Source organism: Numenius arquata, chromosome 2, assembly GCF_964106895.1.
Source record: "Numenius arquata chromosome 2, bNumArq3.hap1.1, whole genome shotgun sequence".
Classification (NCBI taxonomy): Eukaryota; Metazoa; Chordata; class Aves; order Charadriiformes; family Scolopacidae; genus Numenius; species Numenius arquata.
Window position 1 is genome coordinate 7,619,061 of NC_133577.1, and position 144,179 is coordinate 7,763,239.

The 144,179-nt window shown below is 39.7% G+C and overlaps 1 protein-coding gene across 1 annotated transcript; it reads left to right on the forward strand.

The window, feature by feature from the left end:
• Positions 1 to 11,016: 11,016 nt before the first annotated feature.
• Positions 11,017 to 118,147, forward strand: ADGRG6 (adhesion G protein-coupled receptor G6). Its single transcript, XM_074168210.1, has 24 exons — positions 11,017 to 11,116; positions 48,845 to 49,186; positions 55,017 to 55,637; positions 60,992 to 61,060; positions 64,127 to 64,210; positions 71,414 to 71,499; positions 72,623 to 72,675; positions 72,751 to 72,804; positions 81,944 to 82,086; positions 82,800 to 82,914; positions 84,972 to 85,033; positions 86,513 to 86,720; positions 87,189 to 87,354; positions 90,616 to 90,756; positions 95,234 to 95,350; positions 96,506 to 96,551; positions 98,322 to 98,428; positions 101,226 to 101,353; positions 102,731 to 102,999; positions 104,546 to 104,660; positions 105,736 to 106,019; positions 109,911 to 110,012; positions 112,370 to 112,522; positions 117,969 to 118,147. The coding sequence occupies exons 1-24, from the start codon at positions 11,017 to 11,019 to the stop codon at positions 118,145 to 118,147; spliced, it is 3,744 nt and encodes a 1,247-aa protein (XP_074024311.1).
• Positions 118,148 to 144,179: the final 26,032 nt, after the last annotated feature.

Genomic DNA, 144,179 nt, shown 5'->3' on the forward strand with positions numbered 1-144,179 from the left:
GATGTTCCTCTGGATTGTGACAAAGATGGCTTCTGCTGTGATCCAGTTAGGGGCAAACAAGGCTGACAGGGACTGGGAAGTCTGGGAGCTGATTAGGTAGTCTTCAGAGAGATAGGAGACCCTCAAAAAGGAAGAGCTGCAGGATTGTAAAATTACTTTATGTAAAAGCATAGGAAAACAGAGCCGTTGTCTGCTACCTCTCAACAGTTTGAAGTAATTCTTGAATTACAAGTATTGGGAGCGGCAGTTCACATCAGCTCAGCTACTTCACCTTTTAGATCAACGCCCAGACTTTGATCCTCAAAACCAGCTTCTGGGAGCTCACCTTTGAACTTTCAGACTCAGCTGGGGGTATCTACCACTTTTTCTCCAAGATAGGAGAATGACCAGGCAGAAAGCCAGGAATGGTTGTAGAGTGCAAAGCCATTTTTTTTTTTGCCCTTGGGCTTTTGGGGAATGCATATGACCTTGACTTTTCTTCATAACTTTATGGCATTGCACTATTTATTTTAAGCTTCCTTTTAATTGTTGTGTGTTAAGCGTTTTGCACAGTTACAGGCAATAAAGCTTCAGCATTTGCACTTCTTTGGAAAACAAACAAAGGTTTTCCTAAATGTAATTGGTATAATAAGCAGGAAAGTTTCAAAACAAAAGTTCCAAGAAAAATCACGTTTCTCAAACATTAAAATGAAGTATCCAGACATAAAATATGATATTTCATATTATTATTTCATTAAACATTCTTTAACATTCTTGTATTTTCAGAGGTCCATGCAATGTTGCACAAAACATAAGGAAACCATCCTAACCATAAGTTAAGAAAAAAATAAATGAACAAAGCCATAAAAATCGGGCCCTATAAAATTCATGCAAAATGTTTCACTAATCATCTTGGAATATTCATGAAACACTCTGGAATATTCATAGAATATGCTACCCCTGTACCTAACAATATTCAGACACCATTGCTTGTAGTATAATAAAAATAAGCATAAAGCAACATTGCCACAATAAGAAAAGAATAAAAAGATCTCCTCGCCTTTCTGTTGGTGTCGCTCACTAGCTGTCCACGTAAAAAAACCTTTCACTGGCTGATTATAGCACTGTTTCCCAGACTTTGGCAATTTTTTTTCTCTCACTCATATTGTGCAAAACACAGCCTGCAATGTCAACCTGAGATGAGTGTTGTAAGGTGTAGCCGACAGTCTCTCACTCGGAGACGGAGACCTTAAAACGACTGTTATCTACACACACAAGCTCTTGTGAAGCAGCAGCGCAGCACGTATCAGACAGCAGCTGCGGCAGCTGTAAGAGTAGTAGTAGATTAATTCTCTCAAAATTACGAAAGGGACGTTAACACCATTCATGTCCATATTGGTTTTGAAAGCAAATATTGCTTTTTTTTCATTACATGGAAGTGGTGAATTCCCAGCAGCTTGAACCTTTCAGTATCGTCCCGTGTTAACGAGGGCGAGCATGTCATGATGATTAACTACATTACGGAAGTTCATAGATTCATAGATTCATAGATTGGTCCAGGCCGGAAGGGACCTCCAAAGGTCCAACCTCCCCGCAGTCAGCAGGGACACCCCCAACTAGACCAGGTTGCCCAGGGCCTCGTCGAACTTCACCTTGAATATCTCAAGGGAAGGGGCCTCAACCACCTCCCTGGGCGACCTGTTCCAGTGTTCCACCACCCTCATGGTAAAGAACTTTTTCCTAATATCCAATCTAAATCTCCCCTTCTCCAACTTAAAACCATGCCCCTTGTCCTGTCGCTGCAGGCCTCTGTAAACAGACCCTCCCCAGCCTTCCTGTAGGCCCCCCTCAGGTACTGGAAGGCCGCTATGAGGTCTCCCCGGAGCCTCCTTTTCTCCAAGCTGAACAACCCCAGCTCCCTCAGTCTGTCCTCATAGCAGAGGTGTTCTAGCCCCCTGGTCATTTTGGTGGCCCTCCTCTGTACCCGCTCCATCAGGTCCATGTCCTTTCTATATTGAGGGCTAATAATAGTAATAATAACTAATTAATAATATAATAATAAGTAATATATATAATTATATATAATAAAATATATAATAAAATTATATATATATACTAAAAAGTAATAATAATAACTAATAAGTTAGTAAGAAATATGTCTGTTAAAGAGATCATTGCCTTTACAAAGAATTTGTTTCAACAATGATGTTAGGCCAAATAATTGACATAAAAATGTCTTCTTCAGAAAAGTAGCTCCTCTCTGACTGCTGACCCCGTACCAAGTCGTTTCACTATTGATTAGAGGCAGATGTGGCACAGTGGGCTGCTGCCAGATAATGATGGGCATTTGCTCGTGAGCAGTTAGGCTGCTCTGCAGCTCTGAGACGATCTCCAGCAACACGCGCGACTTCCTCATCCAGAAAATCTGCGCTGCACATTATCCCCATGGGACAGCACTGGCGTTTCTCACCAGGCAGTGTTCGGTCTGGGGGTCCAGAAGCAGCAGTGCTCCTGCTGTGAAGGGGAAAGCAGAGTGATGATTGAGAAAGTATATGACAGCAAATTCAGAACAGGAGAATGAGCCAACGAACAGCTCAACAAAAGCATGACAGGAGAAAAATCCCACTTTTTTCTTTTTCTTCTTTTTTTTTTTTTGCTTGACTCCCAGGTTCTGGAATTGCAGTCATCTCTACTGCCTTCCATGTAGGGAAGGAAGATGTACGTTTCCAACACAGCCAGCAGATATGCACTACGCACCTGTCACTAATCTCTGCGCGAATAGCAGATTGACTTCTTCCAGATGCTCTTGACTTGCTGTGTACATCACATACACCGGGGGTCCAATGTGCCCAGGAGATATTGAGCTTAATCTTCAATTGATCTGCACGTGTACAGTGAGCCCAACGCATTCTACATGCACCGACTTTGCCGTGCATGTGAGGTAAAAGCAATCTGCCTGTGTCCAATAAACCCAGGCGGGGAGAACTTGTAGGTTTATTGCCCAAACACAAACTGACTGCCCGTAATAGATTAAGTCTTCTGTGCATTGATACATTGGACTCGTTGAAAGTGCAATATAAAGTTGATCTATACAGACTTTATCCAGGAACAGAGCAGATTGCTACACAAAGCAAGAGGGCAGTTGACTAGTTGACTCCAAGTCTTGGAGGAAGCCTGGCACGGACCTCTCCCTGTGCCTCCCACAGTCCCCTCAGGGGATCCCCTGGGTGACACCAGGCCCAGAAGCAGGGTGGAAAGCAGTGCAATACCAACTCAGAATACAGAGCTCTTGACACGGAGAAAAGGCCGAGTGTGGACAAAATTATCTGTAACTGCCTCCCAGTCACAGTTGGCCAGGTCAGTTTGGCTAATCCAGCCCCAGCGGTTCCTGCGCCCGTGTTCGGTGCCAGGAACTTACACTGAAAGCAAGCCTACAGCTTATCAGTTTTAAAGACAGATACTAAAAATTGACCTGAATGAGTGAATATTAATGCTCAGTACCAAGTTCATGAAAAATTTAGTGATGTTTTCTTTATTTTATTTTTTTAAATAGAGATTCTGTTTGCTTTTAACTGCCACGGCCTGCTGATAACTTCATTGAATGGTTCACTATGCCAAGTCTTCTCTTCCCCCATCCTTCCTAATCCTGCAAGCTCAGACCCAAGGAGTACTGTGAAAATGTTGGCCTTCTTTTGTGACCTTGTCTTTTGCTGTGTTTCCCTTTCTGTCATTTCAACGTTTTCCTACCCAGCTGTAGCGCAGTACTGTGTTCTACAGATTTTAACTGAGCAAAGCAACTCGGGATCATTAGCAAATGATGCAAACTACCGTCCTCCAAAAATGCTGCCCAGGAGCAAGGTAGGGGCCAGCAATGTGTTGTGTGAGGAGCATACAGCCTTGTATGCTTCAGAAAAAGGGTCAGAGATGCATGACCTCCACCTACCGATCTTCTATCCCAGATGTAGTGTGTTGTGTACATCAGAAAAAAAGAAAAAAAGGCACAATTTAAATGCCATGGGGTCTGTGTCAGCCACTCTGGGACACAGCGTGGTGTTTTTTTTCCTGGAGGTGTGCAGGCAGGCCTGTGCGTGCTTACCTCTGCTGTGTACTGCGTGGTGGGTGCGCAGCATGTGTTTGCCCCCTGGGACCTGCTGCAAGGTGCTGCCTGACCAGGAGGTACAACTACCGAGGGATGGGACCTCCTCAGAGGTGACCTGCATCCCTTGAGGATGCCTTTGGCAACTAGTGAGTGCAGTGTACCTGGGATGGGACCTCCTCAGAGGTGACCTGTGTCCTTTGGGGATGGCTTTGGGCTTGTAACTACCCTCCCCTGCTTGGGGACTGCACACCCCTGGGCTAGCCCCAAACCCGTGGGCGACCAAGTAAGAGATGGCATCTGGTGCCGCCCGATGAGCACCCCTCCCGAGGGTCGCAGGCTTGGGCGGGGGGGACGGTAGCCACCCCTCTCCGCCAGTTCCGTGGAGAGGGTCCCCGGAGGAGACCGCGGGGCCCTCCGGTGGCGGCGGTGGCGGCCCGGCGGGTCCCGTCCTGCCCCCGGTGCGGCGGCAGGGACGGGGCCAGCCCTCGGGGCCGCGCCGGAGCCGCCACCTGAAGCCCCCGGCGCGGGGACCGGAGGGCCCTGCCCTCCGCGGGGGCGGCTTCCCTCGGCACCGAAGTTTCCCCGACTCCGTGCCCAGAGAGGCAGGTCCCGGCGCGGGGCGGGCATCGGCGGCGGAGGAGGAGGAGGAGGAGCGGACCGGAGCGGTCCCGGCCGCGGCGGGCGGCGTGTGCGGGGGCGGGCGCGGAGGAGAGGTGGGCGAGCAGCGATGACCTTTGCGAGGAGCCTGGGAGGGAGCGGGCCAGAGGCAGAGAGAGCGGCGGCGGGGGAGGAGGAGGATGGTGGTTGCTGAGACCCGGAGGAAAGCCGCCCCGTAATGTCACCATGTAAGTCTCTTCTCCGGACTCCGGGGCGAGGGCGGCGGGTTCGCCGCTCGGGGAGCGCGGAGAACCCCCGCCGGCTCCTTCGTGGGGAGCGAGAAACCCGGGCCAGATAGGCAGGGCTTTCCCCCCCCCCCCCCCCCGCACACCCCGGCCGCCCCCTCCCTTGCTGCAGTAGGTGATGAGTAATGTCAGGTCTGAGCCGTGCAGATAGGTAGGGCTGAAGGAATGGGGAAACGAGGGAGTTCCACGCCGGGAGCTCAGAGGGCAGGGCTCTGCCCCGTCCGGGCTCCGGGTCCGCCGGCGGCTGCCCTGCAGGGTCCCCGGCGGCCGCTGCTTTTCTCAGAGCACTCTAATCCCGTCCTTAGGGCTGCTCTGGTGAGTTTTCCCCGTGCTTGGAGGCAAGTAGCGAAACCCTCGGTCCCGCTCGCTGCCCGCTGCGAACGCCGGTGCCCCGGCACCCGCCCTGCCCGGCCTCTCGGCTCGGGGCCGTGGTCGCTCACGTCGAGGGGCCCCGTCCAGCGCAGGCACCGTTCCCAGCCCTCCAGGTGCGGTGCCAGCACAAGTAGGGGGGGAAAAAAAAAAGGGAGGGAGGGCCGGGCGGGTTCCATAAAATCTTCCCGGCCCCACCGCTCCTCCCTGCAGAGCACGGTGGAGCGGAGGCAGCGCCGGGTTCCGCCGCCGCCGTCGGGGGGCGAGAGGCGGTCGGGGGCGCCGCGGGCGAGTCGGTGGCCTTCTCTCCTGTCCCTTCGCCGCCAGGCGGGCCACCGCCGTGGCCTCTGGGCTCCTTCCCCGGTATGTTTTGCCGTTACTGACAGGCTGTCTCCGAAGGTAAGGTAAGGCGAGGTACCAAGGTTGGGGATTTGGGGTTTCAGTGGTGCGTTCACAGCCAGGTGAGAGAGGGAATCTGTGGCTGGAGCTAAGGGAATCAGTGCAAGGGGAAAAGGGTAGGGTTTCCTAACAGTTCCCAGGGAAGTTAAGGTAGAAATGAGGAGGAGTTACTAAAAACCTTGTAGAGTTGCAAACAGCCAGCAGATTAGCTGCCTGCAACTGGGAAAAGTTCATTTTGAACGGGAAGCCAAGGGACCAAGGTTGATCTGATACAGCTGGCACTCTTTATATTAAAAAGCAGCGTCTTTATTTTTTTCATCTCTTTCAATGAGTGTGAGGGTGCTTTCAAGATTGACTGTAAGAATAATTAGGAGCTAGTAATGCTTAACAAAAAGAAAGTTTTAAGTGGCATTGTGTAATTTATCTTTCAAGACATCCGTGTTTAAAGCAAGGGTTTCAAAGTAAAAATCAACTCCTATGTTAACCTGCAGGAACTAAACTGTGAGTTGTAATCGCCTTTCTCTTGTTGCAGTTCCACTTCAGAGTGATTAAGCTTAAAACCTTTTTGTTTACAACCTATATGAGTGAAAAAATTGTGAAATTGATGTTATCTTTCTTTTAATTTTAAAGTGTCAGCAACATGTTTCCTTAATAGCTCTAGACATGTCAAAGACCAAAGAGAGTCATGCCAGTCTGCCTGAGGCAGAGTTCACATCCTACTCCAGGGAACTTTGCCGAAGCTTTGAACAAGAAAGATGGTGTATTCAAATGTGTATTGCATGTTTTGAGATCATACAATATACAAATGAAATGCTCCAGGATTATTCACATTTTGAGTATGTTTTCTTGCAGAGCTGTATACTCCCTAAAAAGGTGATGATGGCGTGTTATCATCTGGCTGCTGGCATCTAGAGTAAAAGGTTTAATAGTTAGATGTAGCAAGGCTGCCACTAATTTCATCTTGAACTATGTCGAGTTACCCTCCATTTATGGTTTAGATAAATTACATGTCTATTTTGCTCTTCTGGAATGAATTGTGAATAAGCTCATTGTCTCCCTATGTTATAGGAAATGAGAGTAGCTGTGGACTGGGCTTTATTGAGTTGGTAGCTAGAGTGCATAGCTGGTCATGTCACACAGTGTCTACAATGGAATAATGCAAGTCCATAGAAAAATCAGTAGTTCTTCTATCAGACTCCATAGAAGGTCACTTTCTGATTTTTTTTTCTTCTACTTTTTTAGTATTATTTTTAAAAATGGCATTAAGAGGGATTGCTGTTGTGAGAGTACATGCAACTGTAATAGATGTACTCCTACCACAGGTGTCCTAATAGTCCCCAAATATACTGGGTAACATACTGTTTCGGTTCTGTGTTTGACAACCAACAATGATTTGTTCAGAGCTGCTAGCACGTTACCAGCTGGGGACAGAACAGGGCCTTTTCTTTTAAATTGAAACAAACTAGAGAAGAAAACCTACTATGAACACTGTTCAGCAATTTTAATATAGCCAGCATTAAAGACTGAAATAATCTGTCTGTGTTCTGAGATCTCTGTTATGGACTGCTTTGCTTGCTTAAACCCTTGGTGTGTTTTCGTACATTGCTCTGTTGATATCCATTCTCTGTGCTATTGATGAATATTAAATGACAGAACACATCCTTTTAATACAATTTAAAACAGGAACACATGATCAAAGGGGTCTCTTGGGCCATCAAGGCAGTGCTGTTGTAGCAGGGGACTGTATCATCCCTTGATAAGCTATAAGCTGGCCCAGAACTGTTCGCTGGTTTTTTTTTTTCTGTTGAAATATTCATATATGCTGTTTGGATTCAGATCTAGATGTTAATTAACACTAATAATCAAGAAAATAAACCTTTAAATAAATATAAACATAGTGGGCATTAATAGGTGAATAATATCTGCAACTAAGTTGGTGGGGTTTTTTTGTTTTTGTTTTTTTAAATGTGCTCTGGCTCCTTTTTGTAATTGTCTGCCAATTGGGATGTCACATTATAAAAATATCAGGGATGGATTTTGTTACGGAAGAAGCCTTTTTGCTGGCAATGCATTAGCTGACTTCCATCCCTGACAGCTTGTTGTGTGAACAGGGGCATTACACACGTCACGGTGTAAAGCTGTGAGCAACCAGGCTTCTGAATTTTTGGCTTTTTGTCTATGCAAGATCTCCAGAACAAGTAAACATTGATTTCTTCACTCATTTATAGCACTCAACTTGAGGTTATGCTTTGCAACGTAGATCTTCAAAAGAACTTTCCAAAAGAAACAGGTCTGAGGTATGGTGCCTGCATTAGCGGTGTGGTTTTGTGGCGTGCTTTTTCTGTGGCCATTCTTGTTTGAGTTTGATAAACCTTTCTTTCCTGTCAACTGAGATGATGTGGTGTAAAGAAAATTGTTTTGTCCTTCATCAGTAGAGAATATAAGCGAAGGAGACAGGTTGGCTAGTTTTTACATATTTGTTTGTTTGTTTTGGTGGAGAATTGTATATTTTTTTTATAGCAATTGTATAATTACCTAACCTCCTTCTCTGGGGAAACAATCTTTATAGTTACTCCTTTCTGCCTTGTTGTTTGCACTTACTTGTGGTCTGCTCTGTTGTTGATTATCCATGTTCTTGAAATCTTTCTTGACTTGTGCTTTTTACAAGAGTGAGGATGAGGAAACAGACTGTAAACTAACACCGTGAAGTACTGGCTTGTAAGCGTTACCGCAGTGCAAGTAAACATTAACAAACAGAAATTGGCCAAATTAAGTAGCTCTCTCAGACTACCACAGAATCTCAGATTCTTTAAGAAAGGCACCAAAGGCAAGGTGACTGGGTAGATTCACTCCAGACCTAGGCAGCAGAAACCTGTCGTGTTCTTTTTCCTTGAGTATCTCAAAAGTTGTGTCTTGGATTCTCCAGCTGCTCAGTGGGAAAAACCTTCAGCTGAGTTCAGAGAGACATCAAAAGTGATGATTGCTGTAACGCACAAAAAATGTATCAACACGATGAAAACCAGCAGAGATTTCTTCTGAATCAATAAATAAATGCTTGCAACTGTTTCCTAGTCTGATAACTTTAACTGTGCTGGCTCAAAACAGACCAACAAGCAAAAAACCAGTAATGCAGCCACTTCCTCAGCTTTGTATCAGTAGATTATGCAGCGGGCTGGCACGTGTCTCGTCAGTAGCTGTAAGCTCTTTCTACTGTAGAAACAGCAATATTCTTCTATATTTCTCTGGTATGCCATCCTGTTATCCTCAACATTTCCATTTCACCACTCTGTGAGTATGTATGTGCACGCTGTATGTGTTTGCACGTGCATATAACTTTCCATGTCTCAAAAAGGACTTCTGTTCAAAGTCAATTTTCTAAAGTAATATTAAGGGTATTGTGGATTTATGAATTATATACATTGAACAGTAACTGCTCCCAAACCTCACCATTCTGTTGTCTGAGATTTTAATAGGGATTTTTGGGTCATTAAGTTGAAGGACAATAATTCTATTGTTTGATAATCTGGTTATTTTGTGTGTCTGGCTTCATCAAAGAGATTCTTGTATTTCAGAGCCCAGTGTTTTCTGTGCTTGTCTTCAACACTTGTTAAGTTTGACTTTACAATATCTCAGAAAAAATAAATCAGCTTCAGATTCCTAATTTGATACAGCTACCCGTAAAGAACTGGACTTCTTTTGTAATCAGACCCTTGTGCTGTGTAACACTGCACTGAAGGGAAACCTACCCGATGGCAGCAGCCTGTTGAAGTGCCATTTACCTGGGCCCGTTGGCTCCCAGCCCACAGGAGTGGTCTGATGAACTGCTACCTTTAAAACTGAATCGTTAGTTGTTCCTTTACAATGGTTTATCTTGCTTCCTTAAGTTTGGCTTGTCTACATCACAGAACTCCCCTTTGGGAAGAAACAGAAGCTGATACTGGGAAAGGATTAACGTTTGCCCCCAGGTTTCACTGTCGGGTTCACAGCAAAGCCTTCTGCTCCACAGACAATCTTCCCAAGTTTAAGAAAATTTAATTTTCCTTGCCACTGAGTATGAACTCTGTACTTTCTTTCACTTACCTCTTTCACATTTTCGTCCTGATAAGTCATAGTGGTGGCCATTTAAAATACCTTTATTTTTTTCTGTATTTAATATGCACTAAACTGGAAGACATTTGGTTCATCTGTGTTTCTTCATGGCTATTCATTTGTGGTTCTTCTTCACATTCTGTTGCTGGGAGTAGATTTGTGAAATATTTTGGGGATTCTGTTAGAGATTTTCTCCCAGTATAAGTAGATAATATCTTACTGAACAAAAGCCAGTTATCACCAGATAGGAGGGGAAGGAGTTGGTCAAAATAATGTGGGTTGTGTTTCATTACTTGTCGCTTGCTTTTGCGCGTTGCTAATTTGTTGAATAAAATGAGAGGGGATTGTAATGGAGTGCCATTCATCTTGGATGCATGGCTAAAAGTCTGATCAAGTTTGTTAAGAGTCTTTCTTGCGTCCTCTTCTGCCCACTACGGAGGAGACCTTTTGGTTTAGCCAGTAAATGTCCTGTACGCTTCAAGGCAGAGGAAACTTTAACTTCAAGCTATAACTGATAAAGATTTTTATATAGTTGCATTTGTTTTATTAAATAATAAAGATGACTCTGCCATCACTGGCAGCAGAGATGAACCCCTAGATTTTGGCAAGGAAAGCTTCAGGATTTTCATTAAAGTTGTCAGCAGAAAATGTTGTAGCTATCAAATTGTTAGGACTCAATAATATGGAAAGGCTGGTTAAGGGCAGAGGCAAATTCTCACCTACCATCTCACCTACCAGTTAATAACAAATATGCATGTACTATATACATTTAGACAGCATAAATGTATTTGTATATGTAAACTGTGTAAATAGGTAAAGTAAAACTTTGCAATGTCCAAAAAAAAAAATGCTACACCTTAACCCTTTCAGACTGTCACTATATTGCTGTTTCTTTTCCTGAACCACCACCCACACCTGTCTGCTTAAAAGCCCAGTGCTGGCCAGTCTTCTGCTTCGTTGTCTGCTAGGAACAAGACAATGTCATTTCTGACCCTTTTTAGCAAGTGTAGAGACTTCTGTCTCTGTTTAAGCAACATTAGGGCCATCTGCAATTTTCAGGTGCTACCTTATTTACTGCTAGTTACTAGTTTGACTAACAAGAGTATGTTCTCATTTTCTTGGCTTGTTGTTAAGCTCCCTAAATTCTTGTTCGCTTTTTTTTTTTCTTCCCCCCACAGGATGTCTCATGTAAGTGAAATGTGGTGCTATCACTGGAAATGGAAGCTGCGGCACTGTCTCTGCTTGTTTACCACATATATTATATGCATGCAGCAAGCGGGTAAGTCAGCAAATTATCTTCTCACTTAAATAAGTGGTCTGGGAGCCAAAGTTTTGATGACTAAGGGTTATGCTTACGTATGACTGAATTATGTACAATATAATGCTTTGATGAAAGTGATGTGTTATAATTATTAGTTGTGATTTGGTAGGTTGGGTCATATTTTCTGCTACTGCTGAATTTTCTTTTTGTTGTTTTTTATCATTTTGCTGTTATTAATTGTTATTAGTCTTTTTCTTTAAATTCTTTCATTTTACCCTTCCTTTGGCTCTACCTTGTTAATACCTACCTCTCCTTTGAATTTCTTCTGGTTGTTGGAATACTGCGAGTAATCACGTAGTTCTTCCATTTTCCACAGTACTGTTTGTGCCTGTAGATTATGTATTCAGTAATCCTTCAATCTAGTTCAAAGCTGTAACATAACTGTACCGTGCTTATTATTTTTAAACACTTTTATGATTCAAATAATAGAAACATTCCCCAGCAAGCTATGTGTACGTAAGACAATCATACACTGTAAAGAACAATCAGTTTAAACTTAACATCGTCTTGGCCTGTAGTGACACTTGAGTACAGAGTAATGTAACACATTCTGACTGTTTTCTTTAAACATACGAATGAGAGATTTCATTTGCTAAATGTCTTTTCCTAACCACTAGAGTGCAAAATATTTTAGGAGCTCCAGCTGCTTTACTGGAAAAAAAAACCCGACAAACTTCTGGAGTTTATTCTGGAGCATATGAAAATTTTGGAGCAGCTTGTAGTGCTCAGCTAATTCCATATCGGATGGGTAGTTTTTGCTGTTACAGACTTGCCGTTGGAAAAAGGGTGGTTTATATATAGAAAGAGTTTCTAGCTTCTTTGATATTGTTTTTTCTCTAAATAAAAAGTGCAGTTGTTTTGGTTTTCCTTTTTTAAACCTGCACTTTTTATTTAGAGAAAAAACAATGCAGTAGCTGTGCAGTAGCAGTTTCCAACTTCTTGTCACTTTAATAGGTGTTTTCCATTTCCATTAAATTGTTTAGCCAGAAAGGTACTTAGGACCCAACTCTGATGGTGGCTGATGGCCTTTGTGTCCCTGTATTCCTGGGCCATATGTGACCCTGGGCCATGCAGCTGCCATCTGCAGCATAAAGCAAATCAGGGAAAACTGCTCTAATTTACAGCTGCTGTGGGCTGTTACTTGGTGACTAGAATCTTAAGACCCAAAGGCCATTAGTCTTTGCTAATTCCTCTTGATAAAAGTTTAGTTTTTGAAAGTGCAGGTGACACTAGCAAGAGCAAGTCCCATGAGCCAGAAGGTTCTGGCCAGTGTGCTCTGATGACAGAGAAAGCCAACTACAAGCTCATCGGTGGATTCAGCTAATCCCAGCGTACCATTGCTACCCATGCTGGTACTGAACAAGTAGATGGGTCAAAAGCTCTATGCCAAACTCCAGGATACACTTCTACGAAATCCTAAATGCCCCTGGCTATCTGCTTCAGCGGTAGAGTGGTTGGTGCCATTGGATTGGTAAAAGCAGCCAAAGTGTTCTTGGTAATTCGGTCTCCTCTGTTGTAGTTACCATCCACGCTCTCTTCTCAGGCACTGGTTTGGCATGTAGGAGACTCAGAACCAAGTCTCTGATGGAAATAAGAGACCCGAACCTGAGTCTTTTACATCTCAAGTGCCCCTGGGGTCGTCTTTTTTTTTTTTTTTTTTATTGCTTTGACTGGAAAAGATTTGAAATCTTCTAAGCTTTCAATATATGGAAAAGACATTTCCCTATCATCTGCCTGAACGATGAGTAGATAAATAAGGTACACTGTAAACACCCAGGTTCAATAGACAAATGTTTGCTGTTCAACAGTGAAAGAGATCACAGATAGTCTGCCATTAATACTCGACTGAAATGAAAATGAGACATTTACCTTTACAACAACCTGTCATTCGGCTGTACTTGCCTGCAGACCCTCAGGGTTCACGTTTCTTCTTATGTTGATGTAAAAGCATAAATTATGCTGCAAAATGGAGTCTTTCATCTGTTCTTTATAATAGAGCAAGGCAGACTGTGGGAAACGCTGCTGCTCTTGAATTTTTTTTATTTTGTGTTCTTAAAAGGTATTGGTCACTTTGGCTGTGGATTCATATGGTATCCATAATCTCTCTGGCAGTTTAAGCTTTACTAAAGTTATAGTAGAGATAGCATAAAACCATAAAAGCTGCCATTCATCCAGCTTTACTAGTGAGCTATAAGCTAAGAAAGCTATTGGGGTTTATTAAGCTTTGCCTAGAGGAGGTTACATACAAGTGAGGGATTAAGATCATCAGATACAGGTTTTATGGAATATTTAAGGGGCTATTCATAAGGATAAAAATATCAGTCATGCTGTGACATGGAAAAAATGCAAAAGTAATAATTTTATAGTTTAGCTTGAGAAGAACTACAGGATTTGGCCTACACTGAGAAACAAAGCTTAGGAGAAGGATTACACAGCAGAACACTAAGAACAGGAGTGGGATGGTCCATGAAAATAATGTTTAGCCACAAATTGATCAGTAAGGTACTGACAAGCAGGTGCAGCGGTGGGGTGTAATCCCAAAATACAGGTCTGATACCTCAGAGGAATCAATGGATATACTCTGACACTTAGAATGAAATTATAAAAAATAAATTATGAAAGTATAAATGTACTTTAGTTAAAATCTCAGCAGCCGTAACTGTTTTGAGTAGACATCGCTGATGGCCTTGAGTAAGTAATTTAGCTGTGCATCAGTTTCCCTGTCTATAATGATGAGTGTACATCTTGCCTCCCTTGTAAACAGGTTGCCTGTCCTCCAGTGAAGGACTGTACAGAAGCTGAGAAGGTAGAATGGTGGTGTTTTAAACAGAATTAGTTAAATCTGCTTTTATCTGAGATTCAGACATTCCTAACTTTCCATTTGTATGTACATTTTGTTGATTTCAGAGAGCCCAAAAGAAAAGAAAGAGTGAAGAGAGGTCTGGAAAACATAACTAATGAGGGCAGATGGATGGAACTAAGATATTTTTTTTTTTTTTGGTCTAGAGTAGGCAGAAAGGGGAATGCATAAGAACTGAGAATGTTTAAAGAGAGCTGCAGTGGGAAGGAATAGGCTGATCTTTCTGGGCAGCTGAAAGGGCAAAAAGAATGGGCTTAAATTACAGCAAGACAAATGAGGGGAGGACATCTCATTGAAAGGTGTAGATAGCAGCAGAATAGATTGCCAAGGAAGACTGGGGAATCTCAGTCCTTGGGAATGTATAGTAATAGCTGCCAGAAATGGTTTAGATCTGTAGTCCTCTTTCCATGGGGCTGAGAAACACATTAGATGATTTCCAAATTTTCTTAATTTCTATAGTGCTTCCTTAATCTTTGTCCTGTAGAATCTATTTTGGTTCAAAATCTGGGAAATGAGGAGACCCATTGGAAATTGCACATCTCGGAGTATGGCAGTGCTTTCACTGTGTCTGCAAAACTGTGTTGGTGTTTGTCCTGTTGAAATGGTCTCATTTTTATCTGACGTAAGGAAGCAACAATTCTGTTGGAAGGTAGAAATCGGTTGCTTCAGGTGTGTGTAACCTCACAAAAAGTGTTCAGTTTAGTGTCCCCTTCCTTTTTGGCTTTCCTGCTCTCATAGCAAAATGCCTAATGTTTTAATACTGTACTGTCTCTTGGTTTTGACAGTGCTCTCTGTGGTAACCCAGGAGCAGAACTGGAGTTTTTTTGGTGACCTTAAAAGCAGATTACAGTTTGCATAATTACTTTCCAATCCAGTTTTCAAGTGTCTTGTCAGTACTGGACTTCCAGGGTTTTGAACTCTTACACATTTTGAGGAGATTGCAGCATCCTCGTAAGAGTTTTTTTTACCTTCTTTTGTCACCAGTAGATACATAATTACTTAAGAGTGAAGAGCTGTTTTAAATTTTGACTACTGTGCAACCATATTTAGTTTTATTCAAGATGTGGAAAATACTTATTTTAATAAAGCCATGAGTACATCTGCAATTCTTATTGCACTATTTCTGCATTATGCCCCATACTGCTGTTATCGCAGAATTGCTATGACTGTAGCTGATGCCAGAGCAAGCATTTGTCCTTTCATTCATCCATCAGTAAAATGTATTGGTGTCTGTAGTCACGTTTCCATAGAATGACAGAATGGTTAAGAGTTGCAAGGGACCTTAAAGATCATCGAGTTTCATGTCCCCCAAAGGGCTTTAATCAGTCCCCAGGAGCTCACCGAAGAGTAAGTTTCAATTCTATAACAGTCCCTGAAATTGTAATTTAGTGGTTTTTTTTTTTTTTTTTAAGTGGTGATTCAAAGCAAAAATTTGTGCTGTTTTTAACTCATCAAGAAAAAAGAGGTGATTTAAAACAAACAAACAAAAAAAAACAAACAAAAAAAACCCAAAACTGAAAGCAGGTCCTTCACCCACATGGCTGACAGTGGTCTCCAATGTAAGATCATCTCTGTCTATCACACTCCTTAGAATCATAGAATCATAGAATTGTCTAGGTTGGAGGGGACCTTTAAGATCATCTTGTCCAACCATGGGCCTGTGTAGGTAAACTGGGGGATTAACTGTGTACTTAACTGGACCTGTGTAGGTAAAGGGGGGATTAAAGTCCTACCTGGTTTATGGGTGATTTTCAGAGTGACCCTACGGGCCCAGGAGCCTCCTAAGAGGTGGGAAGGGAGTACGGTGGGAAGTATTGCTAATGCCACCTGCACTGGCAGCAAGAGTTAGTCACATTGCTATCTGTGAAAATGGATTGGGTTTTATCTTGAACGGCCCAAGTCAGGAAGTGTGTTTTTTCACCACAGATCTGAAACTGCCTGCCCCAGACAAGGGCCAAAGATCCTGTCGCTGGGTGAATGATGCAATAGTTGTCAGCACATTCCCTTATCTTCCTCTCTCTTTCCTCATGTGCCCGGCAAGAACCCAAGTGCCAAGACGTTAACCCAGTCAGTCAGCACAAGCCTCGCGTGCGGCGGGGAGGCAAGGGATGATTTTTATAACGTTATTACGGGCACTTCGTGAAACTTCTCCGGTGGCATCCCCGGGGTGAGAAGGGATGTGCATATATTGCTGAGCAGGGTAGATGTGACTAACAGTGCTGTCCCTGGCTCAGGCACGGAAATTCACGTTTCTGAAAATTCTGGAAAAAAACTCAGAAAACCTAGAAAGTTTGAAAGATTTGTTCAGTCTGGCAGTCTCTTTCCTTAGACACGCGGTATCTATGCCTGTGTAATTGAGAGATTAGTCAGAAGGAATCTGGATATTTAATGAATAGCTCCAAAGTATTTTTATTCTTACCCCTTTCTCTGTCAGTCTTCTTTTGTATTTTAATGTAGCTTAAGCAAAACACATCAAAAGCAATCCTTTATGTTCTTTTTAATATCTAAACTTCTGCTGGCTTGAGGCATGTGTTATATGAACAGAATTTCTGTTCATGTAAATCTTGAAGAGAAAGTTACTAGTTGGCTTTCTTGTATTTCCCTTAGCTGACAGTTCTTTAATGTAAAAGTAAATCACCACTGGAATGAATTTCACAGGAAGCTGCCTCTCGTTACCTCTCTTTACTTTGTTAGCTATAATTTTTTGATGGTGCTGATAATCCTTTTCCCTAAAGTGTTTGGACCTCATTGCATTAACCATAACAATATTGCCTTAAAAGCACAGTGATTTCCCCCCCACCACCACCCTTCCTCTGATGTGCACCTGTAGCCAAACCCAAATGGAATATTGTGAAACGTCATGGAAATTCAAACCTTACTAGGACCTCATCTTACAGGGTCTCTGCATTCCTTTATTAGCTAAATAATGTACCTTTCTCCAAGGAATGTACCTTTCTCTAAGGAACATACCTTTCACTGAAGGTTCTGTCTTTAGGAACTGTAGATTTTAGAATCTGTTTATAATTTATTTTTGCCTCTTTTTTTTTTCTGTTCACTGTTAAAAATTGAAAACATCGCCAAATGACAATTGGTCAATTTGTCGAGACTGTCTATGACAACAGACAATAAAAGTATCTAGCTCAGTGGTATATCCAACAAGAGCCCCAAAATGACTTGTGGCCAATTGGACTGTGCTTTGTAAAAGGCTGCCTCTGATAAAGGTTATTGTGTAAAGAAATTAATTCTTTATGGTGTTTGTCAGTTGCTCTCAATAAAGTGAATGAGCATTTTATAACAAAATGAGTTTCTGTCTCATTAAAAGCCTGAAGTCTTTGCCGATGCCACTTTTTTTTTTTTTCTCGTGGATTAGTAGTGTGAGAACTGTTGCATCATGAAGCGAAGATCTTAACTAGGAATAGAACAGTTTTTTAGATAAAAGTTCCTTACATATAAGTCTAGCAATCGTGTGACATGCATTTTAGTATGTATTACAAATAATACAGAGTAATTAAAATGGTTGATTTCGTATACTAGTGGACCTTTTTAAAAATGAGATATTACCACCGTAAAGTCAGCACTTGTCAATTAATAAAAAGGGCTGATCTTGCAGATTTTGAATGGATATTATGTCCATGATTGTTTTGCTGGAATATTGGATTTGCTTACTTAATGGAATTGCTCAAGCGATTTGCATGAGGTGTAACATGTAATGTTCAGTGTTTACTAGATCAAGGCCTCAGTTATCACTGTGATTATTGAAATGTTAAAATTTGCATTTTTATTACAACCACAGCACAGAGATGTCTGAGAGAGATATACTTACCCCATGGATTATGTATGGACAATACTAAAATGAAGAAAAACATAAATGACTTCTATTTTACAAGAAGCTGAAAAAAATGAGGTGAAGGAATTTTAGCTGCTATTTTGTAAGGTACTAAGAAATAAGAAAACCCACATGGAAAATTACATTCCTTGTTGAGATTATGTATAGAAATACCTTTGATTAACTAATACCTTTGATTAAGTAATTCACATGTACTGTTTCAGAATTTCTTGTTGTGAAAGAGAAAAATCTTTTTCCCATCAGAGGAAAGTAAAGTATTTCAGTTATAAACGTTTTCTACAGAGTTAACTAAAATATTAGTGTAATAATTATGTTGCATCAGAGAAGTACTATGAAGTACTGAAGTTACTGTGATACATTGAACCAAAACTACTTTTCCTGCCCGAAGTACGATAATACAGGCACTCATATCAAGGGGAGACAGGGCTTCCAGAAACACCTCTTGTTTTGTCTGGATTCAGTGCTTGCTGGTCTGCTCAGTTCCTGTAAATGACAGACTAAGCTCTAACTCTTGCCGCAGTACAGGAAAATTAAATGCATAATTCATAGTTAGAGTTCTGCTTATGTACTCTGGCCTCCAGGTATCCTTCACACTAATTCATTTTATTGGGCTCCTCTTGAAGAATCAAACCACTTTCCGCTCTAAACCCAACTCCAGTCTTAACTTTTTGGTACCACTATGAACTTGTATTCCTTTTTTCTCATCTTTCCTGTTGTCATTTTTACCCTATTGTCTGGGACAACAGCAGCTTGAGCAGTATGCTGTTTTCAATTTGTTAATTGGAAACAGTTTTGCTAGTTGTCCTCAAGATTTCAGCGCCCAAACATGCTCACCAGTTCCCATTCTGTGAATTTTCCCATCAGTAATTTCTGAACAACTTTTTTGTTATTTACTGGTTTGTCCAAATTCCAGCGTAGCAAATAGTCGCTTTTGACAAGAGAGACCACCGTGGTGGTAAGTCAGATTGTTTAATACTCCAAAACTGCAACTACATCAGTTAAGATGTAAGATACTTAATATTCTATAGAAGTGTGTCAGCATGGCATATTTTCAGAGAACTTTTTTTTTTTTTTTTAAAGTTCTTGTAGACTGAAAAAGTGTGTGTTGGAAAATATTTTACTCTTCTAAAGAGTGACAGAAAGTTAGTTCCCGTTCTTGAACCACTTTTTTTTCTGGATATCCCCAAAGTAGTCCAACTGTCTTCCAGTACGTTGTAAAACAACTGCTTTTTTTCAGGGATAAATATCTGCAAGAGTTAGCTCTTGCAGAGCACAGGGTAGATCCATGAAAAGATCGTCACACAGCTAACCTAATTTTTGAAAGGATACAATGCGATCGGAGTTTTTCCAATTCCAGCTTTTTTCCCCCTCATGAATATACTTCTTAATGGGTGTCAGACAGAAAACTGCAACTCCCTATCTTGAACAGAGTTTGTTTTGTTCAGTTGCTGCTCTGGCTTCTCACAGCTCTTCTCAATAAGAGCTGTGCAGTGACAAATCCATACTATGAAGCTGAAGTAATTTTTTTAAAAATCAGAACTTGCTTTTTACGTGGAGAAAAAGACCTCATGGTTGAAGTTATCACACGGGCATTTGTACAAGTCTCTGTCCTCAGTGATTTTTATTTTGTGGTGCGAGGATTGAGGGGAAGTATGGTAGTTTTGAGGTTTTGTTCCTCATTGTCTTCAATATACAAGAAAGGCTTATAAGCGGGTTTAAATTTTAATTCTCTTACTGTTTTTACTTCTACTTCCGTGTCTAAATGTTTTCCAGTTTCAAAGTATGTTAGTCATATATCATACTGCACTTTACAGAAACTGCGAGTGTACAGGGAATGCCGAAATCACCTTGCCTGATGAGTCATTAAACATGTGCAAAGGAACACCAATATCGTGTCTTTGTATGGAAATCTAAAATAATTAAGAGATTTCGTGCTGGGTATGGGTGTCCACCTATCCAATTATTTTGAATAACAGATTGCCCAAATCGTGTTCAACTTATCTTGGATTTTAACTTTGGTTTAAAGAATTGTTATATTTCAAGAAATCGTATCTGTAATATACATACAAAAATAAAAGGGTGAAATGCTGGTGCTGAACAAAGGCGTTGTTCATACAATGACTTAGAAGTTGTGGGGTTTTTTTTTAAAAAAAAAAAAAAACAACAACGAAATATTGTTTGACTGATAAAAATGTTTAAAGGAAGTGTAACTATAAACACAATGAGCCCCCTCCCTTCCATGTGTACGCCTGGTACATGGAGTGTGCTGTGTGCACCAGCTGCTCTGGTTACAGTCTAATGTGTAATTAGTTTATAAATGTAGACTTTTTTTTCTTTGGCCTCTCAGATTTGGGCGGCGTATTGTTTCCATGCTGTATGGTATTTTGATCTTATTTTTGAACTGGGTACGCTTCTGCTAATATCTTGCCGCTGGAACTGGCAAAGACATTGTATAGCAACAGTAACACCAGTCGGGATGTCCCTCTCTCTGTCTTTGAGCATGGGGAATTACAGAATCACAGAATGATATGGGGTTGGAAGGGACCTCTGGAGATCATCTAGTCCAAACCCCCTGCCAAACTTCTCTCTTACTCTTCTGTGAAGTGATTATTTCACCGTGTTGAGATTGCATTGCATTTAACCCTTCCATGTTCTTAGTAGGGTCTCGGTGACAGTCAAAATGGTAGAAGCAGCATTGGTATAATAATAAATTTCTCTCTCCGGTGGCACGTGGCAATCAGGAGATAGTACCGAGGGTTAAAAAGGCAAACATCTCCCTCCATATACACTCCCTCTCTCTAACAAAATCTGCGCTTTTTCATGTGTGGGTAATAGCAAATTAGTGATTACTCAACTCCTCGCCGAACACTAGTAACTTAGAAATTACCTGCAAATAACATGTGTCTGGCTTAGTTGTCTTTAGTTTTGGGTGGCTTTCTTCCTCCCGTTGTCAGCAGTGTTGATGTATGTGGTACAAGTATTCTCTTTCAGGCAACTCCTGTAGTTACTGACTCCTTTGACTGCTACCCTCACCAAATAGTATCTGAAGTGGTTCTGTATTGTTTATAGCATATCAGAATTGACTGACTGGATATTTAATTTTGTAATCAATAGCCGAACTCAAGGGGTTAGGGAAAAAAAAATGCCTATTTTCTTGTGCTTGGTTGCCCAGGGAAGTTGTGGATGCCCCATCCCTGGAAGTGTTCAAGGCCAGGCTGGATGGTGCTTTGAGCAACCTGTTCTAGTGGGAGGTGTCCCTGCCCATGGCAGGGGGGTTGGAACTCGGTAATCTTTAAGGTCCCTTCCAACTCTAACCATTCTATGATTCTATAAATCTTTTCTGAATAGCACATCATAGCAATGGAATGTATCAGGTGCCAGAAATGTAGCTGAGAAGAGTCCAGTTTTAAAAGCTATTGTTTTCGAAACTTTTATCTTGCTTTATCATCTTAATTGGTTTTCTGATATAATATTCTGAATTTGAAGGAGAAAATTACAATGTTAATTTTAAAATCTCACCGTATTATCCTATTTCTAAAAAGAATTAATTTTCTTAAATAAAAATATTTTTTTCAAGAAAGTAAAGAAAAATAACTCTTACTAATAACATGATTGAAAAAATAATAAAATATAATTAATAGCAAGCATGCCATTTGGGTTTTTTTATGCTTGGGAATGGTGAAATAGAGACAGATCTGCTTTAACCTTGAAATAGTTTTGCACAGCTTTTGGAATAAGATATAAGGAAACTCTTCAGTAAATGTCCAGCTATATACATTCTAGTGGTTGCTCCATGTTAGCTGGATTGCATAGCGTTGATTTTATTTGGTACCACCAAAGTCAGTGCAAGTTTTACTGCCCCATTGAATAAGAGCTGAGATACATCACTGCTTAGCGCTTTGGACAAATCCCTCCCCAAATGTCGAAACAGAAACTATTTGGAAGCTGGTGTCTCGGCCAAACAATGTTGTTATGTCAGAGGAAGCCAAAGTTCTGCCCCGTGCCTTTAAAAAGATTTGACTTGCATTGCTGTTCAGTGCTCAGAAAGGAAAAAGGCTTAAAGAAGGAAAGAAGAGTTGCTGTGTACACTTGGCAGCGATCGTATGTTGTTAACTCATGGGTTTTGTCTGCAGATTGCTGTGATCTCACCCAGTAATGCTTGAAATGGAAGGGGGTTTTGTACTCTGCTTTTTGTCTGTGTAATCCCCGTGTCATGTGAATCCCGACTTGATGCTTAAGAATTGACTTGAGCTCCAGCAAAAAAAAAAAACAACCTCAAATGCACAAACTCTCCTGGAAGGATTGATACTGAAAGACTTTTTCTTCCAGCGCCGTTCATGCTTTATGCAGGACGCTGTACTGTTTGAAGGAGTTCAGAGCACCTGATTCCCGGAGGTTTTGCGGGAAACGAGCATCCTCAGCACTGCCAAAAACTGAGCTGACAAGAAGACAGCATTTTTGCTGTATTGCCCTCTTTTCAGCCAGGTTTACTGCATCCTGTTGGGAATTGATCAGTGACTGGCAGAGCCAGTTAAAATATCATAAGAATCCAGACATCCACTCTTGTTTCTATTTACCCATCCATACATAATCTGCCTGGTTTCTAATCCGAACACACAGAGGAAAGCTTTCTGTTTCCTCTTTAAATGGATTGCTTTTGATTATAGTGGCATGAAAGATTTTTTTTTTTTGAGCTTTCCTCATATTTTACTGTAGTGTGTGTGTTTCTAATGAGAATTCAGCTCAGCCTGGGCAGAGTTTTAATCTTTAGGGTGAGGTTTGCAATGCTTCTTATCTTAATCTGCTACTGTGTTTATTCACTTGAAATATGTGAAAATCTGAAGAAACATCTTCTATTAGCAGGGATCAAGCCAAACTACCAGGAAAAAAAAAAAAAAAGCCAAACAAAACCCCAAAAGAATCTGGTATTTTAGCAATTCATGGTATTTCTACTAGCTTTCCTTTGCAGAACTCATTGTAAGGAATGATACAATGACAGCAGAATGGAAAATAATCTTGCAAAACCAACCAAAAAGAAGGTCTTAAACTTGAATCTGGTCATCAGAACATGAATGTTGTGTCACAAACATAAATTACTTAGTAGCGGTTGGTGAAAACTGAAGGAAACTTTTTTTTTCCCTCGCCAAGAAGCTCTTCTATGGTACTTGCAATTTGTTCTTTATAGTTTGTCATAATTTGATTGTCTTCATGTTTGTAGCTCAGTCTGTTATGTTGACCCTCACAATAGTTTTCACAAACAGTCCCCATTAGTCCTTTTTTATCATTCCTCACAAAACTGACAGTGTTGAAGTGTAAACTTAGAAGTATGTATACAAATATCACGAAAATCAAATGCTATGGAAGTAGACTTTCTATGGTCAAGGTAGTCTATATATTCAAAAACCAGTTACTTGAAATGCAAGGAGATAATCTGCACCGTAAGATACCATTGTTGGACTGTTCTTACCAGTTTGTCAACAATTATGAAAAACACTAAAGGCCAATACACCCGGTCTAAGCACTGATCTAGTGAACATGCTCCCATATGGACCCTTCTTAGGGTTATAGTGTATATTACACATACAGTTTTCAGTAAGGTTAACAATTCACCTGCTATGTTTTCAAAGTTATAATGCAGCTCCATGGAGGTTGTACCCTTAACGTTATAATATAAATATTTAATATTAATGGTGGTGGTATTTTATTATTTTTCTGCATGTGGCGTGATCTTTCATAAGTAAATTAGTACTAGTTAGCATCATCATATCTCACTGTGGGTATATGGTCTGGATGCAGGATCAACCATTACCCTGTGCTTGTGTACTGCTGTAAATAACTATTAAAAAATGACTTATTCTTTAGCACTACTTTAAAAACATGATTAATATAAATTGTATGTGATAAAAGTGACTGATAAAAATGCCTATAAAACTATATCTTTATGGTGCAACTTAAACTTTCGTACAGGAAGATGTTGAGCTAAACTTTTGGAACCGTTTAAGAACAAATATCCATACGGAAACACATTAATGTGTATATTTGGATTGTGCAGGTGGATCTCCTGTACTGTGTGAGCGCTGACAGATTTCTAAGTCCAGCCCAATAGCACAGAGCCTTTGTCTACACTTTAAGTAAATTATGTTCTCGAGTACGGGCTGCTTTGGTCATGGAAAAATATATCTGTATGAGACTTGAATGAATAATGGTTTTTTGTTGTGAGCACCTTTTTATCAGCAACAATATCAGGGGTTTGAGTCAATATCCAGGCTCCCAATTACATATGGATATTTAATTTCCCTGCAATTTATCTTTCCTAATTATGACACAACATGTTTATTTCTGAAATTTCACATGGTATTAAATGTTTCTTTTCTGTTACTGCTTTAAAGTAACACAAGCCTTTGTTCCTATCAATTCTGACAGAGTAAGACATTTGCATTTTTTTTACTTTCTAATAATTTCCTGTCTTATGCGGAGGTGAGGAAAAGATTGGGATTCAGCTAGTGAACTGAAATAGAGAATGATAATTTAGAATCAGCACTTCCTACTTCAGTTGAAATGTTGGAGACTTGTGTGGTAAAGGCATTAACCAGTGGGGTAGGTTTCCTTTGATTGTTGCACAATGGCAGCTTTCAAAGTTTGACTTATTTAAAATAACAGAAGAAAGCTTTAGGAAGAATATATTGTAAAGAAAATTCTAAGGCTGGAAAGCTGACAATTCAGTGATTTGGAAATAAGGCAATTGAAGAATTCAGGTTGCCTATGGAATTTTCCATTTTCACATCCACTGTGATGATGCAGGTTTAAATTAAAAAGTAACCTGCTTTTTGTCATTGGCCTCCAGCATTGTACAGAGCAGACGTGCTAGGAGGCTGAAAACAAACATGGGTTTTAAGGCCTTTGCTTAATGTGTGGCCAGAGGTAGAATATGTACATTAGACAAGGTATTGGATTGCAAGAAGATCCCACGACCATGGTGGTTGAAGATTGTGCTAGAAAACTGAATGCTCTCTCTGACCCTTGTCTACTAGGGGCTGCTGCGCAAATGAATTTCCTGGCTGTCTCTTTTTTGTGTGCCTAATTTAAAGCTATTTAAAGTCATTTGCATCTATAACTGTAGTTGAAGGAAATAGGACCTGTGTTTGATTATATTAAGCTTTATATAATGCTGCAAATCTTCAATAAGTTAGGTCTTGTGTGTCTGTAATTAGACACCTAACACCAGAGGATTCTTTCAATCTTGGTTATTCCTCAACTGCCCTTCTATAAAATGTATTGAAGGGTGGTACTTCCCTCACAGTCATGCCGTAAGTTTTAATTAATAACTGTTTGAGAAATATCCAAATGCTATACTAATGAACACCACAAAAGAGCTCATGAGGAAATCAGTGATTCTGTCTCAGGAGGGAACTGGAATTGCTGCAAGGCTTGGGGGGGTCACACATCGAAGAATGGAGGTAAAGCAGGATACTGAAGAGTTGCTTGTTTCATGGGGTTTGTCCTTCCTGTGCACTAAATGAGGTCCTGCAAAAACGGTAGTGTATGATTATGTAATTGAAGATTTTTCTTTTCAACTATCTATGCAGAAAGGCCAAAGGAAGGTTAACTCTGGCATTTCCTAGCTTCAGTAGTCCTTGATTGTGCAATCCTAATGGTGTCTGCATGTTTCTGGTAGGGGTTTATAATGTCGGTATGGGTGTGTATATGCAGATAAAAATTACTGTTAGAGATGCTTACTTCAAATTTTAATTTAACACATATGCAGAGCAGAAAGTCTTGTTGACAAAATGTTATTTACTTATCTTGTTTTGTTCATTCTCACTTTATCAGGATGTTCTCCACCATATTTTTGAAACAGTTTAAGGAAGCTGAGATTAACAGTGATTGGAGTAATTAAGCCACTTCACTGTGAAGCAATTCACTTAGGAGTAGAAGAGCTTTCCTTTTAATTTAATTGTTCGTTGTGGCCTTTGAATGACCCAGCAGTTAGAACAATAGCAACCTGGTTCTGTATGACCTATGTAACAGCACAACATAGCATTTCATAATGAAAAAGAAGAAAGGAACAGAGAGGTATTCTGTTGTAGTACTTCCTAAATACTACTATCACCTGTAAGATACCTTTTTTTTCTTTCAGTTTTTTTATTGCTTCCATAACTTCAAGGGAAAAAGAAAACAAAATACTTTGCATTTGGAACGGAGGATTCAGTGTTACCTTAGGAAAAGAGAGATAAGAAAATATCTATCTAAAGAAAAGATGTTAAGGCTTCTAATTCTGTGGTGTTAGTTTCTGGAGGAGCACTTGGGGAATGTTGGAGTCTGGATAAGTAGGTCCCGTGTGGATTGAGTTTTGAATGAAGGTAGAATTTTGCTAGGAAGTGGGGTGCTCTGAAACACATAAAATCCTTCTGTGTACCTGAAGTAAAGGCAGGGTGCCTGGAGCTTTGTGGAAAGATGCCTACTTCTTCAGCAATAAATAAAATAAATAAATAAATAAATAAATTTAGTCAAGGGTAGGATATCTTTGATGTGAAGATTTTCTGCTAGATGAAAGACTGCAACTGGCATGCAGTGCCAAGCATACCCCTGCTTCCTTAGTGCCTTTGGTGCCAACATCCTCAAAAAGAACAAGGATTGTAATCCTTAAGACATCAGATTTGAAAAAGGATTTCCTTTAGAGCTAAGGTTGTTTTTCCTACCCTCCAGACATGTAGCTAGTGGTAGGACGAATGAGTCTTCCAGAAATTAAGAAATGTTTAATAACTCTGCCAGTTTTCAGACTACAAGTCATCAAATAATTCAGTTTTCCTGTAACCGTGTACAAGGTCCTGATGCCCAGAAGTCGGTCTGTTACTGGTTTAAGCGAGAGGTCCAAACAGCCCAGTGTTCATAGATGGGCAACTGGAATAGAAGAGTTAAAACAAGGCCTATGTACATGATGCTTCCCCTCAAAACTCTCCCGGTCTTCAACTGTTTCCATTTTGGGAATGAAAATCTCACTGAGGTTTTGTGTGGTGTGGCTTGCCTGGTTAATACTCTGCAATGGATTTCTGCCAACTAGTTGCCCACTCTTCCTTTGAACTTGCACATCCACAGTCGTCCTCAGGCAGGGAGTGCAGCCTGTCCACTTCCCGCTGCATGAAGAACCGCCTTGTTCTCCTTACTTTGAACCTGGCTTCTATAACACCTTCTATAACAAGAGGCCACCAAATGAAGACGGTGAGCAGATACTCCCTCTCTCCCTTTTACCTGTCACCCACAGACCTTTTGTAGACCTTTGTCAGATCTCCACTACAGCAGCTCTTTCCCAGCTTGAAGAATATTTGACTATTCCCTCGCTTGCCCTGACCATCCCCACTCAGGACTCCCACCTCTGCCTGTGGCTTGAGGGCTTCATTTGAGCCCAGGCTGGGACACCCACAAGTGCCTTGGGCTGTCAGCTAGCTGGGAGCAGCAGAAGCTGGGTGGCCCACAATAGGGGAGGATCTGGGAACTGGGTTGACCCCAGAGCAGATGGGGCCCTCACTGACAGGGTGCAGTCCCACCATGTCTGAGCTGGGTTGGCACACAGAGTGAGGCACTGAACCAGGTTTAGGGTCCGCCTAGGGAGTTGGGTCAGGAGCAGCCAGAGACAGATACACCTACAGCGTATGTCCAGCAAGAACTGAAAGCCAATTAAGGGCTTTTAGTACACTCAGGGGACTGTCACACTTACCTACGTTGAATATTATTTGTCATTTTATTGCCTAGTAACTCTGTCTTGTAAGAGACTCATTTTTCAGTTCTTTACTTCAAGGTATCTACTATTTGGAGTAGCTTTCTATCATCAGCAAGCTTTTTCTGTACTCTTCTACTGCTGTTCCAGGTACTTTCTGGGTATGTTAAATAAGGAGGATCCCAGCAAAGACCCCTGTGGAACTCTGCTGGTGACTTTCTTGTTTTTTTACAGCTTCACATTTGCTCCTACACCCTACCTCTTAACCAGTTGTTTATCCATGCCAGAACCTTCCTTATTATGTAATGGCTGCTTTGTTTCCTTTAAAGCCTTTGGCAAAAGTCTTTGTCATAAACTCTCTGGTTATCCAAGTGAACTATGTCAACTGGGTCACATTTACCCGCATAGCACGACTGAACCCTGCAGAGAGCTCCGTGAGGTTTGCAAGACAAAATGTTACTTTACAGAGGTCGTGTTGACTCTCCCAAATAGATTTTATTTATCCAGGTGTCCGCTAATTCTAGCATTTCTTTATACCACAGGTCCCTTGTGGTAGCTAAGGCACTGGTCTGCTCAGTGAGAAAAAATAAAATTGGAGTAAACCAGTTTTACCTGACTGCCAGTTACTGGCAACCTTTACAAGTGTTAATATTATTATCGAATCTTCAGGACATATGGCTTCTAATTACGCTGCTGTTCCAGTGCTCTAGACTAAGACTGCATCTTGCAGAAATGGGTTCAAAAATAATAGGATGTGTTTGATCATGTTGACAAGCAGTGGAAAGGACTGAGCGGTACTTCTAGTACTTTATTAAAATGTAATGAAAGGTTTGAGCAGCTCACTTGAGTGGTAGTTTCTCATTATAATTTTGTCCTAGAGCCACTGTTGTGGCTCACAGCTGTGAACATTAGCAGAAGAACCGTTTCAGTTGCAGTGAATAGCTAGACCACAGTTTGACCATCTTGAGGAAGGAAGCAAATGTCTGTTTTTCATATAATGTTCCCTCAGACTGCGAAGGGGAGAAAAGAATCATCATTGGAAAAAGAAAGCATGAATTTCTGCTTTCTTCTAAAATGCAGAAGAGACAGGAATAAACTAAAATGGAGAAGCAACTGAGATAGTCTGCAATTCACCATATATGCTATATTTTCTATCTCTCAAATGTGGAGACAAATCTGTTACTCTGCACAGTGCAGACCTGGTAGTCATGGGACTAAGAGTCCTACCTCTCCCTAAAAGGATGGAGCACTTATGCATATCCTCGTATCGACTCAGATATGGTCACACAAATAGAATATATTCTTTCTTATTGATGGGCAGTTCAGAGATCAGATAGTTCAGCGATCAGGGGGGTTTATACCTTTGTGTTTGAGAAACCATGCAGAAGTCAGTTCTAAGTGGAAGATAACACTGTTGTGCTAGTTTTGTTTTTTTAGTAAACCCAAATGCCAAGAAACTTCTGATACTATTACTTCCTGGAAAGTAATTGTTTTCTCAGAACAGGAAGGCTTGTAACTTGTAAATGAAATAGCAAGGTTTGCATTTGCAGAGAATAACAAAATTGGTTTAAAGCACATTTAAGCCTAAGACAAAACAGTATGAATGAGAATACCCAAATTATTTAATGTACTTAAACTATTAGGCTTTTCAATTCTTTTTGGCTATCAACATTACAACTATAACAGTAGCTTTCCACACATTCTACTTTACAAAATAATAGATATATATGTATATATATAAAGATAGTGGGCATGTTTTGTAGCTAGAACTTCTTAGAATTCTTCTAAAATTAATGTTGTTACTGGTGTGCAAGGGTAGCCTCATGGGCAAGAAGTCAGAAGTATGTCCCTTTATATCTGCTTAATATCTTGGCTAGAATGTTTTTTCCACATTTCTATTCTTAAGTTATATTTTACCAGTTTAAGTGCCAAAAAGGAGGAAAATCGTGTACTTCTGATTATTGTGATACATTTCTAATATACATGGTTTCCATAGTATCTTGGTCCTCTACAATGTTTACCATCACTTTGACTTCTTGAGGTTAAGAAATCTTTACACTGGAACTACTGTTTTCTTATTGTCACTGTCATTTGCCATGAAATAATACATGTTTCACATTGCATCTGTACTAAGAGTAATGGATTACAACCAGAACGAGGCGATTTCCCATAATAGCTCCTGTTTGGGCTTTTGTCATGAAACTGGGCCTTTGGTTAGTCCTGGAGACACAGTCCTGGGAGGAGGACCAGTTTCAGGCAGAGCAGAGAGCTGCTCTGAGAGTCTGCTATAGGCAACAGAGCAACCATAGTCCTGCTACAGAGGCCCCAAGGTGGCCTCGCCGCCATTAAGGAAGGGATGTGAATGTGTGGCTCATGCTGAAGGAGGTGAGATCACCCCTGCAAGCAGCAGCAGTGACACCTCATATTGATAAAAGCAGTAGGTGCTGCAAGGTTGGCTTCCCAGACAGTTCTTTATCACACCTGTATCACTTAACCCACTCAGACCCTGATATTTTGCTGGTGCTGCTTCATCACAGCCCTTTCTCCACAGACAGGCAAAATAAGATCATTCTTACTCTACTGAGAAGATCTGAGTGTAAGCATGGTGGTGCTTATTTTTCTTGGTTTGTCCCATATGGAAAGTTGGTATGATCAGCCTGTTTTAGGCTACAGTATTCATAATTTCGTCCCTGTTATCATTTTGCATTTGTTTTGCCAGTAGAGTCAGCCTCAGAGGTAGCAGTTGGGTACAGCCAAGAAGCTTGAAAAGAAAATGTGCAATTATCTGTCTAGTCGTAAATTAAAGAAGACACTTCTGGCAAACGTTTGCAAGTCATACCTAGTGATGAATCTAGAAGTTGCCTGACTACTTACAAACAACTCTCTGCGGTTTCTGTAACTAAAAACTGCTTAAAGTTGCTGCTGGAACTTCATTTTAGGTAAGTTTAGAGTTCAGGCTGGAGCAGATTTACCAGATGAGCCAAAAAAAGTGTTTAGCCTGCCACCTTTACTACCACGTAGTGCAGTATGGGAAGATGTGGTCATGGTTTCATGGCCATTTAGATCTGGATTACATCAACCTTTTGTTTCTATGACATTGCATAGGTACAAGCGGGTACCTGAATGGGTCTCTTTAGCTTTGTAGACCTTCCTCATCTGGAAGGAAGGCATTTCGCCCAACTGTGACCAGACCATCAAGCAGTGCACTGCCCTTTTCATAACTGATCCAAATCTAACTAAAGAAAATAAACAAGCAGTTACCATCTGAGTTGCTGTTACAAGAATTTTCCTTCTTGTAGTTTTTGCAGCCTGATCATAATGACTCAATTATCACATGCTATAAAATGCTATAATTGCTGTTAGTGCTGCATACCGTCAGAGCCTGTTTTGGCTGTTCTGGCTGAGTAGAATACGGGAGGGGATGGGAACTGCCTGGATGGAGAAACCCCTGCAGTCGTGAGCGTCACGGGAGAGCTGTCTAGCACACCTGAAGGCTTTTCAGACTATAGATGCATCTCCACCATTCTGTCGCACCGCAGAGTTTACTGCACAATAACACTTAAGAAAACTACAAAGAGGAAAAAAAACATCAGAATTCCTGGAAAGCTGTTTGTATGAGGAATGGATTTGTTATTAAACCAGACTGATTTTTTTTTTTTTTTTTTCCTCCAAATGTATTGTTTTTGTTGTAACTGAAAGGTATATCAATTTTAAAGACAAGGAACAGGATAAAAATTCTAACTGAAATGTTTTAATGATGGAGAAAAAATACTGCTTTAAAAATTCTAAGCAAGGTTTGGAGTCATTGCTTTGAATTGACTTCAATATTTAAAAAAGATTTCCTAAAAGATTGAAAGGCAATAACAATGAAATATTTTTATTTACTTGAAGTGACTTATTTGATAATATTTTGCAGACTTTTTTTTTAAAGGAGTTTTCTTATTTTTTCCTTTTATTGGAAATAAGATTTCCTGTCTAGTTATTCCCATGCTACTTATTTTCAGGAAGTCCAATTACCGGCTGTCACATTTTAAATCTTCTGGTTACTTCTTTGTTACACCAAATTAACACGTCTGGATCAGTTGACCAGGTATTAGGTTCTTATTAGATTTAATACCTGCAGGTATTAAAAGATTTTTTGACTTTTCCATGTACACTGAGGGAGAGCTACACTGAAGCTATCCTGAACCATACTGAAGATTTCTCTGTTGATTTGCACACACTGCTCGGTAACTTTCACTGAAAAACTTGCGATGATTGGTGCTAGTGCCAGCCGTACAGCTGCTAAAATAGATTTAATTTCACAAGAACTAGGAGATCTGAAAAGCCCATCTCTTAAGAAAGTAGGTAGAATAATTCTTTAACTCTTGGGGAGCAGCTCTTTTGCACACCTTGGCACTAGGGTCAACTGGAATAATTAAAATAATAAGGAATACTTTCCCTAAGGAGCTCTTTACATTGACTGTAGCTTGGTTGAGCTACTAGCTGAGAGTCCTTGATAGAAAACTCCAGAAGAAAGAAAACAAAGTCACTAAGTTTTATTCACTGAACTCTGGACCAAAGACTTATTCTTAATAAAATGGAGCTGTCATAGATCAAAATAAAACTCAGATGATCTTGCTAAAAATTCTGCCATTCCTGCCACAGGAGTCTACCATAGTTCTAGGCTTAGTCACTGACTTGTGTTGAAGAAGTAATGCTGTCACAGGACTGTAGCAAGGTGGATTTAGGTTGACATGACAGCATGCAGAACACAATGACTACTTGGTTAAGCATGTAGGTAGTGTGAAAGAAATTGTTTAATTTTTCTTATCCATGGCAATTAGACACTGTGGTCAGGGTGAAATGCAAGACTTCCTTTATTTCCTGTTTACACAGACTCTATCCTTTTTACCCTGTGCTTCTTAATGATGGTTTTGGCCTCTTTCTCCTCATTCCTCAGTGCTCTGACAGCCTGTCCAGCTTAGTTCTCCCACAGCCGTGAGGTTGGACTAACTTCTGCAGAGCTGTTATGAAATCATTCATGACTCATTCTTCTCTTGCTTGCACGAGGGAAGTATGCCCACTAAAAAAAATCTCACCGTGGCATGGCAAGGAACACTTACGAACTTGTTGAGTAGGCTGAGGTGTGTTTTAGCAGGTCTGTAGAGCGGGTTCCAACCTATACATGGCAGCGTTAAAATGCCTCTTCCTGATTCCTACCCGTAGAGTGGCCCGATGCAGGTGTTGGAATATCCTTGCTCCCAGGGTACGATATATCATGTTCGGTAGATCCTATTAGGAGAAAGGAAGGGTCAGATATAGCCCTCACTGGTTTTTCGCCAGGCTTTGTCCACCTTTTTCTGTTCCACCCTTGTGTAAGTACAATGATATGATCATTTAGCAAGTAAAGTGGTGTTATGGTGTGCCCTACCGTATTTTCCATGTCTGTAGCTTTCCTATCGTAACTCTGTGTTACAGCTAGAACTCACCAAACAACAGTTAGTTCTATGTTTTTAGGCCACTTCTTGCCTTTTCTGACACTACGTCTGTGAAGGTAATATATTGCCCAGATTAGGCTTTGCATTTATGTTTTTCTTTCCATCCGGAAATGTTCTGTGATCTGCCTCATTATCTTACAGTTTTTATTACTTTCTGCATTCAGATAGATGTTAGAGGGACCCGGGGCGACATTGTTGGGATGATTTTTCAGATTACTTTTACTTCTTGTTTGTGTAGATTTTATCTTCGTTCTCTATGCCTGGTAGGTACCACCTTGAATAATGATTCAAAAATAATTTAGATTTATGAAATAATAAGAACTTTCTCTGCTCTGTTGCCTGCTGTCTTCTGATCAGATATTATATCATTCATAGATAGTATGCTTTCTATATAAAAATTTGCCACTTAAGCAACTTTTTTTTTATTTCTGTTGATCTTTCTGTGTGAAGATACTAGAGTAGGTCATTTGTTTCTATTTCAGGAACTGTATATGACCAGCAGTCAGATCACCCTCTGCGGTTCCCTTATTGTCAACTACAGGTTTTTCATGTTTGATTTGATCCAAATCCCACTGAAAACAGTGAGAACATTTATTTGAATTAAAGGAGTTCTGGATGAAGCCTAAAACTGGCTGGTCTGGCCAAAGACCATGAAAGCGGAAAAGCTTCTAGTAAACATAGAATCTCAGACTAAATTAAAGAGAATTAGATATATTTTATGTATGTTATTTGTTTAAAATGTTTCAACACATCTTCTTGTGCAAAACTTGAAATTTATTACCCTGAATTCCTGTTTTCAAGTGTTTGTCTGGACTTCCGATAAAATACCTAGAACATACGTGTGGACAACAGTGAATAGAGTTCACTGGACAGCAGTGAATAGAGTTTTTACTTAACATGGTGATAGGACGCAGGTGTGGGAGACAGGCACTATTCACACCAGTCTCCTCAGACCACTTTTGAACGCTTTACTGGTATGTTCCGCTAGCCCCATGAAGTGAATTTTCAATGCAGGGAAACAATCATTGAGATAAATCCTAAAAGAGCTGAGATAAAATTCATTGATGGGTTTGCTTATGAACAAAGTTTGCAGTTTAAGAAGTTACATAGAATATGTGAAGAATTTAGTTGATAACTAAGAGAACCCCAGGAACACTGCTTTATTCTATTTATTATATGAGGTGAGTTTAAATACCTTGCTGCTCTACTTAGTGCATTGTGAAGGATCATACTCGTAACATAATGGTGTGTGCCATAGCAATTGGCATATGATTTATATTTTGTTGCTTTTTTATTAATTGTCACACATGGAAAATTGCTTTTCTGTTACTCATTCTCTGTCACCACACTGTGATATTTCTCTTGCCTTCTCCCTCCAGACTTTGCAGTTAACTCTGCATAATCAGAAACCTGTAGTCATGGGGGAAAATACACTTTTAACCGTGTCCTTCTAACTCTTCTTATTCACTGTTACTGCAAATAAAACCTACATTCAGGAGGCAAAATACCCTTCCCTCTTTTTGAGAAGTATGCTTATACTCTCCACGCTGGTATGTTTACGTCTCGGGGCTTGCACCATTGCTTGTTCAAATACTAGCTCAAAAGTTACAGTATCATCATTTTGAATATTTACAGAATCAGAGTAAGTGCAATTAAAAACTATAATCAAAGGTAAGTAATATGAAAGCAGTGGGAATTGTAAGCACTTTTGGCACTTCAAAGAGTCAGGTGTTCAATATTAGCTTGATTAGGGTCTCATCCATATTTGCTCTTTTTATTAAGCCTGGTTTATCTTAGATGTCAGTGAGGCTCCATCAGTGGAAAGCCCAGGACTTAATATCTTGAAAGACTCAGTCTTTGAGGCTTTGAAAATTTCAACAGAAGTAAAACTGCAGTCAAACTGGGGTTTGATTCTCAGAGGGGTCCAGATATTCTGTCTAGATATTAAATACTAATGGCAGATCTTAAACAGATACTTTCATATTAATTTGTATTTCGGGTGCAAATACAGAGAAGTGGACTGGCAAGTGGATAATCCACTGATAAGTGGACTCCAACTCTAAACAAGAATAGATGTTTTTAACTGTGCTTTGAAAAAGGTTTTCCTTGAGAACAGTTGAAATGTTCAAATGGTGTTGGAAACTGTTAAGAAGAGAGAGCACCGCTGTCATTGCTGTTCTCTGAGGGAGGGTTTTGCTAGAAACATTAGCTGAAAAATTAAAAGGTGAGGATGTTAAGTTTTGAGATGATGACACTTGTTGGCTTGCTTGAACTTCAAAGCTTTGTTGGGTACAAAACAACTGCAGAGTTTTATATTTCAGGAAAATATTTTAAAAAAATAATCTCAGACAGAAGGAATATGGGAGCAAACCAGGGCTTGGCTGTCATTAATTGAATAGTTAAGGCAATTAATGCAGTACAGTGTGTTAAAGGTCAAGTAAAGGTACAATACTTGGTTGTAACTGTTAGTGTATAGTCATTAAGAGAGAACAGTTTGTCCATTTAGTTTTATAAGAGGACGATGCCATAAAATTCTGTCTCGTACTCACTTCCCGTCTCATTTCAAGGAACACTATGCACCTGTCATTGTGCTTCCTAATCTTTTAAAACCTCCTTACACTGTGTCTCCAGAGCTAACAAAATACCTTTTTCCTGTCTACTTTATATGTAAATAACAGATTCATGAAAGAGGTTTCCTTTGGTTGATTGGCTTGGTCTGGTTTCAGAAATTACAGAGCAAGTCAATTGTAGAACTCTGCAGTTTCCATTAAGTGGCAAGTTTTAGATGTTGTTTCCAAATAATGCTGATGACTGCAGAACCATCAGAGAAAATAGAGTAAGTTCCTTCACATGTGGCAAGTTCTGTTAAGACTAAGAAAGCATTTTTGTTCTTGCAATAAGCTGAACAACTTGCTGACTTCAACTTGGAGTAACAAGAAGTTGTAAGTCTATTTTCAGAATTCCTCTTTCAGCGAAGAATTGAATTCTCCTGGTATCTGAGAGCTGAACAGTCCAGTACTGCATAATTAAATGTGACACATGTTCTGAACACAGAGACCAGTTTAGCTTCGTAGCAGACATGTTAAAAACATTGCATTGATACCTGGAAACTTGTTTATTAAGATGTAGAGTAGACAAATCACAAAAAACAAGACAAAGCATTTTGGAACCTAACAGAGAGGTTTTCAAGCCAAACTTAGTCAAATCTATCATAGTTTCCTTGCTAAAGAGAGAATCAGGCTTTTATACGTTAAGCGGTCATAGTTGATGAGAAAGACACAGATCACATTTATTTCCGATTTGATCATTGTGAATTTCAGTGATTCTTCTTTGCAAGATGCAAAAAGAGAAGTGGGGCACGCACTGTGTATCCTCAAGGAGTTAAATACATATAGTCTCATCAGAATCAAATTCCTGACTTGGAAGTCCATTCATCCATGGAACATCCTTCTCTAGGGAACTGGTAGAAAAAACAGATAGAGTTAGAAAAAGCACTGGAATGTGTGGGGAGACTTTTTGATTGATTGCAGTGGGAGTTCAGTGGCTGGAGCTGTTGGAGAACTGGATGGAAGTTGGAAAAATAAATTACATAGCCCAGACTGGCAAAAAGAAAAGGTTCAGGTGTAGTCACACAAAGATCCGCCATTGTAAGCTTTAATGGAAGCAGTAGGGAGACATTTGACTGTTTAATATAAGACACTGCTGTCTGCATTCATAATGTTTTCTTTTCTGCTGTTACATAAACGAGAAATACACCAACAAACTAGAGGTGGAAATTAGTAATACAGCAATGAAGGAATTATTGTTTTGAGCTAGATATGCCATTCCCTTCCTTCTGACAGAAACACCATGATAAGAAAGCAGTTCTAGATGCTTTATCACTGAAATTATCTAAATTATAACAAATGGTTTTTATGAGAATATATAGCAAAAAACAGCACTAGACATGTCAAAGTAACACTAAATGTCCAAAATGTACATACTTCCCCTCAAATAGACATTAGTTTGCCATATCGTACATGGCATTATTCTGTTCTTAGCAATGCAAACTATTGAGAAGTAATTTCTGATCTCACTTTTACTTGTGTAGCTTCACTGTTTCCAGCAAGTCCCTAAATGAAGTATGAGAGATGAGAGCTTCAATTAGCAAAGAAGCTCTAACCCATTTCCAGACTCCTGACCTCTCCATTAATAGTGCAAAAGAAAATACCTGATATCGTTATTCAGAACATTTTTTCCAGTTTTCTCTGCACAGAACTGGTTGAATAATAAGCGTTAACACTGAATATGTTACTGAAGGTGAAAACATGACTAAGGGTAGAAGAGAATATTTCTGTGTGTAATAGCAGAACTCTTTATTATGTTGTGATGTTAAAAACTCACAAATATTTTACTTAAATTGCTCCTTGTTCCAGATCAGATGAGGCAAATATATTACTGACAGCATCTGTTTTTAATAGTTTACTGAAATGACCCAGAAAATACTGAAGTACTGAAATATAAGTAGCCCAAATCATAGTGAAATAGATACTTTGAAAACTAGTAGAAAGGACAAGTAATTAAACCCTAAAAATGATTCAAAGGCTCTGTATGAAATTGCTTTTGAGTCGGTGTTTTCCAGTATGTCTAGAATGCCTTGGTATTGTATTATAATAGTGAATTCCAGTGTAAAGTAATTGTGCATAGTTTCTGTAGCTCATTAAAAACCAGCAAACCATAGTTTCAACCTCTACTACAAGAGATCCACGTCATTCATAGCAGATTTTCTGGGATAGCTAAAAAATTCTAGACCCAAAATTTGGCCGACAAACACACAAAGCTTGAAGAATATCTCTGACCCTACAATAACCCCCTTATCTTGTGTTTTCTAGAAGCTTTCATAAGAGTTAAGAATGATGCTTATTCTGAATACTGATTGTAGCAGCCAGAAAAGGCATTTCAACATTGCAGCCTGGGAAAGAAAACTCTCTAATTGAACCATCCTCTTATAAGCAGTAAAAGTCGTTGAATGCATCGTGGGCCAAATGGAAACTCCGGTGGGTTTGTTGAGTAAAGCACCCAGTGAAGAAGCAGTATTTTCTACTTCCACTGCACAAAATATTCTTTACCCAGAAATTTCATCCTAACAATTTCTTTAGTCTGCGTCCAATGTGTGTGTAGAGGAAGTGTATTTCTTGTATGCATCTGTATGACTGAGTTTTACTAAGAACATGACCTGTATTCAGATATAACATTATTTTAACCAGTGTCTGGGCGGTTTGATAGGATCCCAAATTCCTACAAACTACATCTCACTAAAATAGTCAGCTGTTTTCCCATTCATTTTTTGAGCAGCCTCCCAGGCAAGCACAACACTTGCTTGCACAAATAATACACAAGAAATTATTTAGCCATACAGCTCCTCAGCTTGTACCTCCTGGTAGGGTTGTGTTGAAGCAAACTGCGCTCATGGATTTAGTCCAGTTGAGGATGTGGTCCTTTTTGTAACAATGCAGCAACTGAACAGCGAGGAGCCAGCAGCTAGAACTTCTTGCTGGAGCGGTCAAAAATATGACATGCTTGGTGACCATTCCTCTTCTAAGTCTCAGCATGATCTCCGATGGAGTAGATACGTAGATCTCAGTTTGAAACCATTATATTACATGCAACAATCTCACAAAAAGCTCGCCTGTTTCCACCCTATGGCTTTCCTAACATAATCTTCTCTTTCCTGACATGTTTATTAGCTTATGTGCTTATTGTACTAGCCCGTATACTTACTAGTTAATACTTTTTTTCACCAGCATATCTGAACTGAACTGTCAATACCGCTCTTTGTCCCAAACTTCTGATACTTTATGGAAAAAAAATCCAACTCGGGCCAAAACTAGCGAGTCAATTCTGTTATTTTTATAAGATTATCACAGGAATGCCAATGAAAATATTCTTAAGTTACAATGGGTGTAACACAGGATTTTCACATTACCCCCTCCCTCCGGGGGAAATCCATAACTTTGTCTACAGTGTGAACTCCACTCGTGGGTCAGGGCAGATCTACCCAGTCAGTGTGTTTGTTTCCACTTCCATTTTCATTGGCACAAACCCAAACAACTAAGGGGAAACAGGCAGTGCAGGGCCCCCACCCTGGCTCTGAACATATTTTCTTCTATTGTGGCTGGTTCCCTCAATTTCCCAGATCAATCAAAACCTGCTGGAGTCACTGCTGTGATAAAGTTGGTTGCTGTCAGGGGGTAGGATATTTGTGCTAGAACAATCAAGATGGGTCAGAGCTTTTAGTGGCGATGGTGACCCAACAGAAATAAATGCCTACTGAATTCCAGCATAAAATGGGGCCTGTGGGCGGTATTGAATATCTGGAAACACAATTAATTTCTGTCGGTCTCTATTGTGCTAGCATCCCACTCTGAGAGACCAAAGAGCATCAGCTCTGATCTTTCTAGGGCTATCATAATGTTTTGGAGATCTGGTGTTTAACAGATACCAATAATGTTAATACTTGGATGACTCCATTTGAGGGCTGGTTAGGATTCTCGTCTTGAGAAGTCAAGAGATCAGTTCCCTGAAATGTCCTGTCCAAAGTCGCAACAGCCTGCATATGAAGAGTACACCCTAAACTGGTGTAAAGTTCCAGTCCATCTATGTCCATTATGAAAAGGATTGAGAATTATGCTGTAATTTATATATTTGTTTATGAGAAAATAACTAACAAAATCTCTCTTGGTGTAGGACCATGTTATAAAATTGTGTCATGGGGATGGTTTTAGTGAAAAGTCTGCTTCTGGGTTTAGTAGTACTGCCTATGCTGATGGTGAATGCTTCCTGAGTCAGTAATTTACTATTCTCACTTCTGCTTTTCTAATCTTAACCTCAGATTTGAAAATTAAGCTTTGCTCTTCCTGATTTTTTTGGTACGCTATTACTGTTACTGACCTCAAGTGTATCCTGAAAGATAACTTTTGTTGTCATGTTAGAAACAGGATGTACTGCCACCTGTTTCTCCCAGATTTACGTGTAGCGTTTGAACCACCAAAACTAGCGAGAATGGCTGTATTGTCTACTACGTAAGATACACAAGACAGAGCCTCGTGCTCTGCCTCGCTTTCCCTTTCCCATGCATGCACTGGCCACCTCTGTTCCAGTAAATGAGACATGCTGGGGGTTGCTCTCTGCTGCAGAGGCCACCTCATGCTCATGCCGTGCCCAGGAAGGGTTTGGAGAAGAGCTGGCTGGGCTGGCCCAAGCGGTGCCAGCGGTCGAGCCCCGGAGCCTGGGATCCTGCCTGCCATCAAGGTGGAGCTATTAATACTCTTCCCGATCAGTTGGTTGTGATTAGTTTCAAGCGTAAGCCATGAGGTTTACAATTCCATGCAGTTATGTCTCTTCTTATCAATTATTATGTATCTGGAGGTACTCAGAGGTCTTATTAGATACTTGGAAAGATGTCTGTTGGCTTTCTGAATTTTATGTTCCTTGCTTTGAAACTTTTCAGGTCAGGGTTCCACAGGCTGATGTTGTAACATAAGAGATAATATTGTCTTTCTTCAGTTTCCAATTTGCTACATGTAATTTCATTAATTAAAAGCCTTGTTCTTGTCTTACAAAAGAGAGAAAACAACTAGTTCTAATTCTATGTAACAAAAAATTTAATTTGTTAATAATCTGACAAACAATAAGGATTAGAGCAACAGGAAGCAGGAATAATAAGTGACTTCACAGATAAGTTACACTTTCACGTACGTCTATATATTAGTCCGTGAGATTTTTTTTTTTTTTTTCTACCGTTTCATTATTCTTAGGTGCACAAACTGGTTCAGCCATTTAAAGTGTGTGCTGCAGGACGTAATGCATCAGCAAAAGAAGATGCGAGGCAAGCTGATATCACTGGCCAGGGCATAGTACTCTCTTTGTCTCCTGGCTTCAGTGGCCAAAACCCAATTGTTGAATTATTTTGTGAGAGCACAATCTTGTCTTTCATTGAATTATAAAAGGCTCTGCCAGGGTTATGTGCTATTTCCAGTCAGGAATATGGAGGCTTTAAATTTTGCTGGGTACAAAGAGTACTATGCAGATGATGCAATGGGAATGATGCAGAATTAAGAGTCTGGACTGAGTTTTTAATAGTGCTTAAAATAGTGTTTTCTTGCAAATCAACAAAAAACCTCACATTTGCAAACCAAGAATAACACAAAGATGAAAGATTCTTTCTAATTACATCTTTATTATACTCATACTGTACAAAATACATTTGATTATGTAAAGTTGCAGCTTTAAATAAGATAATGTAAAGTTTCACTCATATAAGGCTTATAAGATTTTTATTTATTGAATTATGCTGGTTATATTACTGATGAGTCTGTGCAAGTGGTTTCACATAAAAACTGGTAGTGCTTATCCTCTTGGGGGATTCTATATATTCTACACCTATTTCTATGAATAAGTGTTTTAAGAATGTTTTAGAGAATTAATTAAATTGTACTGGGTTTCATTTTTGATAGCCTACACTATACTTAGAGATGTTTTAGTGACCAGGAGTTCAACTGTTCAGTGTTTGGAGAAATTTAAAACCCCCCAAAGGTGAGCTGAAATATATTTCTCCACGCACAAGTTGTCCAGCATCAAAGCCTACTACTGATGCCTTTGCAGAGCTGGAAGGTAATATAATATCCTACTAACTAAGGGTGATGGGACATGTTTGAACCCTACCTAGAGGAATAATGCTTCTATTTTTAAGTGGGGAGGGCAGGGAATAAGAGGCTTTGACGTGGTGACATTTTGAGAAAGTTCATGAGTGAATTAGAATTAAACCTTGCCTTTCCTGGTCTTTAGTAATATGGGAAGGAAATTCAAAGATTGGACGGAACTATTTCTGTGGCAGTTTGATATAAAAGATCAACCTCTCGCTCCCCTGTGGTTCAGTCAGCATCTTGGGAATGTAGAATATGCCCAGTGTGTTGGCAAGGAAAGGAAGGAAGAGTATGGATTGCTGTGTGGATATTAGGCCAGGTGAAAATGGTTGATGTTAATTATTTAATCTCACTGTTACCAGCTTTTCATTTGTAACCCGTGTATCTGAGCGTGGATCTCTCTCCCTGAATGGGTTTTTGCGTAGGTTGATGCTGTTATGACTCCTTGCCTTAAAAAGGAAAAGAGAATGATTGGAACTGGAGAGGATGGCACAGCCTTCCTCACCGCTCGGGTTCATGCGGTGCCTCGCCTGGTGCTTTCATACTGCGGCCGTTGTGGAGTCCTGCCCCCCTCTTCTGCCCTGAGGGGGCTGCAAGGCTGAAGATGGGACTATAAAGCTTCAAATCCGGGACTCAAAGGCATCATTGTGCAGGAAAGGACTTTAAACACTTACCGAATTATAAGTCCGTGCTTAAACCCAAATTGTATCTGTGAGACTTCAGGATTTGCTCAAGATTTTTTATGAATTTAGGACCGTACACACTGTAGAAATGCTGAAGTAGTTCCATATTATCCTTATATGGTTCACTCACCATATGAATGGTTCCATATTATTACAAATCAGGGGACACTTAACATTTATACACAATCACAATCATATTTTCAACCAGTAGACCTCAGCCCTGTTACATTGTATGTGCGGGGACAAATTTTTATACATGTCAGGATGCGAGTCTTACTTCCTTTCTATTTATTGCAGAGATAATCCTTTTTTGTTGTTTTTGTCCTTTTTTTTGGTCCCTTTTTTTTTTTTTTTAAGATGGATGTTTAAATAGTTAGAGCTAGGATTGTCTCTTTAATTTGAGGATTACAATGCATGCAAACATTAAATTATGTGTTTGTCTAGTAATTTTTATCAGGCTAAGCATACTGTAGCAAAATTAGGATCAAACAGCTTCTACAATTTGGAAAGTAAATAAAGAAGCAAAAATAAACCTGCCACACCTCCTCATTTGCACTTTCTCCGAGAGAACTCGATCAAATTGTGGGTTACGCAGAGAGCAGACAACGTGGTTTGCTGTGCAGAGGCCCCAGAAGCTCCAGTGCTATGCTTAATGTTTTGAATAAGAATTTGTATAAGTCTTATCTTGTAACTAACTTTTAAGTAAGCAGAGCATTCCTTTATGTCCAGACTGAATGATGTGACACTTCTTTGCAATTAATATATTCACATTTTGCGTATAAGTATTTCTGTAGGTCTACAGATCTCCTTTACACCCGAAATGATTTTAAGTGAAGATAAGCTACTGTTGAAACCTTTGCCATGTGATAGCTGCTCTGGGTTTAGTGTTTGTGTCTCGTTGGAATAACACGGGTTTGTTTGTTCTGTAGCCATTCCAGCCCACCCACATCTTGGTGGTTTGGCCCTTCCTCTTGCTTGTCTGCAGGTGTGCCCATTGCTGACCTCATTCACCCGTCTATTTGCAGTCATAAATACATTTAACTTAATGTTTGGTCATATCTCTGTTATGGCATCCTTGAAATAGGAAAAAAAAAACAAAAACCAAACCCAACAATTAATTGCTTATTATAAAGCAAGACTTATTCCTGCCTGATGTTTATCAAAACAGATATTTTTTTCATGCTGCAACAGTAAATGATTGTAAAGTTTCACTTCTTTTTTGGGCTTTGCCACACACTTGCAAGTCCTTACATCATGTCACCTCCCCATGCTTCTCTCTTAGTTCAAAATGACTGTCCTTGTAAGTGCTACCTTTCCAAATGTAAGTAAAGTGCTTAAAGGTTCTCAGATGTCTACATGAAAGCAAATTACAATTAATTCTGTACTGCTTTTTTTTATGTCCATATTGCTTTGTGCCATTGCTAAGATTTATTTCAGGATATTTTCCTGTGAACATTGTGTTCTTTACAGGGGGAAGTAGAGTTAATTTTCACGCCAAAATGGAATCCAGGAGCCTTCTCTCTTACTTTTATGAGGGAGCCTTTTAATGGATTTTCAAAAAAAAAACCACCAGTAATGTTAATTCAACCCACACGGGCTATCATTGCGCTGCCTACGCAAGTGTAGTTATTTACACTTCTGTCAGGTGGTAAATGCTGTACAGAAGTGCAACTGGAAAAAGAAAAACCAAATGCAAGTGCAGACGTTTTCCCCCAGAGACCCTGTTTCCTTTGATCCTAACCTTCATAAACTTTAAGTCTTCAGGGCTGAAATCGGCAGTGTCCCAGGCTGGGTTGGTTTTGCTGTTTAAAGAAAAAATTCTTAGCCAAACAAAATTTGTTGTCCAGCATTTCTCCAAGGTTGGGTAAGTGCAGAAATGAAAGCAGCTGGAGAGACAGAAGTGAAAACCCATGCTTGAGGAAGAAGAGCAGAATATTATAGGACAAAAGATGAGGTTTTGGGGGGAAAACGATGACAACGGAGAGTAGAGAAGTGTGAGGAGCTAGAGGAAAATATGAATATTACCACAGATTTTGGAGTCAAGTGCTGGAATGTGTTAGTCATGTAAGAAGAAATCAAAAAAGAGAAGTACGAATGTATGGGATGAGGTTATATACAGAATGTTTCCTTCCCAAATCTGCAGTGCAGAGTTGCAGCTCTGCGTCTGACTGTGGTTCAGCTGCCCACAAATAGCTTGTGAAAGTCACTTTCAAATTGTGTATCTCAGTGCCTACAGGTGTCTTCATGAGTTCAAACGGTGGTATTCTGTGCTGAGGCTCTAAAGAGACAAAATTAGTAGATGGGACAAGCTGGGCAATTAATTTTATTCCATAGGATATGAGTTTTGCATGCGCGCATGTCTGTTTTATGGTGCAATCTTTAATGAGTCACATAGTGTTTCCCTCAGCCCCTTAGTTTTAGGACAGTCTTCAGATGATTCAGCATGATGTAGGAAAGACCAATATAGGGTACTTTCCTCTCCATAGAAATTGAAAGGTATATATGTGAAAGAGGCAGGAGACTCCCTAGAAGAGAGGGACCGGTCTCGTGGTTAGGAAAATTGGCAACCACAAGAATGGGATTCTATCCCTGCCTTTACCGATAAGTTCCTATTAAAGGTAGCCAAATTGCTTTGACCAAAATTTTCCATTGGCCACTAAGTACTCATTTTTGGATTTTCTACAGTGGGCCAGATTGGCAGACTGCTCTCCCAGCTGCAGTTTAAAGTCATAGATAGTGTGCTTTGGACATATAAAACCCTGTACAAATACTAAGTAGTTAAGGAAAATCAGTACTATCATCTCTTAGTTTAGGGTCCCAAAATCCATGGAAACTTTTGCCATTTTTGCCCATTACCTCCATGCCTAACCTTATCCTTATAAAATGGGCATGATATGAGGGGAAAAAGCCGTTTCCCCTACAGTTAATTCCTCTTCTGAAGTCAATTAACATTTGTGAATCACTTAGATAACTTTGGTGAAAGCTCCAGATGAATTTATTGGTTTTCCTTTTTAGTATAGTGTTAAATTGTCACACTAAATACTTAATTATTCTTTTATTATTGAAAGTATGAGCCCTGCAGGAAAAAAAAAGTTATTATGAAATGAAAACCATACCCATTCTCATGAATATTCTCATGATGGAGACAAATGAATTGCCCAGTGAAACTTTCAATTTAGGACATAGTGAAATCAAGTACTTAATTTCAACATACAGGGAGGGTGTTCATTTTGGTTTGGGGAGCAAAAGAGGGGGAGAAAAGGTGACGGCTTTTATTAGATGAAAGGTATTTAGAGAGTGAATTTCCTGTGGTCTAGGGTGATAAAGAATACTTGACAGGCAGATTCTGCGCATGTGAGGTTCCTGACCAAGAATATCATACCTACATTTTTTCCCCATTAAAATCAATAAAACATCTCAGATTGCTTGTAGAAATGTTTGTGGTGTGTATTGCAACAAGTATTCAGTATCCACAGTTCAGAACTGCCCTGGGCCAATGGGGTTGCAAAATATCTGTCAGTTTTGGCTGACAGCCTAAGGTTGCCACAGCAATTTTTCTCTTTAATGAGTAAAATAGGTGGTGTTTATAGAAAAAGAACTGTCTCATGAGAAGCTGTGCAAAAAGTTCCATTCAAAACCATTCTGTTTATATATAGTTTTGTTGTTTGTTTTCTTTTCTTTTTACTTACTACTGTGGACATTTGCATGAAAACAGGATATTTCTCCTTCAAATTGCAGTCATGGACAGAATAGCTGCTATGCCAAAATGGAGCCAACCCACTTCAAAAAAAGTAAACTATTTTCCTCACCAAATCTGTTTCTTCTGTGTATGTAAAGTTTTGAGCACTTATTTTCCTACCTAAATTTAGGGCCTGTCTTTTTTGCGTTAGTTCTGTAAAACCAACAAAACAATATGGATATAATAAAATGAGAATATGTTAGTGAAAAGATTAAATGAGTAAAAAAACCAGTAACATAAATAACATTTATGTTTTAGTGTTTACAGTGACAGCAGGGATAAAAGTATTTTTGTTATGTGTGCTGATGGGGGTTTTTTTGCACAGCTTAGAAACAATGATAAATACTCAAGAGAGAGAAAAATAGAAGAGCTGAGTCCTGTTTTGGCTGGTGGTGGTCAATAGAATTAATAAAGGCAGGCTTCTCTTTAGAATGTCTGTGTGTTTTTCTGATGGACAATTTGACATATCCAGTCTCGGGTTGAATGTAACATTCTACCAACTTTAGAGATACACTTTTATGGACAAGTGCTGTATTTTTTTCTTGTTCAGCAATATTTTATAATGCCCTTAAGATTTACTTTAGGGGTCCAAGGCTGAATGAGTGTACATTAAGACCTGTGTTCCTATATGTGTTTACATCACTTAACAGCTTAGTCCCTGGCTTCGGGTCCATCTGGGTGCACGGGGAAAGCTCTCAACTGCCCAGATAGCTCTGTGTCATTTATTTCTCTGCAGGAATGAGTAGGAGAGCGGGTGAGGCGTGCTGCTGCCAAATCCTCAGCCCCTGTAGCCCTCGTCCTAGCAATAAGGAAGGCAGGACCGTGAATCACCGAGCCTTCCAGCTGGAGGCAGCTCTGGCCGGAGCCGTCTTACGGCTGCCCTGCCCTGCAGAGTCTCACTTGCCCTGGACTAGGAGACCGCAGTGGCTTGTGGCTTAGAGCGAGCTTTTCCTGTTCCTCCTCCTCTCAATCTGGGGTGGTTCTCTGAAAACCCCTACCTATGTGCGCAAAATCCTCTGGACAAAGCTGTCATCTGTTTGTACAACTGCAGGATTTATAGTCACCGCACCAATAAGTAAATATTCCCTCTCAGGTTAATTAATGGAACAGCAGGGATTCAGGGCAGGTGAGCATAGCCCTCTGACTTATCAAGATTTGCAGAGAAATTCAGAGTGGACAGACTCCTGTTTGTACTGCACAGATCAAGTTTTCCAATGTCATGAGCACCACTTCTTCCCAAAGCTGCCTGCAAATCTTTCAGACAATCCTTTTTTTCTCATTTGAACAAATAAGCATCCCACTGCTCTTTTCTAACGTAACCAGCCTGTGTTTGTCTCTGAGAGCCCAATTAATTAATAGCCTTTTTATCTCTTTGGGGCCATATGAATTCATGATTTGCAAATAAAAATTATAAAAACTATAAAATACAACTCACCGTATATGTAAACTGCTTCTTTTTTGGCCATGTCACTTCACAGAGTCAGGGTCCATTTGCTTTGGCCGAATACCGTTTGAATGTGACCGAACAATATCAGGACCCAAACGGTGGAAAGAAATATCAAGGGTTCCGTGGAGGAGTTGTTGCATTTATTCCTGTTTTATATCTGCTCCGTATATAGTTTACACTTGACAACTTTTTCGGTTGCTTTTACCTTGGGCAACTAATAATGCATATTCACATTGTCCTATTTTTTTCATACTTGTAGTACTTGTTGCGGGATTGTGGCCTAATGAAATGTTTGCAAAGTAATTCAGCATAAATGTGCCAGTTGGTTATATTGGCGATATTCAGTTCCTACCCAGTTTGTTCAGTGCTGCTTTGGCAAGCTGTTACAGATCTTAGCAGCAGGCAGTTCACGGTAATTATATCATATAATACGTTAAGTAAATATATGATAAATGAGCAAACGTAAACCAAACAAGAAACACAACCCTGGGGACCAACTGGGCCTGAAATTCTCGTGGATAAGCACAGCAGGTGAGCAAAGGAGCACGAGGAATAGGGTAAGAATTTCTTAGAGCCTGACTGCCACAAATATGTCAATGGAGCTGAGTCAGCAGGGGAAGAGTACAGTAATTTGCTGTTGATTCAAAAGCCAGTAGCTCGCTGCTACCCTTCTGGGTGATGCGGAGAGCGTTTGCCGGAAATGCTGATGACTAACCTCCGAGAGCTCCCCAGAGCTGCCGCTGCTCCTGCCCCTCCTCAACCCATCTCTTGTGCCGCTGCATTCCGGGGACATTCCACTGGAAACAATAGCATGGCACAGAGCTGCTGGAACAGCCACCAGTCAGCATCGGATCAGCAGCCAAAAAATGTAAATGATACCAGGCATCTTTTTAGAAGTTGCAGTTTAAGAATTTGTTTGCCTTTCTAAATTAACAGACGTTGCTTTCGCCTTTGTCAGGTCAATACACATAGCAGATACATATTGTGTGCACAAATTTAGCAGTATAATTTATATTTCTGTTTGCAGGATTTCTTATATATAATACTATTTTTCTGTAGTATTCCTCCAGCATTTTCCCCACTAAAAACCAGGCTTTTTTCTGCCTTTCTTCCTCCCATCTCTGTTTATGTTCTTCTGTATAGAAATACATTTAGTTAATTGTGTTTAATTAATTTCCTGTTAAGTTATCTCTCTTCCTGACCTCCAGCCTTTCTCTGTTTTTATTGCCAGCTCATGGATGCTACGACTGTAGGATCGTGCTAACTGACCCCTCTGGAGTTTTCACTTCCCCGTGCTTCCCCAGTGATTATCCCAACAGCCAAGCGTGCAAGTGGATCATCCGAGCACCTCATGGATTCATCATACAGCTTACATTTATTGATTTTGACATTGAAGAAGCTCCGGGCTGCATTTATGACTCATTGACATTAGACAATGGAGAAAGTCCAATGAACCTTTGTGGCATCACTGCCAAAGGATTATCCTATAACTCAACTGGAAATGAAATGATCGTGTCATTTAAAAGTGACTTCAGTATCCAAAAGAAAGGTTTTAATGCCAGCTATGTACGAAGTAAGTAAAGCCAAAGCATTTCATCCCTCCTATAGATGTTTAGAAGGAAATGTCCTATAAGGGTTAGAACGACACTTCCTGAAGGAATCAAGTCCTTCATGAGAAGAGAAAGGATGGGAAGGCTGCAGGGTAAAACTACAGAGTTCTCTTGTATGTTTTTTTTAAACTAATTTATTTCCCTTTGGATGAAAATAAATTATTTTATTCTGGGACATGACATCAAGTGTGTTAGAAAAACTTTTCATATGCAAAGATTTTAGGCCTAACAGTGCTTCTCCCTGAAGATTTTATGCTGGAGGGTTTGGAAGCAGGACACCTGTCCTTCAGGTCAGCGTACCTGCAGAGGGACAGAGAAACCCAAAGGAGAACATGAGAAGGAAATTAGTCGAACCAGAAAAAAGGCCAGCCCGGACCTCTGGCCCAGTGAATGCCCAGCAGCGAGGATGAGTTTGTGCGGAAGGCAAAAATTCTCAGGGGTTCTTCTAGCCTCTAGAACAAGCTCCCAGGGATGACCTGGCATTGCAAAATAGCTACCTTTCGTTCCAGTACCTCGACCTTCCTTTCTCTCCCGTAAATGCATACCAATGCTTAAATTTTAAAAAGCTTAACAGCTGCAACAAAAAAAATAGACACTCATGCTTTTTCCTCCAGAAGAAAAGGGTACAAATAACATGTGATTGATGTTTGTTTTGTTGTTAAAAGCATTAATAAGAAGTCGCTTTCACATGACAGTAAAGGGCAGCGAGGTAACGAAGGGCATTAGGCTGATCACTTACGGGCCCTATGTGCTACTCACCTCTCATTCCACTTCAGGGTTATAGTTTGCAGTTGTATGCTCTTTTTGCTGAAGTCACACGCCTTAGAGTGAAGACTAGTGTTGCATTGAGCGTTTATATTACTGTAGCACACTTACTTTCTGTTGGTTGCCTGGCTGCGGTAGAAACACCGAGCAGGTTTTGCAGTTAGCTCTTTAGTCACAAGCACACCTTTCTCATGATTTTTAAAAAATATTTATTACACTTATCCTCTATTCTAAAATAACTGAGATAGTAACCCCCAGGTATAATAAGACAAAAGTAGTCCTGATTATGCCGGCAAAACTTGTGTGCAGTTCTGAAAAGAAAAAAGGTAACGTCATATCAGAGGAGCTAAAATTGCTTCTTTCTACTGAGGTCCTTTCATGCTGACAAAATGAATGCAGTAATAATTCGAGGAGCACTTGTTCTCTTCTGGAAGTGGAAGCAAATTTTCTGAAAGGTTTCTGTATTTGAAAATAGCAGCTCTTGCTGTGTTGTAAGAAGTTGTCAAATCAAGTGGATCATAAAAAATGATACGCAATCAGATTATGCAAAATGATATCTTTCTTTATTCCGCTTTAATATTTTAATGTTTAAAAGGTTGCCCAGGGAAGTTGTGGATGCCCCATCCCTGGAAGTGTTCAAGCCCAGGCTGGATGGGGCATTGAGCAACCTGGTCTGGTGGGAGGTGTCCCTGCCCATGGCAGGGGGGTTGGAACTGGATGATCTGTGAAGGTCCCTTCCAACTCTAACCATTCTGTAATTCCAAGTATGACTATAAGGGATAACTTACAAATGGAATTGAAAGATGCAATGTTTCCCTCAGATGTGCTCAATGAGGAGGAGAAGAAAGGTCTACAGACATAGAGAACCATTTGTGTATATGTACCCATAGGTAATGTACTTTTATGAAAGCAAAAATATTGCCTCCATGCCAAATTGAATAATACCTTATGTTTACAGATAGCACTCTTAAAAATAACATAGTGTTGGAAGTTATCCTTTATTTTTTAATAAGAAGATTATTCCCCAGTGTGAGTAAAGGTATCAGTGACCTTCACCAGTGACTTATACTTTAATGTTTCACATATGTGTATTAGTTCAGAAACTCTATGTTAAGGCTTGCTGTGAAGCATCTAGACTAAGGCTGCTGAATTTTGTTTCATTACTCCAAATCTGTAACTCTCATCTGACATCTTGATTTTGACCGTGGATGCCAGGTCAGTTGGCTGCATGCATGTAGGGCAAATTATAACTATATTCTGCTTATTGCCCACAGTTGTGCCTTTTCAGGGGGTTCAGAAGATACAGACAAAGATCATGGCAACGTTTAACCTGGCAATGGATACAGAAAAGGGGCTTGGTAAAGGGATGATAATGTACTGCTCTCCTTTCAAGTTATAAAAGCATGCAGGCTATAGGACATAATGCGTACACACAGTGAAGTTACGATGCATCTGTGTGGCAGATGTCAGTGCTATGCTCTTCTGTCCTTGCAAAGAGTTGCCAAAGCCATCAGAGAGATTGCACACCCCCTGACTTCAGGCCCCCAATGGAGTTTCAAAGCTCCTTTGTCATGCTCACGCCATTATTACTGCTGTGAATATGATACCTGAGCAAAATCATTAATTTCTCCCAGAGCAAGGGAAACAGTGTTATATTAATGTTTTATTTCATTTCTGAGAAATGAGAAATTTATTGTAAACAAGAAAGTTGAGTAGCTTGCTAAATTTTGAGTTTCACAAAGTAATGCAAAGTTGGAAAGTAAAGGGCCATTCAAAGACACAGGAACTTGCTATCTAGAAATAGCATTTAGAAAGACATTAATGTTACCTCCAAATATACAATATGTACACAAAACAAAATATACGCAGGGAAAGACAAATATAAGAGAGTGAGTTTTGGGATGGTATTAGCTGAGAATAGAACAGCTTTTGCGTGACTGCTCAGTTCTAAGAGTGGTTTCAAACTGAGTTTCACGGAGCACATCCTGTTATCCATAACAAGTTGGCCGCCCACACAAATGTTGACTTTCCTGGTTGTCACCTCCTGCAATACACCAACAGCAGATGGATGGGCCATATCCTCAGCTGCAGTAAATGAATGCAGCTTTGCTAGCCTTAAGGGAATCATCTCAATTTACACTGGCTGAAGAGCTGGCATGTTAAATGATTTTCTAGTAGTAGTTAACTATGTAAGTAATAGCTCTGCACTGGTGAGTAGAAGTCACTCAGTCACCAAAAGGAGAGGATGGACATCCAACAGACCTCTGTTAGTACAGAAATACTTGAGGAGACAGTGTCATGTAAAATTAGCACTCAGTTGAGTAGTACTCCAGCAGCCTGGATTAAAAGCACAATTCAGTGGGGTGGTAACAGAAAGCTCGCAAACAGATATTTGGTATGTAGACCACATTAAAGTTGATGCATCATCTTCCAGCATCAGTGAAATGGCAGATGAGAGCAGTGAAGCTGAGAACAGCAGAAGCCACCACTCAAGCACTGGGTGGTGAGAAGATCATCAACGGGCAGAAAAGCAGGTTTCCCTGCAAGGGATTGTAAAATACAGTCTAGGGTTCCTGGCTTGCTTATGTATAAAGGGTGTATGAGATGTGAGACAGCAAGCTGGAAGAAAGCTAGAGGCCCATAAAGCAACAGAGGGAGGCTTCGTGTCATCCCAGCGCTCCCGTAAATGCCGATGTGGATCTCGGAACAGCGAGCTGCCTGTTGCTGGTCGCTCCTACTGCATCCGGGCTGCCAAGACTTTTGTACGTTTTTCACGAGTAAACAGCAATGCATCCAAAAAAAACCCTGTTCATTGTAATCCAGTTATCTTCCTAACAGAAACAATTTAACATCATTCTGAATGTAGTCTAAGCATCTGGGTGAATATTCCAAGAATATATGTATATTCTTCCTCGGAGAATAACCAGTTTCTCCAGTACTAACATCTGAAATTCATCAGTATGATGACTGGCTGTGCAACAGTAATCAGGAAAGAGATCTGCACTTAATGTTGATGGCAGGATTCTGCTTTCTCCACATGGACAAAATACTTGTCAGTTTTGTCTTTTCACTGTACAGGGAAGCTGCCAGCGGTTAAATCTGTCAGACGAGTACAGCAAAGTTGAGTAGACTTGTTCAGTACCGTAGCTGTGTCCTCCCTCTTTATTTCTCTTCCTGTACTGTTTAAATGTGACCATATGGTCCATAACTCTCCTGACCACCCTAACACAGGCTGGATAGTGCTCATATAAATGAGCTTTCTTCTTTTTCAGGTCTTGAATCCTTATACTTCTTCTGGAGCACTTTCCATGTTACGTGAAGAAGCTTACAGTATAATTAACCCATGAAAAAAATGCCCCTATTTTCAATGGAGAGTTGAACCTATTTTCTATGTATAAAATTGTTACAACATACTTTTTCCCTTGGGAAGAAAAAAAACACCTACGAAGTAAACCCAGTAACTATAAAAGCCTGGTATTTTTCTCTCTTCCCTCCCATTCTCCCGTTGCTGGGTTAGTGGATAACGTGCAATGCTTTATGTTATTTTACTATATAATATATTGGTCAAATTATGTCCTTGTGTATATCCAAATATGGTAGTTTGGAGCTCAGTGTCTTTGCAAGCAGCTGGCAAAGGGAAATTGCAATACCACAGACTACACAGAATCTTTATACCCCATGTATCTGTGTCTCTTCCCGAGTGTAGCGTGACAGTCACCCTTCCCTCGCATGTCTCATCCTCTCATACCGAAAGTTTTGTATTGATTCCGAGAAGGGAACAGGTATAGTAATTAATGTATGTGTTGTGACATCATTTAAAAATCCCATAGGAGGCTAAAGATTAACTACTGTGGCGGTTATTCTTAAGGTCTAGCAAAAACCAGTTTCACTTCCAGCATATACACTGTGAAAATGTGTAAAAGAGGTAGCAGATGTTTGCTGGAGAAGTGGTCTGCCACAGAACTGTGGAACCAGCAGTAAAACCAAGGGCTGCTGCAATCTGGTGTCTTCGCGTGACTGATAACCCGAAATTTCTTTCTGCGGAGAAAGTTACTAGAAGAATTTTGCTGCCATAAATGTGCCAATAAAACTGAGCATATCGATGCTTTATATTGAAAAACAACGTTCTCCAAAGTAGAGTGAACAGAGTTGTCATTAATATCCTCATGGAGAAATAGCACATGTCACGTGATACTGTTTCTTGTATTTGGTGGCTGCCATTTTGCCAGTACAAATGAGGATACTTAATGATGATTAGAGACAGAGTAATTCTGTCCATGCCTAAATACCCTTACAGCTGTGCATATTTGCAAGAGGACTAGCCATTTCTAGATACTCGTGCAAAATCCAAAACTGCTGACCCAAATATTAGCAAATAGTGAACAGCTTGGATATAAATATTCATGAACGTACGTTTGCAGTATTCAACCAGAAGGCTGCTGAGGACAAAAATGAGAAGATGCCTAATGATTTGCAGAAACCCGTTAGCTGAATTCAGGATCAAAAGGCTTCAGTTTGGCAATGAATGTAATGAGGGCTTTCTTCTATTGCGATATTTAAAAGAAGCAAAGCCTGAACTTCATTGGTGTAATGCAGTCATGCAGACTAGTAATTAAAATAATATATCTTAGAAGCAAGTCTTACTGTGTTTTTTAAAATAACTGGTTTATTCCATTGCCTAATGCATCCTTACTAGATGAAGTAGTAGTAAATTTTATAAAGTGAGCTGAGGCAGTGTTGGAAGTTAGTAGGTAATATGTCCTAATATTGCTCTTAATGCAACTTGAGGGGTTGTTAACTGTGTGTAGCGCAGCATTCTCCAAGCCATTGAAAAGGAACTCTGTGTATTCCCAACTGAGTGTACTCCCAAAGCCAAATTCCCCTTCATGTGTGCTATTGGTGTATTACAGTGATAGAAACCATCTGATGAATGTTTGATTTAATGAATGTTACTCTAACCCCTGCTTTTTTTTTTCTGTATAATAAAGTTGGGGTTTTGTTAATTTATTTATCTACTCTTTGTTCTAGTCGCCGTGTCTCTGAGGAATCAGAAAGTCATCATTCCCCAGGTCCCCGATGTTGATGCTGTGTCCGTGGCGGAGACCGTCTCGGTGCCGGAGCTCAGCCAGTTCACACTGTGCTTTGAAGCAACCAAGGGCAGCAGCGAGGACAACGACGACTGGAAAGTTTTCTCCTACACTGATGCGTTTTCGAAAGAATCCTTCAGCTTCGGGAAGACCACAAAAGGCCATTTTCTGTCCATCTCAGGCATGCAGTGCATCCTTGAGAACGCATTGCCCCGAAACGCAGAGTTTTTCACAGGAACCTTTCAACAACTCTGCATCGTAGGGGATAGCTTCTCGGGCAGTATAGGTGTATATGCCAAAAACACCTATCATACAGTGTACTGTCAAGATATCTTTGGCAAAGTTATCCCTGGAAACGGGAGGCTGGTGCTGGGCTCTAACAGCAATGAAGTGAGCTCTCTAAATGGGGACATTTACAACTTCCGCCTCTGGAATTTCACCATGAATGCGCAAACACTGGCCAACCTCAGCTGCGATGTGAAAGGGAACATTGTAGACTGGGAAAATGAATTCTGGAGTATTCCAACTTCAGCACTGAAAGCAGAAAACAATTTGAGTTGTGGTGAGTCGGCCTTGCCAAATCTTTTTTGCTTGTTTTCCCCCCACACTTCTGCATTGTGCTGAACATATCGTATACCAGCACAGGGGAAAAAAAAAAAAAAGAGAGTTCCTGTGAAAGACAAACAGCTAGGTCTTACCTTTCTTAGGCTTTAGCTCAACTCTTATCATACACAAAGGCTTTGAAAGGGTATAGAGTTGATTCCCTAAAGGAAAAGGACAAGTCCCCGAAGTGTATTGGGTTGCTGCTTGGAATGATCTGAGCTCTTCCTAAACAGTTTGTTGGTTGGCCTTCTACTCCTTCGAAATGGGGATAACAGGCAAGTATCTCCTAACCTCATGTAAGATTAGAGTGGTCTCTGGAGGAAAAAATGTGTGTTAACTAACCATTTAGTAAGTGTTTTTGTACTTGCCCTTTGGCTACCTGGAAGGAGCACTTGCTAGTCCTGTGCTGTGTGTGCAGAGCCAGCAAAAGCCGTGACAAAACAACAATGTGTATGAGACAGAAAAGTACAAGAGAAGATTAAATTAGAGGAGGCTGACAGGGAGGAGGCGGAGTTTTAGATCAAAATCATGAGGTTTTATCTTCCTGATGACATATTATCAGTCCTTCTTTTAAATGGTAATTACTCAAGGTCTTTCTCCTTGTAGATTACTCCAGAAGATAAATTTCAGTATACAAATAGCCTATTTTCCTTTCATGGCTCAGACCCTTCATTCTCATAAGTGCCCAGGTGTACAGGTGTAATTTTTATATATGTATATGTTATTACAGCTGGTTCACAATTTTCTACTGGAACAGTTTTTTCCAGATAAAAAAAAAAAATTCAAACCTGAATAGTCTTTGTGACTTTGGACCAGTATTTTTTTTTTTTTTTTTTTAAAAAGAATGTTTTGGTTAGTAACAGCTTTAGAGATATTTGGATAATTATAAAATGCATACGGGAAAATTTGAATCATGGCCAGTGGTAGACTATACATGTACATACGGTGCTTGTGAAAATCAACTGCTATCACACGCCAGGTCCACAGAGTTTGAGCCCTCCTATTGTAATAAATACACATTTGTTTAAACAAAAAAAAAGAAAAAAGAAAAAAACCCCAAAAAGTTAAAGTAAACAGCAACAAATATTGGCTATTTCTGAACCACGTGGGGTCTTTTCATATCTGTTGTTGTCCTCTCCAGGTTTGCCTTCTTGCTTCTCTGACACCTCACTACTTATTAGTTTAATCATAGTTTATATAGTGTCAATATAAGCATCTCCTGACAAAGCATCTGTCAGCGCTCTGAGAATCTTTAGCTTAAACCAGAAGCTGGCATCATTAAGGCGTGCTAGTTTCTGTATCTAATAGCTCATGAGGGATTAAGGTGGCTAAAAAAAAAAACATCCTGCTTGCTTTAGTTCAGTCTAACCAACGCGTGAAGTACTCATTCACAGCTAGACACTGGGGCAGCTCTCAGCATGCCTCTGCTAACAAAATTTAAGCAACACCTCTATAAAAACATGAGCAACTGGGTGCCTTCACCCCTCTACCAAAACAAAGAAAAGGCTGATCTATACATAGACTGTGACTGGCGAAGGTGTTCTGGACAAAAAAGTTGTTGTTTTTCCATCAGTACGAAATGATCTGGTAGAAAATAACTTCTCCAAAAATCTTACTCCTCTTACACCATTATACAGTGAAGATTACCACAACACTTTTACTAAACAACCTACCAAGACCTCTGTAAACGTTGCGGTCTCATTTAATTTTGACTGGAGTTACCGGTCCTGTCCTTCTTTCTCTTCAAGACTGCACAGTCCCGTGACACAAATGTAATATCACAGCTGTGGTCATAGAAACAGTGCACGTATTTTCATTCCACAGCTTTATTCCTTGGAATGTCATTGTTGAGCAGTTTCCTTACAGCAGAACATTATTTTAGGAAACATGTATTAGCGTTCTCGGGTTAGGCCCAGGTGTCTATACAAGCCGCTTCAAGTGTACCCATACATGAGCACTGTTATTTCCTCTACCTAAGCCTATGAGAAAACTAAGTCACTAGTCAGTCTTTTTCCTTTGAAGACGTTAAATCACTCCCTATGATACAGGCTTTCCTGAACCAGAGTATTTCCTAAAAGAAAATACTGAGTGCAGCGCCGTTTCAAAAATGGTTACTAACCCCAGAGATGGAATTGTTAGAATTTTTTTCCCTTCATCTTCTTGAATAAAAGCCTTCATTGTAAGCCCAGCCTTCAACAGGAGAGTTGATGAGTCAGGCTATCAACCATGAATAAACCACTGACAGTGAGGAGATGACTGTAACTGATTAGGCTTCATTTAGCAGCAATGGAAGGATTTATGCAGAAAAGAGTTTTTCACACAGCTCCAATAATGCCTCCCCAGGAAGCGGCATGTAACTTGAAAAAAAACCACTAAACCAAGCATTTAGCAGTGATCTCCACATATCTGTGCCTGCATAGTGCTTACATTCTTCAAGGGGTATTATTTTCATGGGGTTTTCAGACAAAGCTTTTACAAGTAAATTTACAGAGCATAAAAACACTGGCAAGTTGTTCCAGATAATCTTTTCATAAGTTTTACCTTCTCCTGGTTTATTCCTTAGACTAATGTTTTCACAGCTGTGCAATCATGGTGGGGTGTTTCTGGAAGACTTGACGGAATTCTGTTTTTATTGCCGTACCTTCGCACGGCTTGCATTTAAAGGTGTATGTACGCAGCCTGGGTATCCGGACTAATTTTAAAACAAGTAGGGAAAACGGCTAGGTAACGATAGCCGTGTCGCACCACCAGTTCAGAGCTGAGTGCAGGCAAACGGAGGAGCATTTAATCAACTTCTGGTACTTGATTTTGGAGCCTGCACTGACTGTGCCTATAGCAGGATATGATTTACTCAGTTTAAGGGTAACGTGGCTGCACGTCTGTCCATGCCTGCAATTGCATTTGCTTTGTGTACACCTCCTTCATTCCCAAAGACCAGAGGAATTCTTAATTTCGCTGTCAGATTTACCTCAGGGTGGGATCTGTCTGCCTTAGGCAGCTGAATGATGTTTCAGGCTGAGCTAATTGCCCTCAGCGCTGTTTATGAATAGTGGGATGAAAAAGGCTGTTCCAAAGGTCAGTGCATCTCATGCTGGAGAAGATGTCTCAGTGAAGTCAGAAGTTTTTGCTGTAGGAGTGCCTGTTCCTGTCCACTGACTGTAAAGAAAGCCTGGCGTGACGAGCAGATACAGATGTCTGAGTTTTAGACATCTGAAGTGGGTGAGATATATCACCCGAAGTGTCCGTAATACAGGTCCATATCTGCTGTTCATGTTCGTGACCACGACACCTGACTTCATGAAGTAGCTTATGCCAGGTATCTGTTTGCATCCATATAATTACATTTTCTTTGGTGGACACTGAGGGAAAGTCTAGTCTGGCCAGAATTCAACCCAATTAAAAATCAAAAAAAAGTTTATTGAATATATTCACTGAAAATATTCCTCTTTGGAGCATACAGTCTTCTGACTTAAGTGTTTTCTAAAGTTGGATTGGATTTTTTTTTTTAGTTTCACCAAAGAAAATCACAATCTTTTTTTAAAAACTCACTGAAGAAAATATGAAGGTCCACAGATTTTCCAAGCCAACTTTCAGGTGATCTTTCCATGATACAGAACCAAGAGGAGATAACTTACAGCAGGTTTTGATATTGGCTGTTTAATATTAGCAAACATATTTTGGGGGGAAAAAAAATCTCATGCAGGAGGTAGTACATTCACTTAGGACATCCTTCCTGGAGTTCATAGGAAGTATACCAAGGAAGTGAATTTTCCTGTATGTCTTAATCTATTTGAGAAAAAAAAAATGCTGAGCTTTAATACTTGTTGAGGATCACATGTATTGAGTTCTGCCCTATTTTTGTCGGCAATGCGTGTAGTGGTATCTGTGGTGTGACATGATTTCTGTGTCGAGGCCCCACGCTTGGTCTGTTCTTGCATCACAGGAAATGTTTTCCTAGCTATCTTTATGAGCTGCTGGGTGGTAGCTCTTTAATTTTATGGAAGGATACACAGTTTCATGAGAGAGCCTCATTGAGTCTGTATGATTCCTAAGTTGGAAAGCAAAAGCCAAAAGGGCAGTGCTCCCAGTAGGTTGAGATTATGCCATGCTCTATGGCCCTGTTATTTTCAATACAGCGTGCAAAAGCAGCTGTATCTGCAGCTGAACCACTGGGATACCTGAAGTGTAATTAATGCCGTTTCAGCAGTTCTTTTTCTGTAGCCATTCTTATATGGCCCTGTTTTTGTCTCCAGATCATCAAAGTGTGTGCGTGTCGTTATGAATAATTCAGCAGAGATACAGACTTAAAACATTATCTGCTTATAAATCATGCATACCAGAATATTAATCACGCCCACGCCCTGGGCAGAGGAACAAGTTTAATCACCTTTAATCTGGCTGGTGTCTGTCACAGGCAGATTACTCAGAGAAGCGTGCGGCGGGTAACCTGTCCTACAGCAGTGGAGCCTGGTTGCTTCTAAGGCACGGGTTGTTGCTCATGAAGATTGCATAAATCCTATGGCCACACTGACCCCTCCGCTGAAAGCCATTTCACGCAAGCTGCATTCACTGAATGCGATGTTATTTAGCTGGAGCGTGTCCAGAGGAGAGCCACCAAGCTGGTGATGGGTCTAGAGAACAAGTCATATGAGGAGAGGCTGAGGGAACTGGGCATGTTTAGTTTGGAGAAGAGGAAGCTGAGGGGAGAACTCATTGCCCTCTACAACTACCTGAAAGGAGGGTGTAGAGAGGTGGGTATTGGGCTCTTCTCCCAAGGGAATAATGACAGGACCAGAGGAAATGGTCTGAAGTTGCAGCAGAGGAGGATTAGATTAGATATTAGGAAGAATTACTTTACTGAGAGGATGGTCAGGCACTGGAACGGCCTGCCCAGGGAGGTGGTGGAGTCACCATCCCTGGAGGTATTTAAGAAACGTGTAGATGTGGCACTTCAGGACGTGCTGTAGTGCCCGTGACTGTCGGGTTGGGTTTTTTTGCATGTATGTGTGTATGGTTGGACTTGATGATCTCAAAGGTCCCTTCCAACCATGAAGATTCTGTGATTCTCTGGAAGCTGAGGGAGGGTACATCAGCGATGGTAACTTGCAAGTCAGCAGGGTTTTCATGGATCCTTCGACCGCAACAGAAGATAAAAGGCACTTAAGTCTTAAAGGCAAATGGCAATATCAGCTTTGCCACTGAGAAAAATTAGGAAGAGACTGCGTCACTGCAGGATATAATATATTTTGAGACATGATAGTTTCATGCCCAGTAGCCAAACCTTTCTAATTATTTTACTTTCTTTTTCTAAAGGCTCATACCTAATTCCCTCTTCTACAATTGAACCGACCAGTTGTGCAAACCTGGGAAGCCTTTGCCAAGGTAAGAAGCCCAGGTCATTTTCACAGTTTCATCTTTGGGAAACCTTTATTTTCCTTGGGTTTTTTATTCCATTTCTTTTTTATTATTGTCTCTAAAAGGGTGAATTGCAATAAAAAATAGCAAAGAAAGGAATTCTTTAGTCTCATCGAGTGTGTGGGTGTCCTTGTACATACAATATGTGGAAAAAATGTGATCTCTCCCTTGATAATACATTTTCCAAATAGTCTCCATTATATCAAAACTGAATTAATCGACTGCTTTCATTTCTTTCTCCATCTCTTCTCCTCCTGCACATTTTGACAGTAAAATATTAACCAGCGTAAGAAGTAGGTACATCTGTTAATAAAAAATGAGAAAGTGTAAATAAAGGAATTGACTATTATTCATTTTTTCCAATAAGCCATTTTGAGGCTAGATACTTTGAGATTAGCAGGTAAAAATTTAACATTAAGCTATAAAATCCAGCAGCTATTAGTCAATGAAACATTTGTTAGAGCCCTTAGTGATGGTTTAATAGTGTAAAAATCACCACATATAAGAATTCATTAGGTGTCTTTAAAGGTCAGCTCAGCTGAATGCAAGGAATAGGTGAGCTCTAAAGATTTCCATGCCATGTGAATTGTTGGACAAGCAAGGACAGTTAATTTGTTCTGCTCTGCTGAGAGGCTGAAGTTCTATAAAAATGCTTGACATGAACAACATCAGCCCATTTCTACAATACCTTCATGAACACAGACCTCCTAATGAGGTGGCATGCTATGTTAAACTTTAATCACAGCAGCAGCTGCACCAAAAATAATGTCTAACCCTGTAACCCTTTTTACGCTGAATAGTGGAAGAAAGAGTTAGGAGAGAATAAAATGTAAAAGGGGAGGAGGAAGTCTCAGAACTCTTTCAAAACTGACATGTACAAGTAAATCAGATTTAGCTTAAAAACAAAAAGGAAAATGCTCCCTGCTTGGGAAACCAGTAAGAGAACTATGTCAGTCTTCAGTGTGCTTCTCCCAGATTTTCCTGAAGTAAATTTGTTTCAGGTTCTTGGAACATATTGTACTGGTCTCCACAGGGAAAGTGAAATGCCAGTTATGTCCATAATCAGATTTCAAAGAGTAATTTTTAGGTATCATATTCACAAAGCACAGTGTGATCTGAATACTACGACTTGAGTACCTTAGGTTAATGTGACAGGCACAGTTACCCATTATTAGTCTTTTTATATGTAAAGGGTAATACAGCCACCATATATAGAACTTTGAGTATTCTCTTGGAAGAAGTCTGAGCATTTTCCTCTACCAAAATGGTACGGTGTGAGAGAGAATATCTTTCATTAGGTCAGCTAATATGGTTGCAGAAATGCACATGCTTTCAGCGAAACAAACCTGCGTTTCTAAAAGCCTCATCCTTTTTTCCAGCTTTATTAACTTGTTTAGTAGAAGATACTGCCTCTTATAAAAGATGCTACCTTTCAAACTTGCCTTTCTTAACTTCTTAGACCATCACATCTTCAATAAACACTATGAGTACTTTCACGAAGGTAATACTCTTTCCTTCTCTGAAATGTGTTTGGCAAAGTGTCACTGGCGTTCTGTGTTTGTCACTCTGGAAGTGGCAGATCAGATTTACTCTGTTCATCATCATCACCATTTTGTAATAATGAAAATCATAAGAAGATGCCTGTCTGTCTATTTCTGTCAGCACTGCAGACTTATTTTAAACTGAGAGGCCAGTTTGGATTCCTTTTTTGTTTGTTCGTTGTGTGTTGTGCAATAGCACCAGTAACAAAGTTTGTGGATGCCAGCTTATGTCAGCTACAGGCTGATTAAAAAGCCATTTTCTCCATTATGCTCAGCAAATATTTTCATTCATTGGAAGATGCCTCCTTTAACAGGGTTGGCTGGAAGGTACAATCAGTAAGAAGCCTTATAACTTGTTTCTCAGACAATACAGCCCTGAAGTTACATGGAAGAAGAGGGTTTTTTTGTTATAGGGTGTCACTTTATATACTCACTTTCCCAGTTAGAACTTCTTTGCTGCAGGTCCGACTCTTCCTTCTCTTTCCCTAAGTTTCTTGTTTCACTGAAATCCAAAAGTTAGCTAAAACAACCTTGCAAAAAAATCAAAAGTGCAATTTCTCGCCTAAAATACAATTGCTTAAACTTTCCACGTTGGTTCTTGGTCAAAATCTACAAAAGCCATGTAACACTGTGAGATTATACTGCACCAACCTTCAGATTTTAAAAAGAGTTTTCAGGAAAAAAGAAATCTGTCGGTGAGTGGATTTTCATTCCCTGAGAGTTACTAGATAAACTGAAATTATTTTCCAAACTATTATTTGAAAATTTAATGACATGATCTTTGAATTCCTCTAGCATGTATACCCTCCCAGTCCTCTGAGGGGGGAAATTTACAGTTTTGGCTCCTCACTCTGATTTTGGAAAGTGTTCTAGCTGGTTCTCTCGGGAAACATTTGCCTGGGTTGTGTGGGGTGACTCCTGTTAGTGTCAGTGGGAACAGTACAGCTGAGAGCCTACATGAAGCTTTCAAAATACATATTCCACTTCAATTATTCCAAGTCTGATTTCAATTCTCTTTATTGTATGGAGTTCAATGGAGTTAATTGGATCCTTACATGGGCATTTTAGTCTCGCATTTGTTTGTCATCTTCAGTCCCTGAGTAGGGACAATCATTCTTTTCACGAGCAATATTCTAAGTGCATGCATCTTAGAAACTCGTAGATCTATTTTCTGGTCTTTGCACAGCTGTTTGGATCTGAAGCTCTCATAAGAGGATTTTGAGTTTATGAAAGCAGTACAGGGCTGATCTTGCAAACCTTACACTGGCAAAACTCCCACTGAAGTCAGTGAAAGTGAAGATTGCAGGATTGGGACCTCAGTTCATATCCATTCATCACTTTTGTGCAGAAAAAATAATGTGTTTATTTAACATTTATGGCATTGTGTGTAGATGGTTTCATTTTACATTGTCATGCGTTGTTCCCGTTTTGTCTTACCTTATTAACATTCATATTTCATTCAAGTTCACCTCTTTCTCATCTTTATTACCAGCTACTGTAAATGCTACTACTCCTACACCACCCACTGTCACCACTAACATGCCCGATACTAATAGAAACGATAAGCCAAACAATGGTAAGAAATCCTGTGTTACATTTTTCCTTGTACTGTGTCTAGAACAAATTTGTTGTATTTTAAGGTGTGTTTTTAACAGTATCATAATGTCAAGGGTCATGTCTCAGTTCTGATCTCATTTACACTGAAATAAATCAGGAGAGACTTCGCTGGACCACGTAAGAATGGTGTAAATCAGAACAGAACCAAACTTGGTGTGTATTTCTATCGTGTTTACCTGGCTCTTGTATGAAAGGGACTCACTTTGTGCCACCCGTTGTATTTACCCGTGCAAAGAATGAGGGAAAGGAGAGGGATTTTAAAAAAGGGTCCGAAAAGAACCATGCTGTTGAAACGCTTTAAGGCTGCAGATGATGAGGCATTGTGTAGCTCCCGCTTGTGCAGCCAGGGTGGTAGGATGCTGGGATGGTCTGTTCCTCACTAGTCAGGCGCAGGAGCCAAGTGGAATCGTTCCTATGGAGCAAAGCCACTTCCACTGAGTCAACAGGAATCTTTCCACTGACTTCAAGAAGAGCTGGATCAGGCTTTACTAGGGAAAATGTTGACAGTATCAGATATCGTTTACTTTTCATTTAGAAAGATTAAGGGGAAAAATAAGGTAGTAAATGAGCCTATTATTAGCACAGGAAAAAAAGCAGGGATTTCTTTTGAGGTTTTCTCAAATTCTATGATATCACTGTCTCCTAGAGACTGAGCATCATTTTGTGAAGTGCTGCTAAAACATTTATTAGTTTGTTAAAGATAATTGTTAAACATTAACAACACAAAGATAGATTTCTGCAATTTTTAGCTGAAGCTTATAAGATATTTTTTGTAAAGATTTATTTTTTCAGTGTGCTCCACAGAAATAAATTTGAATCTAGGACTTTTTTTGTGGGTTGTTTTTGGGGGTTTTGTTTTGTTTTTCCCAAATGCATCAGTTGTTACTATAGGATTTTAAATTCTTGGAGTATTTTTTCTCTTGGCAGACCATTTCTTGTACACTGGCAATCAGGCAGTGCAGTAGACAATTTGAAAGAGTATATCTGAATTCAGCCTATTTGGATCTACTAAGCTGTAGAATTAAAAAGAAAATACTGAAAATTTCTTTCAAATTGTGCTTTTTTTCTTTTTGTGGGACCACTCACTCTATGTTCTCCATGTTCTCCATGTTCACTCTGATTTTTGTAACTACAAAAGGAACTGGATGCGTTATTAATGTTAGTATGAATAAAAGCTAGACAATTAAGTCATTTCTTTGGCTTTGAAACTCCCAAGAGAAAGTAAAAAGACTTAAGAAAAATAAGCTCAATTCATTTACAGTAGAAGCAAATTCAACTTTCACTCAGCTAACTGGCATCATTTTCCACACTTGGTAAAGTTGATTTTTACACCAAGAGCAGACAGCCGAGAACAGACAGTGAAGTTGCATATATTTTCTTTAATCCATTAACTATGTGGCTTACTACACACAGACCTGCAGGAATTCAGACTTCCTGCTACAGTTATCTTCAGAATGAAGAGAAATTCACCTGAATCCTCTCATTCACGACCACAGAGGCAGCAAGAGTCTAAGATAGAAGGGGTCAAAACCATAGGAATTATCTCAACCCCAATTATTTGGCCAGTGAAACAAAGGCCTCTTCGTCTCAGTAAAAACTCAGCAGATGAGAACCCAGAGAGAAAAAACACATACAGCTTGTTTCTTCCAACTATCTCCACATCAGCTGCTTCTGAGGAGACAAGCAACAGTACCTTGGCTGTTTTTACAGAAGAAATCAGCCTAGATAATACTGTGATGAATCAGTTACCAAATGAAAATATTTTGAATGGTTCTAGAAGTTCATTTCGTGGCACTTCTGATGCAGCAGATGCTGTTACAGAGCCTTCCGTGAATGCGGCAGTTCCTCTTCTTCAAAGCAGAAGCCCAAACGCAGAGCTAGCACGGACTTTGGCAGATGGGCTAGATCATTCCGATTCTGAGTCAGCGTTCCGCTCTCCCGTTAGCAGCAGCAGCACCACTGCTTACGAACACAAAAAAGAAACTGTCTGGATTTCGTCCTCCAACAGCAGCACAACCAGTTCCATGCATATAAGCAACGTCTTGGAGCCTTTGAGCTGGTGGGGTGAGGCTGTATTTCATCACCAGACCACCTCTGACATTCAGGAAGACGGACTTCATTCTCTTTCCAGCTTATCTGTATCACCCACAGAGGAGAAATCATCATTCCAAAAAAGCAGGCTAGATTTGCTAGACTTCGCCCCTGAAAATTTTTACCTGGAAACGATAGAAGGCAATGCTGATAGGAAAACCTTTTCTACATTAGCAGCAAACAGTGAATTTCAGCTTAGAAAATCTATGCACATTAAGGAACATCACTCAAGGGGCATCACAAATTTAACGTCTGTGGAGACGCCACATGCAAACCCAACAACTTCTTTTCATAACAAGGAAAAGCCATACACAAAACTTATGCCTGACATCCAACTGACAAATTCACACAGTAGAGAGCTACTAACATTTTCAACACTTCTGGTAGGAACAGGCTGGACAAGCTCGGTATTTAGGCATGTTGTAACGACCCTGCCTGTTTATCAACAGTCCTTGACTGACATTTATTTGGAAAGTGGCAGCATATCTATATCTAATAGCAATTACTGGTCTCATTATTTAAAACATTCGGTATATTTTCAAAAGCCAAGTGAGACCCGCAGAAAAGGACTACTGGAGAGCAATTTAGATGCATTTCATGATAGTAATGAAAATGAAGAGTCATCCTTTTCCGTACCAGAGCCAGAGAACATGAATAGAGTTGGCAGCTCCTGGGACTCGGGTTACTTAGATTTTCCAACAAAATATGTAGATATTTCCGCTTCTTTAACAGCAAATTTCTGGACTATTTCCTATCATTTGAAAGAAGCATCTGAAGTGTTTTCTGGGGAGCCATTGGAAAATTGGTGGCTCTCATTTAATAAACTGCTTTCTTCCCCAACAGAGAGATTGCCATCCATTAGTTCACCTGCTAAGTCTGACGGTACCTCTGAAGAAACATCTGCCATTAGATTATTAGGTCACAGGGCTGAAGAATTGAACTTCTCTAGTCATGCATCAGCTTCGGAAGCACAAATCTTTAGTTCTTTTGTTTCAGGCCTTTCAAAGAGACTTTCAGAAAGTAATGGCAGGACAATGTTGCAGTCAACAGTGAACATTGCAAACCTGACCATGTCTTCAAACAGTGAATTTTATTTTGATTTTCCTTTCCCTTCCCTGGAAGCACCTTTGAGTCAACCCTCCGTACAGGTAAGTCCCTTTGAGAAGGTACTTGAAAACTCCACAGAAAAATTAATGATACTTGATAGTTTGCCCATGCAAACTGGAACTGACATAATAAGTGATCAAACCAACATGACCTTCCTAAACAATAGACAGCAGCCTGTTTCTGTCCTTCCAACACATTCAGGAACCCGGCCTTCGTGTTCAAGGGATAGCCAAGCTGCTTTCTTGACCAATACAGCAGTTAAGAGTTTGATAAACAGTACAACACATGGAATACTGCAGTCTCAAAGTCTTTCAGTGAATGATGCCGTAACAAACCCTGTTGGTAAAGCAAGAAGTAAAGTTCAAATAGATGCAGGTGTTTTTTTAACAAACATCAGTTCCATGAGTTCTGACTTCCTTCCAATGACATTGTCTTTGGAATTAAGGCACCTTCTTCATTCAGACTCAAAATTCAGGGTCAGTGTACCTCCTAACAGCTACTCCACACCTCCACTCCCACAAAGTTTTCAGAACCATCTTGATACAAATTCTCCAAGCCTCGTCCCTCAGTGGGATGTGGCAGAGTTAGCCTTGCCAACAACAGTGACACCAAGAAGTCATCTGACTGTTTTAGAACAAAACTCTGTTGAAAATCAAGGAGACAGTCTGAGATACTCTTTATGGGCAGTAGGACAAGAAATCATTGCTGATAATGAAGATATAAGGAATTCTGCTGTTCTGACATCAACAAAGATATTGAGGCTTTCTGAATGGAATTCAGAAGGGGAAGTGCCTGGATCCTTTAACAAGCACAAAGAAGAAATGTCTTCTCTGAAAATTGTTGGTACTCATGCCGTGGATTTTGAAAACGCTGATTATGGACGTTTTGCAAATCGCTCTTCTATTTTGGAGTCATCAAGAACTGCAGTAATGAATGATGCTATGCCTTTGCTATCTTCATACAGTGGAGTTATTATTCAGCACCAAGAGACCACCTGGAAGGGCAGTCTGACAACACCTGCAGCAGCAATCCATCACTCTCTTATGCAGTCCCAAATGCCAGTTTCTTCTGTAATGTACCATCAGTCATCAGTTTCAGCACATGTTCATTCCTTGGCCAATTTACCATCTGGGACAAGGCAAAATACCACCCCTTACCCACTGCCGAATCAACTTCCTAGCTCTCTTACAGGCTTTTTATCTTGTTTATGTTACTCCTTCACTGAGCTGGGCTGCCTGTGTCAACCTGAGGTCAACTACAGTAGGTCAAGCTGTTAAGTTAGATGTAGAAAAAAACCCAGATCATCTTATCTATTAGATACTTAGTTGGTAGACTGAACATAGAAGTAGTTGGCTTTCCTCTTTTAGATATAGATTCATTTAGCATGTGAAAGGATTTTGGAATGGTAATTTAATTACAGTAGAAGGGAACTTGTAACATCTTAGTGATAGTAAGTGTCATTAACGTGATTTCTAATTTTTGTGTGCTACTCTAAGAGAGCTCTCATGAGACTGTGAGAATAATATATTGGGTTGCCATGTATTTTATATATTTTTATGCTATTTTATTTTTTCAGGTTGTATGAATGTTTTTCACTTATAGTATTCATATATTTTTGAGGATTTAACTTTCAAAATGCAAAGACTTCTGAAACAAAACTTTTGGATAATTTGCCTAACAGAATTAAAAAAAAAACAACCACCCTGGTATTTCATTGATCGTTATAATTTTGTAGTTGGTTGTGGGCGTGGGGAGAATTGTTTTTTCAGGTTCTTTTTTCATCTTTTTTCAAATTATCTTTGGCTACTTTTCATCAGTTTTCTGCCCATAAAAATATTTTTTTCATTCAGCATTTTGAGGTGGGATTTCCATTGTTTAATTTGGAGATTGAGAAATCATTTTCAGTTTTCACTATCTGCCACTGCAGTCTCCTGAGAGTGTTTAAAAATGTAGATTAGTTTCTTTGTTCTTGTTCTTTTTTCGCCTCATTAAAACATGCTTTGGGTCACCATCTGGTGGAGATCTTGAAGCTGTTAACTACTTTGTAGCTTCTATGTTTGATTTTAAAAAATAATTTGCGTATTTCTATATTAAGGTAGTTTTGTCCATATACATAATTATATAAATAAGGTTATAATTATATATATGATTATATATGAATGTGTGAGAATATATATAATGCACACTTTCTGTATGTGTGTATCTGTACAGCACATATAAAAGGTACATTATACATATAAAATTGAATATATGTATATACAGAGATATATGCATATAAACGAGATCCAAGTCTTGCAAGTGTTTTCAACTTGCCCAAAGTCCAATTTCTACTTTCAAAGACTTTTTTTTTCTCTTTTTTATTTGAAACTATCACAGTAATAATCACAAACTAAAATACATTTTAAACTTAAACTCTGCACCAAATTTGTGTGTCTGCTGAGTTAATTCTATGATTCTATGATTTAAGGGAGAAAAAAAAAGACAACAAATCAAAAAGCAAGCAAGTTCATTCTACTCATATCTAAAATTTAATCATAGCTTACCAAAGGAGGTAACTGGTAAACCATCATCCTGCAAGAAATTGATTCTTTAGTATTTTACCACAGAGGGATTTTTATACTAATCTCAGTGACCATACGATCAATTCCATAATGAAAAGAAAGAGCAATACTGAAGCCAGCTCATGAATAGCATAGTAACAAATATGTACAATTAAAGTGGAAAATACTGACTTCAATTTTTTTTTCCAGATACTTTTATTTCAAGCTTTTGTAAAAGGATTACCTATGGAGTTGTAAAATGATGAAATTTGCTCCAACAAGAATAAAAGGTCTTTTATTTAGGCTCAGAAAGATAGAACAGTTCCTTTACAATTAAGAGACAGAAAGGGATTCCTGTATAATTGTTGTCACATCCTGTTCTGTCTTACATGGTCTCTGTAAGATTTACATAAGATTTAAATAAATACGTGTATCTGTGACCAAGACCCACAACTCCATTTGGTAACAGCCCCTGAACCAAGCAATGCCACATGGGCAGATACATGCAAATTATTTGATCCAGAAGCTCTTAAACCTCCCCCACATCCTGGGAAGTTTTATCCAACTAGGGTGAACAGAATTTTTAGTAGCCTAATGAAAAAAATTTGACTTGTGAAAAGTATAGACTTTTAACACAGAGCATAACTATGAGATGATTTGATGTTATTCATTAGATGCGAAGTCTTGTAACACTGCCTACCAATTCATGAGCTTAAAGAGAATTTATATTTACCCAGTGCCATTTCAAAATATTTTTACTGAATATAAAATTGCTCCAAGCCAAGTGCTACACATTTTGTGACTGAAAGATGGTTTGTTCAGCTGCCAGTTTTGTAAAGCTAATGTGTGTTCTTCTACTATCTGGCCATCGCCAGGCCTGAGAGCAAAGATTGTGCAGTGAAAACACAAGCTGGATATCCCTTCTCCCACCTAATTCTGTCCTCGGTTATCTTGTTACTTTCAATTGATGAGCTTTATCTGCTCTCACAAAGTTTTAAGCCTAATCTGCAGTGGTTGAATTCTGGATTATAACAATATGACTGAAAGCAAAATTTATACATGTTACAGATTTCAGTAATTATGATTATTTTTTAAATTCATGACACTTTCATGATCTTGTTTTTACACATCACGTTAAAGGCATATGCAAAATACTATTTATACGTACGTTGTTTGTGAGTTTCCATGTCACGTTTCCAGTGCCTCTAAAATATAGAAGGGGTGGGAATTCTAGTCTAATTTGATGGGACTTGTGACAATAAGCCCAAATCTGCAGGGCTTGTTCACTCCAACAAAAGCTTGAGGTGTCCTTTTATCTGGGGTTCAGCCCAATCTTTATAGTCATCATATGAAACTAAAGTCACGTTATTAAGAAGGTTAATTTGCTCAATGTCTAACATTATAATGCTGTTTTTAATGGACAGGTGGGCTATTCTACAGGATATCTATAACCGTCTTTAGTTCTAACTCCAACTCAGTGTCGAAAGTACATGAAGTGGTTGCAGAATGGGTAAGTTAAGTTTTCTTTCCTGTGTGATATGAATCTGCCCCAATGATGTTATCAATCTGAAAAGGAAAAAAGAAGAGAGAATACGAAATAAATTCTTAAATTAATATGTGTTCTCTGAAGATCTTTCTATTATTGATTTGTGCAGTAATGAATTCAGATCTAGCTGGGGCTGTTAGGTCCTGTGGGTAAAATTTTGAAATGTCTCCCCTACACTAACCAGCTTCTTAAGAAATGTAGATACTAGTTGAGATTTAGGAAAACATGGAGAAACCAGAATTGTCCACTGAAAGAGGTGAATGTCTACGTTCCAACATTATTATACAGAGCAATATGTTTCTCCCCAAATACTAATGCGATTTTGAAGTTATATTGTGATATAAATTTAAAAATAAAACAAGCAATGTTCATTTGTGTGAGGTAATACGCTTTTCCAATTTACCTTGATATTCTCTACTTCAGAAGTCTTCTGCCATGGGTCAGTTTATCGTTTAATAAACCTGGAGACTTTCAGATTTCAGAAGCTAAGGAAACCACCTGTAGTCACCTACAAACCAGAGATGCAGCCATCCACACCTGCCAAGATTATTCTCTTAGCAGCAGCAGCCAGGCTAAGTACGTAGATGCCTCAGCCAAGGAATCCAGAGAGGTGTCACTTGGCCCTGGCAGAGTATGCAAAAGTGTCTCCCAGGGGGAAAACTGAATAGCCATTGCCCATTCAGAATAAATAGTACAAAGATCATCGTAAGTTTGTAGACTTTTAGGTGAAAATTGACCCTGTAGTTTTATCAGTAAATCTTTTCTAATGGAAACGTTTCTGAGAATTCAAGATGAGGAGGAGAGGGAGAAAAGGAAAAGTTCAGCTTCCTGTGCGCTCACCTATTCACTGTGTCATGACCTTAGAGAGATTTCCTTCTGTCAGTAAAAAAGCCCACATCTCTCACTACCAGTGGTACATCTAATATAACAATCACCTCACTGAAAATGGATAGTGTTCTCTTTGCTTTGAAAAACTGAAGGGGATTTCTCCAGGGGGAGAAAGGTGAAATTCTAACTCTCTCTTAAGCAACAAAGAGCCCCATTAACATCTCGTCATTCATGCAATCAATGTCTTCCTGTTTTTCAGCTAAACCGTACTTTCCAGAACTGGAATTACACCGTATATGTGGTCAATATCAGGTAAATGAAGGGGGAAGATGTTTATGTTCCTTTTGAGAATTAGCCCACTCTAATTAATATTTATTTCTTTTATAGCATCCACCCTGGCTCCATAAAAGAGGGAGTAAGAGAAAAAAGAAGTCTTAAAAGGTAACATTTTTAAAGACATTTTCCTGATAGAGGCAGCAGCTGCTATTACAAGTGGCTTTACAACAGGCTTTATTGTCTATTATTGGATTCATTGTCTATTGGGCATATGCTGCCAGTCTGTAAATACAAGACTGCTGGCGAGCCGAGTGCTCTGGATGTGCTCAGAAACCTAATACTGCTTATCGTGTTTGTTTTCGCTTGAATCCTACTGAGCTTTAAACCTTAACAGACCATTTTTTCAGAGCTCCGGGTTCATCCATCACAAAACTCAATAGACACATCATCTATACGTGGTATAGCAGACCCAGCTTTCTTTAGCAACAAGCTTTGGTACACTGGTATCTGTCCGCTGTCACTGCGTTGATTCTCTTGAACCGGAGCCTTTTGAGTTAACAGACATCTTACTAGATGCAAAACACTGACAAATCATGCTAGAATTGAGAGCCAAACGAGTGTGAGTTAAACTATTTACCATATGCTCTCATTTCCTGACTTCTGCTGGGCTCAGAGGGACTGCAGTTGGGACGGCCTCAAAGGCAGCCAAAGAAACTTAGACGGGTCACACCCCCTGAAAATTGGGCCTCAGGGGATTTCTTTGAAAGCAGCAGGATGATTTCTGGGGAATATATGGGGAGGGGGTGAATCTTAGGACCAAATTTAGGCGAGGAAAGCAAAACATACTTAAGTCTTGTGAGGAAGGGGCAATAAGTGAGTTTGGGTTGTATCTGTTTGCAGTGTTGGGAAAAGTCCTGTAGGAAAGGACTTTGCTGACTCCCAAGAACTGCCATGGTAGCAGCTGGGCTTTTCGAGTTCAGAGATAGCCCAGTATTCCCAATTTACCATCAGGAAGTAGTTACTGATGCTTCCAGTTTTCTACAGCGTTCACCTAAATGTGAAAAGTTTTGTAAAAGGTACTATCTCCTTCCCACACACCCACAGCAGAAAGACAGCTTTTATGGGCAAAACCATTTAACTGGTATAGCGTAAATTCAGCCTCTGAACGGGCTATTTTGCTGCTTGACCTACATTTACAGTAGGGTGTAGTGATGTGGGTGGGATTCTTTTTCACACTTCTAAATGATACAGTTATGCCAGCAAAACCTTTTGAGTGGAGACCATGCCTCAGGTCTCACCAACAATCCAAGACCGCTGAGGAATGTAAAGCTTTCCCCATCCTTACTCCTGCATCTTTTGTGGGACTAGCAGCCCAGCTTGTCCGCATCTGTTCTCCCCTGGACTGCACACCTGATTTCTTCTCGTCTCACCTTCCCACCGTCCTGTCCTTTGGATTTTGTTTCTTCTTCCTGGTCTATAAAAAAAAAGGTGAAGAGGGAGAAATTATTGCAGTAATTCCCTTTCCCTGACATGTGTCACTCTTATGGGGAAGTAACCCTATTCCTTTTTACTTTGCTCATCATATGTAATTTCAGAGGTAATGGAATTACGTGTTCATAATAAGCCGTAAAGTTTTTCAAGGGAGGCCTGGTCTAAGGAGAAACTATTCTTCTCATGGGCTCTGATGCACTTTGTGTCAAGTCCAAATGGCATTTTGTCATCATTCTGAATAATTTAATATAAATGCTAATCATGTCACATAAAATGTTACTGTTCTCCAAATAATCAGGATTTTTATGCTGTGCATGTTTTCTTAGAAAAGAAAAAAAAAAAAAAAAAAAGAGACCAGCACCCCAGTTGGAGTAACGTGGGGATAATTAAAAATTTAATTGAGCTACGTGATATGTGACAAACAAAGATTACACTTTTTACACATTGTATATGCATATATACATATATCAAAATACATATACACAGGATTTTTGTTGGTTTTTTGTGTATTTCTCATGTCTTGCATAAATTTTCAAGCATTTTACAGGAGAAAAAAAGGAAAAGTTGGTGTTCTCCCAGCTTTAGGTCTTCTGAATATACGTCTATCCTTGTACATTGCTTCCCTTTTGAAACAAAAGAAGGATCAGCTTCCCAGTAGCCTTCAGTGTTCCTGGGTTTAGTCACCAGGTTTCCAGTTCTGTGGGGTTCACACAGCTGTTTCTAGATTTTGCAAGGAAAAAATCTGTTGAATTTCTGAAGATCCAGAAATCCAACCCCCCCTTTTTTTTTCCTACTACTTCCTAATCATTGCTTTCAAGATACTTTGTTACATTTTCCACTTTCTTGGGTTTGTCCTGGGTAAGATTCTAAGGAAATCCTACAAGACATGAGAGTAACATTTCGGGGTATAAAAAATTAGCAGGTTACAGGTTGGAAATTTTTAATCCCTGATGGAAGTAATGCTAATTTCTCAGTACTCAGGTGATCCACTGAAATGTTATGGCTGAGTTCTTGTATGTAAACTTGCTCACTGTGTGACTTCGTACAGTTTCTATTAATTAAATATTCCTATAAATTGTTTCTGTGAATAGTTGTCCAAAGATTTTCTCATTTCTCCATTTTGAAAGAGTTTCTTGCAGTTTTAGACATTCCACTATTTTCCTTAGTTATTAAGTATTACTTCTTTCATATACCTTCATGTTCATCTGAACAGAATTTCACTCTACAGTTGAAATTTAAGACCTAACCCATCAGAGTCATGGCCTTAACTTTTATCTTTTACAGAAGTGAACACGCTAGTCTAACTTGCTAAACCTCATCTCTCTTTTCTGAATTTTCCACAAGATCATAAACACCTCATTTCTAAGCCACTATCATAATTCTTTAAATTGCTCTTTGAGAAGTTTTCCCTCTCTTTACATGAATTCATATTCTTATCATTCCGATCACATCTTTTTTCCTTACCATTTGGATTAGTATTTTATACAACAGTTAAAAAAAAAAAAACCCAATCAAAGAACAAAACAGCCTTTCCCAACCTTTTCTATGCATTTTGTTTTGCTTCAATCCTTATTTACCACACCTTATCAAGGAACTCCTGTTATCAGTCTCCCCACCTAGTCTTTTTGCAAGTGAAGAGAAAGTTAGAAAGAGAATAATTCAGAGAAGAAACACAAGCTGGAAGTGGGAGGTAGGAAGCTGGCTTTTTTTGGCATGGTAAAAATAGATGTTTTCCAAATAAATATTTTAAACTGTACTGCATTCTGCAGAAGAGCAAAACAAAACAAAAATATGAAAGTGGATTGTTATTCTTTCATTGCTGTGCTCTGTGAGCTGCAGAAATCCAAAGTACACTGTGCTTGTTATGTGTTTACGTACATGGTGATGAGAGACAGAGTGCCAAGTCCAAAAGTGCCTATTACTATCAGCACCTTTAATACTGCAGGATCTCTGGATGACAGCAGTATATCAAGCTAATACTTTGGTAGATTATTAACTACTTCAATAGACGGAATTTTATCACAGCTATACTTGTCTTTGTGTCCGTGTTTAATTTTTCCCTCTGGTCATACAGTTTCCATCTCAATGAGAGGGCAGCTGCTCAGAATAGAAGTAGAAAGGGGTTCAGAATGGGCTATGGACATAGCTGTTTCTTTGTCTCCCATTATTTTGCACAAAGCTTTGAAAGTGAAGCCAATTCGTCCATTTTATGTAGATAAATTTTAAATCTGTTTGTTTCTTTCATTAATTCTTTGCCTTTTATGACTGCAGCTTTGTCAAAACTTTCTGTGACTGCTGCTGCTGCTGCTTTTCTCAGAAGGTTCCTACTGATCCTCGCCTTGTCAGATGACTGTAGAGCTGCCTCAGAAGGGGAATTGGTCTTTACTAAGCAGCTCAGCTCCCCTGCTTCTCCTTTCTTCTTTTATTTCGCAAGCAATTTTGAGAATTCAGGCCCCAATTAATTTAAAACCTTTTCTCCACTTAACATACAAAAAAAGATTATGGTTGCACCAATTTCCACTAATTGTTTGTCATAATTTTGGCCTATTTCCTATGTTCAATTGCTTCTGCTATGTGAAATAACATTAATATTAGTACTGTTAAACAACTCATCCTAATTAAAAAACACAGTGGTAGGAATCTGTGTAAAGACCACTAAACTTAAACAGAAATGCCTTCTTTTAGGAATGAAAATAGAGAGAAAAGCAGGAAATCAGGGCTGCCCATGCCTAGTCCTGCTTTTTTGAAGTCCGTGGGAGTTTTACCACCACTGTCTGTAAGGCAGATTCAGGCTCCTGCATGCTGGGCTCTTGGGTGCTGTGTTGCTTAATGGAAAGTTTAATGCACTTGGATAAAACTTAAGCTAATTAGATTGTGTAACAGTTTTAGACAGGAGTTAGTAACATCAGAGCAGCATAATTTTGGTTTTATAGTCCTAAGTATCTTTACTGAGTAAAGTATTAGGCTTTTGCATTCTTTGTAGATTACTTCAGATTATTTGTTATGAAATAATAATGCTATTCTCATTATAAATGAACACATCTGTGATGCCTATTCCTATTTTAAAAATTTTCTTGGTTCCTACTGGTGAGGTTTCAGGAACAACTAGAACCTGGCCCACCTCAACTCCCCCAACTTCAACTTCAGTGTTACTGAAGGCAGTAAGGGGTAGCTTTGACCAGTGCTGAGCAACATTTTAAAATGCCACAAAAGCCAAGCAGAAATCCGCAGGTTTCTCCACAGTGCCCTGCTGGCATCTTGTGTCTGAGACCTGTAAAGAAAGGCTTCATCACAGGTGGAGGAATTTGGGAATTCCTCCCGAGTGACTGAAGGATGATCCCTTCTCAGCCTCCTGCTGAAGCTGCCTGCTCTTGATCCGGGTTCTAATGGCCTCCTTTGTCTTTCCACTGACTTTACCTGGATTTAGTGTAGGCCTGATGTTGTCAGATGTCATTTTACAGGAAAGTAATGTACTGGGGAATGGGGGTTTTCTTTGTTGTTTTGGAACATAGCTCAAGCGTAACAAAAACCTCACTTCAGCCAAGACTAGCTGTTGAAATGTGAGAGATTCCAGGCCTTTCTGGTTTGCCTTTCTGCTCTATTCCCTAATAACGAATAGTCTTCATACCAACTCATCACATATTATAAGTGCTTTCTGTTGAAAAGCCATATTTCTGTGTATTCCCACACCAGATCTGCAAGGAGGAGCGAGGCCTGGAGACACAAGGACAGGCAGAGAGGTGTGACTGTGCTGCTCACAGTGCTGCTCTGGTACAATGGCCATTAACTTAAAAGGAAGGCTTAGGATGCTTTTATTTTTAGTAGTCCAAAAAGTAGCCGCAACTTTTAGTTTTGTGTTCTGAAGTCTCAGATGTTATATTTTTTCTGTAACGTCACCTTCTGCTGAGAAAGGAACCTCTTCACCCTTGGCATTACTTTGAATGTGTCTGTTATGCCCAGTCCTATTTTTTTGGTCTCTGTTCTGAGCATTTTAATGGCATCACAGTCAAAATCACCTCAAGTAAAAGTTTATCCACAGCTCAGATGCTTTTGTGGAATGCCTTTAGTTTCCCTCTACTTTCGTATTTCTTTCTGTCTCATTCTGTGTGTTTTCTAATATTTTGAATGCTATTTGTATTACGTCTTCACTGAGTGACTTATGCAACAGTCAGCTCTTTTTCTGCCTGTCCAGTTAATGTGAAGAATTTAGTAGTGTTTGCGGGTGACTGTGGGCTTATCTGTACTGCCAGTCTTGAGTTATAGCTACCCATCGCCGCTTATCTTCAAAGCCAACATAACAGCAAGATTGGTAAAGAATTTAATGCTGACATCTTAAAACTTTTTTTGCCAGGATAGTTAGAAATGAAATTCCCCATGACTTTTAGAGAAAATTGACATTCCCTGAGCACTTAGGTGCTTTAAAAATGATTCTCTATATACTTTAAATCACGTAAGATTAACAACAAACGAAATTTATAGTGATTTGTTACATAGTTTGAAAACCCCAATAATTCAGTATTAGTTCAGCCTGTCTAGCAGAACAGAAATGAGAGGAGAAATACGCATCGCTAATTATCAACCACATATCTTCAGGTATGAGACAGTCTGTGCTGCACGCTTCGCATGGCTTGTTAATCCTTCCTTGAGGCTCCTCGCACGGCTACGCCGTGCGACCACAGCCCGTGTGTAGGCACACTGTCCTGGAATAGCTCTGAGTCACGCTGCCGGAGAAGAAAGCCGGCTTTGTGGTCCGCGCCATGGCAGCGCAGGCGCCCCCACCGCCTCCCGGGCCTCTGATGAGGATGCAGCTTCCTAAACTCCTCTCTCTGAGCCGACCAGGACAAAGTGGGACAGAGGCAGGTCTTCCCCTGCTTCCCAGCTTGCTCCGGCTGTCACCATTTCAGTCAAAGAGACAAGAGGCATAAATACTTATCCCCATTGTGTTTACCTACACCACAGTCCATTTTTTTTTTTAATACTAGCAGTACAGGTTACTGTAGGTGATGTGTAATTTGTGATCGATTAGTGCTGCGAGAATCTGTCTGCTTTTATATGGCAGACAATAAAAGATGCAAGGTTGGGTGTAGCAACTCCGGTGACACCAGCAGAGCACGGCAGCGTTGCCATTTATTTGAGTGTGGGCCTGCAGTTTCCCAAATCAAGAATTTTGTTCTTCACCACTTAAATGTTTTCTTTCTGGGATCTGAGTGTGACAGAAGTGGAAGGAAGCACTCAGCTTCGTATTGCGTCAGCTGTCAAGTTAAAAGGTATTTATTTACTTCGGGAAGCTAGCATGAGTCATTCTGAAAAGTTTATAGAAATTGTTTTCATCATAATATGGAAGAGGCCCTTATTACACAGCATACATGACTTGTGCTCTGAGAGTTTCTCAGAAAACAAATAACAAAGTGGTTTGACGGATTATTTTTATCAGTGCTTCATAATCAATACTTTTGTCTATAATTGTTCAAGATAACTGTAACCGGTTCTACCTCATCTATCATTATCCCTTCTGTTTTGTTGCCATTATCCCTCCGCACAGTTATGGGCACTAAATATCATTTTGGTTAGTTGGGAGTCCTGCAATAGGCAGCATAGTAGTAGCAGTGACTGCTCACTTCTGTTTTGCAGCCAAAGTGCTGAGTTAGGGAGTGGCATCAGTATATTAAGTTTTCCTCTTCTGAAGTAAAGGGAATAGATGAGTGAAGCCAGAATCTTTTAGGAAAGATGGTTAAGTGCCAGGAGACTCTGGGGCTGAAGTGCTGGAGGGCTGAAGGAATTGGCAATCCCGTAGGCAATTTCCATACTTCTGCTAAAAATAAATGCCATAATAAACCTGCGCCTCTCAATATATCCGAGGTATACAGCAAAAAACCTGCTAATGCACATCCACCCTACTGAGGCTGTTGCCCTATGTTAAACACTCCACAGAGACCAAAGGAATGTTAGGAGGAACTCAGTGTCTCTGGGAGCAGGGCAGGAGTGACCTGGCCAGGGATAGCTGGAATTTCTCTGCTAAAATACATCCATTGGGGAAAAAACAAGCCAAGCCAGCAGGTAGTCACATTTTTATCTTCTTCTCCAGCAACATGTTACCAGTAAGAGCGGATATGGCAAGAAAAAAGAAAAGTGTACTGGTATTAAACAAAACAAAAACAAAAACAAAAACAAAAACAAAACAAACAAACCAAACCACCAGCCAGGGACTGTGTATATTTCTTTATTTATTTCTTTACAACTGCAGCAGTGAAATGTGTCGAATATTTAGTTCACAGTCGTGATTTCTTTATGAGGTTTGGGCTTTGCTTTTGTTTTTTTTTATTTTTTTCCTAGGCTGAGAGATTGTTCTCTAATGCCAGCTCTTTTGATGCCATTTCATGACAGTACTTCAGAATTATTGATTGGAGTTATTCAGTTTTCAGAATGATGTCTGACAGAAAGAGGGTTAAATCTGCCATCTAAGAGGAACATCTGTACACTAAGCTGTACTTTCACACTGTGCCAGACTAGGCACCTCTGGAAAGTGCAACTCTGAGCTGTCAGCATGGGGATGTGTTTCTGGAAGCTTTTCGGAAATGAAGTCCTGGCCTGTCTGGGATGGTGTACCTGAAAACCCTACTAGCTCTCTCCTGTACAGCGCCCCTACACATTTTTTCCTCCTACTCTTCTTCAAGTAAACCCCAAGACCCTTTAGCTCACTGCTGCTTTCCTGCTCTGGGGGCTGTTCTGTGTGTGCCCTGCTCACTGTATGTGTGCTGGCACTGCTGCCGCTTCCCAGGCTGCCAGGAACTGCTCACACACCGCGAAGTCTTTACCCAGGCTGCTGGGTATCCAAAGGCAAGACTAAGATGAAGACAGCCCAAAGCAGGCTTTGCTTTTTCCTTTTTTCCACATTTTGGCTCCCATGGAGATCCAATGTTCCATGCTTCAGTGTCGTCACCTCCTACTAGCCAGTGCCAAGCAATGCTCCTGGGTACCGACATACTCTCTTCTCCAACATGTGTTTTCTGTGTCCCAGGAGGAAATTTTTGAGCATTCCACTCTGGGCTTCTTTCCTCTGTCCTGCTAGAACTGCTTTTCTGTTCATTATTTCCCTTCCAGAAAAGCTATGTTTTTGGACAAGGGTGGGGACTGTTTTATTTCTCTCACAGGAAAGAGACTTGGGCACTTTGAACTACTTCTAATGCCCAAGAAAGTAGCAGTGGGCTACAGTACAAAACAGCTATTACTGTTCAAACTTGAATTACTCATCTGAGCAACTAGACTTTCCTAATTAGGACTAAAAGTTTCAGAAGTGTGTCGGGGTGTTTTTTCACTCCATCAAAACTTAGACATTTAAATGTTAGGCATCTGTTCTTCATTAATCTTCTAGTCTTCCTCTGTAGTCAGTGGAGAGATAGACCCTCTGGAGGATGAGTTGTCCAATCCTGAGAAGTTTTGTAAGGTGGGATGAATCAGCTCTTAAGTTCCTAAACCATCAGGTACCAGATTTTTGAATTTGACTAGGGCCCATTTAGAAATCACAATTTTATGCTTTCTTCTTTTAATATCTTTCAAAATAATCTTAATCTTATGAAAACATTTCTTAGTTCTTTTGATGAGAAGCTTCTTTAATGGCAATTAGGGGATGAAATTTTCCAACTTTCTTGTCATGGCCCTATATATGCAAAAATAATAATTTACAGATAATGAGCAACATTGTCTTGGTGACACTGGTCCATACTCAGAAAACCAGACCTTGTCAGATACTTTTACTTCCATACATTTGGCCTCCACTGTTCTGACTCAAACATTCGGATGGTTTTCCTTGCAGTTTTGGGGTTTTGGCTCTTCTGGTTTATAATTCTACCAACAACATCAATTTAGAAGAGGAAGAAATACGACAGAAACTCATAAGGAATAATGGGACTATGGAAGGAGGATATAAGCTTCATACTGTGGATGTCGATCCAGTAGGTAAGTGGTTTTCGGCTTTGTTACACAACAGATTTTGTTTGCTTGTCCATAAGTAAACATCTTCTGTGTTAAAATAATCACACATTTCCAAATGGTATGACCGTTTCGGATTTTGAATTGCTCCTTTAAGCCTCATTATTCCACTAATCTCAGGGAGCTGTGCTTGAGATACCTCTTTTAACAGAAACACAGTTGTCCAAATTGTTTTAGTCAGTGTTTTACTTCCTGGTTCAAGGATGCTGGGACAGATCCTGACAGCTCCCCTGGTAGTTTGAGGATAAAGAAGTGTGATTTACAGCCAGAGCTATAATGAGATATTTTGGACCTCCAAGGCCTCTTATGCTCACTCCTCAACCCTGTTGGTTTTGCTCCTGCCAGCTGCTGCCCTTAATCAATCTCCTTTTAGCTCTCATCTTTTCCCAATCGATTTCTTACAGTCAGAGATTGCCCTTCCCTTGGGAGGGAGGAGATGGGGGCTGGTGGAGTACAAGTGGATACAGGATGCATGTTCAATCCTTGCCCTTGAGCAGCAGCAGAATATGTTGTCCCCTGTTGTGTGCCCCTCCATTGTTGCTACTCTATAGATAACAACCAAGCATTTTATTTGAAGACAACTTTGTGCTGTAGACTGGTTGATGGGCTGACGACAAGAAATGGAAGATGTTTAGATGAAGAAATCTACCATTAACACTGATATATTTTTATTTTTACAGAAAAATGTTTAGCTGAAGAAAACCCTCCAAACTATTTTTGGCCAGACACCAGACCGACTGTGACCAACTTCACATTATGCCATGGGAGCTCAGTTCAGACTGCATCAAGAACCTGGTAGGTGTTCAAATATCTCAGAAGCTGAGAGCTTCAAACGCAACTTTCTGGTTATATATTATTCTGTTTAAACTGCATCCTCCATAATGATTGCCATGGACCAGTATTGTATTTCAGGAAGATGATTTCTATCCTGTGAGAGATTATGTGTGTGCAGTAAGAGTAGGTACTTCATTGGTAAGGAATAAAAGCTTATCTTCCACTTCTGCAGGGCATATTGAGGCTCCCAATTAATACACGTTCAAAGTGACTATAAAAATAACACCTTCTTACAGAATGAAACTGCTTTCTTCAAGACATGATGTTTATGTTACTAAAACCAAAATTTCACATTTGCTACCACTCCACTACTATTATCTGACTTGTATGAGAAATTCTCAACAAAATTCTATGACGATGAGATGTGTATTTGGTTTAATCCAGCACCCCTCATCTCATTAAGGGAAAGTAAAAGAAATCCTGTGAAACAAGCATTTTGCCAGTAGTGAGTTGTAATTGAACGTGGGGATAATCTTATGCTTAAAGAGTTGAACTTGTGTTTTTAAGGTTTAGGATAAAATTTCCCTAATGTAGGCTTTCTTTGTGAACATCTACAAAAGATTTAGACACTGTATCTCTACTTCCCATTTGGAAAATGGAAATATTATTACTTCCTTTGATATATTACCAAAACAATATGGCTTTGATCTCCTTTGAGTGCCTTGAACATGGCTACGATGATGCAATAGTAATTAATTTCTTCACTATTTGGGATGATCACCACTAAATGCAACATAGTAGTCTTATCTGCCCACATTGCATCTGGAACATGTTCTGAGAAGATCAGATCTTTTACTTTTTGAAAACAATATGGCAACATGGATGTGAATCAGCTTTGAGATTCTGTGCCAAACAGGAAAGAAACCAGCATTATATTTAACTAACTCACTTCCTCAGCTTCTTAATCTTGTACAAGGACTGCTGGATTCTAATTGAACCAACTTTTGTTGTAGAGTGGGTAGTGCAGAAGTCAAATTGTTTTTATGTCAGAGCCTCAGAATCATTAAAAATTAAGGCTTCTGGCCTTTGCTGCCCCAGTATTGCTTATCTTTATTGTTCATTTTTGGTCTACACAATACCATTGATTGTCCATGAACAGCACTTCTCATAAAAAAAAAATAAATTACAGTGTTCTGCACTGTGCTATGCTTTCCTTGGCTCTGCCTCCACTAGCTCTTGCCAATATGGAGCACAGGTGGGATGTGTTTTGGGAGAAGAGGAAGCTCTTCTAATGGTGTCTTCTTGTCCTGTGCATCCCACAGCAGAAGGTTACCTGCTAGTGTGCTGTTATAATAAAGGTGATCAACTGAGGAATAACTTTATTCTATCATGTGCTGAGTGAAAGGTTAACTTCTTCCCATTCTCCATCCTGTCTTTGCCATGCTGTGATAACATGACTGTCTTTAAACAAAACTGAGGAAAAAGTGTGTTTAATTTTGGAGCCGTATCTGTGTATTTTGCTATGGCAAGGCTTTTTAAAAAAACATTTTGAAAAAAAAAATCTTTACATCTGCCCCTCACCTTGGACCTGGATCTGAGGGTGACCTGCCCCAGATTTCATGAGCGGCATAAGTTTATATCTCCACATAGCTCCTTTGCATGTTCTTCTGAGAGGTATTACGGCTTCCTATTGACTTGATCGATGCCATTTATATCAAAGGGAAATTATGGAAACAACATCTGATTAGGCCATAATAGGAGCATAATAGTTTGTGTCAACATTTGGGTCTTTCCTGAAATATAAGGCCAGAATTTCTACTGATGTAGTTTATTAAATCAATATAGGAATCAGCTGAAAATTTTTCCAAACAGAACTAGCGTTTCTCTCAGCACTGTCACTTAATTGATCACATAATTCCAGTGTCAAGCATACATATTTCATTTCATTAAGGGCCATGTTGCTACAAAAATTGTGAATTGAGAAGAGTGGACCACTGTGACATCTATAAAAGAATTATGAAATATTTATGTAATTTTGCTATGGTATTTTATGTGAATTTGTAATTTTTCCTCTTTAGTTATTTGGGTCTGCAGAATTATACATCATACTGGGGACAGCCTGATCTCAGAAATTGCACAGGTGGGTACATAGATATTGGTCTTTGGCTAAAGGAATTGTTTTATAGACTTTGGTTAGTGCTTACTATAAGGCATAATGTTCTTTACATTAAGGAAGAATATCTTCCTCCTTTATGCTAAGTTTTCTGAAAAATCAGTGCAAAGGAAATATTTGAACTCTGGGAAAGTGCACCAAATTGAATTCAGACCACCCATGAAAGGCTCTGGATACCAATTATTGTAATAAATCAAACTCTTCAGGTAATTTAAGCAAGAATAAAAGCAGGTGGTAGCTTGCCTCAATTTGAGATTCAGGTTCAGACAAATTTTTAAATGTTTCCAATGCCTGTAGGTGCCAGTGGAAAGACTCCCACTCTCTTCACTGGGCTTGCGATCAGACATTTTCAGATTTATTCTCGGTTTGCAAAATACCCCTTGATGTCATTCTGGCCTTAAAGGAGTAATAAAATAAATAGACAACAATTTTATGGCCCCTTTTTTTAGTGCCAGAGCTAGTGAAGAGAATGATACCCTTATAAGTAATTCAGAGCACCTACAGTAAGCTCCTGTTCTCAAGTGGTTTCTTGGAGAAGACTCTTTTTCTTTCTGCCCTGATAGAGGGGTCCTAGGGAGCCTGGCCACCTAATGTAGTTGATTGAGTACTTGCAGTCAGGCTATATGAAAACATCGTTTCGTGTAAAACGAACATTCTACAGTAAGTGCAGCAAAAGCTATATTATAAAACACAACATTAAAAAAACACAGCCAGCTGCAGACTAAAGAAGACTGATCTTCTTTCAAAATCTTATTTGGGACTTCCAATAAATCTCAAATATTTTTATATTGTAAAATGTTAGTGTTTACATTAGTTTTTAATCCATCGAATTTACAGTATAACATGTGATTACACTAATGTTTTGCCATTGGACACACTATCAAACTTTCCTTACTAGGAAGATTCTTCTCACGAAATTTGCCTGAGTGTTATGCTTGCCAACCCTCTGAGTAAGAGTACAATCCTCTGAAGGAACTGAAACATTTACAGTGCAGTCAGACTTTTTCCCCAAAGCTTAAAAGAGTGAATTTTTTTGTCAGTAATAGTGACTTTGGATGCATTTGTTTCACTTCAAGAATGAAACTGTTTTTCCCAATGAAAAAGAAAGGATAGCATAAGGAGGAAGACAGAGAAAATATGTTTTGTATTCCTTCCTCTTTTTTTCCTTTCAATCAACCCTCTCAATTATAGTCCTGAATTACAAATTCAAATCAAATTAAGGAAAGGAAAGACACAACCAATGAGGACAGTATATAATAATCAGCAGATTCTATGTACCTTTTCATAAAATTGTAAATTTGTTAAAATTATTAAATCCTATGTTCATTACAAGTACCACAGAACATGCTCTAGCTTTCAACAAATAAAAATTTGTATTTCTGAATTACTTGAGGACTCATATGCACTATTTTCTCTTTTTATTTCATTTGATGTGTACACTTACAGAAAATGCAGCTGATATAGCCAATCAGCTTCTGAATCTCACTGGCGAAGGACAGCAGCTAACTTCAGACAAAGTAAATGATGTTGTGCAGAAGCTCAAAAAAATTGTGAACGATGAAGAAATTGATGAATCTCTGGGTTCTACGGTGGTGACAATTTTTTCCAATATTCTAACCAGTTCAGACAGTGTATTGGCAGCATCATCTTCAGAGTAAGTATTTCTGCTTCTGAGACAAGCTTTTGAGAGCATCCTTCCATATTTAGACAAGCAATTGCAGTACAAAAATCAAACTTTTCTGATTTCCTTCAAAATGAATTTTCCAAATTAGTTATACTAATATTTCTTCTTGTACTAAAATTAACGTGCATGACAAAGATAAGGTATTTGGATGGAAAAGAAGTCTCCTGATACATGATACAGCATAGATCTAAGTATTGTTGGAAAATTATTTCAGGACCAGTGATATGTAGTCAGATAGTTTCTGTCAATCAAAAGCTTTTGCTTTCAACAGAGATGCATAAATTTACAGCCTGATAGTCTCCTTGTAAATACACAGAGGGGTGATAGAAACATAGTCAATAATAAGAGCATTATCTTAAATGTGGAGAGCGTGCAGAGCATAGTATTATTTTTTTTTTCTGTATTCAGTTTTTAGAATAATTTTATTTCTGTTTTTAGAGCTCTAAAAACTATTGATGCCTTGGCTTTAAAGATCCAGTTCACTGGACCATCCATGAGTATTTCAACACGAAACCTCGCGCTTGGAGTGTCTTCTATAAACTCAACTTCATTCAAAGGTGGTTCTTTCAGTGTCAGTCCACAGAATAATGCATCTGATTTCCAGGTACGGAACAAGCAATAGTATTTGAACATCAAATGTACCTGTTGTTCTAAGCATGTTTACTGTGGTTCCTATAAAACCACTTATGGCTCCCAGTTCTCCCCCTACTTTCTATTTCCTTTTTCCTGCAATCATCCAAACAGCTTAATGCAGTATTTCCTTACTGACAGGAAACTCAGATAAACTCACGTTTTCCACACGGATGAAAAGTAGTTTGCTTACAAATATTTTTTTACTAATGAAAAGGGGAAATAAGAGTCTGCTGTATTACCCATTGTACAGTAGCAAACAAGTCCATTGATGTATTTCAGCTTTAGAATAAGACACCTAAATGGAGGTATCTACCTGTAAATTTCTGCAGATACAATAGGTCTACAAGCTTTCAGTACCTGCTGCTAACAGAGACCTAAGGCTGATCCAGTTGTCCACATGTAGGCTTACAGGCTTGTGCCATTTGGGATGTCCAGGGCAGTTAAAGACGTTCATGTGGAGCTTGACCAGCCTAGGCGTTAAAAACAGAAGAAACACAGATCACTCAATGCAGAGTGGTCTCCAGTACCATAGTATCTAGATGGGCTGCTGTAGTTAAGATATTTGTCATCACCTCAAAAAATATTTTTTCTTCTCTTTTCACAAATAAAAAAGCTCAGACATCTAAAAGCCATGAAATAGCATTTGAGATGAACGTGAGAACCAATTGGGATTTTCCAAAGGTTCTGTTGAATGAGCAATTCATTCTGTTGAATGAGAATTGCTATTCTGTGAATAGCAATGAGGTGCCTAGACTTATAAAATTGCACTGTATTCCTGTCTGCCTCCTATGGCACCTAAATGCTTTTAAAAATGTAGTACAAAGTATTTTTTTCACAGTCATATAATAAGTCTGTGACAGAGGTAATGTAATCTGAATTTCCTAGGAGTCTAACCATTCAAATACACTGAACCTTACCTGGAGAAACACACAGAAATGATTAAACAGAAAAAAATAAAAAAAATTACTGACACTTGGGCCAGAGGAACCAAAAGTGAATTCAAACAAAACATGGCATTATGAAAATGGTTAAAAACTAATCACTAGAGTATAAGCAACTTACGGAACCAAATTAATTCCCACTGCAAATTGGCAAGACAACAATCCTAAAAAAATGTGTGATCATTTTATGAAGTACTATGTACTGTAAAAATCAAAAACAGGAATGAAGACAGTGCTAGAAAAAGTAGTAGTAATATAATAGGTTGCAGGCCTTTTACATGCTGTGTATATAGACTTTGGATCAAAACTCAAATGCTGTTTTGAATAGATACAAATGGATTTAATGTAACTGAGTTTTCACGTATTCGTAGACATTTTGTCTAAAATATCTTTGAATTAATTTTATTAGAAGTTTTTCATGATTGTAAATCTGCTTTTGTTTAGCTCTCTTATTAGGGAGGCTCAATAGCTGATTGTTCTTTAATTGTTATCAAAGGAACGTTTCTCCTCCAGTTTTCATCCTGTATTTATGGAAAGAGGAAAGGAAAAATTCTGAAGTCAGGTTTGGGATGTTTGCATGTATAATAAGAATTACCATCTGTGGCTTGAGGACATCCAGGAATTTTCTTGCCCTGGAATCATTTATTACAGCACTGTCTAAATAATCATAAAATCCAAACTCCGTCAATTTATTTATAATGTTCCTATTGGAACATGAATTTGTTCTCAGACTTTCACATTTCCAACAGCTGATTGAGAATTCTTAGCATCCTTCCTACCAGAAAAGCCTGCAGCAGCTGTGGTCACTGTTTATATTTTCCATACCTATCAGGAAAGATATTTGCTATCCCTGCTGGAGGGAGATTCCCTTGTGAAAGCCCAGGTTTTTCACCAGTGATGTGATGATCTATCTCAGGCTCAGCAGGGAGCATTAAACTCTTCAAGCTTTATGTCAGAATGTTTCCAGATTTTATTTCATATTTTTTTTCTTAAAGTAGATATGAAGCAAATGTATCCATGGCAATTTGGAAATATTCTATTTCAGTCTCCTGTGTCTTTATGTTTCTTGCCAAACCTTTGACTAAGTTAGTTTTTGGTGATTCATATGATTAAATTGTTCCTGTAATATATCCATGCTTCTTTATAGAAGCCTCTTCCACTCTATTTGCAGACAATACCGAATGGGACATCTTTATCACACACACACTTTGTGTTTAATGTGGCAGAATTATCATTTGAAAACCTTTTATTCAACTGCATTTAGCCCTGTTAGGAGATATCTCTGAACCACTTCTTACCAATTTTCAAGGATTCCTGTTATTCACAGAAACTCAGTGAAAATTTAGAAATTAAATAAATCTATAAGTAACCTATGTTTTTTAACTTTCTATTAGCTAATGGTGCTTTAGAATCATACGACTGATGATGAGAGGCATAAATACATGACCAAGTTGCCTCTGGAGAAGTCAAGAGTGTGAGTTTCCTTATCTCACAGTAAAATTCTTGAACGCTTTTACTATAAAGCCACTGCGAGATGTCTTGCTCCCCTTCCTTTGATGGGTAGGGTGGCAACATCTTGAGTATGCCATGGTGGGAGAAGGTGCAGTCACAGAATTGCTTGCTGTCTGGTAGCTAATGAAATCCAAGTTCCCATCCTCATTTATTTCCTGCTAACTTATTACATCCCTCTGCCATAGAGGGCTTTCAGCTGTCTGACACCTTGCCAGTATAGATTAAGCTTATATTGATGGCAGAAAGTGTCTTTTTTGTGCTGCATAGCCCAATAAATCTAGAGAGGTGACACTAATCATTATTTTTACATCTCTCTCCTGTAACAGAGAAATGAGAAGAGCTCATAAGAGAATTAATTCAGGTGTGCAAATAATACAGCTCAAGAAAGAAGGATTCAGAGCATATCTTTCTGTTCTCAACATTGTTTGCTATGCGAAAAAATATCTTGAAGATTACTGAAAATTATTATGAGTGCCATTATTGCCATCTCATTATTTCCAAATCATCATTGTAGCAGTTGAGGAGCTTGTTTGTTTGTTTTATCTAATTCCTTTCTGTAGCAGAAGGCTGATCTCATGCTGGAAGGGTGGGAAAAACCTCCTAAGCCTTTTTTGTATTTTTGTATTGCATCAACTCTTACAAAGGTACAGGTCATATTAGTGTTGATTTGTTCTAGTCCCATGTTTAGATATATTTGTGCAAGGGTGTGAACCCAGTTTGGGGCAATGGTTGGTTTGGTTTTTGTCTGAACATGTTCTTCCACTGTTTTTATTTAACAGATAGATTTTGACAAGGATCAGACAAATGCCTTCGCTTCTGTTGTTCTGCCACCAAGTTTACTGAGGAATTTAAGTCAAGATGAGTTTGAAGTTATATCGAGGGCTCAATTTACTTTCTTCAACAAAAATGGTCTTTTTCAGGTAAACTTTAATGTGTTTGAAGTAATTTCATTTAGGGTGAGTCAAAGGCAGCTGGTATAAGTTTCCTGTGGTGTAATCATTTTACAGCTTCTCGTGAGTTACAAGAATGAGAAGGTGATAGCCGATGTAGGCACTAGAAACAGTGTTATGTTCAGAGTGATAAAATAGCCAAAGTGTCCAAGTTGAACTCAAGTCAGTGATTCGACTGCAAATTCCTTTCACATGAGACAAACTTTTTCTCAGGATAATCTATGGAAAACCTGGGCATGACCTGACAATGTGTGCTTGCAGCCCAGAAAGCCAACCACATCTCGGGCTGCATCAAAAGAAGTGTGGCCAGCAGGTCAAGGGAGGTCGTTCTGCCCTTGTACTCTGCTCTCGTGAGACCCCACCTGCAGTACTGCGTCCAGCTCTGGAGCCCTCAGCACATAAGGACATGGCCCTGTTGAAGTGGGTCCAGAGGAGGGCCACAAAAAGGATCAGAGGGCTGGAGCAACTCAGGCTGAGAGAGTTGGGGTTGTTCAGCCTGGAGAAGAGAAGGCTCAGAGGAGAACTTAAAGCAGCCTTTCAGTACTTAAAGGGGACCTACAGGAAAGATGGGGACAAGCATTTTAGCAGAACCTGTTGCGATAGGACAAGGGGTAATGGCTTTAAACAAAAAGAGAGAAGATTTAGACTAGATATAAGGAAAAATTTTTTTACAATGATGGTGGTGAAACCCTAGAATATATTGCCCAGAGAGGTGGTAAATGCCCCATCCCTGGACACGTTCAAGGCCAGATTGGATGGGGCTCTGAGCAACCTGATCTAGGTGAAGATGCCCTGGCTCATTGCAGGGGGGTTGGACCTTTAAAGGTCCCTTCCAACCCGATCTATTCTATGATTCTATGAAAACTGGATCCCAACTGCTTACAATCAGAGTAAAGTAGTAAGTAGGCCTCTTAAAGGGCATAACTTCTGTTAAAATGCATTAATATAGGCCCTTGATGTTCAGTGGAGCCAGGTTCTTTTCTACCAGAAGGGAATTTGGCCTATAACGCTGCCAAGTACTTTTTCTTTCTCTTTTCCCTAAAAGAGCTGGTTGGTAGTCATATCCAGCTGACTAGTTATAGTCAGTTGGAAACTCTGGGATGGTGGTCATCAGCCAGAGAATATTCTTTTCTTTTCATATATGTGTTCTCATACTGTATTGTAATATGGAATAAGGATAACAATACTTGTACCTGAAAACTAAAGGGACTCAGGTAGATTTGATTTTTTTCTCTCTCGGGTCCCATCACATGGCAATTATAAATAGTTCCTGCATGGTAGATGCCAAAAAAAAATTAGGAAGAGTTTGCAGCTTGGAAAAAACAACTAAAAACTTACCTATTTAAAAAAAAAAAAGAGTTAATTCAGAAGGAAACATTGTTTTATAGTGAACTGTAGACTGAGCCTCAGAAGACTTGAGTTTGTTTTCCCATTAGTATTTCAAGTGACCTTTGGCTCTTGTGCATCCGCAGAACTCTGTAGTATTGTATTGTCCCTATATTATCGTTTTTATTGGCAGTGTATCCAGATTCTTCAGATAGTCTAGGCAAGAAAATACCCATGACCCTCAGTTGCCTTCTGAAATACACCCCAAAGTATCTTTAACTATTTAAAATAGTGTTGAGGCCTGCTTTTGAGAAAAACAGGATGGATATATTTAATAAGGAAACCAGAAGAATACCGATGTATGCTTGTCATAATGGCATAAAGTCGTATAAAGACAGAATGTGTCCTTTACTGGGACTAGAATGTGTTTCTAAGTGATACTTAGTAAGTCATTGAAAAGCAAAAACACAGGAAAATTTTCATCTAAATTTGAATTCCTTCCATTTTTTGGTGCTTTTCCAACTATTCATAGGTGACATGTTCAAAACAATTAATTAAAAATGTGTAAAGCTCACATTTTAGTAAGTCTGAAAATAAAGTCTAAAAAAAAAGTAGTCTAAAAATAAATTGCTTCACGTCATCTCAAACCCAATAACCTTATCCATTAGTATAAAAGTATAAAACATATTTTTTCCTATTGCAATTAAAAAAAAAACCAGTGCTACTAGATGTATTTCTTATAAGCTTTCGACATCACATTGAAACATCATACTTTACAATATTGGAGGGGTTTTTTTAATTGCAACTGAGAGAATGCTACTAAGTTTTATCTTGTCATTCATTAAAATCTGATGGTTACATTACTAAAAAGACTATATGACAAACTCATTTAAGCTATTCAGGGTGGGATTCATTTCACCAAAGGTAGCTGTGTTCAATGTACATACCTATGCCTGAGCTGGTGTCCACAAGCTCCCTTCGAAGCCAGTCAGTGGAAAAGAATAGACACCACTGAGGAGTGACACATCTCGTCCCAGTACAGGAGTAGGCATCAGTTCCCCAGACAAAGGACCGTAGTGCAATTTGAGACACCCCAATGTACTGTACTACTGGCCAGCAGATGTGATAGTGAATCTGTAAGAGATGTGAGATCTTCTGCAGTAGCAGCTGGATATCTTAAAGCCTCTAAAATGGACACTTAGGCAACCCATGTTCAACCTAGATGTATAGACTAGGTGCAATGGATTATGCTCTGGATGTGCCAGTTTCCTTTCATTGACTATGAATGAATGGGTACTTCAGTTCTAAGCATCTTTTTACGTGTCTAAAGTTGGGTTGGAAGGATCCCATCTTCGTCAGTTCTGAGGCCATGAAAATAATGTGCAAATATGATAAATATGTGAATTGTAATGATTGTCTAGTCTAGTCCAGATTTCTGTCATTGACTCTAGCCTCAGCATTGCTTTACTTTGTACCTCTGTATATTTTATTGGCTACAAGCTTCCCCCTAACTTTAGCTGCACATAGCCTTATAGCTAAATAAGCAGTTATCTGCATTTTACTTTAGCACACACACTGTTTCTATTCCTTTCTATAGACAAGTAACAATATAAGAAATTGCTTACCCTAAAGAGACCGTCTGATATTTCTTTCTAGTTTTTGTTATCTGATAGAGACAGAATCCACTGAAAGCCATAGAAATTGTTCCAAAGGCTTCCATGGACTGTGGGCCAGATGTTGAAAGTTTGGTGGTAGCCAAGAGGTTTTCTCTTGTATGAATCGCAGAATCACAGAATGATATGGGGTTGGAACGGACCTCCGGAGATCATCTAGATCATCTAGCATCCAGTGCTTTGAGGGTGGAAGAGCACTGGAATAGGCTGCCCAGGGGGGTGGTGGAGTCTCCATCTCTGGAGACATTCAAAACCCGCCTGGACACGTTCCTGTGCAACCTGCTCTAGGTGGACCTGCTTTGGCAGGGGGTTGGACTAGAATGCTCAAAAAATTTCTATAATTCTGCATTTTCATTCCTCTGCAATTTTTAAGTTTTTAGGAAATTGTGTCAGAAAGCTCCTGTATAATCTGAAGCACTTTGTTTGAAAGCTCTTAGATACAGTACTTTGGAAGTGAAATATCCTTCTCAGGATAACATGCACTAAACAACTGAAGATCTTCTGTCTCTCATGAGTGCTAGGATCTCATGAGCCCTGTGCTGAGCTGATACCTGACATCTTGTCAGACTAACAGAACCCCTGTACTGAAGGGCTCAGGAGCATTCAGGACTTTGGCAGCCCAGATTTTTGTAGGGAAAGTGAGTGGCAATCGACTTTGGTTGACCTAAGATCTGCCACAGGCAGTGACCAAGCTTCCCATAAGGCCAGCCAGGCAAATAACTATGCAGGCTTCAATGGAATTTTATCAAAAGAAAATAGTATTTCCAAATCACTTTCAATTTAATAAATCATCAATTTCCAAGGAAAACTTTTCTTTTGGAAAATTCTCGACCTGCTACTATTTCACTGGAGGTTAGCAATGACGTTGCATGGTGAGAAAGTCACTCTTCTATTTAAACACTCATGAAATAAGACCTGGTAGAAAATATTTTCTCCTGCAGTATTTAACATTGCTTCAAATTTGTTTACTACTTCGTATTCATTTTAAGATGGAGGATGATTTAACAACTGTACACAGAAAACAGGTTATTCTCCAAAAACTTTGCATCTACTAAAGAGGACAGAGTTGACAATGAGATAAGCAAACTAGTTCATTCTTGTTTAGGGAAATGAGCTAATTGTATCATGCATTGTTATCTGCTACATTGTTTGAGTTATAATTTTGTTGGCATCAGACATACTGATTAAAGGGGGAATTTATGCCTTCTAACCTCTCCCTATAATTGTGTCTATGTATGTTTAGGGGTACAAGGAAAATAGGGAAACTTCCATGAGGCAAGCCCACAATTTGATTTTATAAACATAATGTTCTTATATTGCGTGATCAAAAGTGTAGAAATGCTGACAACTTATTTATTCTGGCACGCTGCAAAAATGAAACTGGCTACTCTGGCTTTTATGTTATGTGCTTTGTAAGCATTTATTATATTTTTCTGAATCTTTCAAAGGATGCAGAAAATCCTGCCAATTTGACCAGTTTTGTGGTGGCATGCAGTATTGGAAACATAACCATTCAGGATCTTCAGGATTATGTGAAGGTTACAATTAAGCATACCAAAATTCAGGTAAGACAAGACTGATTATTCAAATGAACAGGCATTCATATTATATATAGTACAGACGACTGATCATATAGCCTGATTGATTTGCATGGCTTTTGAGTAAGAACATAAGCTTAAATGGAAATAAAAACTCTAGAACAAAAGGAAGTAAGCAAAAAGTGAAAACAAATAACCTCTCCCATCCTGACACATTTCTCCTCCATTCATGATCTAACATTTATCTGAAAGATTATTGATTCCGCCACTCAGAGGCAATTTCTGTGCCAATAACTGTAGGCAAAATGTCTGATCATGAGCATGTTCATGACCAGTGAAGCAATTTATTGCACCGTAACTTCAGAATTACTTAAATTCTTTGATCAAACATGAATTGGTTTGTCAGTAGTTCCCCAAGTTATTTTGTTGTTATGTGGTTTTCAGCAAAGGAAGAATGGACAGAACCACATTATTAAAGGATGACTACAATTAATTTAGCAAAACAGAGACCAAATGCAACCTTTTGGCACATACTGTTTCAGTTAAAAAACATGTGAGCTTGACTCTATTCTCAGACGAGTTGTCAGCAGCTACTCCCAAAGAGACAATAGCACTAGAGAAGTCAAGAAAGAAGATGTTAAAGTGCAATACCTAAGTAAAATGTTTATGCAATGAGTAACTGCTTTGTAATTTCTCAGTTCGATTAACTTCATCTTGCATTTCATTATAATGATTATTTTAAGGTCAGGCAAAACAACCTCCACGTAGGTTCAGTAGGCTTTTGCACATTTTCAAGGCCAATTACATAGAGGATTCACTGAGAAGTCCTAAGGAAGTGAACAGTAAAAGGTATTCAGACTCTGTAAAGACATAATACTGCTGGATAACTTTAATGAGACAGTAAAACTTCATTATTCTGAGGATGTAGAAAGGGAACAGTGCAGAGGAGCAGTCCTGTAGATTTTATAATCTGGGCAGATCTGTCTTTCTAGCAGAATAATTTCTAATTTGACATTAGACAAAATTTCAACAGTCAAAATTACATTTATTCTTCTGCTCATTAAATGAAAAGATATGTGGTAAAACATCTATTGTAAATGTGTATGTTGATGAGATTTATGTCTGAAGAGGTATACAAGAGGTATATATTCTATGAAAGTCTACTTTTTCGTGTGTTCTTAGGAAGATCCTAAGCCTACCTGTGTCTTCTGGGATATGAACAAAAACGGTAAGTATAAAAATACTGTAATTTCTTTTATGTGGGGAATAAAGGTGTCTAAGTTTTAAAATCGATCACAGTCTTGGCCATTTTGCTTCTTAATAAATCCTTTTAGAATTAAATTATGTCTTTAGACTGTATCATTTCTTCTGGTTAGTACAGTTGCTTGTAACAGCAGATGTTAAATATTCTTTTAAAAAGTTTTTTTCATGTAAATTTGTTTAACATTTTAAATTTGTGAATTAAGTTTCTCTACTTTTCTATATCTAATAGCCATTTTTCACTGATCTGTCTGTACATGCAAATTAAATAGTAATGCAACTCAGACATATGAATGGTTCTTAGCCATGCTTTTAACTCATCATTTTTAAAATGTTGGGTTATTTTATTGTCAGGTTGTGCCTGTTAGAAAACTTCAGATTTATTTTTTTTTTTTCTGTGGAAGAAGGAACTACATTACACAAATTTCATCCACCTAGTAAATGGATAACAGTTGGCATGATGAGGTCCCATATAGAGACACATGTTCATAAGGCAGCATTTTACCCCATTCTTCATTGCTCCTGCCTAACCCCTGTGTGAGTTTACGCTCAGGCCCTTCATCCTTTGCACAGACAAAGCCATTCTCTGGGATGACTTTCCAGATCCTTCTGTTTTTGACTTCACGACTGAGATGTTGCTCTTCCTTTCAGTGAAACAGATTGAGTGAAGAAGTGACTGTCCTTACCAGTTGGAGGGGTTTAGTACAGGGAGTCTTGCAAGAAAAAAAATTTAGCATCCAAGGTTGTACTTGAAAGCAGGGAATTCAGACAGAAGAACTGAGGAGAATGCAGAAGGATAAAAAAGAGCCAAAAAAAAGAAGAACCTAGTTAGGAAGCTAAACTTAAGAAGCACATCAAAGGAGAAACACACGGGGAAAAAACTATTCTCAGTGGCTGCTTGTGGGAGAGAGTTTTAAGTGGTTTTGGAACATGTTCACAGTTTTTTGAGAGATTCTGTCTTGAATTTGAGGTAAAGTTATGGGGCCAGTCAGATAATTTGCTGGATTTTGCCTGGAGTTGTGCAAAAATGTCTTTAAGAGTTTGGAGAATATGAACTATTTCACAAAATCAGTTCATATTTTAGCAGGGAAAATGAAATGAGAATTAATCAGAAATACAAGTTTTACTTTTTAACATTTAATTTTTAAAAATAAAATCTTTCTACTTATTTTTCAGAATAGCCTTTTCAGGAGGGGCAAGTAAAGGATAGTTTAGTTCATACTTTTCCTTAAGGCCCCAAAGGATAATTGGGATTCCACCTTCTGCGTTACCCACTGCGGAGAGGAAGGGCGGGACCCTCTACTCCTGGGTCATAAATGCTTTCATGTGCCTGGGGGTGCGTGAGTAGGAGGGAGGCAGGTGTAGACATCACAACAGTGTGGTAAAAGGGAGTTCTAAAACCATCTATTGTTGGGCAAAACTAAGGTGTGTCTTAATGTGTGATCCATGCAGTAGGTCTTATTCATCCCTCATTCGCCAAAATGCTTTCTACCTTTATTATAGACCTCCATCTATTGCTTCCGCTCAGTAGGCCATTAGTGGGACACTCATCTGGTGTGATTCTCTGTACAAAATAGGAAATCTGACACTTGCTTTTTTCCTGATTGTTTTTAATGTTCAGTTGTTCAATTTGAGAAAGCACTTCTGCACTTGCAGAAGACAAAGTGAGAAATCTGTTAAAAGAGGTGGTGATAGGACTTTGTTGGAAGTTGTGGTTTGTCCCATTTCTTTTCCTCAGGTGGCAACGGTGGCTGGAACCCTGAGGGCTGTCAAGTGGACGCAGAGTCCAATGAAAACGAGACGGTTTGCTTGTGCAACCACCTCACGCACTTCGGGGTCCTAATGGTAGGCAAACTCACTGTTCACCAAGTTATCTTTCCTAGAAATGGAAATCACTGTTTGTCTTGGGGCAGGACAACTCTTATTTTTGTTAATTCAGTTATTCCTTTTATACGTGATTTTTAATAATAACACATCTTTCCCCCTGCTGTTATAAAGTTCTTTTTCATAACAAAATAGCTAATGATAAGGATTCAGAAATGAGATAATGAATAAAGTTAGTAATGAAAGTATATTATTATTATTATTTCATTCTTTACAAGTAGCTAAGTATTATAAAATAAAAAGTAAAATGTGCCCATAAAAGTATTCTAGATTTTGAAAAGTACTGTGCCACAAAAGGCCTGGGGTTGAGATTTCTGATCAATATCAAAATAAAAATAGCATATTATAACATCCAACTTCTCAGTCGAGACGTAGCTGGTTGAAAAAAGGAAGTCAGGGACTGTAAAAGCAAGGGCCAGTGCTAACACTTCCACTAGCAAAACAGAAAAAATCTAATGAGTCCTAAGGTGCACGGGGTCCCTGTCACTTCCCTTAACAATAATATAAACTGACAAAAATTATCTGCAGCTGAGTCAGGAGAGTGTAAAAAGAGGGAAGTGGACAAGAAACAGGTCTAGGTAGAATTGAAATTTCAAGATCAGGAAAGTGGGAAGTTGTTTGCAGAAAAAAAAAAAAAGTAGTAGGAAAACGTTGAGGTGCTGTTTTCAGAACAAAAAAAGAAAGACTCGTCAGGGAAAACAGGGAAAGAGAAATGTCCTAGAGTCAGTAAAACTGCTAATGAGGATGAAAAGCCAAGGGAGCACCATAATTCCCTTTCATCCTCAGATTCAAGGGGCTAAATTGCCCCTTGCAAATTTAGGTTGCAAATCTGACAAGATTTATTTTTACCTAATGTCAAAAAGTATAAAGCAATACCTTCTTCCGTGAATGTGTAAACCCATGTTTGCCATTTTCTTACAAATGGCATCAATCAGCTTTGGGGATGCCTTGCAGTACAGGAATTCTCCTGGAAAAAGTCTGCCTGCTGAGGGCTGGTACAAAACATGTAACTCATAAAATAGCAAAGCTTTAAGCAAAGTTTCCAGTCTGGGAGGTTGAGATAGGTAGAGCATAGCCCATGAGCAAGATGAAGGAGGGAACCATATAAAGTAGTTCAGCCTCAGTAACATCATTCCTCTAGCATTCAGGTGCCTCCAGCAATTTGCACATGTGAAGTTTTTCCAAGAGAAAAAAATCCCAACATGTAAAAGGTAGAATACTGCTATCTTTTCTTAATATTTGGTGATTTTTTTACACTCAGTAATGGGCTGAAACATTTCTTTCCTTCTGAAATTAACATTCTTTAGCCTCTAAAACATACCTGACGGAAAGATGTTTGCTTCTGATCACAGCAATGCTGTGGAAGTAGTTGAGTTTTAACTTGTTGCAATGACACACAGGACTTTACCCACACAAGGAAGCCACATGTGCTGACTTTTCCAGCTCTGGCCTTCCAGAGACTTCTAAATAGAGCTGCTCTCTTCACGTCATGCTCAGATGTAGATATGAAAAAGCCACAAGCTTTTTGTCTTTTTGCAAGCTAAATTATGGTCTTGTTTCACTTTTCATCCTCGAAAGGAGAAAAAAAGGGCTTTCTTTAGGATATATTCAATGAGTCCCTTCTCTTCCCCAAATGCTTTTGTGGCAGTGGGAAATAAGGCAGAAGTTCTTTGAATTTGGGCTGTGTTCCAGTAGATTTTTACACAGTTTTGGCCCTTCTAATTGCTTTCCATTTGAATAATCTTTTCTGACTTTAGATATTAAATTATTTTCAAATAACACTCTCCTTTTATATATAAACAAACTGTCATATAAGGTTGGGACAGGGTGTAAAAAAACTACATACAACCCCTTTCTTTTCCTATGAAGAATGGTGTATTTTGTAGCATTTTCTTGGTTTCTTTTTGCTAGATAGTTTTGCTAGGGACAACAGTGACACTGACTATAAAAAGGACACCATTATATGTTAGTATTTGCTCACATTTACTCCACAGTGATATAGATCCAAAAATTCTCATTTTTTTCATGTCCTTAAAGGAAATAACACTGGCATTTATTCTCAGACGGTACTATGTGGCAATTACAGTTGGATAGAAAACTGGAAAAAAAAATCTTCAGAATGTTCCTGCTTCATTTCCAATTTTTTTTAAAATGTTGTCTTTGTCACTATTTTTCTGAGCAATTCTATTTATAGCTGTAGTTTGCATGTCAAAAAAGACCATAAAAACAAAAAGCAATATCTTGCCCTTGGTTTCACCTGTAGATGATTAGCTACATTGACTCTTACAAACTTTTAATAAGGAGAAGTGATGTCAGAAACTCCCCAGAATGTTGCATATCTCCCTATTAATACTTCTAAATTACATTTTCAATGCACATTGAACATAAATATCTACTTAAAGAGAGTTGTCTACCAGCATCCAAACTAAAAAGTTTGGAAAGGGGAAATTTTTCCAGGGAAGTGCATTTGAATTGTTGGTGATGAATTCTAAGGGTCAGTATCAGGCTCTGTCTGATCTGCTGATCACAGCAGTTATAATACTTAAAGCACAATGTTTTCAAGAGCTATGGGAAGGAAGTGAGAGGTGTAACGACTATAGACTGAGGATACTCAGCAAACGTGAACCCTAGTGTCAGGGTTATAGTGGTATTGCCAAAGTGCTTTTGAATTTTACTTGACAGATTACCGAGAAATAGTGTTGTGCTCACGGAAAAGGTGTTTGCTATAACTGATGCCTCTTCCTCCTCTCTCACGTAGGACCTTCAGAGAACCGTCACACAAATAGACCCACAGAACACCAAGGTCCTCACTTTTATCACTTACATAGGCTGTGGAATATCTGCTATATTTTCAGCTGCAACTCTTCTGACATATATTGCATTCGAGTAAGTATTAGTTCCATGAAAAACATCACAAAGGAACTACCTGTATGTGATGAATACAATAAATTAGTTATAAGCTTCATGTGGTTTACTTGTCTAGGAAGGGGAATCTATGTTTAAAAAAAAAATAGCTGCAAAATCATGGTCACAATGTCGTTAGTGGAAATTTTTTCACGGGGACATAAGTTCAGGCTCTTTCCTCTTTTTTCCTACATGTTGTGCTGCTCAGCCTGGGCAGCAAGGCCAACGTGTCTCAGAATTTTCTCTATTGGGAGTATAGCATCCTCTAGATTCTAAACAGATACATATTATTTTAAAATCCACAACCAGGCTTTTTGTGAAAACAAAACAAATCATGCATGTGTGAGCAAAACAAGTCCCAAGTATAAAAAGAGGAACTTCCATTGAAAACAATTACAACCTAAAGCCCTTCAGAAGTCAGTGGGAAGAGAAATAAAATCAAGATAAATTGTGAAGTGTTACAACAATTTCAACAGCAGTCCTACTGAAATGGGAAAGTGACTCAAGGGAATACAAAAGTTTTGAAGTGATACAGTCCTGCAAACAGTGAAAAGAGAAGATGAAGTCATGTCAACACAAAGGAACCATTCTGCCTGTGACAGGACAGGACAGAGTAGCTGCTGAAGAAGGACAGTTCACTGCGGAGGGGGGGAGAGGGGACTGGGGTTTTCAAGTTCTAAATATGTTCAATGATTGCATTCCTATTGCATTACCTATGGTATAATGTTATGGTCATAGATGGCAGGAATTGTTAGCTTGCCCTTCGGTTCATACATTTCAATGTGTATCAGTTAAAACAGAAAATTGACGTGATCTTCGATCTTCCTGAGATCCTATTATTAAGCAAAAAAAAACCCCAAAACCAACCAACCAACCAACAACAATACCAAACCAAACAACAACAAAACCAAACAAGCAAACAGAAAACATCATGCTCTGGAAAATATATTCCAAAAATTAAGTAAAGATTTACATATAAAATGACAAGATATTAGCTTCTGGTCAGCTGTATTTTGAGTTTTCTTTTTCTTCAGTCTTCATTTGAAGTACAAAACACATTGCATTATATTTAATTTGAAAGCTTTTTACTAATAAATCAGCTGCTAAAATATTGTGGCAGTTAAGTAGCTCATTAAGGGCCCAAAGAAAGTGGTGGGTTTCCCCCACCACGTAGAGCAGAAGCCTTCAGTGATATCACACAGACATACAGATCACTATGCCTTATTGCCAAAAAGGCTTACAGCTAGGAGGGAGATCCCTGAGATTTTATTTACTTTGTAAACTGGTAAACCCAGCTGCTGTAAGCAGCTTGGGTGATTCAAGACAATTAATCATATGCACCCATATTTCTCTCATTAGGAAGTTGCGAAGAGATTATCCATCCAAAATCCTGATGAATTTGAGCACAGCCCTGCTGTTTCTTAACCTGATCTTCTTGCTTGATGGTTGGATTGCATCATTTGACATAGATGGCCTCTGCATAGCTGTAGCTGCACTTTTGCACTTTTTTCTGCTGGCCACCTTTACGTGGATGGGACTGGAAGCTGTTCATATGTACATCGCTCTAGTGAAAGTGTTCAACACCTATATACGGCGATATATACTGAAGTTTTGCATCATTGGCTGGGGTAAGTTGGGCAGATGCAGTATTTACATAGCATGTATTTCGAAAGGATGCTACACAAAGGCAGAGCAGAATGACAATCAGCTCCACGTGGCAGTGCCGGGGTACAGCCAGCCCTCCCCACCGCTGCGTTGCCCGGTATGATTGTGTGCAAATACACCGTAACTGGCACTCTCCACCCAGAGCAGCTCACAGCCCGAGGAGGAGTGGAGCGACCAGATAAACTGGTCTTACTTTCCAGAGAGGCCAGAACGGGAGGGGGGAAATGTTAGTGTCATATCAGCGATGGAGAGCTGTGGCACACAATGAATTCAGAAACTCTTGCAGTTGCTACAAAGCCTATGGAGATCTTTGCATTGGCTTTCAAAAAGCCTTCCATCCAGCTTCAAGTTTCTTGCCAACACGTACAAAGCCTATGGCAGAATCAGAAACAACCAAAATTTCCTGAGCTTCTGCACAGTGTTTAAACCACAGAGAGATCCTGCCTGCCCTAAGCAGTGTACGCTGCAGGACTGAAATGGAAAACGTAATGCTGAAAAATAACTGCGAGGCTCAGGCAGCAAGGCTTTTATTCTTCATTTTTCTTCTATATCAGGGATCTGTGCCTTCTGCCTGAATGCACATATTGTGTTTGAAATAATACAACACAATACAAAGCCATTAACCTCATGGCTAGAGCACTGACCTCAGTCCAACTGAAAATTGATGTCTTTCCATTGGCAACTAGCATCCTCTTTGGCAACCTCAGCAGAGGACAAGGACTGAGTGGTCGGAAAAGCAAATTAACCTCTTCCCCTTTGAATCTGTTTTGTCACAGCAAGGATAAGATGTGTAAATAAGGCATGTCAGGAAACGTACGTTTCTTTTGTGTGAACTGTACCTCTCTGCACAGAGTTCTCTTCTGCATAGTTGTCTATTTTCCAAAAATATTGCCTTTACCTTATTATTGAAAAAAATATGTAGTTTGCTTGATTTTTGGGGGGACACATTTAAGTGAAGGATATATAATGCTGTAGAAAAAGAGAAGAAATTTACAGTTGAGAGAAGCAGTGGAGAAATTACAGGTTCAAGTTCATGTTCCTCAGTTCCCCAGCCTAATCGAGTGACATTAGCATTTCTGGAAAAAAAAATCCCATAAAAAAATCCCAATGCCATCCCTCCATTAGATCTTATTTTTAAAATAGTTTGTTAATCTTCTTCTCACTACATTATGAGAGCCTAAATTTGCAATTTCAAATTTAACTTTGGGTAATTAAGAGAGATTATTTTACTTTAGCTTCCGTATGGCATACTAAGATAGCATTTTCTACCTTACAGAACATTATGAGGCTTATTCATTAATGCCCATTAAATGCTTATATTTTTATACATTTTTACTGTTTGAAAAATTGTTTCCTTCTACTTCTCTGTGCAGTTTTCTGACACAGAACCACCTTGGGATACTCTGTACTAAAGCAAGAGGGATGGAGACATCAATAATTCCGTTTTGTCTGATTATTTTAAAGGTTTAGGAGATTTGAAAGCAAACTACAGGTTTTCTTGTGTTACAGGTTTGCCAGCTCTGGTGATAGCAATTGTTTTAGCAAGTGCTAATACAAATGCAAGTCATATTTATGGCAAAGAGTTATATGGCAAAGATGTTAATGGGCAAGGAGGAGATGACTTGTGAGTATTTCTTTTAATCTCTTACTATTTAGCATTTACAATCTGAAAAAAAAAATATTAACATCAGTCAGACTGCTTTGGAAAAGTCAGAGGTGCATTAAACAAGCAAAGTGGGCAAAATCAAATTCTAAATTACTTTAATTTGAGATGTGAAGAAGGAGATAAGGAAAATTGTAGCAAAATCTACATGACCCAATGCCAGGTACAAATGTTCCTCTGGCAAAAGAATAATTTATAAGTTTTGTCATCAAAATAAAATAAAAATACCTGGTTTGGTTTATCTTAAATGAAAGCTGTATCTTCTCGGTAAGAGCAAAGAAAGAAGTAGTATGAAAATAGTCTGTTTTGTAAATAAACCAGCCTTTTGTCAATGTAGTTTAATAGCTTTCTATGTTCTTCTCTTGATGTCCAGATAATAACCTCCAAATGCTAAAATTTTTATATGACTGTTACCTTGTTTTCTGTTCCTTGCCTGGCAAAGCTTTGTCCTGATAAATAAAAATGTCATTCTGTATTTTTATTAAAGTATCGTGCTAAGCATTCCAGTCAGTTGCTGCTAGAGGAAGAAGCTACATGGCTGACTGTCTAATGGCTACCTCAAAGGACTACCCATCCTGCTTCTTCTCCAGAGATGTACGAGTTATTCTTTAGATCAAGTGGCAGAAACTTGAGATTTTAATACCAAAGATCCAAGTTTGCCCGTTCTGTTACTAAGGCATCCAGTGCTTCACACAGATGAAAAGTATGCCACGCATACTAAGTATAAATTTTCCATGATGGGTTTGTAGTTCCCACAGCTTGTATCTGAGGTCAGCTTTCCTTTTTAATTAGTTTTAACTAAAATGCAGTACAACCCTCAGATTTCTGACATGATTATACTGTAGGCCATAGCCACTTAAGATGCCGCTGGTCTTCATCCTATTTACAAACAGAAAAAGGACAAAGGATACATTTCCAAGTAGAGGTCTGCATCAGTGGTATCACACATAGACTGACTTTCCTTGTAGCCCTATAAATAATTGGAGGATAGTTTGCGTTATCTAAAAATTATGATATTTTTGTATTTTTTTCACAGCTGCTGGATCAAGAATGAAGTTGTGTTTTATGTGACTTGTGCCGGCTACTTTGGAATCATGTTTCTGATGAATGTTGCCATGTTTATTGTGGTGATGGTGCAGATTTGTGGGAGGAATGGGAAAAGAACTAATCGGAGCCTGAAGGAAGAGATCTTGAGGAACCTCCGAAGTGTGGTCAGCCTGACCTTCCTCCTGGGCATGACATGGGGCTTTGCCTTTTTTGCCTGGGGTCCCTTAACTCTTCCTTTCCTGTACCTCTTCTCAATTTTCAATTCATTGCAAGGTAAGATGAATTTCTTTCCTGTGAAAAAATAATATTTGAGATGCTGCTGTTCCGGGACATATTATGTCCGACGATTTGACCAGGGAACTCAAATCCAAGCTGTCTAGATTTTTCCTTGATACTAAACCCTCATTAGTTTCCCCTTATGCAGAATAATGATACCAACTATATATGGGTTGAATATCTTAGTTAAATTAATTAATGTTTCAAGGTCTTTTCCATAAAATGCACTGTATTATAAGTGATGCTATTCCTAGCTAACAGTCCGAAGTGATCTCTGTTGAGATAGGTGCTATATGACCTTCAACATTTCCTTTCACTGATTATAATGAGTATAGGAAGCCTCTTTCCTTTAATTTATTCTTGCAGGGAATCTGTAAAGCTCGTAACTGTTTTATTATGGCATGAGAAGCTCATAAAACAAAATTCAGTCCTTTTTCAATGTGGAGAGATAGCACAGAGATATGAAATATTCCTTGGTTCTTTAAGGAAAATCCAGTGACCGTTACAGTCAGCTTATTTTTGTTTCCTTTACTGATGTTTTGAATATTTTATTTTTCCAATGTAGTTAATCCTTCTGAAAAATGCTATAAATTGCAGTCAAATAGTTATAAATTACAGAGCTATATAGCTGACATTTAAAAGACTTTCAACTCAGAGTTGAAATTTGCGTCTGTACCAAATGACGAATCTCCACCTCCGCTTGCCCTACCCACTAATAAAGAACAATTAAAAACATAACAAGAAGAAAAACCCAAGAAGGTCATGGGAGGGCATATGTTATACCACGCACACATTGATAGAAAAAATAAATTTGCCCCCCCAAAAAATAACAAAGAACAAACCCAAGAATGTCATTGGAGGAACGTGTGTTATGCACACAAATATTGAGATAAAAAATAAATTTTCCCAAGGTCAGCAAAATATCTTCCTTTTATGGAAAAAGTACTTAATGTTACACTGTGTGGATTTTATCTGTTACAGTTGAGACGCATTTACTGTGCTAAGAGATTTATTGAGCTTTCGTGGAAAGAGAATAATGTTGTGGCTTTTGGTTTGGGTCAGTTTCAACCTAAAATGCTAGGCAAAATGGCAGAAATTGTTTGGAATTGTTCTTACTAAAGACTTTTCTTCCAAAGGACAAATTCTGATACTCCCCTAGCAGCATATGAAGTATCTGCTGCAATGTGTCCATGTTAGAAATTCAGAAGGGCCTAGAGAGATTAGAAGTATGGGAAGAACATGAAAAAAGAGTAAAACTCTGAAAAGCAGGCCAAGGATCAAATTCAACAATTCTCTGTAACCAGAATTTCCAGTGCAATCAATTAAGCTTGCATGTGCAGTGTGCACAAGGTTGATCACCGCTGCTTAAGTCTCTGTGGGGTAATAGCACTGTTCAACGGAAGAATGAATATTTGGAAGGCAGTTAAGTCAGAAGATGAAACTGAAAAACCCGAGGAGTAAATGTAAAAAGAAGAAGAGTGATGAGCTTTTCACAGATTCTGGTAGCAAAGATGGCACAGTATATGTTCAGGCCTGTCATATCAAGCACAGGAAGATAGCAATCCCGTATCTGAAAATGCTTATTGCTGTGTCAGAAAGAGCTAGGCAAAGCTAAAGAAACAAGAAATAGGATGTTTAAAATCACATACAACTGGTGTAGTGCACATGTAGCAATAAGGGGATGGAACGGAGCAAAAAAAAATTTAGGATTTGTGTCTGGGAGCGTTTCGTAGCAGCGAAAAGCAGTTCAGTATGGCGATTCTTTCATCAGTATTAGCATGAGCTTAATTATTCAGCCCTCAGTAAATATGTTTATTCTCTCTCGCAAGTTTTTGAAAACTGCGCTAGTATTTTAAGCTGTACCAGAAGCCTCCATCAACCTAGTTTTCTGTGCACTGGCAGTGAAAAAGTAAATCGCAGCAACTACTGGTGTTACTGTACTTTGCTATTTCATCTACATAGGAAATGATTTTTCTCTCTTTGATGCTCAGAATAAAATATCTGGGAACATCTCTTTTTTGGCTGCTCATTTTATATATATGCCTGGGCAAGCCAAAAACTTACAAGTCAGAGCCAAGCTAGAGCCAAGCCTAGGGTCTGATTTGGCTCTGGGAAACAAAACCAAAGCTGTATTACTAAAGCACATTGTAAACTTAATGAATAATGAAATACAGAGAAAAAAAAAATTCAGAGACCAAGCCCAGACAGGGCAAAGGCAAAGTACTTAATGCAGTACATTCGTTCTGTATTACTATAGACATACGCATTTTCTTTTTTAACCATTCAGAATATTCCAAACATTCATCACAATTTAATTAAGCATCAATTTAGTAAGTTTATAGCTGTACAGACATCCTAAGAGGTACTTTGGGCCACAAACAGCTGCATGACTTTAAGCCTGTAAGAGCTTCTAGTGACTGCATTGGAATTACTCTGTGCTTAAAAGAAATCACACACAGAAATATTTTACTAAACGCAAACATAGTAACCATAATTCAATAGAGCTTGCATATGGGATGCATTAAGGTATGTTTGTCTTCCTTAAATTGTGCTTCTCTTTTTTTTTAACCCATCATCTCATGAAAAATTTTGCAAAAAATGTTTCATGACACAACCTTTACCTAAAGTTAACTGAACTCAGTGGTCGGAGCCTGGCCTGACGCCAAATACAAGTCCAGTTCAATGACAAGAATTCATGCAAAATTAGACCTCGGTACTTTGGAGGAGAGAAGATAATTTTATGCTCCAGAGCAGTTTTTTCTAAGTTATACCCTGCGATTGTGTTCTGCCAGCTGAAACATAATCTGCTTTAGCATATGGAGCTATTCATGATAATCATAAAGGAACAGTCTCAGAGGATGGCACTGAAGCCTGTTCACCCACTTTATGTAGCAGTAATTCATGTTTAAGTTATAATCATGAGGGATTTGGTGGTAACATTTTGCCATCAGGTGTTCAGCCCCAGATTGGCTCTCTCCCAGTGAATAAAAGTAAAACAAGAACAGGCCAAGCTGGAGAACGACGGAAGATTCCACAACCAGTGCCTGCCTGGGAAGCGCCAGGAGCATATGAGATTTCCAACTTCTATATTTAGCTCTGAAGTATCTCTGTAGAATGATGAAATCATACCATACACCCAGTTAAGACCTTCTCTACCACATGGTAGATGCTTAACTTCAGTCTTGAAAATAAAGATTATATGGTTGCTTGAGAAACATGAACTCTACAAAAACTTTGTTAAAACACATTTATTGCAATTGCATGCACAAACCAGGTAATTTTCTTCAGAAGTAAGTAGTAATTAGTACTTGTGAACATATTCTTACCATTTTCATAGTCATTTCAAGTACATGCATGTGATGCACATACATCCAAGCATGCTTTTTCAGGGCACTCTTTAGTGCCAATTACAAGACTTCTGGTTTTCAAAGACTCCAGCCCACAGTTCTGTAAATATGGAACAGAAGGAGATAAAATATCTTCTTGCTAATATAATAGTGTCTGTATTTACTTTGCAATCTGGTTCTTGCTGTTGCAAAATACTCATTTGGTTCAAAGACAAAACCTTTTAATTATTTTCCTCTAAACCAAAAAAAAAAATAAAAAATTAAAAGATCCACTCTGAGCCGTATCTAAATCAACAGTGTCAATAGAAGGCATCCTGTTCTCTCTCTTCTGATATCCCAAGCACTTATATAGCAGCTAGAGGATGGGAAAGCTTTAATTAATTTTCATATCTCCTAAATGAGGCATAGATGACAATAAGAAACGTTTAAGAGGATTTTCCTTTGCTTATACTTCATAGTCTTTTGTTAGAAGATTTTAGTTAATCTATTTGTCTGTTTATACATACATTCTTCATTTGCTGTTTATTTGCTTTTGTCACAGGTTTATTTATATTTGTATTCCATTGTGCCATGAAAGAAAATGTGCAGAAACAATGGAGGAGACATCTCTGTTGTGGCAGATTCCGACTGGCAGACAATTCAGGTAAAAGCAGTTCACAGCTCCCCTCCTTAGGTGCTGCAGTAGTCCATAAAAGTCCAGGTGAACAGCTCGCTATGTTATTTTTAATATAACAGAATGTAAGCCAGAGATGTGGAAAAATAGATTAATCATAGGCTTTCAGTTCAGTGCTAACAATTGCCAAGGGACTTTTCAGATATCACTTCATAAAAATTCTCAAGTCTTCTCTTTCAGTTTTCCACTGAAGGCAGCTGGTAAATTTTGTAGTGCTGTGAGCATGGTTTTGGAAGGCCCTTTGGACCCTGAAAAAAAAAAAAAAAAAAAAAAAAGACCCAGAGATTCAAACTCCATCATTCAAAAGGCAATCTTACTGCTTTTCTCCTACATTACAGTATGCTGACTGAATTGTGTGGACTGTTAGGTTGATGCAGGAGCAACTCTTAAGAGGATAGAAATACCTGGAGGTTTTTTGCCTTTATCTTTGCCTTTTCAAACTGTTCTGTCCTTTACCATATAATTCAGAGTGACCATTAGAGACTCAAAAACATAGGAAATTCCTTTGGCAGAAGCCTGATTTGGTTCCAGAATTGAAGTTCATCTTTATCGGTAACTCTCAGAGAGACAGGAGAACGGTTGGTTTGGACACTGAAATGCAACACTCAGTACACTGTGTTCATAACCTCCTGCACCTTTGGACATCTCAGATGGCATTAGACTCCTGTGTTTAGGCAACTGTATCTTGGCTTGCCTTATGATGTAATGATTTTGGACCATATAGTTCTCGTTCATATGGCTCTTGCTCAATGACCAGGGTTGAAATTTGCAGTTGGTGTAAGGTGGCATAAGCTCATTGCCTGGTAAAATAAGCCAGTCTATCCCGGATAATAACAGTGCTCCAAACACCCTTGTGTCCTTTCTCTCTTGGCATCCAAGGTTTGTTTCAAGGTTTTAACTGCTTTGCCATCAAGACTTTTCTTTGTCTTGCTCTGCTTTTTTTGAGAGTGCATTCTCATTGTACGCTATAAAACATTTATGCTTTCACTTTGTAGTAAGAAAACCTGAGTTAATGAGTTCACACAAATTAGGAAAAGCATATTCATTCTGATCAGGCATCCAGATTGTTTCGTATGTTCAGTTTCCATGTGGTTCATGCTGTAACTCCTCAACTGGAAAACACAGATCAAATTATTTCCAGATTTTTATGCTGCTGTTGGGCAGCTTGTGGGTATGATAGAAATAAAAAACCTGAAGGATTTGAGTACTTCATTGGTACAGTTGATGTGCTGTCATTATGCCTAACATTAACCAGTCCATCACCACTGACTGATTTTATTCTTCATGAACCTGACACAGTTTTCAGGCAGAACAGTGAAATATAGGCCAAATGTGAACTTGCATACCTATCCAACTGAAATGTACTTTAGGACATGTTATGATAAAGCAAGAAAAAAAACAAGGCAGGGCCTTGCAACGCTGCCACAGCTAGATCAAAGAAAGGATAACCTATACCCTATAGCAATTATCAAGGATAAAATATTTGTCTTGATTTAAATCAAGGCTAAAGTGGCCCATGTGTCTTTAGTTTGGACTTCTCTTCCCTTTTGTGAATTTTATTGCAGTACAGTCAATTACAGCAACAAGACTAAAGCGTGAAACTACCTGTACCTACCTCCAAGTATACAATACAAAAGTAGTTAGATATATTTATTCTACCGGTATTGGGACACATGATGAGTTTTTCAGTGTCAGTTTTCCTCAGTAAGTTTATTGGTATTAGTTATTTAATTTAATTTTGGAAGCTGTTCCAGTATGAGAGCCTATTGTGTTCATGGTTCAGACAAAATGATTCAAATGTGAACTACTAAATAACCATTATTATTCATTGTTTTTTAATAATCCACCAATATGCTAAACCCTATAACAAGTGCAAACACACTAGTATGTGGTATCTACCCTAGCAGATCAAGCCGTCAAACAATAAGACCACTGTAAATGCTCCTATCCTTCCCTTCCCTGTCCGTCCCTTCAGATTTCTCTGTTCAGGTGATGAAACTTTGGCAGTCTGATACTGCTGCAGATCTTCACTGCTCTCCTGCAGCCTGGAAAGCTGGGTCGTTCTTACAGTTCTGTCATCCAACAAAATTATATTTAGAGTGTTAGAGCAACCAATTTTTACTACCGTGGTAAACAACAAAGTAAATCAAGTTAGAATAATTCTTGTGTTTCTTAAGAACCAAAGCTACGTGACAGGAAAAGGATAGGCTGTTTGTTATAAGTAGCATTAAGAAATGCATCTGATACCTGAAATGTTCATAATTTAATAAACTGAGCATTTATTGCCTATGGTAATTATTTATGTAAATCTTTTCAATCATTTTTAGATTGGAGCAAAACAGCAACCAATATTATAAAGAAGAGTTCTGATAATCTTGGGAAATCCTTATCCTCTAGTTCCATTGGTTCCAACTCAACCTACTTAACATCCAAATCAAAATCTACAACAACAACATATTGCAAACGGAACAGCCATACAGGTGAGTTCTTGCACTGTAACACAGTGCATCTGTAAATACGTAGTTTCATGTTAAAGGTACAGTAGGAATTTCTACCCAAGGGCTAATGTGAGAAAATTTCACCAATTTATATAGTTTCAGTATTTTTAAAATGTATGTTACTGTTTAATAAGAATCATAACCTAATATACAATACATCCAACATATAGTTCTTATCTGGGTATGTTCCCGTACTAAAGAAAGTAGGCATGACAAAAGCAAACCTTACCTTTTCTATAGCACTTCCACCTCTTTGGCTAAAAGAAGGTAAGTCTTATTAACCCATTGTAAACACAAGAGTAACCAAAGCACAGAGAGATGACATGCTATAAACTCTTCAGGAAGGATAGGCCAGGAAGGAGAGGCGGTGGGGTGCCCCTGTATTTTAGGGAGTGTTTCGATTGTCTTGAACTTAATGATGGTGACAATAGGGTTGAGTCTTTATTGGTAAGAATCAGGGGGAAGGCCAACAAGGCAGATATCATGGTGGGAGTCTGTTATGGATCACCCAACCAGGATCAAGAGGCAGACAAAATATTCTATAAGCAGCTGGGAGAAGTTTCACAGTCACTACCACTTGTTCTCCTGGGGAACTTCAACTTACCAGACATCTGCTGGAAATACAACACAGCAGAGAGGAAACAGTCTAGAAGGTTCCTGGATTGTGTGGAAGATAACTTCCTGACAGAGCTGGTGAGGAAGCCAACTAGGGAGGGTGCCCTGCTGGGCCTCTTGTCTGCAAACAGAGAAGGACTTGTGGCTGATGTGAAGGTTGGAGGCTGTCCTGGGCATAGTGGTCATGAAATGATAGACTTTTCAATTCTTGGAGGAGTAAGGAGGCAGGTTAGTAGAACTGTCACCCTGGACTTCCAGAGGGTAGACTTTGACCCGTTTGGGAGACTGGTTGACAGAGTCTCTTGGAGCATTGGAACAGGCTTCCCAGGGAAGCGGTAGAGTCACCATCCCTGGAGGTATTTAAAAGATGTGTAGACATGATGCTTAGGGACACGGTTTAGTGGTAACGTGGCAGTGGTGGGTTCACAGTTGAACTTCATGATCTTAAAGGTCTTTTCCAACCATAAAAATTCTATGAATCTATGATGTTCATCACTCAAGGTAATATAAAAGCTACCAGCACAACTGGAAATAGCAATCAAGTCTTGTGAATCTAAGTTGATTCACTTGGTCAAACTGCTTCCATTTAACTGCAACGCGGAGGTGAAGCGACACATGGAGGCTACTTGGAAACGAATACTGTCTTCCAAGAGTATTCATTGTTTTTCCCTTCCACAAACAGCATGCCATATCTACTGCTAATTTATTTAGATGTCAATGTTGTATGTAATAAAAGGTATCATCTGTATTCCAATCACACCATAAAAATGTGCTCATTTTAAGAACACTTTAAAGAAGCACAAAAAGAGAGGAGCTGGAGTGATTTGCAAGTCTGTTGGATTATGTCTGAGATAAAATTTCAGAAAATCACTTAAATAGTTCAGATTTTTTTTGTTACTGGGTTCCTGTGAACTCATGTTTTTGTCCTGTAAAAGTCGTATAACATCACAGAATCTTCTTCTAAAACAGCAGAAATAGAATCTGCATACATATTTAATCCAAAGATGTGTTTTCTTGCTTTAAAATATTTGTTAAAAGCAATGTTTTAGGTATGAAACAGCTGATTTTACTGGAAGGAAAATTCCACTGTTTCTTGAGAATAAATAATTTTCAGGAGTCCCCAAGGTCTCATTATGATGGTACAGTCTCCTTTCTTGAAATGTGGCATAGTTTCCAGGAAATACCTTCTTATTTTTGTTGATGGTAATTACCACGTTCAGCTAGGCACACAATTTTTATCTAGAATTCCCATTTTTTTTTTAAGAATTACATTCTTATTCTCTTTGGCTGTAACCACTAACCCAATAGTCAATGTATCCATTAGCATGAGAAGTTGTGCATCAGGTATGTTAAGACTGTAAATCTTTTTTGATTATCGAGAATATACATGAAGTACATTTGCTTTGAATACAATAGGAATGACCGGTGTCTTAGAAATTCCCCAGTGTACCTGAGCTTGCTGTCAGGGCTGCCATTCACAGCCACGCAGGGAGCACAAGGCTGGCACCTGCCTCACCGGGGTGGCCTGTCCCCGCTGCCACCTCAGGTTTGATGTGGGACGCACCCAGCTGTCCTAAACAGGCTGTCTTCAGTTCCCTCTCCTGTGAAGGGACACTTCTGTCAGCCGTCTTCCACAAACATCGTCTATGGTATCCACCAATCACAGTGCTACTATTAATTTAATAGTGGAGGAGGAGAGCATCGTGCCCTTTCTGCTGCAGAGCATTCTCCATTCTGCAGGCAGAGAATTCTCGTTTGTACTCGTGGCAGATCAACCTTAGACCCTTGGTATTGGGATTAATGATGAAAACGTGCTTAAATGTTTTGTTGGACTCGGGGCCTTTTATCAGTCTGGCAATTAAAGAGACTTAGTGCTGGACTTCTTGCAATGCGTTCTCTTCTTCAAAACAATAACACTGCTCCAGATAAGAAGTAAGTTAAAAGAAACTTGCAGTTGGGAACATGCTCATGTACTTTCTTCAGAAGTGGTGAGCTTAATCCCATGCATAAATTATTTCCTAAAATGGATTGCAGTTGGTAATGTAATCATAGTATGTAATGTGATTGTTTATTGGACACTAAGAAAATACCACAGTTTTCTGTATATTTTTAAAATTTTAAGACATTTTGCTTTGACCCTCTGAAAATACACATTTTATTGTGATAAGCCAAAGAAATTTTTGATAACGTTAGGTTTTCAAATACTGACATATCTTCTCACATTGTTAAAATAATAGAAAATAACATTAAGATTCTGCTTTTTAATACAGCTAAACTTATAATTTTGATGTCTTAGCTAAACTGCAGGCAAATAATTTAATAGCTACATGTCTTGGCAACTCTTGTTAATATGGTTATAATGTGCTCCCTGGAATTGACACGAGCATTCATGTGTTTGTGGTATAGATAATGTCTTCTAAGGCCCTTTCCTCATCAGTGGTGAAGCCTTACAGGTAAAGTGAGAATTGCTTTTGTCGAATGCATGGTTTGAACAGGGTGGAGGGATGCCATTTGCATGATGTCCTCATTGGCACACAGGACTTTGCTAATCAGAAACGCTGCTTGTTTCTCACTATTACATCTTGCGCCAATGATGCTGAATCAGAGGATAAGCGTGCTTCAAACTCTGGGTGTCTGCACTCTGCATGGGGCATGAAGCATTTGCAAGATACCATTTTAGAAGAGAGACCGTGTCCTGACATTAATGCCTGTGTACAGTAGTCCAGGGAAAGCAGATTAAGTTGGAACATCCATGCACTAAAGCATACATTAAAAAGCAAAAACAATCTGATTGACTCCTAGAAAATAGTTTTATATTTTTTAAAGTTATTACAGGAATTTTAAGATATTGTATATTCAGTCTATGGCCATTATGGAATTAGTCTTCAAGCCACAGTTTTTTCATATCCAGTCCCACACGAAGTGAGTCTGATTGACAAACTATATATGCCTGACAGTCATGCTGTGAACTGCTGGTTGAAGGCAGAATGCACTCACTCGAACATGAATATTGGGTGGACCCTACTGGGTGGACGGAAGAAATCACTTTGGCATCTTTTGGCCCAGACGTCTACAAGTCTGACACAAATTTGTTGTAGGTAGTACTAAAATAATATATATAACACTTCTATGAATTAGAAGTTAAGATTATTTCTGCACTGAATTTGGTGGTACGAATCACATTTACTTCAACGATGCGGGTTTTTAACCCTGTACTTGGGTGTGAAGCCCCTTGAGCTAAAAAAAAGAGATCCCCACTGGTTTCAAAGGATTTACGTAATTCCTGTGCATGCAAATTTCATGAGGAAATAGCTGATATTTAACAATGTAGTAATATTTAACAATGTAGTAATGCCTTGTGAAAAAAAAAAAAGTGTACATATTTGCAAGGAATTTCAAAAACCCTGCCTAAAGACTAAGAATTAACTTTTCATCATTGAAATAAGATACTAAATATGTAGAAAAGCTTCAAAAAGTAGTACCATTGGTTAATAAATGCATACATTTGAAAGACACACAGTACCCAGCAGTTTGCTATTGGACATGGAGTTATTTGCTGCGATTCATGGACATTCTTGCGTGCTTTGAAAAAATCATTCTGATATGCCTGAACATGCTTGTTTCTTTTTTTCATGAGTACAACTGTTTTGATTTCTCATTCTGCAATCCATTTCTCCTTTATGCAACACTTTACTCTTTTATGGCTTGATATCATGACTTCTGCAGGGGCGGGTTACTTTTCTGTTTATTTTTAATTAATGATTTATTTCCATAAGAATCAATTTTTGTATTAAATTCTAGTTTAAATAACATGAAAAATAGTTAAATGGTGCTTTACCAAGGAATTTTGAATGTGATTTTGCCAAGGTCTGTAAACAGCCATCAAAAATGTCACTTGTAGAAAACTTTGCTTCACAGGATACTCCATCTTACTTGTGATGGTCCAAACCTTGCCTGGATTAAGACAATTAATTCCGCCTTTATTCACCACAGTGGAAGAGATAAGAAAGCTCATTAGGACAGTGTACTTGAGAAAATGAGATAGGGGCTCTCTCCTTTCCTTGCTCACGACATGAGCTCTACCTACTGACCGTTCTCCGAACAGCAATACCGTTAGTCGCTGAAGCAGACTTTCCCAGCCCCGGACGGGAATTGTCTTTTACTCTTCAGCTCCACCCTTGGCTTACAGCACATGAACTCTGAAGGGATGCCAGTTTTCTGCATCTTCCCCCCGCCCCCCCCCACAGGAGGGTGTTCAATCTGTACCCTCCACATTATGGAAAAGTTTAGGCCAGTTTTGGCTCTGGTTATCTTATATAAGATGCAAGTCATCTTCTGCTACATTCTGCACAGAATACATTTCTGTGCATAGCTTAAAACCTCCACTGTTGACATAATTAAATCCATTCACTGTCATTTTCCACTATTTTATTATATGAAGATATTATTTATGAGATGTTATGGAGGTCACCCCTTTGCCAGTGCTCTTGAAATGTTTTTTAGTTTGTAAGATTCAAAGCATCAACAGTAAATTAATATATTAAGGGGTCATAGGAGTCAGTTACACCTTATGTATAATAATAGGGGGATAATTTTAAGATAGACCTGAGCAGTCTGCCCACAAAACCAGGCGTCTAAAAAGAATTTAGAAGAACCAATGCCAAGCCAAAAAGTTGTTTGCTAGCTTTTAGGGCAGTAATTTCATTCAGCAGTAGTGGCAATTGAAGGCATATCTATGTGGGAGTGACACACCTCTTAAACTATGACTTTGCTTATGAAGCCCTGACTTCTTGTTGCTTTTTCCTCTTCCTAGAGAATGTTTTTCTCAACAAGCCATCTTCAAAATTTGCCCAAGAGGATGGAGAACAGACATCAATCATCCCTGTCCACCAGGTTATTGACAAGGTCAAGGGATACTGCAATCCTCACTCCGACAACTTCTATAAAAATATCATCATGTCTGACACATTTAGTCACAGCACAAAGTTCTAACCGGGCTTCTGAATTTTTTGAACCAAAGGAATACAAAAGTCTGCCTGGAACTGAGAATACTGGATGTCGTAGAATGTGACCTGTTTGGTTATTTTTTCCCAGATTATAATGTTCTCTTGTTAACAGCTTCCACTTGAGGACCAGTTTCTCTACCTTTTTACTGTTGTGGAAAAAGACAATTTTCCACCATGGTATTAAGCTGTTTTTAAATGTGTGCCAGCCAACATGATGCCTGGACAGCTAATTGTAATCCTGTGTAAATATTTTTTAAGACTGAAGAGCCACAAGCCTAACTTTAAATTATATAGTCCAAACAGAAGCAAGCCTTGACTTCTGGAGAAAATAGCAGACATGTCACGCAGTACAGGCAAGCCCTTATTGAACAGTTTACTGATGGTCTTTTTCTTTTGAAGAATATGGATTTCTCCTACGGCACTTGTTAGATTCCTGCTTCTTGACTGCCTAGTGTTGTCTGTTCTTTATTTGTAAGTGAATAAAACCCTAACACCAGTGCTAAAGGGTTATTTTAAACTGATTTTCACTAAATAGACCTAATCATGCAAATCTTGCTTACCAAAACAGTATGTGCTGTAAATTCAGGCTATTTTGCATCCGTGTACATAGAAACACACTTATTACATAGATGTGCTGGCTGAGAAGGGCGTGCAGGTTGCTAGTAACTCTTGCAAATTTTAAGGCCATTGATACATTATGTATGGAAACAGACAACTGTGCCTATTATTTGCATCTGTGCAGAACAAGTACACAGGTAAATCCAAAGTTTACACAAAGTCATGTTTCAACATTTATTGGTTGGTATGTATGAAATGCAGCATCTCCCATCGCAATTCTATGTTTAATGTTCTTTCTCACTAAACAAAATAGAAGACATTCAACTATATATAGATATATAACTATATACCTAGATCTTTTTCCACGCATATTTTTATAGTAATGCACTCAGTAAATATGACAGAGGAAACCACAATGTGTACCACAGACAATCTAAGAAGAATGAACGGTGCTAAAACTTAAGTACTTAAATACAAGATAAATACTTTGTAAGCCCATGGGTTCATTTGTCAGTCTCTGTACTTCAGATATACTGTGTGTATGGACACCTCCATCCGATGGCATTGCAACTTTAGAATAACCTGGAATACATTTACCAGTAATAAATAAGTAACATCTTTCCAGGCACATAACATTATCAGTATCGCCCTCGTGCTTCCCCAGTTGGTTGACTCGGTTGAGGTTGTTCGAGGCACAGAGTTTAAACGGCATTCAGGCAACATTAGGGAATTTCACATGGCTATTCTGTGTGCATAACAACACTGAGTCGTGTGTGTGTGCAGAGAAGAGATGAGCACAAAATGCTTACTTGCTTTAATCTCTATAAATGTGTGACACGTTAGCATGCGGCCATGACTGCCAAAAGTGCAACTCTCCTCATGAAGCACATCTCGCCCCATGATTTTGTAAAAATTGCAACAGCACATGTTGCTGAAAGCATGAACCAAAACATCAAAGGTATTTTCAAATAATATTTTCGGAGAAGAATGTCTCCTGATGGAATTTTTCATTTTTAAAAAAGCTTTTTTTTTTTAAACCAAAATATTTTTAGCCAAATATTCAATTACTTATATTCAGAAGGTGACCAGAAAGTTACTGCTGTGAGATTTTTCAGTTGGCAGCCAGGCGGATGTTCGGTGATGAGGGATGTGGATTTGTGCCTTTCTCTGCTCTTTGCACGCGCTTTTCTGTGCAGAGATCATTTAATGCTGTGACGGCACAAATGGCGTATTTTCCCTGGCTGCAAGCACCTGGCGGGAGCAGGATGCCCAGATCGTGTTCCATCCAGAAACACTGCTGTCTCCGCACGGACCTTAACGAAACCTCAGTCTCATAACTGCAGATACTTACGTGGTGGTATGAGTGAACATCAACACCATTCACTTAAAAGGTAATTATTAACAGGGATGAGTGTCGTCAGATATCTTTCATAAGGGAAATAATTTAGGGAGAAATTATGTACAGCATTTACTGAATTTATATTTTATCATCCCACTTGCTTAACTACTGTAGATAATAGTGTTCACATAGCAGCTTACTGTGAGATTTCTACCTGATTAAGGTGTTCAGAAGTGAAGAGAAGGAAAACCAAACATTCCTGAAAAAATGAGGAATCAGTGAAACATAATAGATTGGTAAAATATAAATGAAAAGCAAACACAGTATCCTGACCGAAGCTGAGCTGTAACCTAACTATCAGTTTAATGTACAGCTACCTATATTTTTGCTGATTTAAGATTTTTTTCTCTTTTTTTACTACCATGTAGTAATCTTAAACTGTGTGTGTCAGTTAGATGCTCAAGTGCTCTCAATTCTACAATGTAAAGCTTCTACTTTGTAGTTGACATGCTGTAACCTCCCTTGTATATATTTATTTATTTGTGAGGTTAAATATGTCAAATATATTTAGCTCTATAATGACTGTTCTTGTTACTTTAAAACTAAGCTTCTGCTTCATCATAGAAAAAGAGGGAAAGAATAATTTCTTATATATGTTTTTTCCAAACACCTTGTGAAACAATTTACTGTAGTTCTATCTTTTACAAGTATGAGGAAACATGTCAGTGTAATTTGTAATACTAGTCAGTGGAATATAGTGTAACAGGTTTGAAGATGGACTAAAGTGGAAAGAAACATTTTCAAGTAAACATTCTTGATGTTAGTGTTCCAAATAATTAAAGTCTTTTAATAGTGAATGGTTGATTTTATTATTTTTTTTCCTTTTTTAGTGTTTAATGGCAAAAATTACAGTGGAATTCTGGAAAATAATCTTGTGTTTATTAAGTATGTGAGACAGGTACATGCCTAGCCAAAATGTTGGAAATAATTGTGTCAGACTAAGTCCACCTCATCAGAGGAATGCATTTTGCAGAATTTGCTTTTCCCTTTTGTGATTTACTCAATGCCACCTCCAGTGAATGATATGAAAGTCATGCAAGTTCATTTATTTATGGCAGCAGTCCTGTCGTAGAAATGAAAGGAAAATCAGGGCAACAGAAAATATGCTGGAATGATCTTTTATAGGTAATATAAATGAATAATCTAAAATTCAGGAGTTATTTCTATTCATATGTTTCTTTCCAGCTGAATGTAGTCACTCATTATCAATAACTTGATTTAACTTGATCACTGTTGAAATATTTCAGTCAGCCAATCACTTGATTAATGCACACTAATGTATAAAGATTACATGTAACACACTAATGGCCTACCTTTAAATGTTTACTGTTAAAAAACATGGAAACCTGCTGAAATGTGTTACACCTGCTTCCCTGTATTTAAGTCTCATCACAGAAAATGCACAGAATATGAAAAGTTAGTGGTACTATTTTTTAGAAAGCAAAAAAAAACCCCATGTGACAAGTGGCATTTATTAATGAGGATGCTGGGTGGAGGGTGGACACTACCCTTGAGCTTTATGCCTTGAAGGGTGTGGGAGGACCCTCTGAAGGAAGGAGCCCAGGTTTTTTTTTCCAAGTAGGATCTTGGCAGATGCCAAACTTATAAGGAGTGATTTGCAGCATTTGGGGGTGGATTTATTTTTCTCCTCGTTTCATCACATTTTAAATATCAAGAACAATTTTATTTTAATCCTCTACTGTTAGCAGCTTCCTACTGTAACCCATTGAGTTACATAAAATGCCACTTCATTTTATTACTTTTGAAAGGCTGATCTATAATCAGACACATCTATGTAACCACAGGGACAGCTACCGAGTTACAGGGCAGCAGTGTGTCATTCATGGAGCCATTATAAAAAACTGTTATGCCTTTACTCTATGTAAAGAGGTAAAACCATGTATAGGTCAGCAAACGAGGCAAAGGGCTTAGAAGTTAATGTCAGGGAAACCAATCATGCAAACCAGTTTGCAGAGCAGCCGTTTCATGCCCAGTGCTACAGCTGCTGCTATGCTAAGGAGACTTTCCCCTTCACCTTCCACTTAGCCAGTCTTTGGCTACTTGGTCCATTTAATTTTCAGATCTCCTGACCCCATCATGGCACTCCCGTCCTCAGGACAATCATTTGTTGCAGTTCCAGGGCAAGGGAAAGGGAAAAAGAAAGAAGAGAAAGGGAAACTGGAAGGGAAAGGGTAGTTTGTCAAGGCCTGTTCTGAATTTTCTTACACTTTCCACATGATTTCTTGCCTCTTCCTGAGGATATGTTATCCTAACCAGTGATGGAGGCTGGCCACTCCAGTAGGTGGAACATACGACCATGGCTATTTGTGCACCTGTCAATTAAAACTGATATTTTTGACTCTGAAGCTTTTAAGCTGAAGATCTGCCATGGTTCCTCAAGGCAGCAACTGCAGTATTCCCATGCTTGGAGGCTAACCTAGAAATAATATCTCTGTAGTTCAGGAAGAATTTAGTACCTCCCATGATAAATCAGTCTGATAAGGTTCAAGCACCACACCAAAAATAGCTGGTGAAATAAATCTCATGGAAACCTTTTCTGGAAAGATAGCCCTTCCTCAGATTCGTCTGCTTGCCCAAAGCCAATGCTGCTATTGGTCTTAGATTGAGCCCAGATTTAGTACTCATGAGGAGTGCACGTTGTGGTGATGTCCGCGTGGATTGTATAACCACAGCCGTCTGAGGGCAGTTTGAATGACACGGTTTTCTCAAGGAGCGTTGAGTGACCTACCCTACAGCTTGAATCTTCAGCATGTATCAGCTATTCTTCTAGTAAGAATTCTCAAAAAGCATGGCTTTTGATAGACAAGACTTCTCAAAAATCCTGACTGAGTTCTGTATGTGAAGTGCAGGAGAAAGAGTGAATGCTGCTGCTCACTCTGGCCTGATATTTCCTTCCACTGCCAGGTTTTTCCCATCCTGGGAGCCCACAGGAGCGGGGAGCAGTAGGGAGGTGCATCCCACTCCGCCTGATGGGAGGAAGGCTCTCACTGTCCCTGTCGTGCTGCATTTCACAGTGCTTCAGTTCCAACTGCAGTAAACACAATAATATTACACATTTACAAAATTCCACCATGGTTTTCTTTTCCACTCGCCCAGCACAACTGCTCGTGCTGTTCCAGCAGAGGGCAGTGGCATATTGCTAGTTGTAAAGCTGCTAAAATCAAGCTAAAACTGCAACAAGATTCTTCCACGTGTAAGCACCGGCGCAGAGATAAGTAGGAGAGTTCATACCAGGTTTGTCTATTATTTAGCAATCTGTTACATCACCGGATAAAGCAAACACTCTGCGCTTGGGGAAGTGAGGGGAGAGAGCTGTCTGCCTGCGTTTGGGCTTATTTAGCGGAAAGAGCAATACAAAGTCTCTCTGTATTTTCTCCTGCTGGTTGCTACATAATTTTCTCCTTTTTTTTTTTTTTTTTTTTTTGCTCTGAGGGGATGCAGTGGTATTAGCAACCGCTACGCTGCTGTCGGCTGAGCAAACAGAGCCAGCTCACCGTTTCAGGCTCACACACTGGCTTATTCCAGAACTGGGCAAATGATTTGGTCTGCTGGGCTGCCATCCTGTGACTCAGAAATTCACTGTATGCATAACTGTCCAGGGAGGGGAAAAAAAACCCCAGCAGCCCTCTGTTGACAGTGGCACACAGGCCCACACCTCCCTAACACTTCTTCCCTCAACAACACAGAGAGACATTTGCCGTCAGCTGGGTCCTCTGCTCCACAGACTCTTTCTCCATGGCATGTTGTACCACGTCAGCTCAACCAAGGTGCAGAACCCTTCCCTCTGTCATGGAGCAGGGCTGACCAGAAAGCTGCTCCATTAGGAAAAGGCACCGTGTTGAAAATAAAATCTGTCATCTGCAATTCTGGCAAGATCTTAAAGGAAAAAAAGTCAGAAACAGTTTGAATCCCCCCATCTGTGCTTGTCCCAGGAGTCTCATTGGCATGTCCCTCTCACCCCACGCCTGCACCAGCACCAATCTGACACCAAGCTAAGGGGAGAGGGGTGGTCTGGGGCAGATGGGGTGGGGAAGGCAGGGAAGGACATGACCTGCTTTAGCCTCCTCCTTTTTTTTGGAGAGAGCCCCTAGCCATGGCTTCCCTAGCCATGGAAAGAAGGAGCAGTGGGAAGGGAGACTCTGGAACAGTCAGGACTTGGTGTACAGAGCAGGGCACGAGACTAGTATCACAGACATCGTGACACCATCATTGCTCCAGAACAATTGTGGTGTTGGTGTTGCACAAGTGCAGAGCCACGGCACAGCTGCATTACTGGCACATCACCTCTCGATGATGCTCTGTATGCACAAGGCAGGAGCCAGCATGAGTTCCCCACCATTTCTCTGCGCTCCCTACAACCAACACTCGCTTCCCAGGAAAGGAGATGTGCCAGCAAGCCTCTCAGCCTGGCTGCAAATGTCTCCTTGCTCAGACCTGGTCATTTTATAGAATTACCCAAGGTACAGGGTGAGCTGGGCATTATGCAGATGCTGACAGCACTACGGAGCTGCAATCTGAAGGTCAGGACAGGGAGGGTGCTCAAGAAAGGAGGGAAAAGATGAGAAGCGGGCACCTGAAAATCACTGGAGGACGGGGGCTGAAATACTGTGGTTTTCCATGTGGAGTGCAACTAAAAGAGTTCTCAGAAGAGTTTTGTGTGTGTTTGCAACAACTTGGTGTGGGATAGGTCCAGGCTGAGCTTTCCAGGGAGGGCAGCTCGGGGGGATGCAGCTCCAGCAGCCCAGCTGGATCTCAACCTAAGGATGGCTTCTTCACCGTTTCTTTGGTGTAGCCCAGAGACGGAGCAAGATTTGAAGCACTCAGGCTAGGATCTCTTGCAAGTTAGCAGGATGTATTTGGAGCCAGAGCTAGAATCGGATTTAGGCAGCCTAGGGCTTAAAATGGTCATCCAAACCAGCCCCCACCTGCCTGCTCTGGTTAGGTGACAGCTCTTACTGGAGATGAGGAACTTAGTTACATTTATTTTGGCTACATTAGATGGAAGAGAAGCTAGGGTCAAGCTGAGGGTTAAAATGTGGAGGTACTTTACTGGGTTTTCAAAGGAAAGATGAGCCTGTTCAAGCCCCACGCTGCACACTTCAGGAACTTTGTACCAGCTGCAGCTAGAGGCACGGTGAAGTGAGTCGGTCAAGGTCCTTCTGAGGTCGCTGGGTAGAACTGAGAGAAAAGCCAAATGCACATTTCATTGCAGAAAAGATCAACCCAAAAAAGATGAGCATAGACAGAAGCAGCCTGTCCCCAAAAGTGCGACTGTCAGATACTGTTGCTGGGTAACAGCCAGATAACTTTAACACATCCCGTTCTTTTATTCTCGTTTATTTTTAATGCCTCCCAAAGATGGGTCTTTTTTTCACTTTGCTTGTTTTTTTCACCCAAACTGATATGATCTCTGGTTCAGCAAATAAGCAATCCTCTGACCATATTGTATCCTACCAGATATTGTATGTGATGTTTCCTAGATTTGAGCAAAGAAATCCTCTCATTGCCATCAGACTGCACATGAATTTGAGACTAGTATAAGGACAGGCTATAAATTGCCTCCTGAACGAGAATATGAAGGATATGTCCTAGTGAAGCACCGGAAGACTTTCAGGACAGAGGAGACCCTCCAACGCTGGAGGTGTCTAAGAACAGGCTGAACCTGGGCTTCCTAAGCCCACTCATGTGGGTGCCACCATCAGCACCAGCAGCACTATCAGATGACACACAAAGACAATCTCCTGCTCTGTGATCCTCTTTCCTTTCATGTAACTATTTTTACTAACACACTACACAGCATGAGGAGGAAGGTGCTCCCACAATAAATTCATACCAGTACCCCATCTCCACAGCTTATCTTCTTCTCCCCCTCTAATTTCTCAGCCGTAAACCCTGTGCCCATAACAGCTGCCTGATACACCAAATAGCTTCACAAGGACCCCACGCCCATTGCACTTCCACACTACCATTAATCACCCCAGTTTCCAGCCTCCCCCACAGAGGCAATAACCCCATCCCTTCACTTACTGAAGCCTCTGCTGTAGCCTTAAAGCAGAGATGGCCACAACAGTGATGGTTCCCAGCTCTTGAGCACTGGCACAGAGCTGGAGGAGCAGGCACAGGCACCATTTCCACCACCACTTTTCAGCCTTGGCCCCTTTTAGAGGTGGGTTGCAAACCTCTGGGTTAGGCATATGTTTCTCAGGGTTGATTTTGACATAGTTAAGTTTGCCTTAAAGCGGGGAGGAAAATTAGATGCCCTCATGAGAACCTTTCTGGTTCCATTTTCATTTTCTATTATTATTTTACTCAGATTAAGATCCTTGTAGGAGTGTTGCCATGTCCAGTAGGCTTGTTTGGACTATTTACACCAGAAACCAGGGCTTCTGACTGGCACCTTTATGGACCAGGTCAAATCTGTGCCACAGCTTCATGTATTTGTTTGACTCCTTAACCTTTATGCTAAATTCATGTGGTTGCCTGTGTGAGCTGCTACCACGAGCATGGTGACCTGCACCTTCTTTGACTCTGCCAGCTAAAATTGCCAGGCCCTTAATCTCCCAGTTAAAAGAAATCCACCCATTACTGAAGATGCAAAAGACATTTCAGTGAGGCTGAAAAAAGAACATGAGAAAGAAGTTTCAGGGATAATGTTAACATGAACAAGTTTGACTCGGAGCGTTGACATTTGCCAGGGACGGCAAGCATTAGCTTCTCAAATGTCTGGGTGCACAGACACAGGGGCTGCTGCGGTGCTCCCTGTTTAAGCAGCCGTTTCAGCAGGTACGCAGCAGGCAGAGGGATGGGAAGGATGTAAGTAACAATGCATATTGGTACCACATGTGGAGGGAGGAATATCCCGACGCACATGCACACATCCCAGCCACGTCTGAAAAACAGGCCATGTGTTTCTTCTCGTCTTTTTTTTTTTCCTGACCTGCTGCATACACAATCCAGTGCAAAAGCAAAACATAGGCTGCGATTGTCCCAAAGTCCAGGATACAGAAACTAACAGATAGTTTTCCAGGATATTTGCAAGTAAACGGATCAACCCAGTTCCACATTTAGGCATTTAATTAAATGGCTCGATTTTTGTTATTTTTCATACCACAGGAAAAAAATTTCTGCCTTTGGCAGAGAGTCCTTCCTCCTTAGATCTCAATCTCTGCCTAAGAGGGTTTCTATGTGCACAAACCTTGAATTGTCTTGGCGCATACAAATCACGAGGTTTTGGCTACCTGATGATAGGAGCTGCGGTGGCTTATTCCCGTAAACCAGACATCTCAATGTGTGTAGAGCAGCCCTATGATTGTGATTGGCATGTGGCTACTTTCAACTAGCTTGTTTCTCCCATGGCTGGCACGATGCCAAGAGAAGCATTTTAATATTAAGGTGGTTGTGGAAAAGCAGCAGATGCAATAGCTGAGGAACAAAAAAAAATATTGCTTTATGAAGTGTTTTGGCTCTTTTACCCATTCTAAGTAATTACTGATGACTAAGTGCCTGAGTTCAGAAAACAAAGGTTGTTTGTCTAGCACAACTTCATATGTCCAGTTTGGGATGGATAGGGTCCACTGAACCAACACCCACATGTGAGATAGGCAGCTCTTGCAGAAATAGTTTTCTTTATATCAGCTAAAATGATGTGCTTTAACTCTTTTGCCATATACTTGTGATTTATTTATTAAGCCACACTATTGAAGGAGGATGAGGAGCATCAGCTTCACTCAGGCTGACTGGAGCCTTCCTTCTTTCTCTCCCCAGATGGAGGGCGCAGCCTGAGCCTAATATTGTCCATAGCCTCCCTATATATGTTATTGGATTTCTAGCATGGATGTCCTTTCAGTGGAGCATTATTGCAGTGGTTCTCCATGCCTTGCTCACATATTGTAACAAAAATGCACAGACAACCTCTATGGGTCATTCACTTTTCCATTTTATCAGGATCCATTTAGGTCCACAGCAACAGCTTTTAAAATCAGGTAGCTATGTGATGTATACTCTCACTGTATAGGTAGCAGAAGCTTAAAGCCACAGGGCTGATGCTTGACCACGTGTAATCTCCTTGGCTGGCCTCCCACATCCAGAAAGTTTGGCATCTTTTCTCAAGCACTCAGCTTTCCCTTTCCATAAATCTTGGGGCTCAGACGTACAATCAAGTTAATGCCATTTTAAAAGTTTGCCCAATCCTTCTGAGTCATTGGGACTGCCAAGGTGAAGGTTCTTCATCCACCTCTTTTTCTCTCTGATGTGTTTTACTTTACACTTTTTCACAAGTTAAGAATTGAGCTGGCTGCTGCCAGTCCTCACTCAGCTGACACACATTGAATTGCCGTAACAGAACCATGTGCCCAAGACCTGAATGCACTGATTTATCGAGTGTGACGTGCTACTGATGTCTTCTTGTGCCTATGAAGCAGGGTGTAACTAGCTATATAAAAAATGATAAACGATTGCTTGTCTTTGCAACGATTTTAGTCATAAGAATAAATTATTTCAGAGTGGATGAATGAGGCAAATCTACAGCCTTCATAGCTGTATGTTTTCTATATGTAAGTGAAATTATAATTTTTAAAAGGCAGGAACATCAAGTTACAAGCCCATTCATTACCATATAGGTAGTGTTAAAACATATCTGTATTTTTTTTTAGTAGCATGCATTATAACATGTGGGGAATAAAAAGGAAAATAAATTCTCTATGGTATTGGATTTATCATACTTTTGTCGGTAGAAGGAATGCTGCTTACAAGTTTATGGCAGTGGAGTTTTAGATGAAAACAGATTTCAAAGTCCTGAGTAAGGAAGATGGAATTGCATCTGGTCAGTCACTGCATGAGAGAGAATGAACAGTACATCTTGCACTTCTCTGTCTGAGAGGACAAAACCCCATTTGCACACACAATTACTAAAATGTAAATTGACTGTCTCCACTTGCCCTCATAAATCTATCAATTGCAAGAAACTGTCAGATAGCTTAAACCAAAAGCAAATTTATAGTTAAGACTCAGGAATGAGTCAAAGCTAAAAATCAAGACAAAGGGCAGCCTTAAATTATGTCATTTGTCTCCTGCAGACATGAAGCTCTGGGGTAAAAGCCATCCTGAGTCTGGATGGGAGACTGTCCTCGGGATGGGTGGCGCGTGACTCCTGTGACACTGTGCACCAGGCAAACAGCCCTCTGGGTTGCTCTGCTGGAAGAGCACCAGGCTTACATAGAGAGGCCCAGGTTTGAGCATGGTCCTGGTGGGACAATTTGTATTTACTGCTTGGTGAGAGGCTTGGCACCTGGTCTGATCCCCGAGGAAGAGACCCACCAGTGCACCCATTCAAGCCACCCTTCCCATGGAAAGCAGGGAGTGAGGAAGGAGAAGGGCATTCAACCTGCAGCCCAACATGTGGACACCATGTGCATCCTAACTAAGGATCTGGGAGAGTTCCTGCGCTCTGCACTGGGACCAAATGGAGCCCAACATGAGATAGGCATCAAAGCATTACGAGGGCAATGGAGTGCTAATAAATCCCCAGTCCTGTGAGCCCAGTTTGCTCTGCTCAGCGGGAGTCTTCCTAGAGCACCACAGGATGAGAAGCATTTCCCCCACCAGGAAACTACATTACAGAGCGAGACACCGTCTCGCCTTTCCCTCTCATTCCTGGCCCTTTTCATCTTGCGGTCGCTACACTGCTGAAACAAGACCTTCCTCCTGACAGCAGCGTTAGGCAAAGCTCAGTTTCTCCAAGTTCATTAATCCCACTGTCATCCTGTCCTCAAACTCCCCGTGGATCTCCTGGTGAGCACTCCGCTGCTCGGAGGGAGACACATGGGCAGAAAGGAGATAGTGCTTCCAAAGTGCCCCATTGGCACCCTAAGAGCCTCGTGCTCTTTATCTCCGCCCCAGGCTTCCTCTGTGACCCTCAGCATTGAGCTTTTCACTATCTGTTTTCCTTGGGCAGCAGTTTGGAGATAACTAACTCCAGCTAATGGGACGCTATTCTTAGCCGGTGGCCTGGCAGCAGGTGCAGCCGTGGGCACAAAGCCGCGCGTGGGAAGGTGGCAGAGCCACAGCGAAACCGTCCCGTCACACAGCCCCGGGGCTTCAGGCAAGCCAGGAGTACTCAGGGATGGGCGAATGATTAAAAATAAACTAAATCAGGCCAAGGGTACTGAACCATTAGAGAAAAATCCCATCTAGAAACGTGGAGGAATAATCAGCGATAGGCGGCGGCAGAGTAAGTTGTGATAAACCACGTGGAAACTTTTGCCACCAGAAGCCATGCTGTGGCACAACTGCAGCTGTGCCTGTGCTCATCGTGCTCCTGCAGCCGCAGCAGCACCAGAAATGCAAAAGTGGAAGTTTCACAGAATCACAGAATGATATGGGGTTGGAAGGGACGTCTGGAGATCATCTAGTCCAACCCCCCTGCCAAAGCAGGCCCACCTAGAGCAGGTCGCACAGGAACTTGTCCAGGTGGGTTTCGAATGTTTCCAGAGACGGAGACTCCACCACCTCCCTGGGCAGCCTGTTTTGCCTTTCTTTCAGCTGTTTCCTCTCTGTGAAAAGTGCTGCCACACAGACTTGTCTCAATAAACCCAGTCCAACTTCTGTATGGAGCAGTTCGTGAAAAGACACAGCAGAGAGGAAGCCGGGAAAGGCAAATGTCACTGAGATTCAGCAGTGACACTAAAGAGCCACAGACTCATGACCAAAGGTGTTCCTATGGAATCTGCTGCATGCTAAATGTGAAACTCCTGTCTGGCATAATTGGTTTCAAATGCAGGTAAAGACACAGATAAATTGATGCATAAGCTATAAGGCAACAAAGACATTCAAGAGAAGTAAGATAAAATGTTGGAAAAGTTTCAAATATTTTTTCTGGAATATGTTTACAGCATTTTTAATATTTTTAATTCTTCAGCATATTCTTTCATTTTTAAAACAAAAACCATATATACAAAAAACCTGCAGACACTGACAGATGTTTTCATTTTATTCATTTGTGTTTTCACGAAGAAAACCATTACAGGAAATAATGGTCAAAATGAAGGGTTTTGCTGTCAGAAATCACGTTTCATTCCACGTTGCTTGCAAACCTGCACTGTCTAGAGGAGCCACTCTATGTCTGAGCAGTGCCACCTGACTGCAAGCAGCACCGAGGACAACACATTTTTTTCCCATTCTGCAAGAACTTCTAGGATTTTTCCAGCTTAACACAGGGAAAATCCTCTGAAACGAGAATTCGCAGCAGAGGATCTAATAACAAAAGGCACAGTATTAGTTTTTTTCTGAACTCACTCAGTGTAGAGGTCCAAGAACTGAGGACATTGCAAGCTACACTGTATGCCTGAACTAAAAATAGTTTTACTGTCCATTGAGTGGGCAAGCAAGGCTGCAGCAGTCAAAGAGCTGCCTCTACCTCCTACCACCCCCTCAGGCAGCATCCTCAATGATCTTATCTATTTTACAGGGTTTCATATGGCTCTTTGCATGCATGAACTTTGTCTTGCCTAGTATCTACAGAATGACTAAGTTACATGTTGTCCATGTAAAACTTAACTCCCAACATACCTGCAGAACATCTGTCTGCATCCAACTCCCCTGTAGCACTGAGGTCCCTGGGGGGAAACACCTGGCTCCTGTGGCAGCATGACCTGTGAGTCACTCTTCAAGCTTGTGACCCCCCCAAAATACCCTTTGGTTTGTAGGCCGTTCTTTGAAGCACTGCGCTTTGGTGGGGAGGGGCACCAAGTCAACGCCCTGGCTTCTACCTGCTGTTGGATAACTGTTGGGGGTCAGCAAAATTGCAACATCCTCAAGAAAAAGAAGAAAAAAAACCAAGAAAAAATAATGATGAATGAGAGACAGCTGCAGCAGAAATCACAGAAGATTATCCTGTCAGGGGCACCACTGAAAAGAGTCTGGCCACATCCTCTTGACACCCATCCTTTGGATATTATAAGCGTTGATGAGAAAGGCCTGAGCAGTGGTAGCTGCAAGGTCCCCCAGCTCTGGAGGACCTGACTGTGAAGAGAAGGTACAGTTACATCAGAGTCAGTTTTGACTCTATTTGATGTTCTTTAAGAATATGAGGCAAAGAAGATTTAGACATCTTTGTGATGTTTACTGTTCACATGCAACAATCTTTGTCACTTCACTATTTTTCTACTTTTACATGGTGAGTCGGGCTTTTCAGCATACTAAGTAGACTGGTCTGTGAAGAAGGCAGGCATGTAGGTATCAGAAAGGGTTTAGTCTGTTCCCTCCCCTGGCTGATGCCCATGAAAACACCACGCAACACACAGCACTGTCACGCAGAGGTGCAGCACAAAGCTGTTGTCCTCCTCACCTTCCACCTGAGCTCTTTATTCCTCCAAACCATTGGAGGCCTCTCCCAGGTTTGCACTCTTCTTCTTCTCTATCTGGCTGGTGGACAGAGAATTCAATCTCTAGTATAACGAAACCAGCACGCTCTATGATGTTAAACTGATAGGAAAAAAAATCCTCCTGAAAGGAATAAAAAGTTTGCAATTAATTTCAATGTGGCCATGTATTTCAATTCTTTTTTTTTCTGGTCCCTCAGTCAAAGGAGGTTTCAACTATTTTGATGTGAGATTCTGAGAAAAGATTTTTGCAAATTCTAGCATCAAAAATTTCTAGGAATCTTTTTACAGGACACAATCAATCAATTTCTCCAGATAAGCAGGGAGTAATTTAGTTACTACGTCTGCTACCATCAAACTTGCCTAATTATTATGCATAAGCTTTCTTACCTTAAGTAATGTTTACTGTCTTTTGGCACTGTTTGAAAGATACACAAAACCACGAGAAACTACTATTATAACAAACTCCTATCAAATTCTCAAAATAGTCAGAAAAAAATAGCAATAATTTTCTTTAAATACCACAAGATTAAATAATAATACCATTAGGTTCTCTTATAATTTTGTTCTGCTTCTCTGAACAATTAGATACACTTCTGTTTTCAAGTACTTCTCTGCAAACATGAGGGTTAGAAATGAATACTTTACTTTTTAAATGCAATTAAGACAAGCAAACAAACAACCCCAGCTTCAGTTGACATAAATCAGCATAGTCACACTGGTGGAATTAGCAGTCGATGCTGAATTGTTTCAGCTAATCATCGCAGGTTCTTGCCATACATCTCTTTTGCTACTCCATTTATCTCACATGCTGCTTCTTTCCCAGCCCAGTAATAAATTCTGAAGAAGTAAGATATAAATGCTTACAAAGCAATGTGTTTTCCCTGGGACAGTCTGAATCCTTTGCTTTTAACCATAACTGATGCAGCTGCAGGCTAGAAAATTTGTCACAGCAAGAGGTCTTCTCTTAGTGTCCGTAGGTACTTCTAGTGAGCTTTCTCAAAGCTTAAACAGCTAACTCAGGCTCTCACTCTGATATTGCAACACACCACAATCGATTGCAGCATAACAGCAGTGCTGCGTGTCATCAGGGTAGGTCAGAATTAGCCCCACAGGCTCCAGTGACCTGATACACACCTGCAAGGGGGAACCAACACAGCCAGAGGAATGCCCACATCTCCATTTCTACCCCTCTGCTAGACCTGCCTTGGTTTCGGTTGTCTTACTCTTCTTCCTCCTTTGCTTCTCTGAGTCACTCAGGGGGGCTGGGTGGGGGTTTCAGCGCTGGACCCCGGCCTGAGACAGCTGCGGTCCCTTTGGTGTTTACCTGTACGGACCTGCTGGTCCTCAGCAGGCATTGTGGGCTCTATGGGCTATTTTCTCACTGGAAACCAGAGCTATTCCTTCCTGGAATGGTGGGGAGCCAAATACCCCAGACTGGAAGAACTGAAAGTAAACCAAAAGTCACAGTTTTCTGTGGCTTTGGCACTCAGTTTTGCCATTTTTAGGAAGCTTGTTCTGGTTTTCCTTTCTATATCACCATCGTTGGGACAGGAGCAAGCCTATGCGGTGTAAGAGGACTCCTCACAAAGTTAATTTTCTCAGCTTATTTATTCTGTAACTTGAATTTGCTCATAGCATTTTATAGCCACAAATAATGCAACCGTTCAGCTGCCTCTTGGTGCATAGTTGCCAGAGTAGCAAAGCAGTGTTAAGTGAAAGGCCTATTTTACATTAGCCATAATCCTTTTTAAACTGAGTGCTTCAATTTGTAATTTCCTACCTTATGTTACTAGTGTTTATTTTTGTTTAACTTTATGTTGAAAATATCTTATTTCAGATATTTCAGCACAGTAATGATTCTACATAGGTTTAAAAATTCCAATTATAATATAATTTTAAAGAGTCCAATGTTGTTTTACGGGCTGGCTCACTGCAACTTTTTTTTCTTCTTCTTCTTCTATTCTTTTATAAAAGCAAATTCCAGTTGTGAGTTCATGAGCTGTAATAGAAAGGAAATAGATATCAAATCTTTGTTCTGGGCTCAATAAACTACAAGGGCAATCTAAAGTTTATGAAGGGGAATTCTTTCCATAGATTTTTTTTTTTTTCTACTTCACCAGACAGAAACAATTTTCTGATTTATTCTTCCTCCCTTTCCAGAGGTTCTGTTTCAGCAATAGACCAGGTTCCACTCCCTGCCACACAAGGATCGCAAAATGCTTGCAACCCTTGAGCTTATGATTTACGTAAGATAATGCTTTTCAAACATGTGCAGCACATTCCAGTATAGAACTGGTGACAGCGTCTAGGGGAAGAGCAAGTGGAAATAAAAACCAAGAAACAGGAGAAAATATGACCCTCACTTCATGGTGCTGCCTGGCCAAGAGGTCACAGCACAGCAAATCTGTTCCATTGCAGCTCTGCAGATGCAGAGAGGGGGTCTAGGGAAAGCAGAATATTCTCTGTCTCTGAGGGCGGGTATCACTCCTTGATGCCACCTTTCCATCCTACGCTGTGCATGGACTACAGCAGAGGGAAAGGGACAGCTAGGACATTTCTAGGGGATAACCCTGAGTCAGGATGCTGTCCTCAAGTGGCCAGTCCCTCCCACGGCCCTGATCCTTCCACTGTCGGTGCTGGTGCATAAAGGCCACTGCCAGATGGCTTTTGGTGTATGACAACTCAAGAGCGTCAGACTGAAAGGTCCTGAACCAGGCCCTGATGATGCTGCTTTTAACTTTTGTCCTCCAGAGAACCTTGATCCTTCTGAAAACAGCACAGAAGGGAACCTCTGAAAGCATCAGTGGAATATAACAAATGCAAGTGCAATACAGCGTCAGTACAGAAACACTTAGGAGTACTAGAAGAAAAAGAAAAACCAAAGAAAAAAGGGTAAAACTTTAGATGACATTTACATGAACAGAATATAATAATCCATGCTAGATTTAGCCGGGCTAGTATTAAAATTCATTTCTTGTCCAAAACTTTATATTTTATCTCTATCACATAGGATCGGAAATGAACTCTCAAGAGATTTGAAACATTATTTTTTACGTCTTTCCTGAAACTTAAGCATTCAGGTATTTACATATGCTTATATTCCTGAATCCTATCACCTTTGCAATGTCATCCAGGTTTCCTCTGCTTTTTTGATTGCACGGTGAGAATGACACAATTTATATCTATTGCTCTGTGAGTCTGTCTTCTGTCCATATTACCGTACTAATGGTTCAAACGTTTTAAGATAAAACTGATCATCATAGACAGGATAAGAAAGCCAAAAGCATTTAAAGTGGGGTCTTGAAGTCTGCATCTCTTCCTAATTTTTCAATCAAAATTTCTAACCACAACAAAATGCCATGTGTTCAGACTGAAAATTCATCCAGCTTAGTACTTTATCTGGCCAATAGAGGCTATCTGCAGGTTCTTTGGGAAAACGTATAAAAACCAAGCCATGTCTGAAGTGATTGCTGGTAGCTGATTTTGAGCCCATTGACTGGATTTGTCATTTTTTTCCCTCCTGTGCAGTACTTCACATTACATTTCATCTCTCATTTTATTCCCCCGTTGCCCAATACCCTGATATCACACTCCGCCTTCTTACTGTCATCTTTCCAGCTGAGTATCCCAAATCACCTTCAGACTTCATCACCTCCCTATTTTCCTCACAAATCATACACAGGTATATTTAGCAGTACAGCCTGCAGTAATGCATCTTTCATGGGGCTACATTAGTAACCTCATACCATTGCTAAAAGTTTTCATTCTTTATCTTTTAGCAGTTATCTACCCCAAAGTAGCTTCTTTCCTAGTTGGAGGAGATTTAAAGTGTTTTTACGTTTTTTTCAGACCTCTGGCTCATGATCTTACTGAAAGCTTGCACAAAGTCACAGAATCACAGAATGATATGGGGTTGGAAGGGATCTCTGGAGATCATCTACTCCAACTCCTCATGGGGAGTACTACCGGATCCATGTACTACATGGATCTACACATATTACTTAGAATGGACTCTAACAGCTCTGTGAAGCATAACTGCCTTTGGTAACATCCATATTGCCTGTTCCTTCCTTAAACGTATTATCCAGTATCTGTTTATTCTACTCTTTATTAGCTCTTTTACTAATAAAGAGCAGTATTCTGATTTCCCAGAACAAAAAATTAGACCCACTGATCTACATTTTCCAAGACCACTCTTTCAGTGACTGAAGTTACTTTTTTCAGCTTGCATTTCTTTGGTATTGCCAAAGGTTTAAACTATGTGTTATTGCCACAGGTGACAGTTTAGCAATTTTATGTCTGAGATTCTTCGGAACTTGTGACACCAGCATCATCTAGTTCTGGGGATCTGTAAAGTTTGTCTTACTTCATTCAAAAGCCCGAAATGTAAATACCTGCAAGAAATCCTGTTATGTTTTACATGATAGCCTGATCTGAAAAATATGTGGGTTTTTCCCAGTTTTACACACTTTCTTGTGTTTTATGTGCAAGGCAGTACGCTGTCTTGCCAGCAAAGAGGAAAATGCATCATGTCTTTTTCTGTAATCCTCCCTTCCCTCAGGCTGTGCCTCGATACACAGATGGCACTGCCCAGCCAGCAGCTGGCCACGAGTGGTGCACAGGGACAGGTCACCTCTGCGCGCCTCGATCTGTCCCACCAGCCTTCTCTCAGAGCCTGGCACCTCGTGGGAATAGGTTCGTGTCCTTCTCTATTCATGTCATTGCTTCTTGTTTGGGGCTACAATGTACACAGGACAATGCCAGTCATTTAACATTACACACCTAAAAATCCATATACAATCTATACATACTGCCTCTCCAGCCACGGTGCTAACCATAACTTCAATAAAGTCTGTGTCCATCAAGGTCTGTACCTGGCACTGGTCTGCAGGTATCCTGCAGCTAATTCAGTACTGAAGGAGTCTTGTTCCATAACAGCTAATCAGAAAAAAATATAATTTAGGCATGGTCTGTGGAGTACTTAAGGTACAAGACATCAAGAAAGATGATGTTTGTGGAGCAAGTGAGAAAAAACCTCCTTTTTAAATGAGAAAGGATAAGAGAAGGTTCTACTGGAGTGGAGCCATGCATTCTGATGCAAAAAAAAAATCAATTTCTTGGCAGTTAAGCCTGGATTCCCACTTTCCATGGTCATGACTCCTAAAAAGCAAGAGAAAGTAATAACCTCATAGATATGAATTTAAGTGAGGCTAGATGAGTCACTAGAAAATATCACGAGGGAGCCCTCCTGCAGTGATAGCTCTGAGTTATATGGATTAACAAGGTCTTTCCATCCCCAACTTCCATCTCTTAACTAAGATTTTCCATAGGTTACTAAGAGTGTTAATTCTCAACTTCATCCCACACACAGACTCTTCTTTAGAAAACCTAATACTGGCTGTGTCTGGACAATACATGTAGGTTTTCCTGAGTCTCTGTCCTCATTCGTGTTTGTCCACTTCCTCTTCCTCAAAGGTGTGTAGAGCAGTCTGCAGCTTGACTGTAGATGCAAACCATGCACAGTTTTCAACATAGAGAAGCTCATTCTGGACTTTTCTCAGCTCTTTTCGGTATTTTCCCCAACTTCTTTATCATTCCCAGCTCAATTTTATGTAGCTTTATTTTTAATTGTCCTGCAAACCCCCTTACTCAGGGAGAAGAAATAATTCACAGCTGGTATGTTCCTTAGCTTCTTTGCCAATCAAAACATACAGCTTGCCATTTACTGGCAACATGATTATCATGATTCAAGCCACTTGGCTCTTCTGTTAGGTCCCTCTGGCGTGTCAAGGAAAATTCACACCAGTGAAGAAGAAAACCATCGAGTCATTAAATATTTATTTGAATATTTAAATCTTTGGCTGCAGAGAAGTGTCTAGGGAGAGTTCCATATTTAACGAGGGGGCTTACTGAAACAATGCTCTTGCAATTTGCTGACACATTTGCTGAACATCTCTTCGTAAAAGAAAAGTGGAACTCTATATTACGAGAGACACTAAAATATAAAAAAAATCCTTTTTCTTTTGGGATTGCAAGGTGGTGCTGGTGGAACTGGAAATCAAATTGCCAATGATACCACATGTGGTGATGAGGAACTTATTCTCCTCTTAGTCAGACAGACTGTGGGTAATAAGCTGGAAGTCAAATGCGATGATCCGGAGCCCAACTTGAAGTAGAGCATGACTTGTCATGTCTCACACATTGAGCATTTTCAGACTTAGACAATCCATGCTCTTTGGGGTCTTTGGCCTCGAACTGAACCTCACTCATTTTCAGAGAAGCGGTGTTTGGAGCATGGGCTCAGCAGCAGAAAGATCACTTGTCATAGAATCATAGAACGATTTGGGTTAGAAGGGACCTAAAAGATCATTGAGTTCCAACCCCCCTGCCATAGGCAGGGACACCTCCCACTAGACCAGGTTGCTCAAAGCCCCATCCAGCCTGGCCTTGTCCACAGTGTCAAAAGAGCTACAGTACATATGAAGAGCTCTACCTGTTGCAGGTGCTGCCTGGTCCCTCCTCACCTCTCCTCCTTCAGGTAACTGCTATGAGCCAAGGCAGTATGTGCCTCTTATGACGGTCTCCTGCCATGAAACAAAAGAAACCTTACAGGTTTATAAATGAGTTAAAAATGAGAAAGATAAAATCAAGAGCATCTACTAGATGTGAAGAGCAAAGAAAACACTTTTTTCCTTCTTTCAAATGAAAGCCATTGTATCATAAGAATTATTAGAACATTAAATAGAGAACTTGGAGAAAATAAAAACCCAGGCAGGAAATACAGTAGAGGAATATTTTTTGATCCTTCCAAAAGATTCATTTTGAACAAGGTCTTAAACACACAAGGGCAGGCAAAAAACATTAATTTTACAGTTGTATTTGTTTAGCAAACCAAATGGGCAAAACTCCTAAAAATAATATGTTCCTAAGGCAGGATCAAGTAAATCAGTCTGATGCTTGGAAAAGGAGGCAGTTTATTCAGAACTGGGAAGGTCTTCTTAGGAAAGCTTCACTGGCTTGCCTAGATGAGAAAGAATAATATTGTGATGACATAAAAGTCTTTCTTTTTTCCCTTGTTTACCCATGGAAGTTCCAAAGGAAAGTTTGTTTCTTACATGACTGAATGTTACAAATTTGTCTATACAAACCTGAATTGACATGAATGACAAAGAGAGTTCCCTTCCTGTGAAGTTGTTCAGGGTTCAAATCCCTTCTCCTAATGAGTGTTTTCTTATTAATGGCAAGGAAACAAGTCTAATAGGAGAAAGCCATTTGCGGAAATAATCAATACCCATTGGTTACGGTGCTCAGTTATTCTTAGAAAATCAATCTTGATTTTCTAAGAAAATAGACCAGATGTTGGTCGCTGGCACCACTGAGTTCTTGGTCTCACAGCTGACATTGCCCACAGGAATTGTCAGTTTTGTGCTAAACTGACTGGTCAAATAAAAAAAGTGCACTGTATTCAAGGACTCATTACCACACACTTAATCATATTCATAATGCCAGGCTGGCACAGCTGTGTACCAATGCAAATAATGTCTTTCAAAAAGTAAGTTAAAATTTAAAAAAATCGCTAACTCAACAGAAGAAAAAAATTTTTTTATTTATTTTATTTCATTCTTGGCAAAAGTCTAGCCTTTAGGAGGCCAACAAATAAGTAAGTTTAAGTAAGTTAAATAAGCTTTCAGGATCTCCTTAGTTTCTTCATCATTAAGGGCATAACAAATTTAAATTGGAAATATTCCCTGCTGCCCTAAAACATCTCATCAATCATAGACTTGTGTTTGTGTTGACATCTTTTTCTTTTCCCTCCAAAGAAAAGAAGTTGGCTAAACAGAACATCTGCCTAAAGCCAATCTTTTTCCCAAAGGATTCTGGTGCTTATTGAAGTGAAATGAAACTACCGGTTTCCAACAAATATTTGTGAGAGGGGAATAGGAATAAAAAAAACCCTTTGGCATGAAAAGTAATTGCTTGATCAAGTTAAACACTTGCATAAGCCCTCTTCTTTCTCCAAAGTGGCAATAATTATAATTTTAAGCCTCTTGATAATAAGTCTTTCATCTTGCTACCTAACACTTCAGACTAGAGCTATAGATATACTTACTACATGTTCAATATATGCCATTAAAAAGCTCCATCTCTAAATGAATTTTCAAAGACTGAGGGACCCAACTTGCAGGAAATTAGGAACATACACAGGAAGGAGACATATTCATTTCATTCTGGTTATTCACTGTCCATGATAGAGAAGTAAACTCAATTGTGAAAGGGAAAGGAAGGCTTAGCATAGAATGTATAATAGCATCTAGCTGATTTGAAGAACCAAATCCTTCTATGGGACATAGGATCCTAAACCTTATTCCATTCTACAAGGTGTTTTTAGGGTTAATAAAAATATAAAGTAAAAAATTTAGATAAAAAGAAATCAGGAATGCATCACAAAGCCTCCATCTCTGCTCAGGAAAACACTAGAGAGTCAACTAAAAATCTTTTGCAGCTGCCTCTTTTGAGAAAAGGGAGGATGTACTCGCAGGCAGCACTGAACACAAGTGAGAGACATAGAGGGACAAGGGTTGTTTTGCATTTTCTTAGCTTTTGCCATTTGCCACCAGAGCCTCTAAAATGTCTGCCCCTGGGCAGTGCAAGGATCCCGAAGCCTTGATTGTACTGAGCTTCCCAGCACTCGTCTCATCCCCAGGCCTCCGAGGGTCCACCGATGAGTGATCCTGGCCATGGGCCCCAGCATGCCCCACTCAAGGTACACCAGCAGGGAAACGTGGAGAGGTCCTCTCCAGCTTTTACTCAGTCTGACAGTTAGAGCCCATGGGAAATGTGAGGCTGTGCTGCAAGGTCCTCTTGGCTTGGACAAAGTGAAGACCATTTCACTTCAGCTGACTTCAAGCCCCATGTGAGCCATCCTCACCAGGACTATGTTGCCACAGGTTAGGAAGTTTGGGAGTTCTATATCTGATCCTTCTTCATCCGACTCATCAAAGTGGTTCACGTGCCATTACCTCCCACCTTTTTGTTTTCTCAAATCTACTCCATTGTACACTCCACTCATCGCATTGCTTTATATTCAGCACGCAGAGCTGAGGATGGAGGGGGATGAGGAGGGACAGAGATGTTCCCTGCTGTCAGCAGGCTGGTCCATGGTTTCTTCTCTCTCTGCCCTATCAGTGCCACCCCTGCCCCTCCAGGCCTTGCCCTGGAAATCCATCCCAATGGAGTGACTGTCAGGAAGCTGAGGTAACATTCAGGCTCTCACTTACAAACTGAGTGCCCCATGAAAATTTTATATTTAAAACTTTTGCCTGCAGACCTAGTAAAGGCTGATGTACAGAGGATTTGGTGAGGTTTGCTTATTGTGTACAGTGAGAGCAACCAGCACTAGCCGGGGTTCACTTTCTCTCTGGTCAAAATGTTGAAAACAAATAAATCTCCGGCCACTGATAAGCTTACTGAGAAGTTCCCCTCCACATTTCAGTATGTCTTGATAAAAAATTCTCATCATTGCTAGGGCCACGTCTTTGGACAACATTGTGTACCCTTTTTCATTTGCTATCAAAGAAAGGAGCCGCCCCACTGCTCTGGGACCTGAGGACGCACACTGTGGTGTTCCCCAGATAAAGGATGCCAGTCTTGGTGAAGAGAGGTCCACGGCAGCGGACAAAAATTGTTTCAGCCACAACTGAACTGTATTATCCACAACTAGACATCTATAATTTTTGTTTTTTTCAAGGCTGTATGCATTTGTTACACAGGGATTATTGTCACTTCTCGTGTGGTTTGACCAAGAGGAGATTGACACAGGGATCATAGATAGCTGAAGGAAGCCTGCAGGTGCTGAGCTGTAGCCTGCGTTTCAGAGCTGCTCTGGCGTTTGAATACTCTGTGCCTGTCTCCCTAGGAAACCACCGCACCCGTTATCCCTGTCAGGGGGCACATCCAGACAGCTCTCTGACCAGCCAGATGACAAGGCAAAAGTATGAGTGGGTTAGTACTCGTATCACTGTTCCATCATGTAGTTTCATGCCCTGATCATTAATTCTGCTTGAGTAAAGGTTTGATGAGCTGCCTATGCAACATAGGACCTTGTCAAGGTCAGCAGAGCTGAGATTTCTGACCTTACGATCAGGAAAAAGTGAAAAGCGGCTGCCTTTCTGGCTGTGCTTTAGGCCAGGTTTGCTCTTCTAACTGCACGTCTCCCTCACTTCAAAATTTAACACTGAGCATACCTGCTTGTGCTTCCATTTCTTTAAAAGTAGAAGTAGTAGAAGAGGTAGTACTTCTTCTAAGCTCCTAGGTTGTGCAGTGGTTTTGTTTGTTTCAGTCATGCAACTTGAAAAACCTCTTACAAGTGCAAATAGTGTCATCACATGACTTTTTTGGGGCACAAGTTGAAATACAAGAAATTCCACCAAAACATAAGAAAACCCTTGTTTTATTGTGCAGCTGACAGAACAATGGAAAATGTTGCCCAGAGAGGTTGTGGCACCTCCATCCTTGTAGATACTCAAAACCTGACTGGACACAGCCCTGAGGTCCCTGCTCCAACTGTCCCTGCTCTGCATGGGGAGGTTGAACGAGGTGATCTCCAGAGGTGTGTTCCCACCTCAGCCGTTCCGGGATTCTATCTTACATGAGTCATGTCATGCACATCTTGTGATAGCCTTTCATAGACCACAATGGTCATAAAAGTCCCAGTGAAAGCTCTACCTCATGCTTGGTGCTGGATCTGAAGCCTCAGTTGCAGTTAGATACCAGAAATATCTTCTCAAGGAATAGGGAGGGGGGGTCTGTGTGGCAGTGCTGTAACAAAAACATGAAAGAATCTGATGCAATGATTTTGAAGTCTCTACTACATCAGAATGCAAAGCATATGTTGAAGAAATTTTAAATTACAAAGAACAATTTATGGATACTTACCACTTCAAAAAAAAAGGTTGATTTGTTTTTTCCAGACTAAAAATGTTTTTCCTGCTCCCATCAGTGAAGAATGCATTAATGAAAACGAATTTCCCATGGACTTTTCTTGCCATATGAAAGTAAGAAGAGAAATTGCTGTTCCTATTCAGATTTTGGTTTCCATGATGCAAGCTGTCACTGGCAATGATGTTATACCACCACTTCCACAGCGTATATTTACCCAGCACTCACATATCCTGACTGGGTTGTAAAATTTGATTAATTCCTTCTGCATCCCACACAAAAATGTGAGGGTCACTTGCATTACGAGAAAACGATGACAATTCCTTGCACATTGTTTGTACTTCTATAAAGGAAATGTAAATCCCCACCTCAACCCCCAAAATGTCCACTAATGTATTGGATAGCAATTTCATACACTTAAAACAATACTTACATTATTCCAGAACATGTTCTGTAACGTTGTGTTTCAATGAACTGAAATTACTGACAGTATATTTTTAATACTTAGCTAGGATGTTCATCATCACAATGAATAGCAGCAAATTAGCCCCACATACCACCTTAAGATGAGGAAAATATTTGGTAAATAATGTATTACTGAAGTCAAGTGAAACAGCTTTCAAAGAGACATTTGTAAGTCATTTGTATAACTTCATGCTCATTGTTAGCAGCCGCTTAAAAGCTGAGAAAATCTGTTGAAATATATTCTTTGATAAATAATC

Bases quoted from the DNA above. Each gene is read 5' to 3' on its own strand.
- ADGRG6 (XM_074168210.1), top strand. From the start codon at position 11,017: ATGTCTCATGTAAGTGAAATGTGGTGCTATCACTGGAAATGGAAGCTG. The intron at 72,805-81,943 runs GTAACATTTTTA...TTTTCCTTGCAG, and splicing joins GAAAAAAGAAGTCTTAAAAG to TTTTGGGGTTTTGGCTCTTC. The intron at 101,354-102,730 runs GTAAGTATTAGT...TTCTCTCATTAG, and splicing joins CTGACATATATTGCATTCGA to GAAGTTGCGAAGAGATTATC.